The 138,543-nt window shown below is 51.2% G+C and overlaps 6 protein-coding genes and 1 long non-coding RNA gene across 23 annotated transcripts; 4 read left to right on the top strand and 3 right to left on the bottom strand.

Moving 5' to 3' along the window:
* Positions 1 to 24,265: 24,265 nt before the first annotated feature.
* Positions 24,266 to 29,992, bottom strand: FBXO2 (F-box protein 2). The gene is made up of 6 exons (XM_061382714.1): positions 29,907 to 29,992; positions 26,266 to 26,637; positions 25,701 to 25,830; positions 25,536 to 25,631; positions 24,943 to 25,081; positions 24,266 to 24,728 (listed from the first exon to the last, which is right to left on the bottom strand). The coding sequence occupies exons 1-6, from the start codon at positions 29,926 to 29,928 to the stop codon at positions 24,594 to 24,596; spliced, it is 894 nt and encodes a 297-aa protein (XP_061238698.1). The 5' UTR covers positions 29,929 to 29,992; the 3' UTR covers positions 24,266 to 24,593.
* A 98-nt stretch (positions 29,993 to 30,090) lies between these two features.
* On the top strand, positions 30,091 to 35,524 carry LOC133227790 (F-box only protein 44). 7 transcript variants are annotated; one of them, XM_061382723.1, is made up of 6 exons: positions 30,091 to 30,176; positions 31,481 to 31,752; positions 32,847 to 32,944; positions 33,116 to 33,211; positions 33,320 to 33,455; positions 34,373 to 35,524. In XM_061382723.1, the coding sequence occupies exons 2-6, from the start codon at positions 31,488 to 31,490 to the stop codon at positions 34,549 to 34,551; spliced, it is 774 nt and encodes a 257-aa protein (XP_061238707.1). In that variant the 5' UTR covers positions 30,091 to 30,176; positions 31,481 to 31,487; the 3' UTR covers positions 34,552 to 35,524. The 7 variants fall into 7 exon arrangements, with proteins under 7 accessions (XP_061238707.1, XP_061238709.1, XP_061238710.1 ...); XM_061382725.1 differs by having other exon boundaries at positions 32,847 to 32,973; XM_061382726.1 differs by having other exon boundaries at positions 31,481 to 31,755; positions 33,129 to 33,211.
* A 2,011-nt stretch (positions 35,525 to 37,535) lies between these two features.
* On the top strand, positions 37,536 to 55,348 carry FBXO6 (F-box protein 6). Of its 5 annotated transcripts, none has more exons than XM_061382716.1 (8): positions 37,536 to 37,623; positions 40,415 to 40,548; positions 46,935 to 47,120; positions 50,558 to 50,852; positions 52,929 to 53,055; positions 53,571 to 53,666; positions 54,583 to 54,718; positions 54,946 to 55,348. In XM_061382716.1, the coding sequence occupies exons 4-8, from the start codon at positions 50,588 to 50,590 to the stop codon at positions 55,117 to 55,119; spliced, it is 798 nt and encodes a 265-aa protein (XP_061238700.1). In that variant the 5' UTR covers positions 37,536 to 37,623; positions 40,415 to 40,548; positions 46,935 to 47,120; positions 50,558 to 50,587; the 3' UTR covers positions 55,120 to 55,348. The 5 variants fall into 5 exon arrangements, with proteins under 5 accessions (XP_061238700.1, XP_061238699.1, XP_061238703.1 ...); XM_061382715.1 differs by lacking the exon at positions 37,536 to 37,623 and adding an exon at positions 37,710 to 37,805; XM_061382717.1 differs by lacking the exon at positions 37,536 to 37,623 and adding an exon at positions 37,727 to 37,828.
* A 93-nt stretch (positions 55,349 to 55,441) lies between these two features.
* MAD2L2 (mitotic arrest deficient 2 like 2) lies at positions 55,442 to 61,039 on the bottom strand. 2 transcript variants are annotated; one of them, XM_061382727.1, is made up of 9 exons: positions 60,896 to 61,039; positions 60,403 to 60,454; positions 60,187 to 60,305; positions 58,517 to 58,588; positions 57,835 to 57,935; positions 56,960 to 57,054; positions 56,572 to 56,645; positions 56,023 to 56,115; positions 55,442 to 55,800 (listed from the first exon to the last, which is right to left on the bottom strand). In XM_061382727.1, exons 2-9 carry the CDS (start codon positions 60,440 to 60,442, stop codon positions 55,759 to 55,761), a joined length of 636 nt encoding a protein of 211 aa, XP_061238711.1. In that variant the 5' UTR covers positions 60,443 to 60,454; positions 60,896 to 61,039; the 3' UTR covers positions 55,442 to 55,758. The 2 variants fall into 2 exon arrangements, with proteins under 2 accessions (XP_061238711.1, XP_061238714.1); XM_061382730.1 differs by lacking the exon at positions 58,517 to 58,588 and having other exon boundaries at positions 60,896 to 60,977.
* A 21,666-nt stretch (positions 61,040 to 82,705) lies between these two features.
* DRAXIN (dorsal inhibitory axon guidance protein) lies at positions 82,706 to 100,289 on the top strand. Its single transcript, XM_061382710.1, has 6 exons — positions 82,706 to 83,400; positions 86,226 to 86,413; positions 88,058 to 88,169; positions 89,272 to 89,361; positions 90,856 to 90,945; positions 95,237 to 100,289. The coding sequence occupies exons 1-6, from the start codon at positions 82,980 to 82,982 to the stop codon at positions 95,347 to 95,349; spliced, it is 1,014 nt and encodes a 337-aa protein (XP_061238694.1). The 5' UTR covers positions 82,706 to 82,979; the 3' UTR covers positions 95,350 to 100,289.
* Positions 94,749 to 110,705, bottom strand: LOC133227787 (uncharacterized). 4 transcript variants are annotated; one of them, XR_009729942.1, is made up of 4 exons: positions 110,640 to 110,705; positions 103,918 to 110,253; positions 103,648 to 103,801; positions 94,749 to 99,066 (listed from the first exon to the last, which is right to left on the bottom strand). It is a non-coding gene; the product is annotated as an uncharacterized LOC133227787 (long non-coding RNA). The 4 variants fall into 4 exon arrangements; XR_009729941.1 differs by having other exon boundaries at positions 94,749 to 96,239; positions 96,801 to 99,066; positions 103,918 to 110,674; XR_009729943.1 differs by having other exon boundaries at positions 94,749 to 96,932; positions 98,565 to 99,066; positions 103,918 to 110,674.
* A 54-nt stretch (positions 110,706 to 110,759) lies between these two features.
* Positions 110,760 to 129,778, top strand: AGTRAP (angiotensin II receptor associated protein). Of its 3 annotated transcripts, none has more exons than XM_061382712.1 (5): positions 110,760 to 110,882; positions 124,018 to 124,052; positions 126,574 to 126,679; positions 127,527 to 127,701; positions 129,076 to 129,778. In XM_061382712.1, exons 1-5 carry the CDS (start codon positions 110,856 to 110,858, stop codon positions 129,177 to 129,179), a joined length of 447 nt encoding a protein of 148 aa, XP_061238696.1. In that variant the 5' UTR covers positions 110,760 to 110,855; the 3' UTR covers positions 129,180 to 129,778. The 3 variants fall into 3 exon arrangements, with proteins under 3 accessions (XP_061238696.1, XP_061238695.1, XP_061238697.1); XM_061382711.1 differs by having other exon boundaries at positions 127,527 to 127,722; XM_061382713.1 differs by lacking the exons at positions 110,760 to 110,882; positions 124,018 to 124,052 and adding an exon at positions 124,064 to 125,139 and having other exon boundaries at positions 127,527 to 127,722.
* The last annotated feature ends 8,765 nt before the right edge of the window (positions 129,779 to 138,543 follow it).

The following is a 138,543-nucleotide window of genomic DNA, read 5'->3' as shown; positions in this document are numbered from 1 at the left end:
CCCAGGCAGAATTAAGAATGTAAGCAGTCTCTGTATGTGGACTTTAGAAAAATGGTACAGATGAACCTATTTGCAGGGCAGGAATAGAGACACAGATGTAAAGAATGAATGTGAAGACACAGTGGGGAAAGGGGAGGGTGGAACGAACTGGGAGATTAGGATTGACATATATATGCTCCCATGTGTAAAAGAGACAGCAAGTGGAAACTTGCTATATAGCACAGGGAGCTCAGTTCAGCGCTCTGTGATGACCTAGATGGGTGGAATTCAGAAGCTGGAGGGGGATCCAAGAGGGAGGGGATATATGTGCGCATAACTTTGGGCTTCCCAGGTAGAGCTAGGGGTAAAGAACACACCTACCAATGCAGGAGATGTAAGAGATGCAAGTTCAATCCCTGGGTTGGAAAGATCCCCTGGAGGAGGAAATGGCAACCCATTCGTGTTCTTGCCTGGAGAATCTCATGGACAGAGAAGCCTGGTGGGCTTCAGTCCATAGGGTTGAAAAGAGTTGGACATGAGTGAAGCGACTTAACACACATAGCTGATCCACTTCACTGTACAACAGAAACTAAGACAGCATTGTAAAGCAATTATACTTAGAAAAAAAAAAAAAGAGAGAGAGAGTGTATACTTGAGGACTAGCTAGACAATTATCCTGTCAATCCCACTTCTAATGTCTTCCTCCTTGTTCTTGGACAAAACTAGAAATCTCTTTTATTTTTTATTTTTTGGGGAATCTCTTTTAGGTTCATAATTCAGCCCCCTCTCCAGCTGGCACTGTTTCCATGCCTCCTACATGGCCCCTCCTCACCCCACGAGTTTCCATCACGGCCCTCTCAGCCCAGTGAAGCCTGACAAATCCTTCTTGCAAACATGTATGTCTCAGGCTCAGCATAACCTCCCAAAATAAAATAAAAACAAGTTTGAAGTGCCTCCGGATAACTCAAAGTGTTCCGCTCATAGCAGCGTTAACAGCATCTGCTTTCTCCCCAACAGTGCAAACATTTCTTGTCTGCAGTAACCATTCAGGCCAAGTCCAAGGACAGCCAGAGAAGCCTGTTGCCCCAAACACCCCAGATAACTGGACCACAATGAACAGATTCCCCCTACCTTCCCACCCAGAGAGTGTTGGGAGTCAGAAGAAGGAAGACAGCTGGTCTCTTGTGCAGACAGAGCATGATAAGAACAATCATAGGAATTGTCAGTGTCACTTACTATGGCCCAGGCACTGTTCTAAGCGCTTTGCCTACATTAGCTCATTTAGTCCTCATTCCAACTCTGTGACACAGATATTATTATTGTGCCATTTTACAGATGGGGACATTTGCAGAAACAGACCATCTAACAACCCAGGATCAGCATCCTCTCATGGCAATCATCGCTGGAGCATAAAAATGGCTGCCCCTCAAGGTGGGCGTGCACACTCCACTTTGCCACAATCCTCACCACCCCCTGTTGTATCACACTTTGTCTGCCTGGCTCATTTAAGTTACTTGCTCCACCCCTGCACATGTCTGGGTTTCAACTCTGACACCGTACTGTCTCCTCCCCTGTGCTTCCTCCACCCTCATCCAAAGAGTCAGGATCTGAGACCTGAAAATCTGAAATAAGTTCCACCCTTCCCCTTCCTTTAGACTGACTCCTCCAGGAAGCCTTCTTTGTTTAATCATCAATTCTGCAGGTACCTGAGGTGAATGGATTCCTGCAGGTCATCTTTTCGCTTCTCTGGTGGCTCCATGGTAAATTATCCATCTGCCAATGCAGGAGACATGGGTTCAATCCCTGGGTCAGGGAGATCCCCTGGAGGAGGGCATGGCAACTCACTTCGGTATTCTTACCTGGGAAATCCCCTGGACAGAGGAGTCTGGTGGCCACAGTCCATGGGGTCACAAAGAGTCGGACATGACTTAGCAACTAAACAATGACAACCCATCAGTTATATGTGAGAGACTGGGTAGAAAAGAGCCATGAAACGCTGCTCCCTGCCTGTCCCATCACCCATCCCCAACCCACTAACATGGTCTCAACTCTCATTCCTCCCCATGGCAGGGGAAAAGGGCTGGTGCTGTTCACAGGCTTATTTTATAAATGAAGGAACTGAGGCAAGACTCTGAGTCCCTCTTTGCAACATATGAGGCAGCTCTCAGGTCCCAGGTCTCTCTTGCCACCCAGCAAAGGCTGTTTTTCCCCTCATCACTCTTCCCCTTCTGACTCTTCTGTTAGTTCCTCAGCTCTAGGACCAAGTTTGGGTCCCCCTGGCATTCTCCTGACCACAGGCCTCCAGGGGCCCAAGCCTGGAGCTCCCACTGAGCCTCCTCCCCTGATACTCAGGCCCTCTATTCTGCCTCCCCCATTTACAGTCACCCCAGCCCCTCTTTTCCCATGTTCTCCTCTCCCCTTTGCACAGTCCTCCACAGGAGCCAAGGAGGGACTCTGGGACATCGCTGCAATCATTCCCCTGGCTGGCTCTCCCTCCCAGGGCCCCAACCACTTGAGAGACACCCCTTTTCTGGGGTTGGTGGTGGAGTCTCAGGCCCATCCAGGATCATCATTTCTTCAGAGCCTTTGAAGCACAAGCCCTGGCAGATCACTGATCTCCTGCTCTCTCTTCCTCCCCTGGATAGTGCCTGTCTCTGGAGCCCCCCAGCATCTCCCAGACAGCTGTGCAGGTTGCACACAGCACCCTCTGCCCCGAGCAGCCACATGCTGCAGTCCTAATTGTCACTCACTAGGCATCACGGCACGTCCCTCGCGTCCTGCCCTGTGCAGCTGCCAACTGGAGAGAGTGCCGCCGTGGTCTGTCACTCCTGCAGATGGGGGGGCGGGGCGGGGCGCGGTATGGGGGCCTCTCCCCACCCCCACTGAGCACCCCCACCACCATCACCAGGCCTCTAAATGCCCTCAAGCAACTGGGGGTGGACCTCAGGGACTGGGAGAAAAGGTCCCCCCAGCTGGGGAAATCTCACTTGGCTGTAATTAAACTCTGCCACCATGCTGGCGGCAGACAAAAAGGAACCCATAATGGGATTAGAATTGTCATAAATTAAAATCATAAATTCAATAAATGCCTTATCGGCCTCCCTCTGGAAACAGCTGGCCTACAGCGGCCGGCTCTGATAGGCATAATGGAGACGCTTCGGGAAGACGGGTCAGTGCAACCAGGCGGGCAGCAGGCGGGGAAAACTCTGGCCCAGCTGCCAGCCCAAGCTGATGGGGCCTGGCCAGGGGGCCCTTCTCCAGAGAACCTCCCATGAGGGTAGGTCACAGCACCTGGTAGTGCTTCAGAACCAGCCGTGGCTCCCTTTTACCCCCACAACTTAATGCAGCCTGGCTCTTCACCAACTTCCCACTTTAAAATCTGCTGACACATGCTTCTGCCACCCACTGCATGGGCATCCATAAAATGACCTCTGGCCTCAAATGTGTGATGTGATAGAAGGACATGCTTTTTATGCTTTTTTACTGTGGTAAAAAGTTACCTAATGTAAAACATAGTATTTTAACCATATTTAACTGTGCAGTTCAGTAGCACTAAGAACACTCACAGTGTTGTGCAACTCTCACCATGGTCAACTCCTGAATTTTTCACCTTCCTAAACTGAAACTGTCCCCATTAAACACTAACCCCCATCCCCCCAACCCCAGTCCCTGGCATCCACCAGTTCTCTTTCTGATTCTATGAATCTGACTATTAAAAGGGCATGCTTTGACACAGTCGAAGGACTTCCCTGGTGGCTCAGGGGTAAAGCGTCTGTCTACAATGCAGGAGACCTGGGTCCGATCCCTGGGTTGGGAAGATCCCCTGGAGAAGGAAATGACAATCCACTCCAGTACTATTGCCTGGAAAATCCCATGGACAGAGGAGCCTGGTAGGCTACAATCCATGGGGTCGCAAAGAGTCGGACACGACTGAGCGACTTCACTTGACACAGTCAAGTTCTGGGTTCTGAATCCCAGCTCCAGCACAGGCCAGTGGCATGCTCTCTGAAAGATATCTGCATTCAGGATCATCTAGCTGCAGGTAATTACAGAGTTCTGAATGAGCGCCAGCTTCTGTGCTCACCGATGGGGGAAACAGCAGTGAGCAAGACACACAGGTCACGGAGCTGGCATTCTAGTGGGAAAGACAGACGCATGCAGGTTTCGCGTGTGTTGATCATCAATTCTGCAGGTGCCTGATGTGAAAGGATTCTGACATTACTATGATTGTCCTTGTCAACAATTTCAGGAATTGTTGTTTTGTCACTAAGTCGTGTCTGATTCTTTGACATCCCATGGACCTTAGCCCACCAGGCTCCTCTGTCCATGAGATTTCCCAGGCAAGAATACTGGAGCGGGTTGCCATTTCCTTCTCCAGGGAATCTTCCCAACCCAGGGATCAAACCATGTCTCCTGCATTGCAGGCAGATTCTTTACCAACTAAGCTAGGAGGACCACCAAGGGGAAGCCAAGGAGACCTAACCAAGTTGAGAAAGGGGACGTGCAGGGAGAGAAGGTCTTTGTGAAGAACTAAAGCTGGAGCTGAGATCTGAAGGATACCTCAAGGTGGGGGTTAATGTTAGTCACTCAGTTATGTCTGACTCTTGGCAAACCCATAGACTGTAGCCCACCAGGCTCCTCTGTCCATGGAATTCTCCAGGCAAGAATACTGGAGTGTATTGCCATTCCCTTCTTCAGAGGATCCTCCTGACCCAGGGATCAAACCCAGGTCTCCTGCACTGTAGGCAGATTCTTTACCATCTGAGCCACCAAGACTGCTAAGATGGTGGGAAAGAGCTCTCAGTGCAAGGAAGAGTGTGTGCAGAGTAGCAGGGAATCCTAAATTTTCAGGATATGAAGTTTATACAACTTGGGTGGGAGGTGGGGGATTTTTACAAAATAATGCAAAATAACACTCTTCATTCAAAAGAATGCAAAATCAGGTGTGAAAGTTAATGTTTATTTAGAAAGAAATATAATGAAATAAAGTTAATGTTTATTTAGAATGAAAAAGTATAACTTACATGTTTTTAAAGCTGACACATACCACAAACATTCCAAAATCCAGGGGGGGGGGGAATGTTTTTTTGTTAACTGCCTAGCACCTCTGTAACAGTTTCTTACATTTTGGCTACATACTGTTGGATTCCCCCTTCACATGTCAAGACTTTGGAATCTCATTTTCAAGAGAGAAGACAGAAAGATAATTCCTTCAGCATGGTTGAATAAAATGCACACACACGTATATATTAATCTATACACAGAAGAGAGTTTGTTCATATGGAATGCATAAAACACAAGCTTCACACACAGACACACTCATTGTCTGTAGAGCTGATACAGTTTATGTCCTACTGTTATCTACAAAAAATGGTTCCCCCAAAGATGTCTATGCCCTAATCCCCACAACCAATGAACGTTTGGTTACATGGAAATGGGAGCTAAGGTTGCAGATGGAATTAAGGTTGCTGATCAGCTGACCTAAAATAGGGAGACTGTCCTGTATTATCCAGATGGGCCCAATGTAATCCCAAGGGTCTTAGAGGTGGAAGAGGGAAACAGATGAGAGAACCAGAGAGATGGCAGCATGAGAAGAACTCGGCCCAGTGTAGCTGGAGGAAGGGGTCACAAGCTAAGGGATGCAGGCATTCCCTAGGAGCTGGAAAAGCAAGGAAACAGATGTTTCTCTGAAGCCATAAAGGAATGCAGCCCTACCCATACCTGGATTTTAGCCCTTGATTCAATCCCTGGTCCAGGAACTAAGATCCCATATGCTGCGTGGTGTAGCAAAAAAAAAAAGAATCCCAGGAAGAGGACATGGAGGCTGGGGAGTGGGGGAGGATGGGGAGGATGCTATATAAGTAGGACAGATTGAAGGTGGGGCTTGAGGAAGGGGCAATGTTAGGGAGACACCAAGCTTCTGGATCAAAGACTGGACGATTCAAAGAAGCAGTGGCGGGTGTGGGGGCTCCAGGAGAGAGATCCTGTGTGCCCACCTCCCCATCTCATACCCCCCCGCCCATAGGAGAGAGAAGGGAAATCACTCCTGACTTCCCCTGCAGCCCCCCAAACCCCACATTCAAGAGACTGAGAACTTCCCTCTGCATTAACGCTACCAAGCGACCCAGTGCCTCAGCCCAGGAGGCAGAGCAAAAGTCTTGCAGAAAGAGAAACGCGGCTCTCTCCTCATGAACAATGCAGCTTCTCAGGCTCACTCAGGAGCCCACCCATTCCTAAGCCCAGTGCTCACCCCCACCTCTCATGCCCCCGCCCCCTAACCCTCTTGGGGTCTCCATTCCCCAACCTCAACTCTCAAACCAAGCCCAGAGTCATTGCTAGTGCTTATTAAGCCACTAATTAATTGAATTTTTCCCCCTCATTGCATGCTGTTAATTAGTTTCTTGTAGTAACAGAGACTATTATTCTTGGAAGTAATAACTTGGTTCAGGAGGCAGTTTTAATGTTACTTATAATTGCTGGAGGGGGTGGGGTCTTGGGCTCAGGTGGGTGGGACTAATTCAGGAAAGGAAGGGAGTAAAGCAGACACAATTCTCTTGCCTAAAAGATGACTTTTTCATTTGTCTTAATAGTGTCCTGCCTTTTCCAGTTTTCTCCAAAGAAACACATTATTTTTATAATATCAAAAGAAAAAAACTTAAGGCAAGGAAGGCCTTAGAGTGTCTAGAAAAATCGTGCCTGGGAGAACGAAGCCACAGAGTGCTGGACTGGGGGCCCAGGGGGCAGTGGGCTCCCTTTGCTCCCACAGCTTCTGTTCCAGGCTGTCCTTTCTGTCCCCTCCCCATGAGCCCGCAGTGAGTCAGCCCCAAAACCGGGGTGCAAATTCAGGGCTCTGCCTCAGAGCCCAAGGACCTAACACTGATTCAAGCTGAGCTACAAAGAGAAAATCACTGGGAGCCATGTGTGCCCCAGATCAGGAATCATGAGGCCACAGTGAGGAGATGACAAATAAAAATAACCAAGAGGACTTCTCTGGTGGTCCAGGGGTTAAGGCTTTGCCTTCCAATGCAGGGGCCATGGGTTCAATCCCTGGTTGGGAACCAAGATCCCACATGCCACAGGGCAACTAAGCCTGTGCACCACAATAAGAGAAGTCTGAGCTTCTAGATAAAGATAACTAGATAAAGAAGCCCACGCGGCATAATGAAAAGCCTGCATGTGCTGCAGTGAAGACCCAGTGTAGCCAATTTTTTTAATAAAAAATTAAATAAATAAAAGCATCCAAAATTGCAAAGTCCCTCCATCTTCATGGAGCTTGCATTTTAGCAAAAGAAACAAAGAAAGAAGAAAAACAGAAAATAAAAGAGATCACGGGTGCAGAGAAACATACTGGAGATAGGATGGCCGGGGTCTCCTAGAGGAGATGCCATTTAAGCTGCAAACAGAAGGATGAGGTGGGGGGAAACACAAACATAAAAAAAAAAAGGTTTTCTAGAGGACGAGTCTGTGTTTATCCCTGAGGAGGGGCCTCAGTGCACTCCCCCCACCACCAGATTCCTGCTTGTCCGCAGAGCCCTGCAAAAAGCTATCACTCACACCAATAAAAGCACCCGTTAACCTTGAGTCAGCCCTCAATTAGCCACAAGGTCTTAACTCCATCATTAGCCTGGGGGTTAGAGGGGAGGGCAGTGGGAACCGCATCTGATTTCCGAAATGACCTGTGATGTTGCGAAGCGGCCAAATAGAGGCTGACAACTCCTCACTCCTCAACAGGAATTCATTTTGCTCTTCCTCAGTTCTCCCAGGATGAAGAGGCCACTTACTGGCAGGAGGAACATCCTTGGCAGCTCCAATATGATGCCCATCCTTTGCTACTGCGGCAGGGGACAGTATTGGGCAAGGTGCCTAGGGGCACTGGTGTGCAGATAAATGCTTAACAACCAGCTCTCCAAAGGGGAAAAGCCCTGATTTGCAGCATCTGTCAATTTCCATGTTGTCAATACCCTAGCCAATTTCAAACTACCAAGCTGACGTCACTGAACAGAGATGGAGACTGGGGTGAGTCTGCCTGGCACACCACTGCCTTAGGCATGACCCCTCTGCAAGTCTCCCCATCTGCAAAATGAAGATTAAATGAGATCATGGTAAATAACCATCACCCTTGAGAAGCGTCAACAGAGATTGGTGCTGATAAAGCAGGGGTTCCCTTCTTCCACCTAAGGAAAGCAGAAGACTCCTGGCACAAAGTTGAGAAATATCACCTGAGCATTTAGGGATTGAATATCTTGTTGAACCATCTGGGTAGTGATGAGGTAGGGTAGGTTTGCAGGGGAGGGGGCAGGAAAGAGAACATAGAATCAATTCCTACCCCCTGCCAAGCTCAGTGCAGAGTTTCACCAGCTGGGTGGTAGCAGAGGGAAGGAAAATGTAGCACAACTTAGGGTCCCCAGAACGGGGACCAGGCTTGGCTGGTTTATGCTCTATGCCCAGTCCCCAGCCCAGGGCATAGCAGGCAACACGGCTGTTCAATAAATGTTTGCCAGATGAGCTAATGAATGAATCCCAGCATTCTCTCCAAGTGGGGGATGGGAGCCTTTCCCCCCTCTCTCTCAGTCCACACACATGCACAGGAGGCAGCCTGAATTGTGGCTCGGGCTCTGGATCACCAGGCAAGCCCTCCACCCCTACCCAGGACCCTGGGGTCTGTGGATGGGCCTGTGGTGCTGCATGAGAGCAGGTTAGAGACAGCCTGTGATTCATTGCAGCAAATGCCCAGAAAATAAATATCACACTGCCCTAGCCCTTCCCATTGCAGCCTCTAATATCGTTTCAGCGGGAAGAGGCCTTATTATTCAGTGCCTGTGGTGACAGCCAACGAGTAAATCAGTGACCTGGAGATTGCTCCCTGGGGAAATTGGATGTGGCTTCTGGTGATGGCCGCTCTGCAGGTGCTGCGTGGGAGGAGGAGGGATCATTTCGGGGCAGGAGTCAGGGCGGGGTTTTCACATGGAGAGAAACTCCCTGCCCATCTTCCTGCTTCCCACGAAGCTCACCTGATTGGGAACTCCACCCCACCCTGTGAGGTCACTCCCCAGGTTCTCACTGGATTGGGAGTACCCCCACCACACCCCCATGGTGTCACTTGCCTTCCTGGGACAGAATCAGCTCACAGACAGAGGCACAACTCAAAGGCAACATCCTGTGGTCTTCTGGGCACTAGTCCTTCCCAGAGCCTGTCCCCCAAGCCCTAAACCCTATACCAGTATCCACTCTTCCAGGCTGGAGTGGGCGGGAACCCAATCCACCAGTTACAATGATGAGAGATCATATCTGTTTCCCCAGTGTTGACACCTAATTCTTTACTGTTTGCCTGGCACATAATAGCCCCTCAGTAAATATTTGTTGAATGAATAGATGAATAAATGAAGGTCTAAAGAAATGGTTACAGAACAGAACAAGCATGTGTGTGCATTTTTCATCTATTTCTCTGCCTTGTTATGTTCCTAATCTTTTCAAGGACGCACCACCACTTTTCATCATAGCAGCTGTATAATGTACCAGGTCACACTCATTTCTAGTCTCTGGCTTTAAATTCTTCTTAGTTTTTCTTTCTTTCCTCCAACTATCATAATGATACTACTCTGCAGTCCTCTTCCCCCATCCAGATGGTGGGCATCATGAGCATGGGCCCTGTGTCCACTGACCTCCTCCAGCATCATGTCTTCCTACATCCCAGCAGGCCCCCACGGGACAGACTTCATGGTCAGTCAGATGCTAAGCTAGTCAAGGAACTACTTTGGGGGCAGAGGGCTTTCCTGTTGCCTTGACATTTCAGCGAAGTAAAAGTTCTCGGCACAGTACCCACAGAGCCACAAACTTGGTGAAGATTAAAGGCCCAGTTCCAAGCTCTCCCCAAGGTCAGCAGGATACAACAGCACCAGCTCCACTACCTGCTACTCTGGCAAATCTTTCTCCTAATTATACCTGAATTATGCAAATCAATACCAATGTCGATATAGGATTTCCTCTAACAAGTCAAGAACATGCAAGAAGTAAAGACGCAGGGAGACGAAAATCCATCTAATTAGGAGTGAGTTTCTCTCTTTCTCTTGGCTGTGCTAATAAATGGTTGCACGACAACCCCAGAGAAGCGGTCAGCGGGTAGAGCAAAGCAGGGCAGAGGGCAGACAGAATGTGAAGATGGGGTGTGAGCCAGAGGGGAGAAGACTGGAGACTGTGGTCACACTGAGAGCACGTTGGATGTAGCATCAGTCACAAACAAAAATGGGATTTTGGAGTCTCTCTTTCCATCAAGCAGTTTAAAATCCGCCAAAGCTGGAAGTTGGGGGCCCAGGAACACAGAGAAGGCATAGTCTCTTACCTCTGGAGACATGGACTAAGAAAGAAAGAAAGAGAGAGACAGAGGGAGGAAAGAAGGAGGCGGGGGAAAAGAAAGAAAGAGGGAGGGAGGGTTTTCATACAGTGAACTTTTGCTGTGTGCCTCTGAGAAGCATTGTACCTCCAGGCTTTCATTTAACCCTCAACACTTTGAGTTAGGTACTGTTATGACCCCATTTCAAAGATGCAGACCGTGAGTTCAGAGAGGTGAAATGTCATGCCAAGTTTCCATGGCTGTAAGCAGAGTAATGAGTTTAAGTGCTCAGTTGTGTCCAACTCTGCGCAACCCCATGGACTGTAGCCCATCAGGCTCCTCTGTCTATGGGATTTTCCAGGCAAGAATACTAGAGTGGGTTGCTATTTCCTCCTCCAGGGGATCTTCCTGACCCAGAGATCGAACCCATGTCTCCTGCATTGCAGGTAGATTCTTTACCTGCTGAGACATTGGGGAAGCCTGTAAGCAAAAGGCTGGAGCATCAATTCTTCTAGTCCCATCACACTTATTGCTTCATTATATGCAACTGGGGCTCAAAGGCAGAATGTGGGCAGGTGGAGAGCTGACTTTGGAGGGGTGGAAGAGAGGACAAGCGCACCTACCTTGAAGCCGTAGGAGCCTTAGGCCTAGGTACCCCCTCCAGCAGACCCCTCTGGCAAGGAAGAAGCAACAGGGCCTGAGTTTATCATGAGGGCTGGCTTAACTCCCTTTGCACTTTATGCTCAATCCTTTTATTATAGCTTGTCTCCTCCAGGTAGACTGGAACGCACCTGACAAGTAATTTATATACTCCATGATCAAACATCCTCCAAGCTGATGGCCCAGCATGAGGCACCATAGTATAGTGGCTAAGATCTTGGCCTCTGGAAGCAGACTGTGTCTATCCACTGGCTTATAACAAGTGACTCTCCATACCTCAGTTTTTCCACCTCTAAAGTGGGGCTGATGACAGTGCTTGATACATACTAGAAACTATGTTAGCTGTTGTTATTGCTCAAGGCAGGGCACAGGTCTCAAGATGATCGAGGCACCATCTCTATCCTTGAGGAGCTCATAATATAAGAAGAACAGGGAAAAGACAGTGCTGTGGTAAGTCAATTACAGCGGTAAACAAAGGGGCCGTGGGAGACCAGGAAGGAAGCCCTTAACTCTGCCTTTAGGGAGGCATGCTATAGTCAGGGAAGGCCTCCTGGGAGTGGTGACAGTAGGTGATGGTGGTTTAGTCACTACTTGCAACCAGTTTAGTCCAATTCTTACAACCCCATGGGTTGTAGCCTGCCAGTCTCCTCTGTCCGTAGGATTTTCCAGGCAGGAATACTGGAGTGAGCTGCCATTTCCTTCTCCAGGGGATCTTCCCAACCCAGGGATCGAACCTGGGTCTGTTGCATTGCAGGTGGATTCTTTACTGACTGAGCTATGGTGTTTGCAAGCAGAGGGCTCAGCCTGTCCAAAGGCCTGGAGGCATTCAGAAAGTCTGCAGCAGGCAGCAGCAGGAGCTGAAGCTAGAGAAATGGGCAGGACCTTGCCTCCCAGAGATCATGACCACCCATCTAAGAGGTTGAGATTTCATCCCAAAGTGCCAGGGAGACCCTGAAGAGAGGCAGGATGAGCCTTGAACTTTGAAACTGTTGCTGTGCATTTGAGTGAAGGCTGGAGAAGAGGTGTAGAGGAGGCAAGGCAGGAAGCTGAATCCTAGCACCCAAACCCCCAGCTCCTAGCTCCCAGCCAGACTTCCCTCTGGGGGTGGCCCCTGTGGGAGCCTGAGCTCAGCGGGACTGGGAAGTTATTAATCGTTCCACGACGCCGCAGGCCATGGTCCATTTGCTGCTTTTCTCGGTCTGTTTTGAAACTGTGAAATGAGCCTCAGTCTTCAAGGCGGCCGTAATAACCATCCCGATTCTGACATTTAAATTACAGATGGCATTTTCAATTAAACAGGCGCTCTCAGCAGGTTTAATTTAGCTATCAGTTCTGGTCTGTTCTTTAAGTGCTAAAAAAAAAAAAAAGCCAGCAGTGAATTCTAGGTCTCTTTCCAGGAGGAGGGAGGGTCTCTGAAATGTGACATAACTCTCATCTTCTGGCTCTCATGGGGACTCGTGAAGCCTCCTGTAAACAGTCACACTCCACTGAATTCACCCCTGTGCACTCCCAGAGGCACTCACAAAACTACACACACACACACAGACTCCCAGCTACAAATCCAGTGGCTTTGAGGGCATCGTTGAAACAATGGAAACAATAGGAGGGGCTTGTGGCCTCTCCTATCTGATTAAAAAAAAAAAAAGCAAGAGATTCAGGAACCAGACAAACTTGGACTGAGATCTTTGCTCTACCACTAATTTGCTGTGTGACCTGGAGCAACTTACTTAACTTTGCTGAGTCTCTATTTTCTCAGTTGTAAAACGAGAATAAAGATGAGACCAAGTTGGAATAAGTATTAAAGTGTCCAGCACTGGTGCTGGCTAATATAAGTGCCAATAATCCTTGTGCCTCTCCTTTCTTCTTCCCTTAGTTAGACTGTCACCCATAACTTGGAGCTCTCCCAGTTAAGATTTCCATTCCTCGGGTCTTGGGTCCTAGATGGTGGCAGGTCACTGTCCGTGGTGCTGAACCACACCTATAGCTTACTTTCAGTTCCTCATGAGTTGTCTTCTCCCTCCTGCCTGGTTGGTCTGCTCTGAGAATCTCCCTCAACCCAGGTTGCTACTGCAGGTGAGTTGGGAGGCAAAGGCCCAAATTTTCTCCTAAGGTTCTGCCTCCCCATATTTCAAAGTCACTAAAATCCAGGCTAGGGAGCAGTGGAACTCAAAGAAACAACATGCCTGGACCCTGTCCTCCAACCCTTATTGACACAGAAAATCCTCAGTTTCAGTCAAGAAACCACCAGCTGCTGGGCTCCATCAGGTCGTATCTGAGGTTTCTGTTGTCCTAGGTTGATCCCTGCTCTATTTTGGGGTTCTGAACAGGATGTAGACAGGCTGCCTTCTCTGGCCACAGCATGTGCTGGTTCAAGTACCAGGGAGAAGCTGGTTCTGGAGAAGCTGCAAGTGGCCAATTATAGCATATTTGCATGCACTGCCTGTCCCCTCACCCTAGAACACTTGTAATCAAGTGGAATTAGGGCTGAGGGAAGGACAAGACAGAGATTATCACCCTTACTTTACAGACCAGCTAACAAAGACCCAGAGAAAACCAGAAATCTACCCAGTGTGGGAGAAGGCAATGGCACCCCACTCCAGTACTCTTGCCTGGAAAATCCCATGGATGGAGGAGCCTGGTAGGCTGCAGTCCATGGGGTTGCTAGGAGTCGGACACGACTGAAGCAACTTAGCAGCAGTAGCAGCAGCTACCCAATGTATCAGGTCAGATCTAATTTCCCAGTCAAGCCCAGTCAGCAGACCAAGTGAAGTTTCGCCCAAAGAATTATAAATTGGGGGGTCAGGAGGCTGCAGCCCAGAATCTGGTTAAAACAGTGTTCCCATGGCTGTGTGTTTGGGGCATGGCTGGCTCTCCAAGGGAGAGTTTTATATGAGAGAAAGCTCTTTGGCTCTGGTAGAAACTTATTTGCAGTTCAGAAAGCACTATCTCAACCACTCACCTCCTTGGCTCTGGCAGCAGGCCTGTGCCCTAAGTACTGTTATCCCATTTCAAAGGGAAGGAAGCTGAGGTTCCCAGAAGTGAAGTAACTTGTCCAAGGCCATCCTGAGAGAAAGCAACAACATGTGGACTTGAACTCTGGACATGGGAAGCTCCATTCTCCTTGTTCTAATGCCCCAGGCCACTTTACTCAGAAGGGAAGGGGAAGTGGCAGGAGCCAGGGGGGCCAGATGCCCTCTTAGGGAAAAAATATGGGGACCTGAGATTGAAACTACAGGTATTCAAACCAGACTCAAGAAGGTACACGGGTGCATATGTACCCATATGCTGCTCTCTTCCAGAGGCCTGGAGTTGCCTATATGTCTTAGGGGAAAAAAATAATAAAATCTGATATTTGTTTTGAGTACCAACTGTGCCCAGAGTTGCACTGAATGCTTTATGTACAGCATCCAATTTCATTCTTACGACTGCCCAACAAGCTGACCCAATATTTCTTCCTATCTGACAGATAAGTTCAGAGAGGGCCCAGCACCACACAGCCAAGAAGAGATGAGCTGGTCACTCTGCAGCAGGACCTGAGCTGGGAACCTTGTGCTCTGCCATGTCTCAGAACCTGACACCAAGTCCATTGCTGTGCTTATCATCACCTACCTTCAGACTCCTGAGATCCCTTGTCCCTGGTGGACAGGGGCCAGGAAGTCCAATCAGGTACTTGAGGACCTCTAAAAACCAGGTCTCTGCCAGCTCTGCCCACTGTCCTCCTCATTTCCTTCCTGACTCCAGAACCTTCCCAATGTTTCCACACTTCCTCCCCAGCCTAGGTCCTCCTCCTCCAAGCCCTTCCTCTCCACCCAAAGGAAACCAGGGCAGGGATGCTGACCTCCCTCCCCACACCTGTGCACACAGCTGATCCCAGAACCAAGATCCGGAGTTGGCAGAATCAGACTGACCCTCAAGAGATGCACATCTATCCCCTCCCCCAACATGGCCTCAGTTTCCTCACCTGTTACTGGAAAGGTGTGGGGTCAGGGCCAGGGAGTGACTTGAGTGCATATCCCTTAGACAGAAAGAGCCAGCACTCAGGCAGGTGTGAAACAGGACTCTCCTCTCCATCCTCTTCCTCCTCCTCCTTCCTTGATCCCTGGGGGCAGCTGTTTGATTGACAGGGTAGATCTTTCTGGATGTGGTTGGGGGTGGGTAGTATAATATAAAAAGGCAGCTGCAATATTAAAACACGACTTTACATTGGGGGAAAATAAAACAGATACTCAGTGTTCTCACAATGCAGGATAGAGATAATCCAACTTGACAAAAGTGTCTTGTCTGATCTTGGTGGATCAGACTGTGGTGGGGCAAGAAGTGGGCAGGAGTAACTGAGAAGTCGGCAGAACTACTGTGGGGTGAGAGCCCCCATCGCCCCCTCCCCAGATTCCCGCTCCTCTCTCCTTAGTCAGGCCTCCAGCCCCTCGGGAACCCCAGCCTGGATGGGATATGCCCCCTCCTTCTCCCAGCAGCTCCCTTGGCCCCTGCTCATTAGCCCTGAAAAACCTGCTCAAATCCAGGGGGAGGGTTTTTCAGCTAAAATATCTCCATCTCAGGCTAGGTTTTTTCTCTCTTCCCCACATCATTAGTGAAAGTGCAGTCTCTGCAGCTCCTAGGCTGTGTGGTGAAGAATGCCCCCACCGACTGCTCCCTGGGGACCCCTGGCCAGACAGAGGGCTACATGCTGGGATCTGGCCTGGGGGTGGGCTGGGGGAGCAGATGGCTCTGGAGACCAAAAGGAAGGCAGAGGGAGTCCTGGCAGAGCCCCTTATATCCTGCCCAAGAGGATGCCGAGTCCCCAGAAAACTGGAAGCAACCCCAGAAAACTGGAAGCAACTGCTGTCAGCAGGGTGGTGGCCAACTGAATGCTTGTCCTGCACCAAACACTGAGCCAAACACCCACTCGTCCCTGCCTGAGGCTGTGTGGGGTGGGACTCTACGTTAAACTTTCATTGCACTGCCCAGCCTCCTCCTCTCAGCCCTGTGGTTCTCAGTGACTCCATTCCAAGCCTTTCCCATTAGAATGCCACTCCTCTCACCATGATAATTAGCTCAGAAGTGGGCGTATGAACCCCCTGGACTTGATGCCAGAAATACATGGGTCTGGGGGTGCTCAAGTCCCTTCTGGGTGGGTCTGCCTGGGATGAAGCCACACAGAACTGAGAGACAAAGAGAAAAACCCAAGCTCTGAATATACTGTTGGAGTTCCTGGATCCAGCTTTACCTGAAAGAAAGCTATACTGGACTTTTCTGTTATGAGAGCCCCCAAATCTACTTTTTACTTAAACCACTTTGAATTGCATTTCTGTCATTCATAGCTGACAGACTCGCAACCAACACAAGTGTTTTAGCACACCTCGATTTTTCCATCAGGAAACTGAGGCCCAGAGAGGTTACACTACTTGCCCCAGGTCACACAGCTATCAATCTGTGTGTATCGAGCCAGTGATCCAGAGCTGGAGCCGGGGAGAGGGGGAACTCCCAACTGGAACTTGTTCCCCCTGAGGTTCTGAGAGGAAGAGGGAAGGGGGCTGGGGGAGGCTCTGAAGCCATTTTCAGCAGGACAAGGGACAAAAAGGTAACAGGTTGCCATGGTTACCAGCTCACTGTGTGGTTCCAGACAAGCAACCTCACCTCTCTGAACCTCAGGCTGGCAACAAAATGTCTCACCCTGCAGAGTGCAGGTGGCCCTCAGGCAGGTGGGATGACTGCTCTTGTCCCCCACCTCAGAGGTCTGTGAGCAGGTGGCTTCCCCAGCCAGGCAACGGAGGTTCCCCCCACCCTGAGGTCAGGCACTCCCAACCATACACACACTCCACCTGGTTTTAAATGTCTCTCAAATACCAAATTCAATTTTGTATAACTCCACCAGCTCTGCAGTGCAGAATTCATCAGATGAGGAGCCTGCTTTTCGGGGAATAATTCATTTTTCCGGTGTTGGAGAGGAGAGTAATTGATCCAGGGGGCTGACGCCTCCCTCCCTTTCTCCCTCCTCGGGACCATCTGATTCCAAATGCAGCTCTGAGACTGCTAGGTCAGAGTCAGGGGGCTTCTGCTTTAATATATTGGATTATTCCACTCGGCGGTGACGAAAAACAAGATTTAATTCCCCGAGAAACACCAGCAGAGAAAATCATCTCCCTGCCTGCTTCTGCCTCCTTTTTTTATTCTTTTTATTTTTTTTCAGAGACATCTTTGTCTTTGTGCAGGCTTTACAGCCTTGCTACAACCCTACACCACCAGAGACTTCCTGAACCTGCCTATCCCGTCTAGAGTCCTCTTTCCCTGTCTTGAAGAAGATTCAAAACCCTCCCTGCCCACCCCTCCTCAATCAAGGGTCCCTGAGGACAGATGTTTCTATTCAAATTTGGATGACATTATGGTGCTTGTTCAGTCCATGTTGTTCAGTCTCTAAGCCATGTCCGACTCTTCGCGACTTCATGGACTGCAGCACACCAAGCTCCCCTGTCCTTCACTATGTCCCAGAGTTTGCTCAGATTTCTGTCCGTTGACATGATGCTTAGCACATTGATAAATTACAACAAGCCCAGGGAAAAGACCACTTAGTACCACAGCTCTGACTGATGGGACAGGAAGCTAAAAGCTGGCCAAGGAAGTAATTTACTTTCCTACCACCTCTCAGATCAAGAGTCCACTCACTGCCTCCTCCAGGAAGCCTCCCCTGATTAAGGTCCAAGTTAGCTATCCACCTTGGGGCTCCCAAAATACAACAGGCTCCCCACTCACAGCCCTTTTACTATCTAATGGTACTTGCCAGACTTTTATGTATGTAACAAACTAGTCATAGCACTTGCTATGTGCAGGCCCAGATCCACATGCTTTCCAAATATTAATTCATTTGAATCCTCCTAATAACCAGGAACTATGATCAGCCCCATTTTACACACAAGGAAACTAAAGCACCGACTGGTTATGTGACTTGGCCAAGGTCACACAGGTAGGGATGGCGAGAACTGGAAATCCAGGTGTCTCCTCCTTTAGTCTGTGAGCTCTCAAGGGACAGGGACCCTGTCAGTTCGTGAAACACAGAGGCCCCCATCCTCCAACAATCCCACCACTTACAGGACAGAAAACCCCGTAAAAGTTGCATGGGAAAGCCCCTTGATGTGGAGCAAATTCCAGCTCTGGAGTGAGACAGTCATCAGCTAGATTCCAACTGTGCGTCCTTGGGTGGGACTGCGCTGCTCTGAGCCTTAATTCCGTCACAGTCTCTCAAACAGGAATGAAAATGGCACACAGGCGCACTAGGAGGATGAGATAAAGCCATGCACCAATGGGCTTCAAACACACCTGGCATGTAGTGAGCACTCAGTAGGTGTGAAAGATCGTGGACTCGAAAATGGAGGCTTTGGGGATACACTTGACACACTCAGAAAAATAACAAAACCTTATCAATCCAAGTCAATGAAGCAAGCTCTGAAATCTGAGTGGAAGGGTGGATTTTTCTTAATAGTGGTAGTAAGATGGGTGAGTTGCCAAGAACTACCAAAAAGAATTTTGCAAAGCACATGCAATCTATTTACTTCTGGGAGTTACTGAGATGTGGGAGAGTCTGAAACAGGGGCTCACTGGACCAGAAGCAGCACCTGATGGGTGTTTCACTCATTCAGCAAGTGTGTATCCAGTGCCTTGGAGTCATGTGGAGGTGAGAGGGGCATGAGCGTTGGGGGCCCTTTGGACCCAGCTAGCTCTGTTGCTGACTGCTTTGTGACCTTGACCGTGAGACCCATCCCCAGAACCGCAGCTTCCTCGGCCATAAATTGGGATGATAAAATGAAGCCTCCCCAGGGACTGCTGTGGGGGGCCAATCATGTAACCAGGGTAGCAGATCGAGAGGGAGTCATTCCTTCCCATTTCTCAATAACAGCAGCAGGAGTCAGCCCAATCCCATCAACCTCCCATCTTGTGCAGAAAACCTCAGAGGCACTGGGAGCTGGACCTGGAACCTGACTCCTTGGAGCAGCAAAGCAGGTGGGCAGGTGGGATCACAGGTCCCATTTTATAAATAAGGGGCAAAGGGCTTCCCACGTGGCACTAGTGGTAAAGAACCCGCCTACCATTGCAGGAGACATAAGAGATGCAGGCTTGATTCCTGGGTCAGGAAGATACCTTGGAGGAGGACATGGCAACCCACTCCAGTATTCTTGCCTGGAGAATCCCCATGGACATAGGAGCTTGGCGGGTTCCAGTCCTTGGGGTTGCAAAAAGTTGGACATGACTGAAGCAATTGAGCATGCACGCATGTATAAGGGGCAAAGCCAAGTGAAATCCAAGTGTTTCTGTCTCCAAATCCATGCACTTGACCCTGGACAAGCAGCCTCCCTGATTCCTGGGAGAAGAAGGGAAGAGGGAGACCAGGGCTGGGAGGAGGCTGGGGACCCCTGTGTACAGGTTCATTTATCAAAGGTGACCCCAGAATGGAGTCCATGAGGCTGAGACAGGTCACAGAGATATCCCCTATAGGAGGAAAAGTAGAGGAGGGTGCCAGGTGGCCTGGGATGGAGATGGGTGAGTGACCAGAGAGCACTGGAGTCTAAGAGAGAAAATGCCTGGTGGGTGCAGGGGTCCCTGGATTCCCATGGAGACTCCCTCTGTGTCTTACAAACATCACCTGGGTGGCTGAGTCCATGCTCTTCATCTCCCTTCTTTGGCTCCAGCCCCTCCCCTAATCCAGGCAGTTCTTCCTTATATCTAACTGAAACCTTTCATGCTACATCACCAACAGACCCTCGCACCAGAAGCACCAGAAGATGTCCCCAGCCCTGCCTATGCCATCTGCGAGCTGGTGGCACTCCTGGCTCAGGGCAGTTATCTTGCTGACAATTAATAGGCTTTTGTTAGAGGAGAATGAATACCATCTCATCTTAATCTTCCTCATTATTCTCCTTGTCCAGCAGAGTCAACACAAGATTAGGTTTAATTTATGGGGAAAAAAATAGCAAAGTCATTACTCACCAGGAGATCAGGATTGGATCTGCCTGGGTATTCTGTGTTCATTGTAAGCGAGGGGCCACAAGGAAGGCCTGGAGTTCTGCTGAGGCAGGGACAGGCTGGGAGGACCTTGGCCCCCAGATCCGTTTGGGGCTGGATCCCTGGAGACCATCAGCCCTTTCCAGTCTTACAGGACTCAGGCCTCAGAGGACCCAGCCTCCTACATGTTTCTCAGGAGCCTTTGCCATAAGACCAGTTCCAACGGAGATGAGGGAGCTCAGCCTCTGAGGACCCAGATTCAATCCGAGTCCACGGAAAGAAATCAGGATTTGGATTCAGATTCTGACTTCGAAGACCACTTCCTCTGCAGATAACTGGCCAGAACCGACCCCGCCTGGGGACTCCCTTGACAATGCTGACACCTAGCGGTGCTTAGAGGAACTGGCGCTTCCTTCCATCCTCCCTCTACATCCCCAAGCAAACCCATACCACGTACAAAAAAAAAAAAAAAAAAAATCCAGATTTACAAAGTAAATCAGAAAGGGAAAGAGGGACTTTTAGCCATTTCAAAATGGTTAAATAGATTTCCACCAAGAAGTCTAAAAGAAAATTCATCTTATCTTCCCTGACCCCTTAACCAAAATGGCCCAGGCCCCTTAGTACCCCCTCTTTCTGCCTGGGGCGATAATAAGCAGAGAAGCCCAGAGGCCTCACAGTCCTTGTCATTTCCAACTCTTTCCACTTCCCCTGCCCCAACTCTGTCCTCTGGCACATACTCATCTTGGACCCTGTACCACAGTGGAGTAGCTAGGACCAGCTCAACTACTTACTCGTCATATGACCCTAGGCTAGTTACCCAACATATGAGTCTTATCTCTTTCATTAATAAAATGGGAGTGCCTGTATCTACCAGAGAGGGCCATTGAGCAGATTAAACAAGGCTGTGTGCTTAGCACAGGAACTGGCAGCAGAAAGTCCTCAGCAAATGCCTATCACCCTCACCACCATCATCACTATCATCCTCTTCATCCTGTTTCTCTGAAAATTTGGTTTCATCCACTAGACTGTAAATTTCTAAAGGTGGCTCAGTGGTAAAGAATTCCCCTGACAGTGCAGGAGATACAGGTTCAATCCCTAGGTTGGGAAGATCCCCTGGAGGAGGAAATGGCAACCCACTCCAGTATTCTGGCCTGGGAAATCCCATGGACAGAGGAGCCTGGCAGGCTACAGTCCATGGGGTCATCAAAGAGTTGGACACAACTGAGCACACATGCTCACACCTCTAACTCCTCATCCCCAGCTCCTGCTAGACAGAAGAGATTTTTTTCCTTAAAGGACACTGATAGTATCTCTGCTTCTTGCAGCATTTATAGCTTTTTAGACAGATCACGCGGTAGATGCTCCGGAAACTCTCAGGATCATCTGCCAACGTCTCCAACTTCATGTCAAACCACTTCCCCACTTGTTCACTCAGCTCCAGTCACGCTGGTTGCCTTTCTAATCTGTGAGTAAGTTCATTCCCAACCCTGGGGCTTTGAATTTACAACTCCTGCAATGTTCTTCCCCCAGATATCTGGTTTCTCATCACCATTCGAATATCACTTTCTCAGAGACATCCTCCCTGATCACCTTGACCGTGCACAGCAGCACTCCCATGCTCACTCTCAACTTTGTTCACTATGCTATAGAGGTCAAGTGCCTAAATGGCTGGGTAGAACTCCAGTTCTACTGCTTACTAGCTGTGTGGCTCAGACAACTTGCTTTACCTCTCTGTGCTTCAGTTCTCATATGTAAAAATGGAAATATTAATAATAATGGTTCCTACTTCATAAAGTTATTATGATGAATCAATATATGTAAATCTCTTGTAGTAGTGCCTGTTGTCTCTAAGTGTTATATCACGTTTGTAATTATCCTATTTATTTAACTGCATGTGTTTATGTTTCTCCATCTAGACTAGCAGAGAGCAAGTGCTTAAAAATATCAGTTGATTAGACAGAAATCTTAGGGCCAGGCAGGCCTCTCCTTAATCACGTTCAGGTGCCTTTGAGCTAAGTGGCCAACCAGTCCACTATCTCTGGCTTTCACACTCTCAGGGCCCTCGGGCTCCCCCTGCTGGACAGCGAGTAGATTTTGTTTTCTTGCCTTGAGGCTGATCGCAGCCTGCGGTAGCGGTCAAATTTCCACGCCCGCGTAGGGGACAATAAACCTGGCTCTTTGGAGTCAGACGCACCTGGATCAGAACTTGTGCTTCTCCAGTTATTCTTCACGTCATACGGCAGGAAAGTCTCTCATTCGAGCCTCCTTATGGGCAGAAGGGGGGTAATGATGCCCTTGCCCCCTCCCCCACATCTAACTGGGTTATAGGCAGTGTGGTGTGAGGGTACCCCGTACACAGGGAGACCTGCAGGCCCCCATACCCCCATTGTCAGCCCTTGGATGATGCACGAGAAGCCGTCTTTTCTCCCAAAGGTAACCACCACCAGGTATCCGCTGTTCCTCCAGGGACAGACACGCAGGGACAGTCTGGAGCCCCCCATTATCTGAGCCCCTTGGGTCTCCTCTGTGGGCCCTGTGCCCTGGGGAAAGAATCTGGCCTCTGTCCCTCTGGCTCCTTCCTCTGAGAGCTGGCAGTTGGCTGGAGAGGGCCTTCCTGAGCTTGCATTCTCCTATTCACTTGACCCCCACCTCCCTGGCTGCTGTCTCCCCCATCGTGGCCTCAGAGGCCAAGGGTTCCCTGCCTCATTCCACACTTGTTTCCAGATCTCACAGTGCCCTTGGCTTTGGCTGAAGACCACAGACACTGCAACTCCTGTATCTCCAGCCCAGACTCCTTATGGCCCTCTTTCCCGAACACCCCCTGTAGGTAGGGGAGTTCTCCCTACCTACAGCACCTTTCATGCCTCCCATACTCATGCCCTAACACCGAGTCCTTGTGGACCCCTGGACTCAGATTCCTGGCCTCTCGTACCCACTGCAACTCTCTGTCGAATCTCTTCCCAAACCCCCAGGGTGGTCTCTGGTCCTGACTCATCCCCATCTGGCTCCCCATGTGCCCATCCTATTCCCTCACTCCCAAAGTATCACCTTGCCCTTTACTCTTTTACTTAAAGCTGGGAGCTCAAGGGGCTACCCTCTTCCTTCATGGCTCCTCAGCAAACTGGGCCGCCAAGGTAAGGTATTGCTTACCCTGTCTGATTGACAACTCAGGTACGTGTGAGCAACACCTTTCCCACTGGACTGTGAAATCCTCTAGAAAGGGCCAAGGGTGCTCATGGGACAGAGGGCTACGGCTGCACCTTCAGACTTGGAGTTTTCAGGGATGTGTCTTCCCTGACCGAGGATGCTCCCAGAGCAGGGAGCATATCTCCACCATTAGACAGGATATAGCCCTTCCCCATATGCCCATCCTCGATGTGGCCAGGAAGTTGACTTTTCCAGGGACAAGGACTGTCTTTCTCCACCTTGTAACCTTAGGACCCTGCACTAGGCCTGGCCCCAGGTTGGGACTTCAGGAATCATGGGTGAATAAATGAACCAAAGAACAAATGCAGGCAGGCTGCTGTTTAAACTCTGCAAGCCCACTGGCCAGCAGGTGGCATCAAGGAAAGCTGGAGGGGCAAGGAGATTTTATTGGTCATCCCTTTGGAGAGAACAGATTTCTCAAGACCCTCAACCACCCCCAAGACCCAGCAGCTGAGAGGCCTGGGGAGGAGGCTGGGTTTGAGAGCTACTGGGGAGGCCAGAAAAAGAGTTCCTGTCCCAGAGCCTGGTACACACCCTTCCCTCCACCTCTCCCTTTGAACTAGTGCCAGGGGCTGGCCTTGGGCAGGGCTTGGAAAATGACCCATGAGACTAGATGCTAATGACTCCTGTTCAATCCGATACTAGGCCAAGGAAGACAGCATGAAGTGGGTATGAACTGAAGAGAGACACCAAGCTGACTTTTCTTGTGCCTCCCACCTGGTCACCCTCCCCCCAGTCTCCCACCTTGAGCCACTAGCACTAATCGTGGGCCCAAGAGAACTGGTACCGTAGACTAGGTGCTGCCTCACTCACCATCCTGCCTTCAGAAAGGAACAGGGCAGGGGATCAAGAGAGGCCAGGAAGGGAGCCCCCACACACGCCCTGTTCTGGCTTCTGGGCAGTTTGGGTGTCAGTCAGGCGCCAGGCTCAGCTCCCCATCCTTGGCCTCACAATCCCAGCCTTTGTCCCGCAGGTCCAGGCCCGGCTGGCTCTGCACCCGCCCAAGGGCCCCTGGAAACCAGAGCAGCTGGAACCCCACCAAGTATTTTTCCAGCCTGGGCCAGAGGCCCTCAAGAGATAGAGACTAAGCAAAGGGAGGGCGGTTCATTCATCCATTTGTTCATTCATTCCTTCCTCCGACAAATAATATTTATTGAACGCCCACAGTGGCAGGCACTGTGCTAGAGGACAAGTGCTAGGGGATTTAGTGGTCGGCCCAGTGCAGACCCACACCCTCACCCATCTTATTTTCTGGATGTAAATATATACCAGCAAAACCTCTCTCTTCCTGTGTGGGGGCTGGGCTTAGAGTATGGGACAGAGAGGAGTGCGAGGGGGTGGGGAGGGTGAGGATGCTACTAAGGCCTATCTAATCCCGGGCCTCTGCCCTTCCAAGGCAGCTGGGAGAGGCTAGAGGACAGGTCACTCAGGGCTCCACCCACACGCTGCTGTTGGTCACCCGGGCCCCAAACCAGCCCTTCCAGTAGACGCAGTCCTGTCCCCCGTGCTCGAAGCGGACGAAGCGGACGCCGGGCCCATAGTCGGTGAAGGTGTGGGAGATCTGGGGATGGGGAGTTAGGAGAGGGTCAGACTCAGAGCCCTGGGGCCTCCCCCAGCCACCCCTACCCCGGCGCCCTGACTCTCCTCTAGTCCCCTGGACTTTTCAGCGCAGCATCCCTGCTCCGGGTCTCTCCTACTGTCAAGGCTAGCCCCGCCCACAAGCCCCGCCCCTCGCGTCCAGGCCCCGCCCGCCACCCTCCGGACTCCGAGCTCACCTCAATCCAGCCACCGTCGTCGCTGTCCGCCGGCACTGCCACCTGCCCGCTGTTGAACTCGGCCAGCACGTCCTCGTGCTCCGACAGCAGCTTCACGGTGAGCTCGTACAGGCAGCCGGCGTCTCTGCGACCAGAGTACCTACCCCGAGGGAGAAAGCGAGCGCCCCGGGCAGGCCTCAGCCCTGCAGAGCAGGTACTCTGGGGCCAGCTCTTAACGGAAATTAATCCTGCCGGCCGGTACTACCAATGACCCCATTTTACAGATAAGGCAACCGAGGACGGAGAGAGAAAATGACTCGCTCAAGGTCCGAACCCAATAACTAAATCCCAGATGGGCCAGACCGAACTTTGGGACCAAAACCAAACCTGCCGAGAAACTTCTTGTTTGGATCGCAGATGGATATTGAAAAACAAAACCAAAAAAGCTTGTCAACCTTTAAAACTCAAGAGGGGAGGCAGATTTCCACCTTCTCCTGAAAACCCGTGGCCCATGTTGTCGCAGCCTCTAGAGTTGGGAGGCAGGGGTCCCTGAAGCGGGGTAGCCGGTTCCAGTTGGCCCTCGACCCCACTCCCCTAGCCCCCCGGCCGCTCACCAGTCCTTCACCACGATCGCCGGCTGAGTGGTGTCCAGTAGCTCCTCCCAGTAGCCCTCAGCCTGCAGATCAATTATCTGCGCTTTGCGACACCACCTGGGAGACTGGGGGTTAGGATGGAGTGGAGGCTCCTCCCCTCCCCTTCCCATCCGTCCCCCTTCTTACTCGAAGGAGGAGGCGAAGTACTTCTTGACGCTCTCATCATGGATGAATTCCACCCCACAGTCTCCCGGCAGCTCCTCCACCCTCCAGCCGTCCCCACCGTGCTCCACGTCGCACCAGCCCTCCAGGTCCTCTGTAGGAACACGACAGCCCCATGCTGGCCACCCAGTCCCTGCGAGGGTGTGGGGAGACTGGCTCTTGCCCCCATCGTGGAGGGAGGGCAAATGTGGTCCTTGAACGTTGGGCAGAGGGAGGTGGGAACGGTGAGCACTTCTGGTTTTCCCCCGGATTTTCTCACGCTCTCGGGAGGGTCTTCCGCGGAACCTGTCTTGCCCCAGGTCCCCGGGGATGGAAGGATCCCCAAGGAAAGAGGACCCCCCCAAACCTAACCCAGGGAGCAAGACAGAAAGATAATACTACAGTATGTATTGGGGATACTCCGTGCTGGGCACAGCGCCAAGCACTTTATCTCATCTACCGCTCAAAGCAAGCTGGCCTTGTTACGGCCCATTGTATAGAAGGGGAAGCTGAGCTCCCAAGGCCAGGGTGACAGGGCGCGACCCCTCACCTTCCCCACACGGGTTGCGCAGCAGGTTGCGCCGCCTCTTGCTGAGGAAGTAGAACTGCTGCCAGTGGTCGCGCTCGTCCTCGGGGCCGTCCTGGGGCACTAGACCCTCCTGCTGGCATTTGAGCAGCCACAGGGGGGCGCCGTCCACCAGCTCCTTCCAGCGCAGGCACACCAAGCGGCAGGCCTGCACCAGCTGGGCAGCCGGCAACTCGGCCAGCACACGCAGCAGCAGCGGCTCGGGCAGCTCGTCCAGGTATGCCGCCTCTTCCTCCCCGTCGTCCTCGGGTCGCTCCTCCCCGCCGTTCGCCTCCTCCGCGCACGCCTCCTCCTGCTGCTCCTCTGGGCTTGCCTCCTCCGGCTGGCCCACGCTCTCTGAGGGTGGGCGGGGCGGGGGTGCGGCTGAGACTCCCCACGACTGTCCCCCGCCGGGCCCCACAACCTCTATGTGAAGGGCATCGCCTCCACCCACGCTCCGACAGTCCGCAACTGGGGCCGGATTCCGTGACCCGAGAGTAGGGCCTTGTGGAGGAAGCCCAGGGGACCAGGGCCACCGACCAGCCCCAGGTCTGAAGAGTGGCCTCAGAGGACTGTTTCCCTTGCAGGGCCAGTACACCACATACATACCTGAGCCGAGAGCAATAACTGATGATATTTCTGACACATGGAAGTCCCTTATCCCTCCGAACAGCTCTCTGAGATCTCTGCTCCAGTCACCTCCTCAAAGGAGCCCTCCTGGACCTCCCCTATTACAAAGTCCTCTCACCTCACCGTTGGAAGTTCCGCCCTTCCTAGCTTTTATCTAACCCCTCCTGGGTTAGGAAGATCCCCTGGAGAAAGGAATGGCTACCTATTCCAGTATTCTTGCTTGGAGAATTCCATGGACTGAGGAGCCTTGAGGGCCTACAGTCCATGGGGTTGCAGAGTTGGACGTGACTGAGCGACTAACACTACCAACAGTTAGGCCCTATTTCATTCTAAGCATTTAAATTGCATTTACTCTTTAAATCATCACAGCATCTCTTCAAGATTGTCGGTATTATCGTCCCATTCCATTGATGAGGAAACTGAGGCACTGAAAGGTGAAACCACCCAGGATCACACAGCAAATGAGTGACTGGAACCTGAATTTGAACCCAGACAATGGGGCTTCCAAGGTGATGCTAGTGGTAAAGAACCCGCCTGCCAATGCAGGAGATACAAGAGATGTGAGTTCCATCCGTGGGTCAGGAAGATCCCCTGGAGAAGGGCATGGCAACCCACTCCAGTATTCTTGCCTGAAGAATCCCATGGACAGAGGAGCCTGGTCACATGGGGTCAAAAAGAATCAGACATCACTGAGGCAACTGAGCACATCGTCAGGCTCCAGCGCTACCTTTAACCACCAGAGCCTTGAGAAAATGATTCGTGGAGGTAGGAGTTATAATTTTGATTTCACAGGTGAAAATGCTCAGGCTCAGAGGTGTGGAATGACTTGTCAAAGGTCACAATGCTGGTATTCAGGCAGGGGACACAGGGACCTGAGGCCTGAAGGGAAGAAGAAACAGGGGCTTGGGGATGGGGGAGAGAGGCTCCTTAAAAGACAGTGTGTGTGTCAAACAGGGAGATGTAATACGTACTTGGGAAGGAGGGTTTCTTCACTCCTTTTCCTATCCCTGGTCCTCAGCTCCCTTGTCTATAAAATAGGAATAATCCCTGTGCCAAGGCATTCAGATGGTACTGATGATCACCTCCACTGAGGAGTGGGCAAGGGCATTCTAAATTATGATAGGGACCCATGTCAGGAGCTGTGGGCTGAACTGTCTCTTGGATCCTGGCTGGCCTCAGCTGGGCCATTCACGCCTTGAATAAGCAGATACTGTGTGCCCAGTGTCCCTGGAGACGGTGGGGAGGAGATGGAGCCACTCTGAGTGATAGGGGAGGCCATTGCTCCAGACGTAGGAAGGGGTGGGGAGGGTTCCTTAAGGGCTGGGCCCTGGAAAGCCAGGGCAGTGGTGAAAACAGGCCAGGCACCAGGGGAGGAACAGGTAGGGCCCAGACCCAAGGCTAGGGGTTGCCAGGACCTGGCCAGGTCCTTCACCTCCTCACATGCAGCATTCCCCACCCCTAAACCCCAGTCAGACCCCTGAGAGCCGAATCAGGGATTACCTCTTCAGAGCCCAGAGTACACAGAGAGTCCTCAGTATATCTTATTCAGTGGATCTTATTAGTTAGCACAGTTCCCTTCATTATTAGCTTTTTTTTTTTTCTTTTTTGCCACATCTTTATGATATGGTGCTTTACCCACCCCTCTGGCCAGGAGGAAACTGAGGCCCAGAGAGGCTTACTGGCCTCTCCCAAGTCACACCATAGAACTGTGGGGATGGCGGAGAGGAAAATGCCTGCCCTGAAGCCATGTCACCTGCCTGCCCTGCTGCCCACGGCTCTCCAGGGAGCTGGGCCCAGTGTCCTCACCTCTCTACCCCTCCCCCTGCCCTGCCCTGCCCTGGCCCTGGTGGACACCTGATGCTCCCCAGAAAGGTGCACCTCGCCCAGTCCCCTCTCCTGGCCCCAGGCCTGGCACTCAAGGCCTCAGATCTGATTACAGGCCCCCCACCCCCTCTGGAGCAAATACAACTCCCCACATTGTTGCCTTCGGAAAGTTATCTGGGTCCTGGAAACTGCCTCCGAGGCTTATTCACTCACTTGGATTGGGCCCTTGAGTCCGGGGAATAGCTGGGCCCTGGGAAAAAGCAGGAACCCATTCTGGGTCCTATGAAAGGTGTGGCAAGGGGGCCATGGATTGGGAGCAAGAGCTGAAGGAGGTAGGATTTTCAGGGCTAGAGCAACTCAGGCTAGAGGCTAGGGGGCAGGGCAACTCAGCCAGCCTAGTGAGCATCACTGTTACCCATTGTCTCCCCCAAGCAATGGCCTCTCAGATGGGCCTGATGACAAAGGGGTGAGGGAATCTGGGAATGGGCAGGTCTTGTTTCTACCCTGACTCAGCAAGCACCCCCTCCAGGCCCAGCGGGAAGTCCTAGAGATGAGGAGGGGGTCTTTGGTGCCAGACAAGATGACTGGGCAGTCTCAAAGGGCTCTAAGCATCAGCTAGAGCTGATGCCTGAACTCTCTCACCACTGGCCTGGTGCCCACTGGGCATCCAGCCAACCAAATGAGGATAGCCCCTCCAGACAAGGGATCCCAGGAGGAAGGCTTGGATAAGGTAGGGAGAGGCCAGTAACCCCAAGAAATTCGTGGGGATTCAGACAACTCACGGCCCAGAGTTGGCAAATGCAAAAAGCTGATGGAATAAAAAGGCTTGTGGCCTCTTCCATGGCAGATGGGTCCCAGACCCCGGTCCAATTAGACCCTCAAGAAACCAGGAGGAGGAAGGAACATGGATCACTCCTATGATATCTGCGGATTAAATGGGACCCAGGAGTCCTCCCTTTGCCTGTCATCTCTCAAGGCCTCTGTACATCAAGATATCAGACAGAAGGCTGTGCTCCTTAGAGACTGTCTCAAGGGCTCCGCTTGGGTGAAAGTTTGCCGCTCTGGGTCTGGGGGGCCCCCTCGCTCTCTGATGCCCCCTCTCCGTAGCATTCGCCCGCCTGCCCCGGTCACCCCTCCTGGACTGAGAGAGTGGATCCAGTGGCGGCGGCTACCTGGGTCACCGTCTCCGTCCATCGTTGCGGAGGGCGTTCGCGAGAGGAGGAGGACCCGGAGCGCTGCGGGGCTGTCCGAGTCCCGCGGCGGCGGCGAGTCAAGGCGCTGCCCGCGTCTGAGTCGGGTCCCGGCGGACTGAGCCTTTTAAAGGCCCCCGCCTCCGCCCCCGCCCAGCGTTTGGCCCCGCGCCGGGACGCCCTGCAGTCCGGAGCGATCGGCTAGAGGCCGGAGGCTCTCGGTTCCTTGGCGGACCCAGGAGGCCTGGAAAGGTCGGGTTTTGTTTTTGTTTTTTAATGTAGGAGGAGGGGGAGCCCATTCCGGGCGTCTCCCAGCGCCCTCCTGGGGTGACTGCTCGGAGGAGGCGGTGCGGGGGCGGGTAGAGTCTGGCTCACGCGGAGGGTGCGGGGTGCGCGGCCCAGGCGGAGGAAGAGAACAGAAGCTCCTCCTGGCACCGCCCGCCCCCCCCGCCGACCAGCGCCACCCCAGGTAATTTTCCTACATCGGTGAGGGGCGCGTCCCAAGCCTGACGCTCCCCAAGCGGCAGGGCCCGGAGCGGGCTGCGGGGGCGGGGCCAGGGCGGGGCTTGGTCGGCCGCGGAGGCGAGGCCGCACCCACCGCTACTGCAGGTCCAGGCAGGCTCAGCCCCGGCGGCCAAGCGGGATCGCACAGCGGCGGCCGAGCGCAGGTGACCGGTGGGAGTTGGCGCGGGGAGCGCCGGGGCGAGGATGCGGGTTCCGGGAGCCGGGGACCTCGGCGGTTCCGAGCCCCGCCGCAGTGTGCCGAGAGAGGCCCAGCGCGAACAAGGCCCAGGCGGCTGGGTTGCGCGGCGCGGCCTCGAGCGGCGGCGCGGGCGAGAGCCCCAAGTGGGGTCGCCATCGATGCGCAGGGGTCCAAGCCTAGACTTTGAAAGCCACAAGGAGAGATGGGAAGTCGAAGACGCGCGAGGGCACCTGGGCCTGGAGCCCAGCCACGGGGATGGGGGTGGGGGTATAGGAAAGGCGGCTCGCCCTCGCCTACCGCTTCTTCAGTCTCACCCAGGCAGGTCATTTCCTCCGTGGTCTCGGAAAAGTGGCTTGAGCCCTTTGGACGTCGGTCGAAGACAATGACAATTATGCTTTCCCCTCCTCTGTTTTGCCAGACAGGCTGCGGGGCTTTGCGTTCATATTTCCAGGCGAAAGACTGGCCTATTGAAAAAGGCTGGCTCTAGACTCAGAAAGGGCTCAGGCTCCTTTCCGCTGCTCCTGTCCGTTTGGCCTCGGGCAGACACCACCTCTTCTGCCTCCTTCGCCTCCCTTAGGGGCTATTGTGAGGTGACAGTTAAAAAAAAAAAAAAAAACCAGAGCTCACCTTTTACTGAGCTTCTCCTGAGAGGGGTCCTTGAAGCCTTTCCAGGAGGTAAGTACTGTTCCTAGCCCCATTTTACAGAGCAGGAAACTGAGGCTCAGAGAAGCCCGGTGACTTTCCTGAGACAATCAGTGGCAGAGCTGGGAGGAGAACCTCCACCACAGGGTGCTGCGAGTACCTGGTTTCGGGAGGAGGCCAGGTCTGCAGTGTAGCTTGTCAACGCCCACAGGAGAGCTATGGCGGTGGGGAACATCAACGAGCTGCCTGAGAATATCCTGCTCGAGTTGTTCACACACCTGCCCGCCCGCCAGCTGCTCCTGCGCTGCCGCCTGGTCTGCAGCCTCTGGCGCGACCTCATCGACCTCGTGACCCTCTGGAAGCGCAAGTGCCTGCGCGAGGGCTTCATCACTGAGGACTGGGACCAGCCCGTGGCCGACTGGAAGGTCTTCTACTTCCTCCGCAGCCTCCGCAGGAACCTCCTGCATAATCCATGTGCCGAAGGTGGTATGCTGACTGGCTCTGACATGCCCCCAAACACACACACTGTTGTGATGTCAGCTAACATTCATTAAGCACTTACTATGAGCCAGCCAGGCACTGTGGGGGCTTAATGCCTTTCATCCTCTCACCGTAATCCTAAGAGGTAGGTGCTGTTAGGCACCCATCTTTCAGATGGGAAAACTGAGGCCAACAGTGGCATTTCCTATTCCACTCTATTACTCAGTGACCTTTCTGAGGAGAAGGAATGTTGGCCAGTTGGAACTAATTGTGCCCAGGACACAAGACCCAGAAGTCAGAACCATATTTTCTTGGCCTGGTTCCCAGACTCCAGGATTAAGCCTACTAGGAGTGTCCCAGAGGACAAAGGGGACTTTGCTCATGAAAGAGGGAGAGATCCAATCTTCTTTCCAACACATTCCAACCGCAGGCGAAACATGACTTCTGTGGTCATCCAGAGGCCCCCCTTTCTGTTGCTGTGTTGTAACTGATTAATTAGACACTGGGATGGGATGAGAACCTCATTCTCCATTATGTGGTCAAATTCTGGAGTGAAATAATAAAACCACCCAAAGCTGTCCAGAACTTTCAGATGCCTCCTCACTTGACTCCCCAACAGCTATGTTCTTGACCAGCAGTTGACATACCATGGTCCATAGGCCAAATCTGGCCCAGGAGCTAAGAAGAATTTCTAAGGTTTTATGTGATAGTCAATATGTAGCCCACAAAACCTGACACTTTGTGGAAAGACTTTTCCAGTCTCTGACCTGACCCCAGTTTACAGAGGATGAAACCAAGGCTCAGAGAAAGCAGCTTGCATAAGGTCACAGAGTCCAGTATTGGTAGAGCTGGGACTAGATCCAGATCTGCCTGGCGTCAGAGCATTCCCTAACAGAAGTCATCTGGTCATTCCCACTGTCAGGATTCCCAGTAGAAGTCAGTCATGGTGGCGCCTGGCACATTGGATATGCAGGGTTCCCCAGCTGTGGGCTTGAGGGCAGCTGCTGAAATCCAGGGAGAAATGCTGGAAGCAAGGGGCCCTTGGGCGCTGACCACTAGGGGGCCTCCCTTTGATGTGAACTCTGCTTTTACGCCAGAGGGGTTTGAATTCTGGAGCCTGGACGTGAATGGAGGTGATGAGTGGAAGGTGGAAGATCTCTCCAAAGACCAGAGGAAGGAATTCCCCAATGACCAGGTCAAGAAATACTTCGTGACTTCTTATTAGTAAGATCCATGGGGTCTCGGGGAGGCGGGGGAAGCCCAAGTCACTGCACCTTGAGGACTCCTGCTCTGGGAAGGGCAGGCCTAGCCCTAGAGGGCCCTGGTAGCGAGCCCCAGCCCCTCCCACCCCTCCACCCACCCCCAGCACCTGCCTCAAGTCCCAGGTGGTGGATCTCAAGGCCGAAGGGTACTGGGAGGAGCTGATGGACACCACACGGCCAGATATCGAGGTCAAAGACTGGTGAGTGCCTGGGGCGGGGCCTTGGGCGGGGAGCCTGCCACTCAGGTGCCCCACCCCCACCCTGCCCTCCATTTCCAAGGCCCTAATGGGGCCTCCCTCTGCCTGCAGGTTCGCAGCCAGGCCAGACTGCGGGTCCAAGTACCAGCTGTGTGTTCAGCTCCTGTCGTCAGCACACGCACCTCTGGGGACCTTCCAGCCAGACCCAGCAATGATCCAGCAGAAGAGCGATGCCAAGTGGAGGGAGGTGTGTGAGTCGGGAAGGGGACAGGAGCACACTGTCCAAGGCTGAGACCGCAGTCACACAGGCCTGGGTTCAGATCCCAGTTCCACTGCTTCTGACCTAGGCTTTGGCTGCTCTGACCTTTAAAAGACTTCAATGAAATGATGCTGGTAAAGATATGTTCAAAAAGGTTGACTACTACTAATTACTACCAGTTATAACTATTATCTAGGTCAGGGTTCAGTGATCTTTTTCTTAAAAGGCCAGATACAAATAGTTTAAGCTTTGCAGGCTGTATTGTCTCTGTCTCAACTACTCAGCTCATCAGCTCTGCCATTGTCATGAAAGCAGCTTTAGCAAATGGGCATGGCTGTGTTCCAATAAAACTTTATTTATAAAACCAGGTAGTGGGCCCCTAGACCAGTTTCCTAACTCCTGATCTAGACCAGTGATCTCCAGTAGAACTTTCTGCAGTGACAGAAACGGTCTGTCTGCCCTGTCCAGTTTGATAGCCCAGAGCCACACGCAACAACTTAAAGCTTAGTAAGAGCCAGTTTGTAGTGTAGCTGAGGAACTGAATTTTTAATTTTATCTAACACTAATTAATTTTAACTTAAATAGCCACATGTGCTCAGTGATGACTGGACATCTTTTGGCAGCTTGCAAAGTTTCCTTCAGTTCCTTTGAGCTGCACTTACATAATCCCATGGAGTGGATCTGGCAAGATTCTGCTTCATTTTACAGATGAGGAAATTGAGGCATAGACAAGGGAGGCAGTCTGCCCAAAATCAGAGTAAGGACTCAAATTCCATTCTCCTGACTCTGGGTCAAGCACTAAGCCCTCAGCCCATCCTGGCCCCATCATCCCCTCAGGCAGTACCACCCTCGGGGTCAACTCTCCTGACCACTCTCCTTACCTCCCCTGCCGCCCCCCCCACCAGGTCTCCCACACTTTCTCCAACTATCCGCCTGGCGTCCGCTATATCTGGTTTCAGCACGGCGGCGTGGACACTCACTACTGGGCCGGCTGGTACGGCCCGAGGGTCACCAACAGCAGCATCACCATTGGGCCCCCACTGCCATGACACCCCCGAGCCCCCAGCCACCTAATCCCAACTGAAAAACTGCTGTCAGAGAAGGGCTGGGCTTGGGAAAGGGAGGTGGAGGCCAGGCTCCCCCAGACTTCCTAGTTTATCTTTGCCCCCAACTCCCCAATTGCCACTTTGTGGAGCCTCTTTGTGCAGCCTTCATATGTTATGGGTAGCTAGTTCTCTGCCAGGGGTCTCAGTCTGAATGATGGGGCCCCTGAAGTTAGGGAGGTACAGGTCATTCCCCCAGGCTCCTCCCCCTGTCACCTCTGAGGGAGGGTCTCCAAGCTCTGCTGGTAACCCAGATCTGTGTGTCTACCTTCTCTCCCTGGGCCATTTTCTCACTGTCTTCTTTGAGAGCCCTCAGAGCAGGGTCAGGATTTCCAGAAAGCCTGTGACTGCCCTATGTAGTACAGATGCTGGGAGGTGACCGTGTAGCTCAGACAGGTCTAGGAGTGGAAAGAGGGTTCTGCTGGCCCATCCTCTGCCCCCTTCTCTACCACCCTCAAACTCTCTCACTCTGTGCCCCTACTCAGGGAGGTGGCTTTGGCCCAGAGGCTCAGGCCTGGTCTGAGATAGTCAGGCCCAGTGGGGTGGGGTCCTGGCCAGGTCTAGATAGTCTTCACTGTCAGGGAAGCCCCAGAAGCCACATAGGTATTAAGTGGGGGCAGGGCTCTCCAAAAGACCCCCCTGGAATTCTGTGCAGGGTAAGCCAGGGCAGGGGGGTGGTGGGTGCCAGGACTGGTCCCTGAGAACTGGGATATGTGAACCCTGAATGAGTAGGATAGGGGTTTTCCAGAACCACCTGTCCACCTCCATGCCTAGACCATGCTTTCTGTAGCTTGGAGAGCATTCCAGGCCCCCACCCTACCCTCAGAACTACCATTCCCAGGACCTCCCCACCCTGTCTGCCCACATTCCCACCTCTCCCTCATGCTGGAAAGAGAGCTGTGCTCTGGTCTTACCCCTGCTGCATGTGGCCAAATAAAAGGTATTCCCAGCCCAGCATGTGCCCTGTGTTTTCTGGGGGAAAATGGCAAACTTCATGGGAGGTCCTGCCTCTGACCTGCAGAAGGTACAACTTGTATGGCTCTGTCCAAGGTACAGAGAGGGGTTGACATTTCAGGAGCCAGACTTCGAAGAATGAGGGTCCTTGGACAGACCGTTGGAAGAGCTGCTGACCCCCATACTCCAGCAGCCCTCCAGTACTACTGGCTTCCTCTGGAGGCCTGGCCACCAGCTGGGGAGTGAGGCATGCAGGTTTCTTGGGCAGCTCTTGCCTACACCTCTTGCTGGGTCAGCAGTGCCACCACAGGCAGTACTTACTGCTGTTTTTCCCACTGCCCAGAGCTTTACTGACATTGGATAAAGCCTAAGAATTTATAGTGGCTCAGCTGGTCAAGAATCCGCCTGCAATGCAAAAGACCTGGGTTCGAACCCTGGGTTGGGAAGATTCCCTTGGAGAATCGAAAGTCTACCCACTCCAGTATTCTGGCCTGGAGAATTCCACGGACTGTATAGTCCATGGGGTCACAGAGTCAGACACGACTGAGTGACTTTCACTTTCAAGAATTTATAAGGGTGCCTGGCACACAGTAGATGCTCAATAAGTACTGTTAGGTTGCATTATCTTCACTCAACAGTTAGCTAAATTAGGGCCTCAACCAGGGCAGGGACTGTTACTGACCAGGGTTTTCACTCTCCTTATCAACAGAAATTGATAAGATGCCAGATAAGAAGTTCAAATAAGCCTTTATTGGGACCTCCACTAGAGTTGGAGGGAAAGAAATCAAATAACAGGTTTCCTTGCTCCCTGGCTAGCTCCAGGAGTGCAGGGGTGGGAGCAGGTGTGGGGGTGGGGGGACTCAGCTCGGTGAGCTGGTTCCTTACATAGGGTGACGGTAGGGTTGTTAGGGGTGTGTCCAGGGCTTGGGCTGGAGGGGTGGCCTAGGTAGTTTGCCCACCCCTTTGGTGATGTGTGCGAGGGGGCATCTGTAGTATTTGCTTTTGCTCCCAGCTTTTCAGAAGTGACAACTGGATTTTTGGTCTTTTGTATCTAGTCCATAATTTCCCCCAACTTAGTGTGCAGGCAGTTATTTTCAGTGTCTTATAGTTTCTTTGTATTTTGTTGCTCAAGGGGACTTCTGAGCAGGTGCAAGCCCTGCAGCAAAGAGTCCCTGGTCCCACCCAGCCTGTCTCAGAACCACCACCCACTTAACTGTAGGGCAAGTCAGCAAAGGACACTCTGTCTTGGAGGAGACACAGCCCTGAGTTAACAGCCTAGCCTGGATCAGGCACCCCTGGGCAGTGTGGGCCTTTATGACCCTTTGTGATTGCCTGAAGTGTTGTTCTTCAGTTGCTCAGTCATGTCCGACTCTTGAGACCCTATGCACTGCAGCCCCTGGGCTCCTCTGTCCATGGGATTTCCCAGGCAAGAATACTGGAGTGGGCTGCCATGCCCTCCTTCAGGGGATCTTCCCAACCCAGGGATTTAACCCAGGTCTCCAGTTCGGCAGGAGGATTCCTTACCACTGAGCCACATGGGAAGCCCCTGAAGTAGGTGCTAATTATTTATTGAATAGAGAAAGTGAAAGTTGCTCAGTCGTGTCCGACTCTTTGCGACCCCATGAACTATACAGTCCATGGAATTCTCTAGACCAGAATACTGGAGTGGCTAGCCTTTCCCTTCTCCAGGGGATCTTCCCAACCCAGGGATCAAACCCAGGTCTCCCACATTACAGGCGGATTCTTTACCAGCTGAGCCACAAGGGAAGCCCTGAATAGAGAAAAGAATTAACTTAATCTTAACAAAAAAACACAGAGTGGATTACCTTTGAGTTAATTGAGGGCTACCCGAGAGATGGTAGGAGCCAAGCTCAAGGCCAGAGTTTCAGCAGTCTCCCTCCAGACCCACTTCGCTCCCGGAGTCCAGGGATCCCGGGTAGTTGTCTAAGGAGTGGCCCCAGAGGGGAGGAGCTGGGTCAGGAGGCTTCCCGGGAAGGAGGAGAGAAGGTCAGTCCCCGCCGCTGAGCCGCCCGCCGCCTAGAAGGGAACGCTTGAGGCCTGGAGCTCCCCTGACGCGGCCCCAGACTCCCTGGCACACGGTGGGTGAAGGGGTTCCGGCGCTGGGTTGGCGAGGTTTAGGAGCGGCCCAGAGGGAGGCGGCCGGAGCGCGGCGCGGTGACGCAGGCGCGGGGCGGGGCGAGAGCGCACGGCACCTAGGAGGCCGCAGGCTCCAGGCCGATACCGAGCTCCGGTCCCGCGGAGCGCTCCTTCCCGTGCCCAGGTCTCAGCCCAGCCGGGGGACGGGTAGGGGGGCGACAGGCGCGGGATGGGGCTTGGATGTCAGGCGCTGCGGGTCTCTGGGTCTCCCAATGTTGACCGAACCCGAGAACAACGTCACTTGCGGGCCGACACCCGCGGCAGGCGGAGAGAGACGGAGGGAGCCCCTTCCGGGCGTGGCGGGGCGTGGCGGGGGCGGAGCCAGTCGCCGGGGTCTGGTCGCCGTGGCGCGTAATCCCTCGCCTCCCCACCTGGCTGTCCCGGAGCATCCTAGGCTTCCGGGGCCATTGCCGCCTCACCTCCAGAGCAGCACCCTGGCCAGGAGACAGTCTAGGGACTCTGGTCACCGTCACGCCCGCGGGGCCTGGGACGAGGCCAAACTTACCCAAGCCTCAGCTTCCGCTCTCGGAAATGGACTTAGTAACAGGGTCTCAAGGGGTTCTGGGGAGAGTCAATGGAGAAAAGGCTAGTGCGTGGCTTCTGGACTGGTACGCAGGAAGCCCAGTAGGTGCGAGAGGCTGCCTCCTAGCGCTGATGTAGACGTTTCCACTTAAAGAGTGCCCCAGGATGACCTTCACCCACCCCCCACCCCCCGCTACCCCCTCTGCAGTCAGGCTTTGGGAATGGGGTTCAGTAATAACATGGGTTGCCATGCCCTCCCTCAGGAGATCTTCTCGACCCAGGGATCGAACCCGCGTCTTTTATGTCTCCTGCTTTGGCAGGCAGGTTCTTTACCGCTAATGCCACCTGATGTTAGTCGCTCAGTCATGTCCAACTCTTTGCAACCCCACGGACTGTAGCCCACCAGTCTCCTCTGTCCATGGGATTCTCCAGGCAAGAATACTGGAGTGGGTTGCCATTTCCTTCTTCAGGGATCTTCCTGACCCAGGAATGAAACCTGGGTCTCCTACATTGCAGGCAGATTCTTTACTGTCTGAGCCACCTGGGAAGCCCAATATCATGGGACCAGACTTTGGACTACAGGTTAAGACACTTCTAACTTGGAGATACAACCAGTCCATCCTAAAGGAGATCAGTCCTGGATGTTCATTGGAAGGACTGATGTTGAAGCTGAAACTCCAATACTTTGGCCACCTGATGCGAAGAGCTGACTGATTTGAAAAGACCCTGATGCTGGGAAAGATTGAGGGCGGGAGCGGAAGGGGACAACAGAGGATGAGATGGTTGGATGGCATCACTGACTCAATGGACATGAGTCTGAGTAAACTCCAGGAATTGGTGATGGACAGGGAGGCCTGGCATGCTGTGGTTCATGGGGTTGCAAAGAGTCGGACACGACTGAGCGACTGAACTGAACTTTAAGCCCAGGGACTTTTATTTGGCCTAGACAATGCTTTTAGAAGTTACCAACTTTTAAAAATCGACAGATTTCATGTTTAAAAAAAAATGTTTAAAATTTCTCCTGAAAAATGGGAAGACCTGGCCACAAGGAGTATTTTTCCATCATTGCCCAAAGGACCAGGGGACCATAGGAGCCAGGCTCGAGGCCAGAGTCTCAACAGGAAACTAGGGTAGAGGTCTAGGGAGTGGCCCCGAGGGACAAGGGCTAGGTCAGGAGGACTCTTTGCCTTCCCAGAGGGAGGAGGAAGCAGAGAGAAGGTGAGTCCTTGCAGGAGCTACATGTACCTTGTGGTGGTGGTGGTGGTGGTTTAGTCACTAAGTTATGTCCACCTCTTTGCGACCCCATGGACTATAGCCCACCAGGCTCCTGTCCATGGGATTTACCAAGCAAGAATACTGGAGTGGGTTGCCATTTCCTACTCCGGGGGATCTTCTCGACCCGGGGAAAAGTACTTTATTTATCTGTTTATTTTTTTCTCTGCTGCTGCTAAGTCGCTTTAGTTGTGTCCGACTGTGCAACCCCATAGACGGCAGCCCACCAGGCTCCCCTGTCCCTGGGATTCTCCAGGCAAGAACTCTGGAGTGGGTTGCCATTTCCTTCTCCAATGCATGAAAGTGAAAAGTGAAAGTGAAGTCGATCAGCCATGTCCGACTCTTAGGGACCCCATGGACTGTAGCCCACCAGGCTCCTCCGTCCATGGGATTTTCCAGCCAAGAGTACTGGAGTGGGGTGCCATCACCTTTTCCGATTTTTTTTTTTTTTTTCCTCTAGGATTAGTAAAATGCTTCTTCCTGGGCAGGTGCCAGTGTGCCCACCCTCATTTTTTATGGGATGAATGTGTTGAGAAGACTGTGAACAGTGTGAAAATTAATAAAGGGAAACTGATAGTACAATCCCAGCATCAAGAGGCATACTGGGCATTTCTGGCAGAAAGTGACAATACTGCTGCAAACAGAAAGCAAAAAAGATCTTCTCCTTGTTTGGCAACAGCTCAGCCAGTGAGAGACTAACAACTCAACCAATGGCAAGCCATTATGCTTCCAACTCCTAGTATCTTCCAGTGAATTTTTTTGTTTATAACAGCCCCACCCAACTTTCCCTTCTCCTCTATAAAAAGAGTCCCTTCTCCTTTACCGGAGTACGACTTGTAAGTAGCTTGCTGAAGTTGCATAGCCTGAATTGCAGTTCTTTGCTGCTCCAAAATAAACCGGTTTTGCTAGTAAAAAAAAGTGACCATTTTACTGTTTTAGGTTAACTTACACAGAGGTTTCACGGAGATCCAGAGAAGATCTTCCAACAACTCCAAGGCTGGTGAGCAAACAAGTGCCGCAACTCAAGGAACCCACTGGGCTCACTACTTTCTTGCCAGCCTGGCAGTTTGAGGGTAAGTTTTCCTCCTGGATCCAAGCTCCGCTCTTTCTGCAGCTCTCCAGGCTTTATTTGGGGGCTTCCCTAGTAGTTTCAGACAGTAAAGCATCCGCCTGTAATGCAGGAGCCCCGGGTTCGATCCCCAGGTCAGGAAGACCCCCTGGAGAAGAAAATGGCAACCCACTCCAGTATTCTTGCCTGGAAAATCCCTATGGACAGAGGAGTGTGGCGGGCTACAGTCCATGCGGTAGCAGAGTTGGACACAACTGAGCGACTAACACACAGGCTTTATTTGGAATCAGTTTGAAGGCGCCATCCTTTTTTATTAAGGCCTTGTTTGTCTGTGCATACTTAGTTAGCCCTTAGGCCTCACTCCATGTTGAAATCAGACTGTTCCTAACTGTGCTAGCTTCCAGTCCAACTACTTTTAGAACCAGGCTTTTCCTATTGAAACTGTGCTGATATTTGGCCTGGGGGCTGTTTAAGAATGATTCTTTTGCTCCAGAGAAAAAGCCCTGAAAAATGGGATCCTAGTTATACAAAAATGTTTTGACAGTGCTCCCCTTTTCAGGGACCTGAGGCAATTTTATGTTAAAAGAAAAAAAAAAAACCTACTGTCTCTCCTTGTAAGCATTTTTAACTAAATGGACCAACTGAAACAGATGTAATTTAGAACATCAGTGACCAATGTAGGAAACTTTTGAACTCCCCAGATTTCCTTTCTTAAAATTGTTCAAAGTAACTGAGGCAAACATTAAAGACAAAACAGTTTCTGAGGCCTTTTTTCCCCTGCCCTCTCTTCTTCATCTGTGGATGCTGGCTCCCCAATGCTCCCTTGCTCTGAACCTATCGGAACATGCTCCTTAAAGTCAATCTTCCGAGGATTGAAATAAATCCCAGATTACCTATGTTCCCTGGACCAATTGTGAGCCATAGTTAAAGCGTTTCCTAAAGTAACTGAGGATCCCCCATAGGTTTGCTGGAGATTTTAATACAGTTTTTCAAACCTGCCAGTCTGGTTTCTCAGATTGATATCAATCCATGTGCTTGTTGGTGAGTGTCAAGTAAGCACTGGATGAAAGTAGCCCCATGGGAACATTCTGGAAGGGTTTTAGTAGAGCAAAACCCTACCTTTTGGCAAGAGGCTAGAACACTCATTGAAAACCTCCACTGAGCAATGACAGTAGCTTTTCCTAAGCCTGTTGACTGGAACGAGATGCAGCCTTACACACAAAAATCTGATGATTATTCTGTTCATGATTAGTCTAACCGACCTAAGGTTAATTTTTTAAAATATATGTATTTTATTGACATATAGTTGACTTACAGTGTTTCAGGTGCACAACAAGGTTGTTCAGTGATACAAATACACATATTATTTTTGAAATTATTTTCCATCATGTGTTATTACAAGATATTGACTATAGTTCACTATGCTACATAGTAAACCTTTGTTGCATATCTATTTTTTAATTAAAAATCTAGCATTCTATTCATACTAAGTCAAACAAGTGGAATCAAAATGTCATAAATTTTTCAGTTAGGCAAAAATGTGTAAGTTTTCTAAAGTATATATAATACATATTTGTATATGTATACAAAAGCTTTTCTACTACACTTGATAAAGGCTTGAGAAAGAACGTCAAAAAAAAAGAGATGGAGATATTGGAGAACATAAACTAGATGAAATGGGAACACTGAATATGAAATAGAAAAAGTGAAACAAACTAGATACAAGTAAAAGATCATCATATAGCCCAGTTGTTTTTAAACAGTGACTGCCCATTAGAAGCATTTCTGGTGCTCTGGAGGGAAAAAGCAATCTCTGGGCATTTGTATGATTTCAGGTTATTTTTAAAGAAATATTCAACTTCCTTCGGATGTTGAGTCCCCTTGGGTAACTGTTACTTCCATGTTTATTAATGGACTGGACTGGGATCTTTTTATTTTAGTTAAAAGCATGAGAATGGAATGGGAAACTGTGTCCACTCTTAGATTCATTTGGTAAATCAGATTACTTGCTTCCTAAATGAGCCACCAGAAAGAAAGGCCTCTAAAATTCTTAATCTTCAGCTCCAGCAAGTGAAGGTCCCTAAACAGATCCAAAACCTTCTAGTTTCTGGTATTGCAGAGAATCAGGGTATCAGAAAAAAGATTTTTACCCATTTAAGCATTTCAGGAGCTTTCAGTCTTCTCATCACGTCTCTCATCAGCCTTTCCAGTATCCTTCTAATGCCCAGTGAGAGGGCTCCAAGAACTACAGGGGCTTTTCCCAATCCTCCCTGTTGATCAGCTCGACAATCCCACTGCTGGGCATACACACCGAGGAAACCAGAATTGAAAGAGACACGTGTACCCCAATGTTCATCACAGCACTGTTTATAATAGCCCAGGACATGGAAGCAACCTAGATGTCCATCAGCAGATGAATGGATAAAGAAAGCTGTGGTACATATACACAATGGAGTATTACTCAGCCATTAAAAAGAATACATTTGAATCAGTTCTAATGAATCAGTTCTAATGAGGTGGATGAAACTGGAGCCTATTATACAGAGTGAAGTAAGCCAGAAAGAAAAACACCAATACAGTATGCTAACACATATATATGGAATTTAGAAAGATGGTAACGATAACCCTGTATGCGAGACAGCAAAATGCGAGACACAGATGTATAGAACAGTCTTTTGGACTCTGTGGGAGAGGGAGAGGGTGGGTTGATTTGGGAGAATGGCATTGAAACATGTATAATATCATATAAGAAACGAATCGCCAGTCCAGGTTCAATGCAGGATACAGGATGCTTGGGGCTGGTGCACTGGGATGACCCAGAGGGATGGTATGGGGAGGGAGGTGGGAGTGGGGTTCAGGATTGGGAACACATGTACACCCGTGGCGGATTCATGTTGATGTATGGCAAAACCAATACAATATTGTAAAGTAATTAGCCTCCAATTAAATAAATCTAAATTAAAAAAAAAAAAAAGAAAGAAACATCTCTCCAGATTAGGAAGGAATTTCTGTCCTTACTGAGAGCAGAGCCACACTCTTGGAGCTCAGCCCCACTGCAGAGAACTAATACAGTTCAGATAGGGGATCTCTAATAACCTTCATCAGGCTCCTGTCTCCAAGCCTTCTCCCTTTTGTTTGGGCCTTTTGAGAGATACACACCCATTCTCTTAGCTCCTCCAACTCCATTCATTATTAGGTTAAGGCTTCTTGGAAGAGTATTATACCAGAATTTCTTCCTCCCAAAAGGTGGAAATAATTCTAGAATTTGACACTAGCCATCAAAATAGCCAGCCAGGTAAATGAAAAGACCTTTTGACATCTTTTATTTGTTCTGTGTCTAACACTACAGGGGCTGATTCTGGAAATACCAATTGTTTGTCCCTGATCAATCAACTACCACCCTCCTTAAGGGCCAAATCTCAAACTGATACTGGCAAAATTCACAGTGTACCTCCATTAAGATTCAAATAGATCCCTCTAAACTCTCCAGAATTAATCAATAGTCTATAAGTAAAAAAGCCCTTCAAGGTGTAAAGCCCATAATAGAAGATTTCAAGGCTCATGGTCTCATTATCCATTGCAATAGTCCCTGTAATACCCCTATTTTACCCGAGGGGTAAAACCCAGGTGCTGAAGATGGCTTGTCCAGGACCTCCAAGCATCAAACACTGCTATCTCTCAACACCCAGTTATTCCTAACCCCCACATGCTACTGACGTCTGTTCCCTGTGGAAGCAAGTTTTTCACTGCGATTGATCTATGCATGTATTTTTCAGTACTCCAGTTGATAAAACTAACCGGTAATCTTTTTGCCTTCACCTGGAATGGACAACAGTACACCTGTACAGTGATGCCCCAGGGTTTCACAGAAAGTCCTTACTTTTCACATTTCTTGAAAGCTGATTTAGATGATATAAAGTTTTCTACAGATTCTCCTTTGTTAAAATACATAGATGACTTGCTCTTGTGCTCTCCTTCTCAAACCTCCTCACAGGAAGACAGCATTCACTTGCTAAAACTTTGAAACATAAAGTCTCCAAAGAAAAACTGCACTTTGCTCAATTTCAGCTTTGATATCTAGATCACTTGATCTCAGAACAGGGACTATGTTTAGATCCAGATAGGCTCCATAATGGCTTCCTAGGTGGCACTGCTGATAAAGAACCCACCTGCAAATGCAGGAGATGGAAGAGATGTGAAGTTCCATCCCTGGGTTGAGAAGGTCCCCTGGAGGAGGGCATGGCAACCCACTCCAATATTCTTCCCATGGACAGAGGAGCTTGGCAGGCTACAGCCCATAGAGTTGCGAAGAGTCAAACAAGACTGAAGTGACTTACACTTGCACAACAGGCTCCATGACATCCTAAACTTCCCCAAATCAAAAACTAAGCACCAGTTATGAGGCTTTCTCAGCTCTCTAGTTACTATTGAAATCAAATTCCAAATTTCTCTCTATGGCTCAGCCCTTACGTGATTTATTAAAAACCGGTAAAGTTGACTCCGTTAATTGGACAGGTCAAGATGATACAGCTTTTGAAGACTTAAAGAAAATCTTAATGAGACCACCTGCACTTGAACATCCTAATCACCAGCTTCCCATTTTCCTCTTTGTGTATGAGAAGGCAGGGACTGTCCTCAGACCACTCACCCAAAAACATGGGGACCATCATCGACCTGCAGGGTTTTGTAGCCAACAGCTGGACCCTGCGGTGCAGGAATACCTCCCCCCGACCTCCACCCATGTCTCAGCCATTCCTGCCACTGCCCTCTGCTTAAGGCCACTGAAGAGATAACCATGGGATTCCATTCAACCACGTTTGTACCCCAGGTAGTGGAAGCCCTCCTGAATTCTCATCCACTCAACACTTTTCAGTCAGTTGCCTCACCTCGTATGAAATCCTTTTGCTGACTGCTCCCCACATAACCCTTTCACATTTACTAACTTCAGCCCAGCTGCTCTTCTCCCCTCCTTCACCACGAAACCCCTGCACTACCTGACCCTCACAGGTCACTCTTTGACTCCACATAATCATTTAGAGGAGATACCTCTAATCACTGCAGATTTTTCATGGTTTACTGATGGTCCTTATTTAAAGGGAGAAAATGGTAAATACTGTGCTGTGTATGCTATTACAACTCCTTTTGATATTGTTGAAGCAACACCTTTGTTCATTGTTCACTGGCTAAATCCTGTCTGACTTTTTGTCACCCCATGGACTACAGTATGCCAGGCTTCCCTGTCTTTCACTGTGTCCCAGAGTTTGCTCAAACACATGTCCATTGAGTCAGTGATGCGATCCAACCATCTCATCCTCTCTTGCCCTCTTCTCCTCCTGCCCCCAATCTTTCCCAGCAACAGGGTCTTTGCATTAGGTGGCCAAAGTACTGGAGCTTCAGCATCAGTCCTTCCAGGGAATATTCAGGGTTGATTTCCTTTAGGATTGACTGGTTTGATCCCCTTGGAACATCTTTACCTATGGCTTAATTACCCTACAGGTTGAACTATATGTTCTCATGGAGGCTTCAAAGTTTAGCCAAGGCAAAACTGCTTACATTTATACTGACAGTATGCCTTTGGAGCAGCCTATGACTTTGAGATAACATGTGACCCCCTGGACTATAGCCTGCCAGGTTCTCCTGTCCTTAGGATTTTCCAGGCAAGAATCCTGGAGTGGGTTGCCATTCCCTCCTCCAGGGGATCTTCCCAACCCAGGGATCAATCCTCTGTCTCCCATTTACCACTGAGTCACTGCGCAAGTCCCCACAGCTAATAAAAAGAGATATATTTTAATATTGTGTGTGTTAGTCACTCAGTTGTGTCCGACTCTTTGCAACCCCATCAACTACAGCTCGATAGGCTCCTCTGTCCATGGGATTCTCCAGGCAAGAATACTAGAGTGGGTTGCCATTTCCTTCTCCAGGGGATCTTCCCCACCCAAGGATCAAATGCAGGTCTCCTGCACTGAAGGCAGATTCTTTACCATTTGAGCTGCCCGAGGAGCTCAGAAAAACAAAAATCTAAGTACATCAGCTACTGGAATACTGGAGTGGGTTGCCATGCCTTCATTGAGGGGATCTTCCCAACTCAGGGATCAAACCCAGGTCCCCTGCACTGCAGGCAGATTCTTTAGCAGCTGAGCCACCAGAGAATCCCAAGAATACTGGAGTGGGTAGCCTATCCCTTCTTCAGGGGATCTTCTCAACCCAGGAATCAAACCAGGGTCTCCTGCATTGCCTGCAGATTCTTTACCAGCTGAGCTACTATGAAGAACATTGCTCTACCAGAGCATTGTTATTTTTAATGGAAGCAATTAAGCCTTTATTATAAAATCTTCTTCATAGTGTGCTCTTGGGAGATGAAGACCTTAAGTATCACACCTTTCAACCTAGAGATTTCATCTATTGGAAAAGACACCTCAAGAAGGACTCTCTTCAGCCTCCCTGGAAAGGCCCCAGCTGCTGCTAACCTCCCCTTGTGCTGCCAGACTCCAGAGAAGAGACTCTTGGATTCATGTGACGCATCTAAAGAAAGCACCAGACCCTGACTGGACCTGCACACCATCTGGTGACCTGAAGGTAAAGATTTCCTGGAATTGAAGCAGATGACATGCAATGAGGCGGCTTGCCCCAGATGTCTAGACAAGGCCTGTTAGAAGGTTCAATATTCACAGATGTGACTGTCTTTCATCTAGACTATAAAACTGACCCTGGATTCTTAGCCAGTTGAGTCTCTACATTTGCAACCTATAATCTGTACCACTGATGAAACATCTGATTCCAAAGATTTTCTTGGAGATAACAATACTGTCTAATTACTCCATGTTTATTCCTACACTGTGTCATTCCAAAGTTCTTGTTAATTCCTTCAGTTTTGAGCATAACTTTGCTTCCCAGTTGGCACTAGTGGTAAAGAACTCACCTGCCAATGCAGGAGACAAAAGAGATTCGGGTTCAATCCCTGGGTGGGGAGGATCCCCTGGAGGAGGGCAGGGCAACCCACTCTAGTATTCTTGCCAGGAGAATCCCATGGACAGAGGAGCCTTGTGGGCTACAGTCCATAGGATCACAAGAGTTGGACACAACTGAAGTGACATAGCAACAGATTGCTGTATTCACTCTTATAAGATACAGACTTTTAGATAGGAAATTCCTGAGAGGTGTCCTCCTGCCCACCCATCCCCCTTGATACTTAAATGTGACCACAGTGGGTATCCAATATGTGCACTTTCCCTCTGACATAGGACAAGACACTCAGGAAAGGTCCTTCCTGGCATCCAGGGACAAAAGGTGATTGAATGCTAGTTAAAAAAACAAAAAACCCTGAGTCTTGATCAGGGATGCTCTTGGAGAAAGATCTTGATCAAAAGGGAGAAATGTGAAAATTAATCAAGGGAAACCTTATTAAAATGGACTGGGGAGGACAGAAAGGGGAGTACTTGACAGTCAATACACATCCCAACAGGAAGAATCAATACAGATCTCCAGCAGGAAGTAACGCTACTAGCGCCAGCAGAGGGAAGAAAATTTTTCTCCTTTCCTGGCAACAGCTTAGCCGATGGGAGACTGTCACAACTCAGCCATTGAAAAGTCACCATATTTGGAACTCCCAGTTTCCTCCAGCAAGCTTTATAACTGTCCCTCCTGACTTCCATGTCTCTTCTATAAAAGAATTCCCTCTCCTTTGCTTGGGCTTCCCTTGTGGCTCAGCTGGTAAAGAATCTGCCTGCAATGCAGGAGATCTGGGTTCTGGGTTGGGACGATGCCCTGGAGAAGGGAATGGCTATCCACTCCAGTATTCTGGCCTGGAGAATTCCATGGACTGTATAGTCCATGAGGTCACAGTCTGACACGACTGAGGGACTTTCACTTCACTTTCTCCTTTGCTTAAGAAAATTTACAAGTGTTTCACCAGTTGTATGTCCCAAATTGCAATTCTTTGCCAGTGTTAGTGTTAGTCTCTCAGTTGTGTCTGACTCTTTGTGACTCCATGGACTGTACCCCACCAGGCTCCTCTGTCCATGGACTGTTCCAGGCAAGAATACTGGAGTGGGTTGCCATGCCCTCCTCCAGAGGATCTTCCCGACCAAGGGATCGAACTTGGGTCTCCCACATTGCAGGCAAATGGTTTACTGTCCAAGCCACCAGAGAAGCAGTTCCTTGCCACTCCCAAATAAATCTCTTCTGCTGGTAAAATATCCAGCTGTTTTATTGTTTTACGTTAACAACTGCTTTTTTGGCCAAAGTCACAGTGGAAAATGAAAAGTCTCCCCAGTGTCCCTACATGTGGGAGGAGACTATTCCCTCCCCCCACCGTAAGCAGATAAGGCCTGAGTGATAGTGGCTACAGGCCCACCCCACCCCACACTCTGAGGGAATCCCCTTAGACAGCTGGATAACCACGACCCCCCCAGGCAAGATTCAGGCCAAGGTGGTGACACCACTCTAATTTTCCCAAACCCCTGTGCAATTCAGGGCTTCCTTGGTGACTCATTGGTAAAGAATCTGCAATGCAGGAGATCTGGGTTCAATTCTTGGGTTGGAAAGATCCTCTGGAGAAGGAAATGGCTACCCACTCCAATATTCTTGAGTGGAGAATCCCATGGACAGAACCTGGCAGGCTATAGTCCACGGGGTCACAAAGGAGAGTCAGACATGTCTAAGCAACTAAACTAGAACAAAAGGGCTAATGATGCTGTGGAGCACTTCTCGACCAGCCTTGTGCTCAATGCTTTACTTGTGCCCACTCAGTCCTCCCAGCCCTTTTGAGGTCAGGACAGCTACTACCTCCATTTGGGGCAGTGAGAGGGATTACTTTCCCAGGACAGGGAAGCCTGGTGCGCTGCAGTCCATGGGGTCACAAAGAGTTGGACATGACTTAGCAATTAGACAATAATCTTCCCAGATAATCATTGAAGACCACAACTAAAACACAAGCAATCTTATATCTTCACCCTCAATCTGCTTTTCAGTTTCTGGGCATTTCAGAGTGACCTGAAGCCCAAGCCAGAACTGTCCGGGGGTGGGGGTGGGGTGGGGAACCTCCTTAAGGGGATATTTATCACATTCGTTTTCCAGGCTAAAGTGAACAATTTGGGGAGAGGAAGTTTGTTATCTCGGGACTAGCCCATTACTTAAGTTGTGAGCTAGTCTGTGGATGCAATAAAGATTTTATATTCTAACGGTGAATTCACAGCATTAAAATATCACTGAAACCTTTTGCAGAGCTTACAGACAACAGCATGGTCTTGGCAAAATCTTACAGTTCATCAGGCCCACCAACTAAAAATTAAGCCATTAATTTTTAATGGGGGGATGGAGCCTCTTAAAAAATTAGTCCCTGAAGACTTTATCGATATTTTTGCACTCTTTCAAATGTGCATAACATGTGACCACTTTATTGTGAGGGTCTACCGTATACTAATGTGTGTGCTGCTAAGTCGCTTCCGTGGTATCCGACTCTCTGCGACCCCATAGACGGCAGCCCACCAGGCTCCCCCATCCCTGGGATTCTCCAGGCAAGAACACTGGAGTGGGTTGCCATTTCCTTCTCCAATGCATGAAAGTGAAAAAATAAAGTGAAGTTGCTCAGTCGTGTCCGACTCCTAGCGACCCCATGGACTGCAGCCCACCAGGCCCCTCCGTCCATGGGATTTTCCAGGCAAGAGTACTGGAGTGGGTTGCCATTGCCTTCTCCGCTAATGTGTGTACTCAATCGCTAAGTCGTGTCCGTTTGCAACCCCATCGACTGTAGCCCGTCAGACTCCTCTGTCCCTGGGATTTCCCAGGCAAGAATATTGGAGTGGGTTGCCATTTCCTTCTCTGGGGGATCTTCCTGACCCAAATCCGTGTCTCCTGCGTTTCCTGCATTGGCAGGTGGATTCTTTACCACTGAGCCACCTGGGAAGCCCACCGTGTACTAGAAGGGGGCTCAGATGTTTCCTGGCCTGGGTTCCTGGGGATCTGTGGGGTCCACCTTCCTGGTCGGAGCTCATGACCAGTGTTGCTCCCCACAGGCCTGTGTGTGCACCTCACCCCCCGCAACCATGGCCCTGGTCAGCATCAACCAGCTGCCCGAGAACATCCTGCTGGAGGTGTTCATGCACGTGCCCGCCCGCCAGCTGCTGCGGAACTGCCGCCCCGTATGCTGCCTCTGGCGTGACCTCATTGACCTCGTGTCCCTCTGGAAGCGCAAGTGCCTGCGGGAGGGCTACGTCACCGAGGACTGGGACCAGCCTGTGTCCGACTGGAAGGTCTTCTACTTTCTGTGCAGTCTCCGCAGGAACCTGCTGCGCAACCCGTGTGCCGAAGGTGAGCAGGGGCTGCTTCCCTCCCTTTCCTGAACCTCAGGACCTTTGCACTTGCTGTTCCCACACTACCTGGACTGTTCCCTCACCCCCCTGCCCCAACACTCACGCTCCCTTGGTCCTTCTCATCCATCAGATCTCAGTTCAGAGATGTGCCCTGATCCTGCATCTGAAAACAGTGTCCCCCACCTCTGTCACATCGCCCCATTTCCTTCTTTCATTGCACTGATCATAACCTAGAATTACTCAATCTCTTGTTTTTTTTTTCCCCTCTGCTACAAATTTCAAGTTCCTGGGGCCTGACAGATCTTGCCACTTGGCACCCTGTGCCCACATAGCAAGTGCTCAGGACACATTGGTTGAATGAATGAGCATACACCCGGCCCCCCTTCCCATCTAGTTCAGTCTTTGCTGCCTAAGGGCTATGTGCAAGCTGGCTATGTACCTGGTCTGAGTCATTATCTTCCTGTCACCTCATGATACAGAGGACGAATTTTGAGAGGTGACTACGATCACGTGGTTTGAGGCTCCAGTTTTGCTTACATTCTCTTATATTTGCCAGGGTTTGTTTATTTTTTTCCCCTTTGTTAGCACCTTCATTTCATATCAGGCATCATGCTTCCTGCTGGGATATAGCAGCAACTGATTAAGAGGCCTAGTCTGTATGCTTAGAACCCTTTTCATGCTTGTTTTCTCTCTCTGTTCTCACGAGCATGATGTAGGTTAGCCAAAGAAAAAAGGCAGGGTCCATTTTATAGATGGGGAGTATGAGGCCCCCCCAAGATGAGTGTCTTGCCCAAAGATCTAGAACTGCCCAGCTTCTGGAGTCTGGTCCTGACTACTAAAGTTCCTCAGCCCCATAGACAGCGCCCCACTCAGTCTCCTGGCCTGCCCCCAATTCTGCTCAGAAGCTGCCCAGCAGGTCCAGGCCACCAGCTTGGCTCATCCAGCCCTGCAGAGCTGGCCACCCAGCCTTGCTCAGCTCTCCCAGTGGGCCTGCCCTGGGTAGTAGCCCAGCTCCTGGATTTCTGAATTCTTCCGGTTCTCTGCTGGGGGGCCCCCAGGGAACCTGGGGAATAGATGTGGGCTCCTAGTAGAGGGAGTAGTGTAGTAGTGTTAGTCGCTCAGTCGTGTCCAACTCTTTGCAACCCTGTGGACTATAGCTCCCCAGGCTCCTCTGTCCATGGGATTCTCCAGGCAAGAATACTGGAGTGGGTTGCCATTCCCTTCTCCAGAGAATCTTCCTGACCCAGGGATTGAACCCAGGTCTCCTGCACTGTAGGCAGATTCTTTACCATATGAGCTCCAGGGAAGTCCTAGTAGAGGGAACAAAGGAATAATTTGGAAAAGCTCCCCTGGTGATTGTTCTGGAAAGCCTGGAGAGGAATCACTTTTTCGGGGGAGACAGAAAGGACAGCCTTATGCCTCCAAACCTACTCTGCCAACCTGGTGGGGAACCTGTCCGCAAATACACAGTTACTACACAGCACCAACCCAGAGGATGCCCGGACCCCGAGTCCTCCGTCCTGCCCAGGGCAGCAGGTTCCCACCACCCACCAGCAAACCCCCCTTGGATCTCAGTTCCGTAGTTGACCTCCCAGACGTTGACTTCAGGGGGACTGCCAGAAAGTGGTCTGAGGTGGGATGAACTCACCTCTAACCGTTCAGAACAGAATTACCCTCACGGGCCCTGCGTCATTCAGTGGTTTGAGAACTGAAACTTGGGTATTTCCCAGAGCCCCGCCGGCAATACGGAAGTGAGGAAAGTTTGGTTTAGAATTTCTGCTTATACTTTTTTTTTTTTTTTTGCCACCAGCTTCACGTCAGGAATTTAGCCGGTCAGAAACAAAGTGGGAAAGTGGGAGGGGAGGGTCCCAGATCAGAGCTGATGTGATGAGCACAGGTCGGAATGTGGAGCAGTGGGGGGTGGGTCTTTGCAGGGTGGCTTCAAAGTGGCGTGGGGGGCATGCCTTGAGATCTGAGCCTCCCCAACCCCTGCCCCGCCTCCCAAGACCAAGTGGAGAGGGCCAGACTGAGCATTCACACAAGGGATCTCCCTGGGGCTTCTGTTTTTTCCTAGAGGATATGAAATCCTGGAAAATCGACTCCAACGGAGGGGACCAGTGGAAGGTGGAGAGCCTCCCCGGAGCACACGGCACAGGCTTTCCTGACTCCAAAGTCAAGAAGTACTTTGTCACGTCCTATGAGTAAGACAGAATGAGTCGAGAAGCTGTGTGGAAGGAGGAGGGTCCAGACACCTGCCAAATCCCAAGGCCTAAGTGAGGGCCTGCCCATGAAGCTCCAGGGAGAGGGTTCCCAAAACCAGCTCAGGTTCTACTGCTGCCTAGAGCAGGAGTCAACTCAGCAGCCACGTTAAGAGACAGCAGGGGTGGAGAGCAGATTGAGGAGGCAGGGAGCCTGTTTTGGTGGTGAGGCTAAGTCAAGGGAGATACAGGCTGTCCCCAGTCTAGGGACCTGAGTTTACAGGTGCCCTCCTTAGGGTGCTGGGAGACTGGGCCTAAGGACTGGGATGGATGCAGCCCAACACAAGTGGGTCAGGCTCCCCGCATGTTCCCCACGGGGCTGCCAGGAAGCAGGAGCCAGAGTCCACAGCAGCAGTGACTGGCCCGCAGTGATTGAGCGGGGACTGCTGGGTCCCTTGAACTACCCCCCTGGGTCCAGGCCATGCCTGCAAACACATGCCTTTCCCTTTGCTCCCCAGCATGTGTCTCAAGTCCCAGATAATAGACCTCAAAGCTGAGGGCTACTGGGAGGAGCTACTGGACAAGTTCCGGCCGGACATCGTGGTTAAGGACTGGTGAGTGGGGGCCCCCACCTGAGTCCCACACTCTGCAGCCCTCCCTCTTTTCTTCCTGAGATCCCCTGTAGGGAGTACCTGCTGAACCCGGCAGTGTCCTGGGGCACGGGCTGCCCTCCTTCCTGCTGACAGAGCCAGCACTTACTCATTCAACACCTGCCTCCCACCACCACCACTGCCCTGCACCAGTAGATTTTAACCCCAGTTTACAGATGGGGAGACTGAGGCCTACAGATGTGTTGTCACAAACAGGCATGGGAGCAAAAGATACCAGAACCCAGCCTCCTTGGACCTCACAGATACTCACATGCCTCCTTGCCTGTCTGCTGCCCCTGCCCCTTTAACCGTTCATCCCACAACTCTATCCCAAGCTCCTGTTCTGTGCCCAGTGCTTTGCAACACTCTGGCCTGGCTCAGGGCAGAAGCTGAGCCCCAGTGCCAACCAGGCCCACCACTCTGAGGGTAGAGGGTGGGGTTTGAGGTGTGCAGAGCTACAGAGGTTTCGGAGGATACAGTGGGGCTGACCAGAGGCTGAGCTCTGTGTCAGCCCCATCACACAAGCCCTCCCTCCCAAACCTCCATTAAAATGTACAGGTGACACACATCTGACAGCCCAGGCCTTTATCTCTGTAGAGAGCCTGTTGCTTTTTAGGTTGAAAAAAAAAAGATTACATTGAAATCTCCACTGGAACACCCAAGAAGGTTGTTGCCCCTTTTCTCAGATGGGCTCATTGAGGCCCAGAGCAGACTGTACTCCAACGGGCACAGTGGGGCACAGGGAGCACTGTAGCCACCTGGGCCTCATGGGCAGAGCAGGGCAATGAAACTCGGGGCCCCAGTTAATGGGCCTGCTGGTTGCCTGCTTCCAGGGCCGCCTGTCTTGGGGTCCCTAGTCCTGAGCCCCGTCCTCCCACAGGTTCGCCCCTAGAGCAGATTGTGGCTGCACCTACCAGATCCGAGTACAATTGGCCTCGGCCGACTACCTCGTCCTGGCCTCCTTCGAGCCCCCGCCCGTGACCATCCACCAGTGGAACGATGCCAAGTGGACAGAGGTGAGGCCTCACCTGCTTGCCCCTCGCCACCTGCTTCTCCCAAGGCCAGGATGGCAGGAAATCAGGGGCAGCCCCAGGGCCCAGAATGCCCCAGTCCACTGCCTGGAGCTCCTGCCTTCTGGCCGGGAGGCTCTCCCTTGCAGGACCTGGCTCCACCCTTCCCTTCCTCAGCTCAGCCATCATCACTTCTCCAGTCCTAGTGATTGCTGTCTCTCCCCTCCCCCCAGGTTTCCCACACCTTCTCGGATTACCCTCCAGGAGTCCGCCACATCTTCTTTCAGCACGGGGGCAAGGACACCCAGTTCTGGGCAGGCTGGTATGGGCCCCGTGTCACCAACAGCAGCATTGTCATCAGCCACAGGGTGACCAGGAACCCGCCCCACGCCATGGCGCAGCCCTAGACCTTGCCGGGGCCAGAGGAGGCACCCCACCTTCCCTCCACACTCCATCTCCATAAGCCATCTCTGACTGTCCTCTGACAGCCATTCATCCGTCCTCTTTCTGGGCTAGCCGAGTGCCAAAGGTCCCTTGCAGGCAAGAGCTGAGCCTGTAGGGGGCAGCCCCAGCCCTGACCTGGGCTTACTGTCACATAGCTCTGACTTTTTGTTGTAATAAACGTTTTCAGCAGAACTCGCCTGGGACTGGGGCCAGGGGTGGGGCTACAAGGTCCTTGGCACTTGGGCAGAGAAGCAGCCCCTTCCCTCCAGATAGTGACAGTGCGGCTCAGCCCTGGGAGCACTTTATTGAAACAACTCACAGCACAGTGTTTGAGACAGACAGCATTGGCCGGCCAAATCCCAGAAGGCTGAGAAACTGAGGTCCCAGCATTCTTCCCTGCCCTCCTGGCGGAGAAGGGAGCGATTCCTCCACGAAGGCAACCAGGCCTGAGCAGCCCAGGGCTGGAGGCAGGGGTGGTCCATACACAGAGACAATAAGAGCACTTGGAATCAGGGTGGCCCTGCAGCACGGCCCAAGGCTGGGCCCCCAAAGTCCGACAGTCGTGGCTTTTCTGGGGGGTACTGGGGAGGGCAGGTGCACCCTCAGCTGCTTTTATGCGCCCGCTCTTCTACGTAGAGCTGCATCTGATAGACAGGAATAGACACCATAGTCAGACAGACAACCAGGGCACCTCCTTTGGGGAACCCATGGGGTCTCTGCCCAGGGTGGGGCTGTGTGGCCACTGCCAGGGGTTAAGAGAAGAAAGGATTGGGAGCCTTATGCCAGGCATGCCCTGTCGTTTCCCCTGAGCCTTTGTCCACAAGCCATCTGGTGAGGCCTCAGCACAGGGGCCCCAAGCAGCTCACCTTTAAGATGTCTGATGTCATGGTCTTTAGAGGTATCAGTCGGGGGTCGTGCATGTGGACATCCTGTTCGTCTGCCAGGATCCAGGGGAAGTCCTGGGGAGGGGACCAAGGGAAGGGTAGCAGGGGGCTGGCTCATTGCCCATCTTCACTTTGCTCCCCACTCCCCTTCCAGAACTGGCATCCTCAGACATCAGGAAGCATCAGAGCCACCAGAGAATTGCTGTGGTGCAGAGTCCCAGGTTCCCCCACCAGAAAGGCCTAGTCTGTAGATCTGAGCTGGCCTGGGAGCCCCAGTGACTCAACATGCCCCAAACACCAGTTTGGAAACTGGATCAAGGCTCCCCTCCTCTCAGTGCTGAGTGCCCAGGTGGGGCGCTGACAAGGTGGTGACCACAGAGCTGATGCAGGAGAGCTACTGATGCCAGGCGCTGCCATAAGCAGTGTGATGAGTACCCGGCCGAGGCAACACCCCTTCTCACACAGAACTCTCATTCTCAGCGCCTCCCGACTGTCTCCTGCCCACCATCCTACACCAGTCCCATCTCTCACCTTGATGACCTGGATCTTCTCCATGTTGCGAGTGGCGGCTTCTCTCGTGTGCACTAAGACAGTGAAGGTACAGCCTAAAAAGGCCAGAGTTCGGTCAAGCCTGGGCCACCCCATGCCTACCACTGGACACAGCCTTTTCCCACACAGCCTAACTGGCACGGCAGCCCCACAGAGTGTGAACCCAGTGCTCAGACAAGACACTCAACAGGGAGACTTAACCCCAGGTGGAGTCAGTCAGGGAGGCCTCCTCAAGTAGGAGGGTTCTTAAGAGGGGTTCTACAAGGCAGGAAGGAAGAGAGGAGGCTTGGTGCAGCCAAGCAGGGACCCAAGGACACAGGCCAACACGGAGCCATGGAAATGCCCAGGGAAGGGGTGGGGACGAGCACACCTGGGGGGTTGTGGTCCAGAACAGCATCACACACACTGATCTTCAGGATGAAGGCTCGGAGCAGCTGTTCCACGTGAGACAGCAGGGAGTCGGAGCTGGGAAGGAGAGAGGAGGAGGTTCTCCCAGCACATGGGCATCCCCCCTCCCTCTGGCAGGCAATCAACCCTGGAAGCAGCCCTGGGGGTAGAGGGCCTGGCGCTTCTGAGGGCCTGCCTACTTGATTCCACATGGTTAAAATCCTCTGGGGAGTTTAAAACCAAAGCCTTGTCCCATCCCAGGCTAATTAAGTCAGAACCGGTTGGTGGTGAGCATAAGGAACCCTAGTAGGTGGTTCTAATGTGCAACCCAGTCTAAGAACCAGGACACCAGGCCAGGAAGGGACAGGGCTTGCTTGAGGCCACACAGCAAGTAGGGACAGATTCTAGTGCCCTGACCTTACCACAGGAAGCTGGCAGCTGACCAGCCCAACACAGCCACCCAAGGTCAACTTCTAGTTGACTATGGACTGGATGCTTGACTGGGAAGTCAGGAAACTGGGTCTGTGTCCTGGCTCTGGGTGACCAGGTCAAGATCATCTGAGAACCAGGACACAGTTGATTGATTTCTGCATCTATAAAATGAGGTTGGGACCAGCCATTTGCCAATGCCGTGATTTTCCAGGTGTGATACAGGAGGGATTTCTGTGTAACCTGTGTGACGTCCACAGAGACTGCTGGGTGGCCAGCTGTGCCTCGGCCACTAACAGGCCTCATTAGGGTGGCACACCTCACCACGTGTCCTCGCGGGCCTTTAGCAAGGCATTCGGGGGTTGCCTTAAAGGGGTTAGAGTAGGGGTATTGCTAGGGAGCCTGTGGATGGGGAGCAAGGCAGCGCACCTGATGGATAGCAGCGGGGGCTGGGTGATTTCAAAGACGAATTTCTCCACTGGGCGGTGCTCCTTGTCCAAAATCACTACCACCACTTTCTCCACGTCATTCTGCAAGGACAAGAACCCCCTCCTCCAGAGCTGGGTCCCTGCCTCCCCTTTCCCCCGCCCACTCCACTCCCTGCCACCTGCTCCCTGCCCAGGGAAGGTTGGGAAAGACACTCTCAGTCCTGCTCAGCTTCCAGGCCCAGAGTCCCTGGGATCCCAGAAAGAGGTTTGAGAAGTTGAGCAGGCACCCCAGTGGTACCCACGGAGAGGAAAGGATGCTGGGTCCCATTGTGATGCTAGGATGTCTCAGGGAGCAGAACAGATAGAGGGAGGAATCCCTGAAGGGCCAAGCCCAGACAGAACTTGGGGCAGAGGGAGAGAAAGGAACTTGGGAGAACGACCCAAAACCCTCAAGGCAGGTCCCACTCATCGAATTCCAGGAACCAAGGCTCCAGGCCCAGCATGCCTTGAACATACCCACATGCCCTGGGGCCTGTCCCTGGGCAAGGGTGGTCTCCAGAGAGCAGGGAATAGGCTTCTGGGTGTTATTAGTCATATGGACCCGAAAGTGTCCCAGCATTGCCCCATCCTGGAGCATGGAGGGGCACTGGAGGCAGGGTAGGCTGGGGGCCTGGTGTTCTCACCTTCTCCAGGAGTGGCTTGACGCAGTGCAATGTGTCCTGGATATACTGGTTCAGCTCCGGGTGACAGGACATCTACACACAACCCCCACGATGGCTGGTGAGGTTGCAGCACTGATGGGGGGACCCCTGACACCCTCTCCAGCTGCCCAAGGCCCTGCCTGCCTTTGGAGAAAGGCCCAGCTCTTCCCTAGGGCTCCCCGCTAAGAAACAGACTACCCAGCATGAGGCTAAGAACTGAACTATCCACAGAGGGGAAGAAGTTAGAAGATCCTAAGAATTCAGTCCCAACATCAGCATTTAATACAGCATTAGGAGTTCCTAATGCGAGGCCACTGAGCTCCTCCAGAGTCTAAGATGTCTCTAAATTGTGGAGGTTTGGGTATACGGGCATTTTTCCAGAGAAGAGATTCAGGAATTTAATCCATTTCAAACATTAAGAATCTGGAACTAAGGACCTGAGTGGCCTCAGGCTTAACTCCTCTTTGCTTACTTCATCTGTGGAAGATCTCATTTAAAAAGAAAAAGGGAGGATTAAGTGAGACAAGTACCTAGTATACAGTGTTGTTTAGTTGTTAAGTTGGGTCTGACTCTTGCAACCCCATGGGCTGGAGCCCACCAGGCTCCTCTATCCATGCACTTCTCCAAGCAAGAATATTGGAGTGGGTTCCCATTTCCTTCTCCAGGGATTTTCTGGACCCAGGGATTGAACCCCGATCTCCTGCATTGGCAGGTGGATTCTTTACCACTGAGCCACCAGGGAAGCATGCTACGCAGTGGGTACTCAGTCAGTGCTGATTCTTGTTTTTCATTCTCCCTATATATCTTTTTGTTGTTTTTTGTTCCCCACCCCCACCCATATCTTTTAAGCTTCCACCACCTTCCAGTGTTCAGTCACTGCTACTGCTGCTGCTAAGTCGCTTCAGTCGTGTCTGACTCTGTGCGACCCCATAGACGGCAGCCCACCAGGCTTCCCCGTCCCTGGGATTCTCCAGGCAAGAACACTGGAGTGGGTTGCCATTTCCCTCTTCAATGCATGAAAGTGAAAAGTGAAAGTGAAGTCACTCAGTTGTGTCCGACTCTAGCGACCCCATGGACTGCAGCCTACCAGGCTCCTCCGTCCGTGGGATTTTCTAGGCAAAAGTACTGGAGTTGGGTGCCATTGCCGTCTCAGAGTGTTCAGTCATTTGTTCTAATATTTACTGAGTGCTTTTTAAGGGGCAAGAACTTCTAGAGGCTGATGATATAGTCACATGTATTTACTGCTTCCTGTGCCTTTTAACCTAAAACAAACTGTTACAATTAGGATAAACGAGAGGAGAGAGAAGGTGCCTGAGTTTATAGGAATCCCCTCCAAACTAACCATTCATCAGCTTCAGGAGACCTTTAAAAATCAAAGATGGCGGGGCAGGGGGACTCTAATCAGAGGAGCTGGTCCCTAACTTCTGGCAAGGGGAATTCCCAGTTCAGAGAGGAGGGAAGGAGATGCCATGGCAGTGAGGGATGGGAGGTTGTGGAGCTATTAGCTGCTTCTGTGAACTAGAAGGCAAGGTCAGGCCGCTGAGGAATGAGGGCGCTGAGCCTGAAGGTGGAAGAGAGTTAAAAATCCCCTCTCCATCCGCTCTGTGATTTGGCGGTGACCCAGTGCACCCAACCTGGCTGTGGGGGCTCACCTGGACAGGCACGTTGTACTTCTTACGCTTCTGGAAGATGCCCACCGGGTAGACCTCACGCACGTAGAGGATCAGGTGCACCGCCACCTCCAGGAACTCGCAGAGCACATCGGCCACCACTGAGAGGGGGACAGAACCCGGTGCGCTCGTGGAGGGCGGGGGAGCCCGCTAGCCCTGGCCCTCCCTCGCCCCCTGCCCCAGGTCCAGCCTCCCTACCTTGACCAAAGTTGAGGTCCTGTCGCGTGAGCGTGGTCATCCTTCCAGACACCTGGGGGGTGGGGCAGGAGCTAGTTCCAGAGGCCCAGGCAGCCGCAGGGCCCGCCCACTCCCACTACCCCTCCCCTCGACCTGGGAGGGAAACCGGGTAGGGCTGCCCGTCCCTTCTCATAGAATCAGAGCAGCTGGGAAAGCGCCCCCCACCACCCCCGCCCCACGCAGGTGTTAGAGCTGGGAGGCAGCCTAACGCCTGCGATCAGCCTCTGTGCACTGGCCGCTTCGGCCTGCAGTCTTGTGGCGCTAGGAAAGGCCAGAGTTGTGCCCGCATAAAAGGGCACGGCAGCGGCCTCAGAGGGAACAACTGGATGCGCAGGGCCGGGAACGTAGAACTGGACACGCGGAAAGCGAAACTAGGCTAGAATTAGGACTTCACCCTCTGCGAGGCTAGATTCCTCCCCTGCGAGAATCCCGCCCCTCCCCTCTCTCCCCGTACCGGCTCCGGCCTCGATTCCCGGCTAGGGGCCCGGCCCCCAGCGAGGGAGACCACCGATCGGGTTAATTCCGCGCGCCTCCCGCTCAACCCGCGGCCAGGGCGCCGCTCCGTGACGTCCGCGGCGCTCCGCCGGGTCCTAACGCCGGCTTCCAGCCACGCCCACTCCCCGCTCAGCCAACCACGGGTGCGGGAGGGAGGGGCTGTCACAGGGGTGGGCCCTGTCCGGGCGCCAAAATGATCCCAAGTCTGCTGATGCTGCGCCACGCCGCTTCCTTTCAATTAAAGGTGAGCGCAAAAAAAACCCACACAACTTTGGTCTCCACTTCGGATCGCAACATATTTTCCTCCTCAGGGCATTTCTCTCGCTTTAGGACGTAAAGGACGAGGGCGGGTAGGTGTTGCTGGTGAGAGCCACTGTGGGTCACAGACGGGCACTCTGGACAGCGACATCTACCGCTAGCTCCAAAGTCACCATCCCCGGAATCTCAGCTGCCCAACCGAAAGTGAATCCGCCGGCTCCGGGGCGGGGATAGGGGAGGGCCGGCGAGCACCTGGGACGTCCCCGTTCCCACCGTCATCTGGAGCCTAAATGCAGCCGGTCTTTACCTCCCAAGAAGAAAAAACCTCCCGGGATATGCATCGTAACAACAGCTGACATTTATAGAGCCGTTTCCCAGGTGGCTCAGCGGTAAAGAATCCGCCTGCCGGTGCTGGAGACGCAGGAGACAGGGGTTCCATCCCTGGGTGAGGAAGATCCACTGCAGGAGGAAATGGCAACTCACTCCAATGTTCTTGCCTGGATAAGCCCATGGACAGAGGAGCCTGGCAGGCTACAATCCATGGGATGGGGTCTCAAAGAGTCGAACACGACTGAGCATGTACACAAAGCACAAGAACAAGCCAAGTGCCAGAGACTGAGCTAAGTGTGTCCGTGAACCAGCTCACTAAATTCTCAAAACAATTCCACTGCAACAGTTGCTATTATTGTCCCCGTTTTACAGATGAGCCAAACAAGGGTCAGAGGGGTGAAGTAACCTGCCCGAGTTACACAGCTACTGGCGGAGGGTGTGGACACAGATGTCTTCTGCCACTTCACTTTATAGCCCGAATGTTCCCCAGAGGCATGGACTCTGGAAGGGCTGAGAGGATCCTGAGAAATAATATTAATATTAAAAATAATTCCTAACATGAACACCCACTATGTTTCAAGTATTGATTTCTTTAATTTTTTCATTAACAATAACAGCCAAGCCTCCATTTTACAGTCCTACTTCATAGATGGTAAAACTGACTCAGAGATGTTTCCTAATTTGCCCAAATCACACAGCTGGAATACAAACCCAGTTCTGACTTCTATTCTAACTCCAGGGCTTCAACTTATTTTCAACTCCTTTATTTTACAGGTGGAAAAACTAAGGTCAGGGTAGTGGCTGTGGAGTATAAACAACAGACCAGGGACAGAAATCTGGGGATCTTGTCTCTGACCTCCAGGGACACAAAAGCTTGTTAGAAATCATGCCCATCTGTTGGTACACAGATCTAGCCAAGAAAGTTTACTGTTTACTGCTTAGTATCAGCAACCTGCACCCCTTTCACCCCAGATGCTTTCAAACCTGCATTCACACACTTCATATGGCAGTGGTGATGGGGGAGAGAATAAGTAACCTGGCCCATTAAGCCAAAAATGCCAACAGAGCATTTCTCAGAAGCAGTCCCAGGAAATCTGCATCAAAATCCCCGGGGAGCCCGTTAAACACTTGGAACCTGGGCTTCCCAGACCTATGAGATCAGTCGGGGTGCACAATAGGGCACTGGCCCTTTAACAAGCTCCCAGGGGGCTGATGCCAAAGAAAGTATGGGAATTGCAACCACCCTAATTGCTTAGGGAAAGTCTGCATTTCATAATATTGCAATGTTTAACCCAATAGAATGAAGGATTTAATTTAGAAATGGATGTGCCTGGCAGCACAGCAATCCTTCCCAAGATCTGGAGACCCTGCCCACATCACATAGGAGAGGACCATTTCCACATGGAGCCAGCTGAGCAGCTCACTTGTTTGTAGGCAGGTGTCCCCTGGCTCCTTGAGACTTAATCACTGTGGATGCTTGGGAAACTGGGGGAAATGAGTGTCCCTCTTTGCCCCTCCCTGGAGGTTGCTCATGCAGCATTTTCATTGGTAACAGAAAGTGGCAGTCTTAAGGGGGCAATTCCTTGTGAAAAGTCCCTTAGGATGGAGCTCTAGGTAGCAGAAGCTCAGAGCCCAGTTACTGTTTCAGAGTAGCCTCCAAGGCACAATGCAAGTGACCTGGGGACTCATGCCAGTGTTCCTTCCATTGACCCTAAGCTCCAGCCCCCTGCCCTAAGAAGACATAGTGCAAGCCACTCAGAGGTCTCCTGCCACACACAGCTGAAGAACTTCAGAGAAACCTTGGTAGACAAACACCCCAAAACTCACATTTTTCCAGTGAGGACACTGAGGTCCAAACAGCTTTGTCTGACCCTGGGGTACCTACCTTGTCAACTAGAAACTGGATAAAAATACCTGTTTGGGGCTTTGGATTCAGAGCTAGCGATTAACAGAGGATGGGGGGCTAGGAGACAGATGAGGAGGGATCAAACTAATCTGACTCCATCCCCCAAAAGGCCTCCATCTCATTTGTGAAATGAACAGGCTGGACAGATGTTCCCTAAACCTCTGATGACCTTGGGTTCCAAAGGGGCCAAGAAGCTGGGGATAGGCAGGGGCAGGGGGCTGAATCAGCATGGGACCATGAGAGAGTTCTGTGAGAGTCATCTGTCACTTCTGTCCACACGGCATCTGATTTTTCGTATCGTAATCACATCAGCATGATGGATGGTCATGGGACCTAGATTACATTATGGAGTTAATTTATTACATTTTTGAATACCCATTTGCTGGGAGTCTGTTTTTCAAAGTTATTTGCATATTCTTCACCATAACAACAATATGTAAGAGGGTACCTGGGAAGGAAGGGTAGATGTTTAGGAGGAGAAAGAGCTTATTTGCTAACTGCAGCAGGTTCCTGAGGGTCTTCAATAGGAACAGAAAGAAACTCAGTCCCTAGAGACATTTAAATTGAAACTGAGAGAAGATGAGATGTAAGAATTTTGCCAAGACTGCACAGACAAAGGAAGATTCCTGGGGTTCACTGAACAACACACAATGAATGAACAGGGTGTAACAACAAGAAATGAAGTGTCCAGACCCCTAAGATATTTCCTTTTGTTCCCAGGATGATCACAGGACATAGCATCCATCCCATCCCTGCCTAAGGTTCCCAGGACACCAGACACAGGAAGGCGGGAGGAGCCACAAGAAAGTCAGCCAAGTTTAGCCTGGTGACAATCCCACTGTCACCAGTGGACAGTGCTGACAGTGGGATTCACCGCAATGCTCAGGAACCCAGCCAGCTGGGACACCCCCTGAGCAGAGGCCCAGCCTCATTCATTCTCTGGGTTCAGCACCTCCCCAATGCCTGGCCAGATCCAGGTTCTAAATGAATGTGTGTCCAATGAGCGAATGAAAGAATCTGAAGGAATGAAATGATGGTGGATAGTGACTCACTGACACTTGCCTGACATGAGTCCTTATTGAGTCTGGATGAAGAGCAAAGACCTCTTTGCTTTTCAGTGGGCGGGCTCTAGGTGGTGGTGTGCAGAGAAGAGCTGCTTTCACAAACAAGCAAGAGCTGCAGAATGCACTCCCCACGGTGCCCTTCACACCCTGCTGTGAGAGGCTGCTGCTTCTCTCCCTACCACTGCCCCTTAACCAGATGAATCTCAATGTCTTCATCTGTAAAATGGGATCGTGGTAGCACCAATTGCATAGAGTTGAGCAAGGAATACGTGTGATAATGTTTGTAAAGACACAAAGTATACAATGTCTGGCATGTAAATACCCAATTAATGGCTGTGATGATGATGATATTAAGGTTGACACACACACACACCACCTAAGCCCCTAGAGCAAACACTCTGGACCAGCCATCACACCTTTCAAAACCCCATCCAAAACATTCATAGCTGTGCCCCTCTTGCTATTTCCATTTCCCCGGGCAGCAGGAACACCCCCCCCAAATGCCCTGAAGGGGAACGTACATCCTCATGGCCCAATATGCCTAAAGATAAGGGGCTACAGCTGAAATCAGCACCTCTCCCTGCTCATCTGGCCTTCTGATGTGAGGCCGGACCTATACAGCTGCCCCAGATCCTGGGGTCCACTGCTGGCCTCAGACTCAGGTCACAGCCCTGGCCTTACTACCCCAGTAACACTGGACAGCCTCCAATATATCATCAATGAGGGCAGAGCCCCCATGCCATTTCCTCCCCAAGGTTCTGCTGACTTTCTAGTGTCATTGACCCCCTTGTTGGTCAGGGGGACCTTACAGATCATTTCTTCCTGAACTTTGAAACTTTATCCACAGAAGTGCACAGAAACACTAACTGTTATTCACATTTTAGGGGTTGCCAGGCCCTCTGAAGTCATCCTGGACCACAGGGTAAGAGACCTTGATCCAGCTCAACTGCCAATTTTTAAAAATAACTGCTTTACTGAGATATAATTAAATAAATAATAAATATAATTCAATAAAGAATCCTTTTTAAAGCATGCAATTCGGTGGTTTTTAATATAGTCACAAAATTGTGCATCCATTGCCAATATCTAATTCTAGAACATTTTCTTTGCTCCAAAAAGAAAAACCCACACACATATTGGCAGCCACTTTCCTACTCTCGCCTTCTCCCAACCCCTGGCAACCATCCCCTAGAAAACTTTCTGTCTCTATGGATTTGCCTATTCTGAACATTTTATGTAAATCACACAATACACAGCCTTTTATGTCTGGTTTGTTTCACACAGCATACTGTATTCAAGGTTCATCCAGACTGTGGCATGTATTGGTACTTCATTCCTTTCTGTGGTCAATATTCCACCACATGCATATACCACATTTTGTTTATTCACTCATCAGGCTATGGGTATTTGAGTTGTTTCCACTTTGGCCATTCAAACATGGAGAAACTGAGGCCCAGAGTCACCAAAACCTGGATGGGACAGGATTCCAGACTTCTCCTAACATCTACTTTTCTCCACAGCATCACTCTGGGAGGCCCCAGAGAACAGAATCCAAAAGATCACCCTACCGATGAATATCCATCACAACAGCATTGGAACCAGAGGAGCCAATAATTCACTTCTGGTTCAGTAAATGCTGGGCCACAGCTTCATCCTGGACAGGGGCAATCATGCCCACTGTCGTCCTCCCAGGCCCAAGCTACCACTGCCTCTTTTCTGCCGCAGTTTCCAGCTGGTCTCCCTGCTTTTGTCCTTGCCAAATGCAGTCTATTCTTAACTTTGGGAATCAGAGCCCGTTAGTTAAAACCTGAATCAAATCATGCAGGGTTTCCTTGGTGGCTCAGCGGTAAAGAATCCGCCTACCAATGCAGATTGAATTCGGGTTCAATCCCAGGGTCAGGAAGATTCCCCTGGAGAAGGAAATGGCAACCTGCTCCAGTATTCTTGCCTGGGAAATCCCATGGACAGAGGAGCCTGGCAGGCTATACAGTCCATGGGGTCACAAAAGAGTAGAATATGACTTACCAACTAAACAACAAATCAGATCATGTCTCTGCTCAGCTCATAACCCAATCCATACTGGAGCCCCACAGGCTGATAATATTCCTATTACAATAACAATAGTTGATAATTTTTCTAGATCATATGCTGTGGGGCCAGGACCTGAGGAACATTATCTCCTTACACAGCCGTTGCACTTAATCCTTGATGCCTGAGAGTTAGGGCTAGCGGTGAGCTCAGAGAGGTTAGGCCACTTGAAGGAGAAGGGGAATGGCATCAGAAAAGGAGACCAGGCATCTAGCCTGACTACAGAGCGGAGCTCTTAAACCTCTGAGCCATAATTTGCCACCCTCTGGAGAAAGAAGACAGTCGAAATGGAAGCCGCTGGGACAGCTCTGGGGGCCAGGCAAGACTGATGCTTCGCGTAAACCCGGCCCGCCCCACCGCTCTTTGATCTTTGCTGTGCTGGTGGCCCCACTGACCCCGCCGTGAGTTATGGGGGCCGCGGGACCCATACATAGCATTCCTGGACTCCCAGGGTCGGCACTCTGCGAGTGATGAATGAGCCGGCCCCGAGCGCTGGCTTTGTCCTGTCTGGACCGGGTTTTGGAGCGTCAGACCTATTTTGGACGGGGCGTGGCGAGAAGCGGACTGTGTGTGTGTGTGTGTGTGTGTGTGTGTGTGTGTGTTAGGTAGGGGGACTGTCTTTTTCCCCTTCCCTCAGGCGGACTGTGTGTGTCTGTGTGTGTGTGTGTGTGTGTGTGTGCGTGTGTTAGGTAGGGGGACTGTCTTTTTCCCCTTCCCTCCCAGGGTGTGAGAGTGGGGAGGGGGCTCTAGTGCAGCCGTCAGTGCGCCCGAGTCTCACCTGATAGAGCTTTAAAGACCCCCTAGAATCCCACATGGAAGAGCGACCCCTCCCAGAACCTCGCCCCCAACTCCGCTCACTTTCCGAAGCTGCAAAAGCCCCGCGGTGCGCGGCCCCGCCTTCCTCGTACCGGGCGTTTCTTCCGTCCCATTTGACAGCCTAGGCGGAATAATCCTTTTGGAGAACCGCCGGCCCCTGCTCGGCCAGACTCGCCGCAGCTAAGCGCTCAGCCCCGATCCATTGTTGGGGTCCGCCAGGGACCCCCTGCCGCGGCCCTTTGTCGCCCGCTCCCGAACGGGCCGCTCTAGAGGCGCCACCGCTGCCCGCGCCCCGCCCGTCCCACGCGCTCCAGGCCGCGCCGAGGCGGCTCTTGCACCGGGAGGAGTGGGCCCGCCTCTCCCGGTGCCCGCAAGGCCGCCCGGCTGCGCCCGCCTTTGTCTACCTTCTTTGTCTGCCCCGCGCCCTCGCGGCGGCGGCGGCGGCTAGGCCTCTGGGGAGCCGGACCGGAACGCCGAGCGCAGCTGGCAAGGGCGCGCTGGCCGGGAGCGCGCTGGGCCCGGCTCGGCCCAGGGCTGCCCCTCGGCTGGGGGCAGCGGAGCCCTCTCCCCGCCACCCCTCCCTCTCCCCTCCCCGTGTTCCCGCCCCCTTCCCTCCCGCCCGTCCCCCTCCCCCTTCCCTCCAGCCCCGCTCAGCCTCGGCACATCCTCCTGCCGCCCGCGCACCTCTCCGCGAGGTCCTGGCTTCGAGGCTCTGCCCTCTGCTGCGCTCGGCTCCCGCAGGCGCTCGGCCCCGAGCCCCTCGGCCCCCGCCCCGCCGGTCAGACAGGTAAGGCATGGCCTTGGCCCGCCCCCGGCCCCGCCCTCCTGCCTCACCTGGTTGCGCGCCCGGACAAAGGTGGGCTACCTGGAGCGCTCAGGAGCCAGGCGCGCTGGGGACCGAGGCTGGAAGTGAGGATGCTGCTTTCTTCCCTGTCCTCCCGGCCCTCGGACACGTCGGTCGGTGGGTCCGCCGCCTCCCCTCCTCGACGCGTCTCCCCTCAGCTCCTGGCTCTGCTCCTGGGCTCCTCGTCTGCCCACCTTCCTCCGGGCACCGACTTTTCCACGTTCTGACACTGCCTCGCGTGCGTCCTCGCCTCGCTCTCCCGGACTCATTTCTCGCCCACTCTCCTCCTCCGCACTAGCCTTCTCCCTGTGGAATCCTGTCTCTTTGTCTCTCTGTCTCTGAGTCTCCGGGTGGTCTCTCGGGCTGAGGATCCCAGTCTGACGTCGTTTGAAGAAGCTCGAAAGACTCCCCGAGCCCCGGGCAGAGCTGGCAGGAGTGTCCTCGGCTTTTAGCGAGGCTACCTACCGGGCTGGGGTGTGTACAGGGAGAGGGAGGCTCTAGGTGCGCCCCCACCCCGGCCAGCACTGCGGGTGGTCCCGCGCCTTCCCATCCTGACCCGGACCAGTTCCGCGCCCTAGTGATCCCGACGGCTCTGGGCTAGCTCTTCTGGCCCCGGTTCAGGCCCTCTCCCTGCCCACTGCCTGCTTTTCTCCAACCGCGCACCGGGGTCTCAGGCGCCTGAGGGAACCAGGTTTGAGACGTGAGGCCTCTTGGGTTTCCCGCTAAGTCCTCCCTTGCTCCTCTGGGTGCTCCCTCAGCCCTCGCCTCGGTCTGCTCTCTTGCTCAGAGCACTCTTCCACGCTGCCCACCTCCCAGCCTGGTGGCATGGAAGAAGTGCCCTAGTGTTGGTTCAGTACCCCTCCGGAGTCAGGCAGACGGAGGCTGAGGGACAGATCCTGGACAAAGGAACGTACTTCTCTGAGCCTCAGTGTCTCCTTGATAACTCGGGGATAATAGCACCCACCTACAGGGATGTGTGTGGAAATGGTTTTTTACCATATCGAATGTCTGTGCAGCAGGCACTCGGTGGCCATGGGTGATTCTACAGTCTCTGGGTAGGTGGGGACGAGGCTCCACAGAAAGGGGGAAATGGATCCAAAATTCAAGGCTTAGAGACCCTGAAAAGAAACCTGACTATGGCCCCTCCCTTATCACAATCACCTCCCTCTACACACTCTTCCAAGCTCTCTTCTCTCTTTCTCTCCCTCCTCTTCTCTCCTTGTCCTAAAATCAGAGCTTAAAAATCAGAATAAAAGGGGCCTCTGCTTTCAAAATGAGATCAGTGTGGCTGTTGATGTTGTCAATAGCTGGTCATTGATTGTGAGACATCCGTGTGCCTCATTGCCAATTCCAAATCTCCATCTTGTACCCATTTCTTTTTGTTTGTTTGTTTTTTAAAAATATGTATTTATTTGGCTGCACCAGGTTGTAGTTGCAGCATGTGGGACCGAGTTCCCTGACGAGGGATGGAACCTGAACCCCCTCCATTGGGAGTGCAGAGTCTTAGCCACTGGACCACCAGGGAAGTCCCTCTGTTTCTTTTTCAATGTCTCTCACTTACAAGCCACTTCCTTTCCTCTGGGGGGATTGTCTTTTGGACCCTGAACCTGCTGGGGAATCACTCAAACCCTCTGACCATCTGTGTCATCACGACAGGTGGCACACGACTCCAGGAGTTAGGCAGTGATGTGGACTTAGTGGCATAATGCGGGCAACTTTATAACATCGCCTGACTGGCAGGTTCTGGATTCTCCTAGCTGGGTTTTTCAGCCCCAGCCAGGACTGGCAGCCAGAGCCTTTCTCTTTAGAGAGGCAAGAATGGGACTGAGAACACACACACCCACACATACACCGTCCAGACTCCTGTGCACTGCCCTTCCTGCCACTTTCACTGCCTTCCTCACCGTTCAGTCCACCGCCCTCCCTATCCCTAAACCCCTCAATGGCTCCTTGTTTCCACTAAATTAACGACCTTGCCTGCCTCCCACCATGCCCCCATCAGCATCAGTTTTCAGCCATGATAGAAGGCTGGTCATCTCCATGCCCTGATGGACTCTGAACTCTTCCCTCTATTTGAAATGTCTCCCCTTGCAGGCCAAGGTCAGATGGCCCATGCTGTGGGAAGCCCTCCTGCTTCCCCTTTGCCTCCCTGTCTCTCCTGGGCTGCACTTCCCTGGTCGGGGTGGGTCTTGTTCCACTTACAGTCCCAGTGCCTGAGACACAGCAGGTGCTCTGTCCATATTTGTTCTGATGAATGGAATCCTTGGCTAAGGGGACAGGGATGAAAATTGCAAACCATAGGTTATCCCTGGGTTCCACTGGATCCTGCTGGCCAGGCCAGGGGCAGAGTGGGCTCCAGAGCAAAGGACCAGAGCTGGGGCAGTTGGAGAGGGAGCAATTCTCCTGGAAAGTCCCTGTGGCACCAGGGCCTCTGCGTGCCTCCAGAAGTTGAGGATGATTTCTGTGCCTGATTGTAACAGAGGAAATAGACCAGACAGGGAAGCAGCTGCCTGAATTCAGCAGACTAGCTTAGCAGTTGTGTGGCCCGCACCTTCACTTGTTTCAGCCAGAAATGTGACAGAGAGATTTTGCATCCTGGCCTCCTGATTCCGTATTCTAGGGTGAGCAAGAGCTGGGCATGTTCCTGGGGTGGGGAGGAGTCATCGGGCATCACTCCACTCGCTCCTTCAGGTGAGATTCCCTTCTCTTGCTGCACCATGCCCTCTGTTTGTCCAACCCCAGCCCTTCCTCTCAAGGGGGCCCGTGGAGCACATGTCTCCTCAGGAAAGACCCTGCCCCCACGCCAGTTCCCAGCTTTGGCAGCCACCCGCCCCCCCCCCCCCACTACAACACCATGGCCTGGCATTGACTGTCTGAGATATCTTCCTGAGTGGGTATAGGGGCACAAGTACTAGAATCCAGAGCAGCTGGGATGACATAATTGCAGAACCTCAAGTTTTTAGGACCCCCCTCTGTGCCAGCCTATGGGTTAAGGCCCCCATTTTGTCATATCTAAAAGTCACAGCATCGGCACTGGTATTAGTTACTGAGTAAGGAGAAGGCAGTGGCACCCCACTCCAGTACTCTTGCCTGGAGAATCCCATGGACGGAGGAGCCTGGTAGGCTGCAGTCCATGGGGTCGCTGAGAGTCGGACATGACTGAGTGACTTCACTTTCACTTTTCACTTTGATGCATTGGAGAAGGAAATGGCAACCCACTCTAGTATTCTTGCCTGGAGAATCCCAGGGACGGGGGAGCCTGGTGGGCTGCCGTCTATGAGGTCGCACAGAGTCAGACACGACTGAAGCGACTTAGCAGTAGCAGCAGCAAGCATAAGATGACATGGTCAAAATGTGGCCTTTGAAGTCAGGTGGCCACAAGTTCAAATCCCCACTCTCCCATTCACTCTACTGTGTGACCTTGAGCAAATCCTTCAAATCTTTGTCCCGATGTTGATCCACTGTTACTGTCATTATTACCTGAAAAATATTGTCCACTTCAAGGGGCTAAATTAGATAATACACATAAAGCCCTAAGTCTTAAGAATAGTCGATGCCCTGTAAATAATACCCAAACACTGACTTTTCAGATGTGGGACTGAAGCCCAGAAAGGTTAGTTGGCTTGCCCAGGGTCACACAGCTATTAAATGCTGGGGCCAGGATGCACAGCCAGGCTTGCCTGACTCCAGGTGTCTTTCTGCCCCACACTGGCCTCTTCCAGAACTGACAGCAGGCATTTTATCACTTGATGATTAAGTGATGGGTGCAACAAAATTGTCTGGGAACCAAGATAATAACATTTGGGGGATGAGGGCACCAAGGGGATGGCTTAGGAGAGGAGGAGGAGGGCTGGCCAGTACCTGTAATGTAGCAGGAGGTAGGACTCCACCCATCTTCCCCCCAAAATAATACCCTTACATAGATTTTTGTGAGGTGTGAGGCCTTGGGAGGGTGGGAATTCCCAAGGCTGCTGATGGAAAAAATAAAAGCAGATGGAGCTGCCCCTGTGGGGAAGCCAAACCTCATTTGCCAAGACAATGGTCCCCTCCAGGCGGGCCTGGGCCTGTGCTGACCCGCCCCACCGAAGCCATCAATCACCCCACTGAGGACTGAGGACGGGGCTACCTGTGTCCACCCCCTGCACATGCAGGCACAGATGCACGAACACTTCCAGGAACCCACCCCCAAGCCCCACGCCCGCTCTTTCCCCTCCTCATAATAACAGCAGCTACTGTTTATTGCAGCCTTACTGGGTACCACTCACTGTATATCTTTACCTCCCTTCATTCTCGAAACCTCCAGCATTTTATAGGAGAGGAAACTGAGGCTCAGAGGGGTTAAATGATTCGACCGGGGTCACATAGCTCTTTTCGGTCTGTTCAGGGGGCTCTCCCGTGGCTCAGAAAATGGGTTTGGATTGACATGTGTGTGTTTGAATCAGTAATAATTATATCTGTGCCTCCCTCTGTCACTGGGCCTGCGGCCTCCCTGCCGGGTCAGAGTGGGGACCTCTAGATGGCAAAGACTGTGTTTTTACCCACAGATTAGAAGCTCCCTCCAGCAAAGTTTTCCCCATGTCCTGGGAACATCTGAGGCCAGAGTTGTGGGTCCCCTTGCAGACTGGGAAATCCTTAAGGGAAGCAGTCAGATCTCCCCCATTAGACTGGAGGCTTCCTGGGATGGAGGCTGCTTTTCTTACTCAAACAAGAGCTCCCTGAGGACAGCAGCTGTTTCTCATCAGTCTTAGAGTCCTCCAAGGTGAGACCTAGACCTTCCCTGTTAACCATGAGAGCTCCCCAGGGCAGGGTTTCTGTCCCAGTCAGAGTTTACTGGCAGTTTCCAGAAGCAGGGACCAGGTGTTCAGACTGTAGCATCTTCCCTTGCATGGCACCCAGGCTCTGCACCCAGAGGGGATCAGCAAGTGCTGACTACCTGATGTCACTCTCCATCCTGGTGCTGCATGGTCAAGAAGCAGAATTCTCTGTGTGAAGCCGGGTTGGCAGACCTGTGCAGGATGGGTGGGGTCTGGCTGTTCTGAAGCCTGGGGAGGGGCTGAGAGGCCCCTTCCTGTTGAACAGGTGTCACTTTAAGGGTGCAGAGCCTCAGAGAGGCAGGATAGATGGATAGGGACTAGCTCAGGACTGTCAGGGTCAACCTGCCAACAAGCACCCTCCACCCAAGGCAGCTGTTTCAAGTCTCACCCCCAACACCCCCCAGTAAGCTCATCTTTGCTACCTTCCCACCCACCTACACTGCCTGAGTTCCTTCTGTACCTAGAAATGTCCCCTCCTCCAAACTACACAGAAGTTCTAATTTCCTAAATAGTCAAATCTCATGACAGGTTAATAATCCCATTTCACAGACAGGGAAATTATGACTTATGATGAGGTGTGATGGTGGGAGGGATTGTGGGAGGGGCTAGAAAGGCAAAATCTGGTCCCAAATTGCCTTAGGAGGAGCCCAGCTGGTGAAATTAAGATCCAGCTCCCCCTCCCCCACCCTCATTGAGGACAGAACTATTTTGTGATTATTTTTTTATTTGTTTATCTTTGGCTATGCTGGTTCTTTGTTGCTGCACAAACTTTTCTCTAGTTGCGGCAAGCGGGGGCTACTCTCCAGCTGTGTTGTGTGGCCTTTTCATTGCCGTGACTTCTCTTCCTACAGAGCATGAACTCTAGGGCAAGCGGGCTTCAGTAGTTGTGGCTCTGGGCATTAGAGCACAGGCTCAATAGCTGTGACACACAGGCTTAGTTACCCCAAGGCATGTGGGATCTTCCTGGACCAGGGATCGAACCCATGTCTCCTGCATTGGCAGGCAGATTCTTTACCACTGAGCTACCAAGGAAGCCTGACATAACTATTTTGATTGAACAATTACAACTTCTCATTTTCCAGCCCTGGGGGAATCAGCTCCCCTTAAAGAAGATAGGAATCTGCTCCTAGGGAACCAGGACCTCTAAGACCCCCACCCCCAACTGGAATTCCAGATTTGTGGAGCTGACTGCCAGGTGGCCCCACTGTTCTAAGAGCAGAAGGGGGGACCTGGGGATGGCCATCTCCACTGTTCAATTCCAACCATTCCAGAAAGTGTGTGACTGAGCCATGAGGCATCAGAGGGAAGAGTCTGGCAGATCAGTTCCAAGTTAGAGCATTCCTTCTAACAAAGTCTGTCCTGAGCACTACTGAGTTGGGGTTCTGGGCATACAAACGCTGCCCCTGGGGCTCCCAGGTGTGAAAGTGAGGCGAAAGTTCTTTGTGTGTAAAGGAGCTGATCTCTGTCTGCTGTATGTGTTGTGGAAATGTCCCCTGAAGAGTTTTAAGCTGGAAAGCTAGTGATCCGATTTGTCCTTCTGATCACAAAGCTGCAAATGTTTTGGTGATAAGCCAGGGCCAGGGCAGACAGCAGCACCGGAAGTTGTCTGGGTTATCGGAAACATGGCAGGGAACGTGGCATGGCAGGGAACATGGGACCCACTTGGAGGCCAGTCTGACCTGAGACTGCTGCTCTGGACAGAATTCCACCCCTTAGTGTCAGGGTCCCCAGAAGGGAATGGTGAGATGCCCAGAAGGCCACAAAACCCCAGACCCACTTCTCCCATGAGCTGGGAGGGCTCAACACCTGAGCCCAAGAATACTGACTCCCAGACTACCCCAGAGTAAGGCTGGGTTCTCTAAAGGGAACAAGATCCCCATGGAGATGTTTCTTGACTTCCCAAGGGTAGAGGTCTCTTCTAGTCTAGGTTTAGCAGAAGGCAGCTACCTTCCAGTTTCTTTCTTTATTTTGTTTATTTTATTTAATCTTGGCTGCACTGGGTCTTTGTTGCTGTGTGCAAGCTTTTTCTAGTTGCTGCGAGCCGGGGCTTCTCTCTAGTAGCAGTGCTCGGGCTTCTCATTGCAGTGGCTTCTCTTGTTGCAGGGCGTGGGCTCTAGGGTAGGTGGGCTTCAGTAGTTGCACCTCGTGGGCTCTCTAGTTGTGGCACACAGGCTTAGTTGCCCTGCAGTGTGTTGGAACTTTGTTCCCCGACCAGGGATAAAACCTGTGTCCCCTGCCTTGGCAGATGGATTTCTAACTCAACCACCAAGGAAGTCCCGACCTTCCAGTTTCTTATGAGTTAAAGAGGGTTAGAATGTTTCTGTGTGGAGCATCATTTTAAGACCTGAGCTGTGGCCAGGGATGTGGCAGGAATTAGAACCCTTCTCTCTCCAGCTGCCTGACCCCTCAGCACTGTGCACCCCTTTCTGAGGAGCCCTTGAAAGATAGGTGTGCCCCAGTCATCCCAGAGACCTCAGTGCTTGTCTCAGGATGCCCATCCCTGCAGCTTGGTGGGTTAGGATCTCACCTGTGCTGGAGGTCAGGCATGACTGGAGAGGTGGCCAGAGCAAGGCAGAGCTCCTCTGAAATCGAGTGAGAGGGAAGGCTGGCCCAGGAGTGAACTTCTTATCATCACACATGATTGTGTTTTATTTTGTGTGTGTCTCTCTCTCTTTTTTTTTTGGCAAGGAGCTTGTGGGAGCTTAGTCCCTGACCAGGGATTGGACCCATGCTCTCCAAAATGAAAGTGCAGTGTCCTAACCACTGGACCATCAGGGAAGTCCCACATATTGTCTTTGAACATTCACAAATATGTCCTGTCCCTGCCACCTGTCCCTGGCCCCTGGGGGCTCGCTCCAGAACCAGGAGGATATGAGATGTCATCCCTCCCCACAGGGCGCTGTCAGTTGGATGGACAAACAGATGGAGGATCTTGTCACCATGGATCATAAATTCCCAGGCTCCCTTGTCAGAGGGCCCTGGAGACCATTTAATCTAACTCAGTCATCCAGTAGTCTGCTTCCACTATGCTTCCCATCTGTTTTATTTATTTATTTATTGAGCAGGGCCAGTCATTTCCCATGAAATCTTATCCATAATCCCAGATGTTCAGTTGCTGAGTTGTGCCCAACTCTTTGTGACCCCATGGACTGCAGCATGCCAGGCTTCCTTGTCCTTTACGATCTCCCAGAGTTTGTTCAAACTCATGTCCACTGAGTCGGTGGTGCCATTCAATCATCTCTTCCCCTGTTGCCCTCTTCTCCTCCTGCTCTCAATCTTTCCCAGCATCAGGGTCTTTTCTAGTGGGTCAGCTCTTCACATCAAGTATCCAAAGTATTGGAGCTTCAGCATCAGTCCTTCCAATGAATATTCAGGGTTGATTACCTTTAGGATTGACTGGTTTGATCTCTTTGTAGTCCAAAGGACTCTCAAGAGTCTATTCTAGCACCACAGTTCAAAAACATCAATTCTTTTGTGCTCAGCCTTCTTTATGGTCCAGTTCTCACATCCATACATGACTTTTAGAAAACCATAGCTTTGACTATATGGACTTTTGTCAGCAAAGTGATGTCTCTGCTTTTTAATATGCTGTCTAGTTTTGTCATAGCTTTTCTTTGTCTTTTAATTTCATGGCTACAGTCACCATCCAAAGTGATTTTGGGGCACAAGAAAATAAAGTCTGTCACTGTTTCCATTTTTTCCCTATCTATTTGCCATGAAGTGATGGGACCAGATGCCATGATCTTAGTTTTTTGAATATTGAGTTTTAAGTCAGCTTTTTCCCTCTCCTCTTTTACCTTCAACAAGAGGCTCTTTAATCTCAGTACTAAGACCAAAAAAGGCGTGATTTTAAGAGCAGTGTGGCACCCCACCACCACCACTAATTTCTCCCCCAAATCAAAATTTTTTCCATCTCATGAAGATACAACTTCAAGCCCTACTTTCACCAGGCTGTCTTCAGCCTCTCCTCCTTGGAGGTGCTATGCAACCTCTGTTACGCCCAATGTACCATATTGCCTACTTTAAATCAGTGACAAAAAGAGAAGCTATCCTCAATGGTCTAAAAGAAGACAGTGGATGTCAGTTGCATTTGTCAATATGAAGTGGAGCCTCTAACTGGCTCTTGGTCGTTGGTGCTCAGAAAATCCTGGAGAGTGTAAATAAGTCATAGCAGATGTCAACAGTTCTTTTAAACTGCTCACATTTCATCCCTGGAACACTCTTCACTGACCCAGGAGAAGCCCAAGTTATGGTGGGGCTGTGCAAGAGTTAAAATTGGGTAGAGAACGCATTTGAGAGTGGCTGTTGCTTCCCAGGTGATGCTAGTGGTAAAGAACCTGCCTGCCAATGCGGGAGACATGAGAGACGTGGATTGGATCCCTGGATTGGGATGATCCCCTAGAGGAGGCATGGCAACCCACTCCAGTATTCTTGCCTGGAGAATCCCATGGTCAGAGGAGCCTGGCAGGCTACAGACCACAGGGTCATAAAGAGATAGACACGATTGAAGTTTACCTACAGTATGGGCTTCCCTAATAGCTCAGTTGGTAAAGAATCCACCCGCAATGCAGGAGATCCTGGTTTGATTCCTGGGTCAGGAAGATGCCCTGGAGAAGGAGTAGGCTACCCACTCCAGTATTCTTGGGCTTCCCTTGTGGCTCAGCTGGTAAAGAGTCCACCTGCAATGTGGGAGACCTGGGTTGGGAAGATCCTCTAGAGAAGGTAAAGGGTGCCCACTCCAATATTCTGGCCTAGAGAATTCCATAGACTGTATAGTCCCTGGGGTCGCAAAGAGTTGGACATGACTGAGCGACTTGCAGCTTGCAAAATAGTTTTAAAACATTTAAAAATTAAGGCTAGAATCAAATGTTTAGAGAATCCCTGAAACATGTCTACCAAATATGGTCGCTCAGATGTGTCACTTTCACACTCAAGATGGAGATCCAGGGTGAAAGGGTGGGGGTTGATAGCTAAGTTCTCCCAGTGGGTGGTTGTTTGGCTCACAGCCTGGACTGAGTGTCATAACCCCTCAGCTCCATTAGAGCCTCACTGATATCCCTGGCCTGGGATTCCCATCTAACCCTTTTCAGCCAGCCCTGCTCCCACCTCCCACCCCCCAACTGCCCCCCTCTCCCCTCCAACCCATCAAGCATCGGGTGAGCTGATCAGTAAAGGAGGAATTCAGGCCCCACAGTTGTCTGCCAGGCGGGTAGGCAGGAGCCTCCGCCTAGTCTCCTGGCCCCTAAATGCAAGGCTGTTGTGGGGAGAGGGGGTGGGGGCTCAGGAGTCAAAGCAGGCTCCAGACTCCATTAACTGCCTTCATTTGCATGTGACACTGCATCCCTGCAGGCTTCTGGATGGAGACCTCTCTGGCAGTTTAACTTCACACAGTATGGGGACAGGATGAGGGCTTGAAACAAACCCCTTCCTCCTCCTTTGTCAGTTTCCTCTTAGCTGCCAGAGCCTGGCCTGGCTTCTGGGCCCTGACTACACTCACAGCAATGGTAGGAGATTACATGGAAGAGGCAAACAACCCCCAACTGAAGCTCAGAGGATGGGTGAGGGGGTGCAAGGACCTGACTGTCCGTGTGTGCTGGGTGCAGAGAAAACCCAGACCCCGAGGGGGGCTCTGTCACTCGCCAGCGCTGTCACCTTGTGCTTGTGGCTCACTTTCCCAGAGCCCGGCTTTTCTCATTTTAAAAATATGGAGAACAACCTGCCGTATGCAGGGCAGTTGAGAGGATGCAATAAAAAATGGATGAAATAAGCTTGTCAGAGTCTGGCTTCCCAGCCGCTCAGGGAATGGCAGCTCCTATGGTGACAATTGCTCTAGCTTAGTTTAGTTTTTAAGGAGCCACTATTAGATCTCTGTTGTGAGAGAGCTATCTCTGGGTGTGGATGGTCCTTCTGTCCCTCAAGTGCTGCTGAGTGTCCCTAGTCCTAAGTAAACCAGACCCAGGCCCAGAAGAGTAGGTTTTGTGTGCAAACCACAGGCAGAACCATCCAGGGTTGATGGGGACCCCGGGAAGACGGGGCACCTGCTGCCGCTTCTCTCCTGGCTGCTTGGTGCCTTGGGAGGCAGCCTCCAATTGGCTTCCTGAGCGGCAGAAATGGATCAGAGCCCTCATCGCTGTGGATCCTTGGCACGACTCCTGTAGCAGCCTGCGTTTCCTAAGCAGCTCTTTGCCAGATTGGCATCTTGGCTGCTGCACTGTGCCAAGATTCAAGTACAAATCCTGTGGGCTTGGAAAGAGGACTCCATGCTGTCTTCAGGGTAAAGAGGCTCCGGGATCCCCAGCTTTCAGTCCAACATGCTCTCTCTCTCTCATCCTCTCTCTGTCACACACACACACACTCAGACACACACACACACACTCAGACACACACACACACTCAGAAACACACATACTCAGACACACACACACACACTCAGACACACACACACACACTCAGACACACACACATACTCAGACACAGGAACAGACACACACACACTCAGACACACACACACTCACACACATACACACACACACACACACTCACACATACATACCCAGACACACACACTCAGACACACACACATACACCCTCCCTGGGAATTTATGTATGATCTTGGGCTCAGGTATCAGTTTGATTCCATTCTGATCCATAGTTGTTGTTTAGTCTCTTAGCGTGTCCAACTCTTTGTGTCTCCATAGCTCGCCAGGCTCCTCTGTCCATGGGATTTCCCAGGCAGGAATATTGGAGTGGGTTGCCATTTCCTTCTCCAGGGGATCTTCCTGACCTAAGGGTCAAACCCGCATCTCCTGCATTGGCAGGTGGGTTCTTTACCACTGAGCCACCAGGGAAGCCCAAAGTTATAAGTGCCTATTATTTGCAGAACCTTGTAATGTGTCAGGAACAGAAGGAAAAGGGGGACAGAACTTCCTGTCTAGTCGGGGGTCTGATTGGCCCAGCAGGAAATGATCTGGGCAGAGCTGTGTGGGATCCCTGAGGAGGGAACTGTATCTCAGTGGGGAACTAGAAAAGGCTTTCTGTCAGAGGGGACATTTGGGACAAGTCCCAGAGGACAGGAAGGATTTCCATAGAGTAGCATCAGCGAGAATAGAGAGACAAGAAAGATGCGGGGTGGGGGTGTTTGAGGCCCAGGGAATAATCTCTATTGGCTGTGATGGGGAGGAAATAGAAGGCAGGGCTGCACAATTAGGTTGGGGCCATGTTACACAAGATCTTGAGTGCCAGGGTGAGGAGTCTGTGGTTAAATGGGAAGGGAATAGGGAGCCAGGGACAGTTGTAAGCAAGATCAGAGTAGTTTGGCAGCAGTATGGGCTATGGCCAGGGGCAGGATGGTACCAATAAAAGTCTGAGGAAGGGGATGGCCGGCATGCTGAAATCCTCCCTTTCCTGCTTCAGGTTGGCCCCATACATGATTTGTGGGGTGCAAAGCGGGCAGGGAACAAAGATGGCACTGAAGTTGGGGTTCCTGGGTACAGTGAACAGACCCATGGTCACCAGCAGGGGCTTGGTATCAGGACTTCATTGGGAGAGATGGCAAGTGTGGATGGGAGAGATGGCAAGTGTGGATGGGATTGTGATGCAGGAGGTTGTCTAAAGTTGGGGTGGGGCTGGGCTTCAGCTCCTGGCTCTGCAGGGGAGATGCTGTCCTCTGGGACTAGTGCCAGGGCTGGTCACCGAGCTCAGAGGCCAGTTCTGAGTCATTGATTGGTCTCATGTGTGTCCACAGGGACAGCAAGCTGCCCCTACACGACATGGGGCTGCTCACCCCTAACCAAGACTAATCTGGTCTCTTGCCTGCACTTTTTGGGTGACTCACCTTGCTTCTCTCTACCCTCAAGATGGAGGGATTCTACTCCCTGCTCAACGCCCCAAAGGTTCCCTGTCGATGCAGGCACTCTGTGGGTTTCTCCCAGGCTGTCCATGTGATGTCCCTGCAGGACAGAAGTGGGGGCTGGGTGGGGAACAGCATCCAACACAGACTCCACCTCCCTCAGTCACAGGGAGAGGAAGGTGGAGTCTGGTAAATGCAGCTTGGCATCTGCCTGAGGCTTGGAAATAGGGTTTGAAGTGTCCCCCGGAGCAGAACAATGCTTGACTGACAAGCCCCTCAAAGGGCCCCTCCTCCTCCCACCTGGCTGCCTCTGGAGTGCAGGCCCGCCTGAGCACCGGCCTCCAGGGCTCTCATTATGGAAAGGCTGGGGGTGAGGCTGGCAGGGCAGAGCCCAGGGAGGTGGAGGCCAGGGCCCGAGCCTCCCCGGGGACTAGGACATGCCAGGCGGGAATGAAGGGAAGAAAGGGAGGCCAGTGACCAGGCAAGGTGGGGGAGGAGCTGTTTCTCTCCCTCTGCTTCACCCCACCCCCCCGACTCCTCCCCAAGTGGGTCAGCCTGCCCTCCCTGCCCACTTCAAGGGCCCCTCACTTGGGGTTAACTAACGGTGAACCTGGGGCAGGATGGCCATGGCGGAGGCTGCAGGAACTGACGGGGCTGGAGGGAGAGCTGCTGGCCAAGGTCCCCAGGCCATCAACCTTTCCTCAGCCTTGGGCAGTTATAAGGCCACAAATCACAAGGAGACGGTTGTGTAAGCACCTTTGCGAGCTTAATGGAATACGCAGGGGACCCAGGGAGGCTGTAAAAATTCAATCAGCCCAGCTAACCTGGTGCCCCACTCGCCTGGGACATGGTGAGGTTGGTGGGGTCAAGGGGAGAGGGGAGGACTGTCAGGGAGGGGAGGGGACATCCCCACTGTCCCCCAACCACACTTTTCCTGAGCCTTAACTCCAAGTTCTTCTGGAACATTCGGGAATGTTGACTCTTCCTCCAGTGCAAAGAGGGGAGCAGTGAGGTCCCATGAGATGCCCCAAGTTCCAGTGCAGAAGGACAGGCTGTCCCCAGGGGAGGTCAGAGGTAGTTCATCCCACCCTGCAGGGTCAGAGTCCAGCCTCCAAAGCGCTCCCCGTCCCCCGGCCCCAGGAGGGACAGTGCCGGCCCTGTCAGAACCTGCCTGGAACTTGGAGGAAGAGAGAAAGCAAGGCTGGGCTGTCCGGGAACAGCACGTGGGGGCTCAGGGCACAGGCTTAGCAATGACTAAATGCCACTTACTCCATGTGACTCAGCCTCTCTGAGCCTTAATTTCCACTTCAGAAAATAATAGGCGCCACTTCAGAGAGTCAGCGAAAGGACCAAGCACGGAACACGATTCTTTCTTACAGCACGTGCTCAAATGCTTTTATTTCATTTGTTTGATTTTAGGCTTTGAGTCAAGTCTCTGGGACTATAAGCCTATTTCTGAGCTTGGAGGGACTCAGCTCATTCCTGGGAACTTAGCCCAAGGCAGAGGTTTGCACAGAAGAAAGGAATCTAGACTGGAACCTGGGTGTTTCTTAAAGAAACTATTGAAACCCAGGGATTCTCAGCTTCGGCACTGTGGTCTTTCTGGGCCAGGACAGTCCTGTGCATTGGAGGGTGTTTAGCAGCATCTCTGGCCTCCACCCAGTAAAGTCAGTAGTGCTAGTTTGGGCCACCTAAAATGTTTCCATATGTTGCCAAATGTCCCCTGGGTGGGGGGAAGATCAAAGTCCCCCTCCATCCCTGTTGAAACAGACGGGGCTATAACAGTGTAAGTTAGCGGGGGACGGCCCTGGTGGTCCAGTGGTTAAGATTGCATGCTTCCATTGCAGTGGGCATGGGTTCGATCCCTGGTTGGGAAACCAGGATCCCGTATGCCTTGTGGCATGGCTAACAGATAAATAAATAAAAATAAATGTAAGTAAGCAACTTATAAAAGAAGAGTGTGAATGAGAGGACTGTGGATGTGGAGGAGGAGGGCTGCAGAGCTGCCCCCTCATGGTCCTACTTTTCTTGCAGGAAGAAGCCCTCAGCTGAGCCCACCACCCACGCTGCCCCCATGCTGCTCCTCGCCCTCCTCCTGCTCCTGGAGCTGAGCCTGGCAGGCTCCCTGGGACCCGGAAGCTCTGCTCAGAACCTCCCGGAGAATCACATCGACCTCTCGGGACCAGCACTGTGGACACCTCAGGCCAGCCACCACCGTCGGCGGGGCCTGGGCAAGAAAGAGCGGGGCCCAGGCACACCTGGCTGGACCCAGGATGGGGCTGTGGTCACTGCCACCAGGCAGGCCTCCAGGCTCCCAGGGGCAGAGGGGCTGCTGCATGGGTCGAGTCCTGCAGGTCTGCTGCAGGACAAAGGTCTGCTCCGGGGGCTGACTCGGCCCTACCCTGAGAAAGAGAGCCAGGCTCCAGGGTCAGAGAGGGTGAAGAAACGAGGCAGGGAGCACAAGAGACGGAAGGAGAGATTGAGGCTGCACAGAGGTAGCTGGAGGTCTGCGAGGGGGTGGGGCCCTACAATGGGGGGAGGGGGGCAGTGGGGGAAAGGGGTCAGACCCAAATGACCAAGGGGACGGACTTCAGGTGACGGACATGGAGGCTGGGGGTGGGGTCAATGGCAGGAGCTTCCTGGGAGGACAACTGGATGCCCCAAAGAGGGCAGATTGTGAACCCTCAGAGGAAGAGAGGGGTCTCACTAGATTCAGAGGGATCTGGTAAGAAGAGACGCTGTGAAAGGCCGGAGTCAGGGTGGAGCAGGGGAGGAAGAGAAGGATATGTAGCCATAGGAGCTCAGTCTTATCCATAGATCCTCCTGATTCAGGAAGTTCTACCTTGTGTCTGGCCTAAATCCATCCCATTGTAAGTCCTGAGCAGAGATGGGACAATTCAGTGCCTCCCAAGCACATCATTTAATCAGCGCTGAAACACAGAGCAGAGGCCAAGAGCTTAGACTCTGAAGCCAGATCTGCTCCAATTCAGATTCTGGCTCCATGACTTCCTGGCAAGTCACCTTTCCGTGCCTTGGTTTCTGCAAAATGAAGGCAAGACCCCCTCTTATCCTCACGGTAGACTCAGAGAAATCTTGCTATCCGGAGTACCTAAAACAGTGCCTGTCATTTGGCAGGGGCAGCAGCAGTGGTTGTTTCTATTCAGTAGTTAATTCTCAACTTTCTCTCAATGCTGAATCCACCCATGTCCTCTGACCTGGACATGGCTGACCCAAGGAGAGCGGTCACGTCCTTATTTCTCCTGCCTCTGCCCTGTTTGTTGATGGAGTTTCCTCCCCATCCTTATTTGTTGTTGTTCAGTCACTCAGTCGTGTCCGACTCTTTGTGACCCCATGGACTGCAGCATGCCAGGCTTCCCTGTCCTTCACTATCTCCCAGACTTCTCAAACTCATGTCCATTGAGCTAGTGATGCCATCCAACCATCTCATCTTCTGTCATCCCCTTCTCCTCTTGCTCTCAATTTTTCCCAGCATCAGGGTCTTTTCCAATGAGTCGGCTCTTTGCATCAGGTGGCCAAAGTATTGGAGCTTCAGCTTCAGCATCAGTCCTTCCAATGAATATTCAGGGTTGATTTCCTTCAGGATTGACTGGGTTTGATCTCCTTGCTGTCCAAGAGACTCTCAAGAGTCCAACCTCCTTACCTTCCTTCATGTTCCCAAATGCCCTGTGAGCTACAGACTCCCCGGAACAACATGTTTCAGCATCTCCACCCAGCTGACCCCTCCCCAGTCTCCCCTGGCGAGAGTCCAGGCAGGTAGCCTCAGCTTCAAGTCTCTTTGTGTGACAAGACTGCCTTTAGGGGTGGGCCAAGAGCCGCAGGCATAGATGGGGACGGGGTTCTGCAGGAAGTGGGTGATGGAGGCTCAGCCCCCTTTTCTCCTGCAAACAATTGAGGCTTGTTTCCTTGCCAGGCCCACTGAAACCCCTCAGGTGGACAAAACACAGTCAGAAGAGGGGAGCCCAGCTTAGATTCTCAGCCTCCCACCCCCGGGGATCATGTGTCAGGTTGGTGTGAGGGTGGTGACATCCTTGATGTCAAACTGGAAGGCATACACCCTGCATGGACTCAGCCCAGCCCAGCTCCAGTCCCAGTTCCAGTGGACCAATGGGGCCCTCCCACAAGAGTGAGTGAGTGGAGGAGGGGACAGTGGGCATCTAGAGCTCAGGCTGGATTCATCTTAGAAGGGTGGGGTGGCCCCACCAATGGACCCAACCAACCTTAAAGTCAGCTCTTGTCTGAGAAAAAGAGGCAAGCATAAGCGTGGGCCCTCTAGCTTTTCTTGAAGCCTCCTGGCTCCTGTGTGCGTGTGTGTGTTAGTCACTCAGTTATGCCCTGCTCTTTGTGACCCCATGGACTGTAGCCCATCAGGCTTCTCTGTCCATGCAATTTTCCAGGCAAGAATCCTGGAATGGGTTGCCATTTTCTTCTCCAGGAAATCCTCCTGACCCAGGGATTGAACCCAGGTCTCCCGCATTGCAGGCAGACTCTACCGACTGAACCACCAGGGAAGCTGCTTCCTGACCACTTCCCAACCCTGCACTTTCCCCCTCACACTCATCCTACCCCATGCCTGTGTATCTTGGAAGGGCGGCATCAGTGGTTAAAAGTATTGATTCTGCATTAGATGGACCTGGGTTCAAATTCAGATTTCAATACTCGCTGGCTGTGCACCCTCAGGCAAGTCACCTAACCTCCTTGTGCTTTAGTTTCCTTCCCTGTAGATGAGACTGAAAGAGTACCTTCCTCCTACAGCTCCTGCAAAGGTTAGGTGAAATAATGCTTGTAAAGCAGGACCCAGCATGCAGCATGGTCCCAGCTGCAGCATGTGCTCAGCAAGCAGGGTCATCATCACCACGTAGGGAGTTCTCACTTCCCAGCCTTCTCAAAGGCCTCTCCCCTCTGCAATGCTTCTCAGCCTCATCACCTTACTCCCCTACTCAAACTTCACCTCCTCCAGGAAACCTTCCATGGTTAATCTTACTGGTTTCCATTTGTTGCACTTACATCCCTGGCTGCACTCCATCAAGCTGGACTTGGACTTGCTGGAATGTTGTTTTAGAGGGAGAATCCCCAGCAACACTGCAAGTTCATCCTAGACATCCCCCCTTATCATGCCCCCAGCCTCCTGTTTCCAGCCCCCTCCCCAGGAGGGTGGGCAACGGGGATGCTGGTTGAGCCAATAACTTGTCCTATGGTTCCTGCTGCCCCCTAACTAGCAGCAAAAAATGCGGGTCCTGCTGTGGGCTGATAGGGGGTGATGAGCAGATAAAGTCGCTGTGTTCCCTGCTCCTTGTCTCAGGCCGAGCCTTGGTCAGAGGCCCCAGCTCCCTGATGAAGAAGGCGGAGCTCTCAGAAGACCAGTCCCCAGATGCTTTGATGGAGGAATCCTCCACCAGCCTGGCCCCCACCATACTCTACCTCACCACCTTTGAGGCACCTGCCACTGAAGAGTCCCTGATCCTGCCGGTCACATCCCTGTGGCCCCAGGTAAGGGGCTGGGAGGGTCCTTGGGATGACCTCATGCAAACCCTTCCTAGTACCTTTAGGGAGACTGAGGCACAGGGGCAGGAGGGAGTTGGTCCAGGCTCATGAGGCTGGTGGAAGCCGGTTCTCCTGATGCCCATCTAGCCCAGCTATGGCCAGCTGGCCCACTGTCCAGGGAGTGCTGCCACTGTCCAGGCAGTGGTCCAGGGGCTCATTCTATGGAATGCCAAGGAATCAAGTGCCAGCTCAGCACACTGGTCTCTGAACCTAGAAAAGTCAGGCTTTGGGGGAAGAATTTTGTACATCCCACAAAGGTCAGAGAATAACAATGTCTAAAACCATGTCCCCACAATCCAGAATTAACAAGCTTTAGTTAACACTTTGACGCATCTGCTTCAGACCTTTAAAAAGAGAGGGAGCAAGCAAGCAAATGTGGCAAACACAACAACCATTGGTGAGTCTATGGTAGTTTAGTCGCAAAGTCGTACCCGACCCTTTGCAACCCCACGGACTATAGTCCACCAGGGTCCTCCATCCCTGGGATCTTCCAGGCAAGACTACTGGAGTGGGTTGCCATTTATTTCTCCAAGGGATCATTTCAACCCAGGGATGGAACCTAGGTCTCTTGCATTGCAGGTGAATTCTTTACCAAGTGAGCCACCAGGGAAAACCCCTTGGTGAGTCTAGACAAAGGGTATTTATTCTTGCAATTAACACAAAGTGTGTCATTGCACCTCTTCTGTGGCTTTGAACATTTTTTCAAAATAAAATCATTAAACATAACCAATAAAATAATATATGTAGAAGAAGTAAAACTTTTTTAGCAGGAGATCTTCCTTATTCTCTTTTTGGGTCTTGCACTCCCTTGAGATCCCGATAAACCATTTCCAACAAATCCACTGTTATCCATGCCATTGAAGGGCTCCCTGAAGCCCATCTGTTGAGAATCCAGCCCTATGGCATGCTTACATGCTCAATCACTTCAATCATGTCCCACTTTTTGTGACCCTATGGGCTGTAGCCTGCCAGGCTCCTCTGTCCATGGTGTTCTCCAGGCAAGAATACTGGAGTGGGTTGCCATGCCCTCCTCCAGGGGATCTTCCTGACCCAGGGATCGAACCCAGGTCTCCTGTGGCTCTCATGACAGGCGAATTCTTTACCGCTGAGCCATTATTGCCCATGTTCTACTGTGCACAGATCCAGCCCTGAAACCACAAAGGGTGGGGCCGAGGGGGTCTAGAGTAGAACTGAGCTATGGGCATGGCCTCAACAGTGCCATGCCATGGAGAACTGAGGACATCTGTAGGGGAGAGAAGGGACGGGGGAGCGAGCAGCTGGGCTTCCTCCTGAGCGGACATGGCTGCCTCCCCAGCCCCAGCCCGCAGAGAGCCTGGGGACTGCAGCAGCTGCCTGTAGGTGCTGTCCTGCCTGGGGGTGGCTGCTCTGGGAAGACACTGCCCAGGTAGCTGCTGGAGCCCAAGTCCTGGAGGCCATCTCGAATTCCCCAGGCTGAGATTGCAGGCTGTCCAACACGCCATGAGCTGGCCTAGGAGGAGCCCCTCCTTTGCCCTCTGATCCTGGGACCCCACATTTCTTCTTCCACCTTTTGGGATCTTCAGGCTCCCTCTTCTCCACCCTCCTCTGCAGGCTCACCCCAGGCCTGACGGGGAGGTGATGCCCACACTGGACATGGCTTTGTTCGACTGGACTGACTATGAAGACTTAAAGCCTGAGGTCTGGCCATCCACAAGGAAGAAAGGTATGTCTGCCCACCCCTCCATGCCCCTGCTGGGCTCCTCTCCTCCCCCACCGTGCCTTGGGATAGGGGCCTGGTTACCCCAGCCTGACCTACAGATGTCCAAGTTGGGGAGAGGGGCATGGAGCCTATAAGGGAACAGATACCTGAAATAGACATGTTGCTCTCAAGTGCTCATCACACACCAGACGGATTCCAACTAGCTACTCCTTTAACCTGAAGAAAAAATAAAACAAAACAGGTCTGTTCTGCTGTTGATCCCCTCTGCCTTTTTTAAAAGTATTTAAAATTTTTGTTTGTATTTATTTATTTTGGCTGAGTCTTTGCTGCTGCTGGGCTCTTCTCTAGTTGCAGAGAGCGGGGGCTACTCTCTAGTTGAGTTGAGGGGCAGGGACTGCTCACTGCGGTGGCTTCTCTTGTTGGGGAGCACCGGCTCTAGGGCAGGTGGGCTCCAGTAGATGTGGCTCCCCAGGCTCTAGAGCACAGGCTCAGGAGTTGCAGCACACCAGTTTAGTTGCTCCGAGGCATGTGGGATCTTCCTCACCAGGGGATTGAATCCATGTCTCCTACTTTGGTAGGTGGATTCTTTACCACTGAACCACGAGGGAGTGTGTGTTAGTAGCTTAGTCGTGTCTGACTCTTTGGGACCCCATGACCCTCCAGACTCCTCCGTCCAAGGAATTCTCTAGGCAAGAATACTGGAGTTTGTTGCCATTCTCTTCTCCAGGGGATCTTCCTGATCTAGGTATCGAACCCAGGCCTCCTTCATTGTAGGCAGATTCTTTACCATCTGAGCTACCAGAGAACCACCAGGGAAGTCCCCCCTTTTTTTTGTCCACTCCATGTGGCATATGGGATCCTAGTTCCTCGACCAGGGATAGAACCCGTGCCCCTTGCATTAGGAGCACAGAGTCTTAACCAGTGGACTGCCAGGGAAGTCCCCTGATCCCATTTTAGAGAAGATAAAACTAAGGCAGAGAGGCTTGTTGTCTTACCCAAGCCACACTGCGGAAGTGGTGGTGTGAGCACTCTGACCCTGGCATCCAGTGCTTAATCTCTGCTCTGATGAGCCTCAGCCTCTAACCACAGGTCCTGTTTTCCCCAGAGAAACACCGCGGCAAACTCTCCAGTGATGGGAACGAAACATCGCCGGCTAAAGGGGAGCCCTGTGACCATCACCAGGACTGCCTGCCAGGTACCGAACCAGCATCGTGTTCCAGGCAGTAGACAGGGCACTGGGGGAACCGTTGTGGGGGGGTGGGAGTGGGTGGGTCTTCCCAGACACATGAGAAGGATCCTTTAGGGGTAGTAAATAATAACAACCACTTTGATGAGAGTTGCTGCCATACTTTATTCTATTTCATCCTCACAGCAACCCAGACAGAGAGGGACCCTGTCATTCCCAATTTTCAGGCAAGGAAATTGAGGCTCAGAGAGGCCAAGTGTTTCAGCTGTGATCACAGAACTCGGAAGTGGCTCAAACCTGAGTCTGCTGGTTCTAACCACTGCCCCACACTGCTTCAATTCAGGATGACCCTTCTCCCGACTTCTCCCTAATGTCTTGTCGGGCTTCATTCTGTCCTCACCCTGTTGTGACACTGCTGGGCTCCTGTGGGTGCTTTGATAACATCCTGACCTGTTCAGCAGCTGAGCCCATCAAGACAGTCTGAGAACAGGGACCTGGGGTTTGGATGGATGGTCTAAACCGCTAGCCCTCGACTGGGTCACTCGGGACTTCTGGGAAGCTGAAACCGAGATGGAGTTAGAAGGCCAGGAGGTTTCTGGGGATGGTAGGGGATAAGGCCTGTGAACAATGAAAGCGGGAGGAAGGAGGAATGGACAGGAGTCTGATACAATCTCAGCCAGCCCAATGGGCAGCTCCAGAACAAAGACTCCCTGTTAGAAGAGGCCCCCACTGTGCAGAAATAGCCAGGCCCTGGCAGCCAGTCACTGCCTGGGATGTTCTGCTCAGGCCCAGTGTGACATCATCAGCCCAGGAGGCTCCTGAAGGTGTTAACAGCGGGGGCTGGTGGCTAACTGCTCTCTTGGCCAGTGGATTGCAAGGGCAGAGACTCGAGTGGCACACCTTGGCACCTGTTAATTCAGTAACCAGAATATTCTACAAAACAGCAACCGAACCATTTGGCATTGTGTAAGCCAGACCACCAGCTCCCTGACAAGCTGTTTCCCTTCCAAATGGTTTTTCCACCCAGAGCAGGAAGAAAAGGCTCAAGTTTGGGCCAACTGGACAGCGGCTCTGAGAGCTGGCTCTGTGGTGGGCGAGGTCATGCCTGGGGCTGTGTCTCAGGGGCTTCTGTTTCCCCATCTGTCAAAAGAGGACGTTGGCGTCCATGATCCCTGCAGCCCCTCCCAGCTCCACACTGACTCCACACCTGGCGGCCCCCTAGCCTTTCCACCCAGTGGGGAATCAACAGTGCCTTTCCTCCTCCCGTGATCAATCAATTGCCCATCTGGGGCGTCTAGGGTCTCAGCCGCCCGCCCTCTGGGGACCTCAGCCAGGACGTCCGTTGGTGGTTCCGGCTGGGAGGCTTGTGCACCATATGGTCCACCCAGCCAGGGGCAGCCCCGCCATGGAGATGATGGATCTCCTGTCCAGCGGGAGCGTGTATGGGGCGGCAGGGGGGGTCTGCTCGGCACGGCTGACCGCGTGTGCTTGCCATGTGGGCAGGGACCTGCTGCGACCTCCGGGAGCATCTCTGCACGCCCCACAACCGAGGCCTGAACAACAAATGCTTTGACGACTGCATGTGCGTGGAAGGTGAGGCCAGATGCCGGGGGCTCCCTCGGCACCGAGAACCTTACCACCTCCCATTCTCCTCGAGGCAGGGGTGGGCAGAGAAGGAGGTGAAAGAATCCCTGGGGAACTGAAGACACCAGCAGGAACAGCTTTGCTCGGTGCTTTCCCAATCTGTGAATTCATTTAGTCTCCATTGCTGGCATCGCTGCTCAGATTTGCTTTTCTCACTTCCTGAAATACAAGCTGGTATGATCTCCCATGATCTGGAGACGGGAGAAGGGAGGAGAGAGAAGCGTATCTTTTAAAAGAAGATCAAACTTGAGAAGGCTGGTGCTTTCACACCAGAATTCTATTCCAGGGGAGACATTTCAAGTGTGATAACAAGGGGTGGGGAGTGAATTTCCCAGCGCTTTCCCAAGGAAAGAGGCTCTTACCCAGCTGGCTCCCTCTTTACCTCCTCTGAGCTCCCACCTGGAACAGTGTGTGCCCTTCTGCCCCGGTGTGCCTCGATGAACCCAGCTCTGTGCTAAGCACTCTACCTGTTAGCTCCTCAATCCTCACAACCATCTCAGAAGGGAGCTATCATTCTCCCCATTTCGCACAAAAGTAAACTGAGGCACAGAAAGGTTAAGTCACTTGCACAAACCTATGTAGCTAGAAAAGTGGGGGAAATATTTTAAATTGTGTATTCTGAAAATTTTCAAATACATTATTAAAGTCATCGGAATAGTATAAAGAACTCCCATTTCCTATCATCTAGTTTCAGTAATTCTCACTCTCGGCCAATCTGTGCTGTCCCCACCCCCTCCAGTCCCCCCACTGCAATAGGATTTTTTTGGGGGGGGCAATAGGATTTTGAAGCAACTCCTAAGAATTTAGATATTTTACCTGTGAATATTTCCATATATACATCTAAGAGATAAGTATTCTTTTAAAACCAAAATACCGAAAATGCACAATAATTACTGGATGTCATCCCACCTCCAAGGTTCACTTCTCTGGGGGGGGGGTGAGGGGTTTGACCTTTGTCCCTTTGTGAACCGTCCTGAGGTACACGCCCTCTTTTTGCTCACATTAGCCTCAAAAGTTATCTCCTGTGAAAGCAATAAAGCTGCTTTAGTCCAATTATTCATTTGTCCAGTTGGTCAAGACATATTTCCGGAGTGCCTACTATGCACCAAGTTCTGATCAAGACATTGGGGATTCAGGGGTGAAGAGAACCAACAAGTTCTCCACCCATGGATTCCATTCTAATGAGATGAGTGACAGTTAGCAAATAACTGGGCTTCCCTAGTAGCTCAGATGGTAAAGCATACACCTGCAATGCAGGAGACCCTGGTTCAATGCCTGGCTTGGGAAGATCCTCTGGAGAAAAGGAAATGGCAACCCCCTCCAGTATACTTGCCTAGAAAATTCTTTGGACAGAGGAGCGTGTCAGCCTACAGTCCATGGGACTGTACTCTACAGTCTCAAAGAATCAGACACAACTGAGCAACTAACACACACACACACACAAGCAAATAATTAGATGTCTGTAAAAAGGAGTAGAACTGTAAAGACAGTAATTCAGGCTGGCCTGGGAATTATTTTAGAAAGGATGGACAGGAGCGGACAGCAGAACTAGCCACCTGAAGATGAGAAGTGGGGTAGGAAGGGGGAGTCCCAGACAAGCAGCAGGGCAAAGGCAAGGACCTCAGACAGGAGCAAGGCTGGCATGTTCGAGTGCGCCTGGCACACAGCAGCCACACAGTGGCACAAGAGGAGATGGGAGAAGCTGGGGGGTAGGATCAGGACTTCATTTACATTGTCATGGGAAGATGTCGGCAGCTTTTTTTTTTTTTTTCTTTTTTTTAGTATTTATTATTTGGCTGCGTCGGGTCTTAGTTGCTCCGCCACAGGTGGGATCCTTGTTTGCCCACCAGGGATCGAACCCATGTCTCCTGTATTGCAAGGCGGATTCTTAACCTCTGGACCATCAGGGAAGTCTCTCAGCAGGTTTTAAGAAAGGGAATGACCTGGTCTGACTTTTGAGTATATCATCTCACTCTGGCTGCAGGACTGTGCAGGAAAGGACTGGAGATGCAGGGACGAGCTAGGAGGTGAGGGGATGGAGGCAGGCAGGGGTGGAGATGCTGAGAAGCCGCCTTCTGTTGCCTGTGTGCAAGGTGGGGGCTCATTTGGCGAAGGAGGAGACTGAAGTGCATAGCAGGCTGGAAGGCACTCCAGTCCAGGGAGCCTGGAATTAGCACCAGGACCTCCAGGTCCAGCCTGCCCAGGTGAGCAGGATGCGGCCCTACTGCTGCACATGCCCAGCTGGTGCCCTGCTGGATGCTCAGTGGGCAGCCCTCTGCCAGGGAAACCATGCTTCCTTCCTCCCCTGGGCCTCAGTTAGGAGGGGGCAGCGTTTCAGGCCTTCAAAAGATAACTGTGCAGTCAAAGCCCCATCTGCTCATTTCCCTGGTCCCTCCCATCCTGGTCAGTCCCGCCAAAACTCTCATTTCCTCCCTGGAGACTCAGACTCTGGAAAAAAAAAAAAAAAAGAAATTGAGTGGAAATGACAGCTCCTTAAAGATGGTCCTGGAAGAGATTGTCGCCCAGATGCTACAGCAGAGGGATCCAAGTGATGCCAGGAACCCTCATGAGGACCAAGAGTCCTGAGGTACTTCTGAGAAATTCTGAAATGTTGGATTCAGGTCCCAGAGCTGAAGTCCAGCAGTCTAGGCCAGCCTGGAGGGTTCCAGAAGGGCTTCTATGGCTACCATCCACTCCTATTCATGATCCCCTGCCCCTCCCAAGTGTCACTCATGTGGCCACAGATCTAAAGGCTCAGTGATCCATGTGTTGGTTCTAGACCCCTAAGCACAAACTTCACAGCAATTTCTGTATTCTCTTGACAGTGACATAAGCAGATCTTAAACTGGTGATGGCCCTTCTCCCTGTGGCCACTCCTAACCGGAAATGTAGAGATTGCTCTGACCACACTGACCTCTCCTTCCCTAACCCCCTACCCCGAATCAGGAGGATATGGCCTTTTTTTTTTTGGCTGCATTGATGTCTTAGTTGCAGCACACATGATCTTCATTGTGGCATATGGACTGTCTAATTGTGGCTCTTAGACTCAGTAGTTGTGTCGAGAGCTTAGTTGCTTCATGGCATGTGGAATCTTAGTTCCCCAATCAGGGATCAAACCCACATCCCTTGAACTGCAAGGTGAATTCTTAACCACTGGACCACCAGGGAAGTCCCGTGAGGATGTGGCCTGAAATGAAAAACATGCCTACCCATGTATGCCAGGGGATGTCTATCATGGGCCATGAGTTAGCCCCAGGAGGAACCCCTCCCACTGGTGAGCCAAGAGGGCCACGCCTACTCTAATTAAGGTGGTCAGGGAGGGTCCCTTTGAGAAGGGACTGTGAAGGAGCAGCTATGCCAAGAGCTTCAGGAAGGGATTTCTGGCTGTGAGAACAGCAAAGGCCCTGAGGCTGGAAATGGTGGGGTGTATGAGGAAAAGTGCTAAGACTAGGTGTGGCTGGAGTTAGAGTGAGGAGGAGTGGGAGGTAAAGAGAGCAGACAGGGGGCAGGGCAGGTCCCAGAGAGTCCTGCAAGCCAGGGGAAGCAGTTTAGATCTCCTTTGGAGTGCAGTGGGGAGCCACGGGAGGTTTTATAGGGAAGGGCAGAATCTGAATCTCTTTTATTTATTATTATTATTATTTGCTGTGCTGCATGGCATGTGGGATCTTAGTTCCCTGACCAGGGATCAAACCCAAGCTCCCTGCATTGGGAACACAGAATCTTTACCATTGCACTACCAGGGAAGCCCTGCATTCCTTTAAAAAATAATTTTAATAGACTATTTTTAAAGTCGTTTTAGGTTTACAGGAAGATTAGACAGAAAATACAGCAGTCTCATATGCCTCCCCCAGCAGTTTCCCCTGTTATCTCACATTAGTGTGGTGCACTTTCTAAGATTGGTGAGCCAATAGTGGTACATTCTTAAGTCCACAATTACATTAGTGTACACTCTTTGTGTTGCACATTCCTTGGGTTTTGACAAAGACTAGACATGTACCCAGCATTATAGATAGTATCGCACAAAATAGTTTCCTGGTCCTAAATATCTCCTGTGCTCCATCTGTTCACTCTTCTCCGTCTGTGATTCTCTTTTTTAAACCCATTCAGGCTGCTGTGCGGGAGATGGATTGGTTGTAGGGCAGAAAAAAGGAAGGCAGTGATAGTGAAACGGTGCGAGGCCGGGCCGGGGCGGGGAACTGGCTGGTCTCACGTCTGACCCCCCTTGCCTCTCTTCACTCAGGGCTGCGCTGCTACGCCAAATTCCACCGGAACCGCAGGGTCACCCGGAGAAAGGGGCGCTGCGTGGAGCCCGAAACGGCCAACGGCGACCAGGGGTCTTTCATCAACGTCTAGCTGCCCGCGCGCGGCGCCTCCGCACCGGCCTGGGGACTGAGCTCCGGAAGTCTGGAGAAGCCGGGCAGTTTGTTTATAACTAGCGGTGGCAGATCAAATGCGGGACCAGCTGACTGAGGCTGCAGGCTCAGATCCAGGAGGCTCCGTCCCGAGCACTGGACGAACTAGCCCTCCCCAGGAGCCGAGCAGCAGCACACCTGCACCCTCCCCAGGGCGGACGGGAGACCCACACTGCCTGCGCATCCCGGTGTCCGTGTTCCCCTCGTTGGCAATGTCGAGAGTGCCCTCTATCGTCCGACAGCAGCACTGCAACGGTTTCAAGTTTCCAAAGGAAGAGGCTTTTGAGCTGGAAAAGAATGGAAACTTCTGGAGAGACTGGGGAACCAAAAGGCGGGAGATGAATACCGAAGCACCTCCTATGTACCAGGCACTGTGCTAAACGCGGGCCATACGTTATCTCGTTTATCACATGACCTTTTAAAGTAGGCATAATCACCATTTTACAAGTGAGGAAACTGAGGCAGGCTTAAATGATCTTGTCCAGGGTCCCAGGTCAATGCTCTTCAAACCTTCACCTTGTGTAGGAATCCCCACGGATCTGGTTAAAATGCAGATTCCAATTCAGTCGATTCTGCATTTCTAACAAGGTTCAGGGATTGCTGATGCTCCTGGTGACCGGGGACCCCACTGAAAGCACCAGATCCCAGGGAGTCAGGAGTGGAGCTGGCATCTGAACCTGGGTCTGCCCAGCTCCAAGGTTCACATCCTTGCTCTTCCACAACCAAGGACTCATTCCAAGTTCTCCACGGCTTTTGGTGAGAGACACGTGTTCCCTGGTGGTTCCTTTTGCTGTGGTGAAGGCTGGAATAACAGACAATTCTCTTCCTTCTCTGGACAAAAGTGTATCGTTTAAAAGAAAAAGAAAAAAGAAAATGTGCATTAAGCACCTGCTTGCTTACAAGGCAGGATTTGGGCAGATTGGCGAACTGGGGTTCTGAGACCGGAAGTGTTTAAGGGAAACGGTAAAGCTGTTCCTTATGTCTATGGCCCTGCTCACCCCATCCTGGGATGTGTACTTTGGAGGGGCCTGAAAGCTGTCACCCCAGGAGTTCTTTGGCTTTTGGAGTTCATGACCTTTGAGAATCTAATGCAAGCATGGACTCAAAAACACACATTGCCAGTTGGCACCCACTTTGTATACGTCTTAGTGGTTCTAGGTCCCCCAGAGACCATCCCAGGTCTATAGGTCTACACTTCTTCAACAGAGTGTACTGAGGAGTTGGGGACATCTAACTGCATCCATCACAGACCAGACCCATGATGCCCACCTAAACACCTTTCTGAGCTGATGTGACTCTATAGTGGCCACCTCAGGAGAGTCACTTAAATCCCTCCACCTGGCATCTCACTCCTGATCAACCCTCAGGTCCAAGGCAAACAAGGTTGCAAACCTTCCCTCTCCAGGTGCCTCGCTGGCCTGGACCGCAGCCGGAGGAACCACACCCACAGGATGCCAAGGCTGTTTACTCCATTGGGAAAATCAGCTGGGGTCAGGGGTATGGCACCGAGGAAGGCAAACAGATCTAGAAGAAACCAAATACACCGGCTCTTTTCTCCTTATTCAAGTTCAGAGGCATGGGAATCTTAGGGAGGGGAGGACCACAAGAGATCAAAGCCGGCTATTTGAAAATTGAATCCACCTGCAGTCTTGTCTGTTTGAGACCAGACAAGGCCAGTGCTGTGTGCCTCATATGGGGTGGCCGATCTGAGGTCATGATAGAACCCTAGCAGGGGTGGCTGCAGGCAGAGAACCCAGAATTGCTTTTGTCTGGTGGTGGTGGGGAGGTGTGTGGTGGGCAGTTGTAAGGGTGGCCCTGGCCATCAATGATGGAAACACAAAAAATTAGGACAAAGCTGGAAGGCTCAGTGGAGCTATCAGTGCCTACCAAGGGAGCTCCATGGCTAGAAATTCAGGGCCTATGGCTTTGCCCTAGCTACTTCCATTTTGCATTTGCAAAGGCAAAGTAAGTGGAATTCTCTTAACTCCAGAGTTAGGGGTCCCAAGGCCCTCTCTGTGTTTAACAAACCTCTCTGCCAGAAGTTCTTCCTTAGGTCTGCCTTAAATTTCTTTTGCTGGTGCATAAGCCAATATCCTTGAATCCAGGGTTCAACAAACTTATCATAAAGGGCCAGATAAATATTAATATTATTGGCTGTGTTCCAATGAAGCTATTTATGAACCTAGAATTTCAGATAATATCACTTGTCACAGATGGGTATTCTTTTGATTTTCATTTTAAAATGTGAAAACCTCTTAACTTGCAGACCACACAGAAACATGCAGTGGGCTGTACTTGGACCCCAGGCCATGGTTTGCCAATCTGCTTTAATCTGCTGGTCTCAGCCTTGGCTGCACATTAGGACAGTCTGGGGAACTTTCAAAGGTGCCTGAGCCCACCTGCGAAGATTCTGGTTTAATCGCTCTGGGTTGTGTCTGGGCATTGTACTTTTGCAAGGCATCCGGGTGGCTCTAACGTGTCACCCGAGCCTGGGTCTGGGACCCCTGCCCTCATCCTCCTACGGGAGTGTAGCTGCTGACAAATGGCCTGCTCCACCACTCACTACTTTGGTGACCCTGGGAGACTTCATTAAGGTCTCTGTGCCTGGATTTCTTTATCTGTAAAATGGGGCTAATCATTCTTCCTTCATAGGGGTGTAGTGAGATGTAAATACAAAATCCTAGCAACATGCTTGCTACAGTGCCTGGCACATAAAAAGCCCTCAGTTAATTTATTTTCTAGGATGATTTTAGCAGCTGTTCTGTTTTTTGGCAGTGATCCATCATGTACTCAGAAATCAGTTCAAAGTCACCATTCAGGATCTTTCCTCAAAGCATGTTCCCTGGAACACTGTGAGATGCTCCCTTAGGAAAGAGGGGATGGGGTTCTGTGGTCAAAGAGGTTTGGAAAACTGTTCTGGACTCAGCCCGAAGCAACATGTACAGTTTCTGTCCACTAAGGCAGAGCTGTGGATGTCAGTGGCATCCACAGGCAACAACAGGATCAGGAGTTTCTAAATATATCCCCCTCCTCACCCTGAGGCTGGGAAGAGCTGAGCAGGAGGCCACGTGGAAACCAATAGCTACTGGGATGGTCACCTGTGCCCCCTGCATTCCTCCTGAGGGAGCTTTCCAGCCATTCCCCAGAGATACTCACTGTTCCCACGGGGCTGCCTTTCCGTGACTTGTCTGGTGATGCCAAGAGTGGCTCCTGAGCCTGCCAGAGATGGGCGAAGGGTCAGAGGACACGAGAACCATGCCACATGGGAATGTGACAGCTTCACCTGCCCCTTGAGGAGTCACCGAGCCATACATCATGTCCTGAAGCCAAGACCCCTTCCACCACCTAGAAGCTACAGGTGGAGCCTTTGTTGCTAAGTCACTCAATCGTGTCTGACTCTTTGGCACCCCATGGACTACAGCACACCAGGCTTCCCTGTCCTTTACCATCTCCTGGAGTTTGCTCAGATTCATGTGCATTGAGTTGGTGATGCCATCCATCTTGTCCCCTTCTCCTCCTGCCTTCAATCTTTTCCAGCATCAGGGTCTGCCTTACTTCAAGCCATATTCAACACATCCAATATGATCTGATGTCAAGATGACGGGCGTCAGCTTCCTGGAAGGGATCCGCTTTGCAGCTGGAGAGACATCTATGTAACCTGCAAGGAACATGTTTATAAAACAACAGAACAGCAAGAAAAAATGGGTGCTGGGAGAGACAGCAGGAGAGGCCAACTATTTAGGCTCCTCACTGGGGCTTGCATGCAGTTGACAGGGACACCATGACCTTCATGATGATCTTCACTCCTGTGGGAGATGGGAGGGCATGTGCTGGGGAGGGCATGGTAGGACTTGCCAATCTGAAGAACCAGGGGCTTCCATCACAGGGAGTATATTTACTGAATCCTAAATCAGGATGGTGGTCTGGTGGAGGATAAGCAGCCTCTTCTAGATGCAAAAGGCTTTCTGGTCCCTCCGTCTTTTTTTTGTTATTGTTGGGACAAGGAATAGCGACTTTATTCGGAAAGCCAGCCAACCCCATCTTGCCTGAATTAGAATTCAGGCTTCTTTTATATTTAAAGGAGAAACTCAAACACTTTCTGGTTCCCATCAGCCTTCATCTCTTCCTCCCTGCAGTCAATCATTCACAGGTGGACCTGATCAGGATGTTCCTTGTGTGCTAAACAAAGATATTTTAGCTTAATGCTCATTATCTGGGAAGCAGGGTTCCCAGTAATGGGCCATTATGTGTAATTTAAGTTTATAGGCAACGTCCCTGTAGTGATTAATTTGTAATAGGATACAAAAGGTCTTCCCTGTCACAATTCCCACTGTCAATGTCCGTTCCACAGTCTTGTGGGGGAAAGACCTGGGAACTTGGCAGAGATGCGGGATCCCGGCCCCACTGGGACCTACCTGCTGAATCAGTATCTCTAGGGGTGGGTTTTCACAAGTTCTCCAGGCTGTCCTAGTGCACAGTAAAGGTTCAGAGACACAGTAGATGCAGAGGGGGAGACAGGATGGTCAGACGGCCAGGGACATTTGGATGATTCGGAGGCGTTTGCATATGGGTGTGAGGGTGACCAATCTGAGATCCACTTTGCCTGGTTAACAACCAGAGTGACCAAATTGCAGGCTCCAAGGCCCTGCCTCCTGGGCTGGAACTGGCCTTTATTTTTAGAGGAAATGAAGGGGAGCATCTGAGCCTGGGGCCTCAGTCGTTGGGTTTTCTGGCTTTTGGGCACTTCCCTGGGGGACTGTGGTTCCTGTTTATAAAGTATGGGGGCAACAGGGAAACGGGGAGGTGCTACATCCTCGAGTCCCATGATGGCGTGTTGCATGCACTCTCTTGAGCTGTAAATAAAGAGATGATGGTTAATAAGCTTCCCTGTTGTCTCTCTCTGCCCCTCCAGATGGTCTGTCTTGCAGACAGGGAACACTGTCAGGGTGTTTCGGGGGAACTCAGCCTGGTATTTCTCCAGCTACTTATTCATTCACTCTGCACCGTGGATTAAGCATTTGCTCTGAGCTAAGCAGAAGAGAGTGGCAGAGGATGAGATGGTTGGAAAGCATCACCTATTCAATGGACATGAACTTGGGAGAACTCCGGGAGACAGTGAGGGACAGGGAGGCCTGGCGTGCTGCAGTCCATGGGGTCGCAAAGAGTCTGACATGACTTAGCGACTACACAACAACAAAGCGTACACAGGCAGGTAGGGTCTCAGCCCTCACCTGGACTGCATCCTGGTCCTTTAACCAGACCATTGTCGGGGGGACATTTCATATCTTTATCTTCTCCCACTTTAGGGTTGGGGCAGCTAAGGTCCCAAAGAGATTACAAGGCTGGCCATATACAAGGCTGGCAGGCACATTGCAGGCAGAGAGTGCTGAGAAAAGCAGGTACCCGCTTGGGCAGAATGAGGAAAACAAAGCACCGCCACCTAAGACCAGGCCTGGGCAGGCTCAGATGCCGTCTTGGGAAAGGGCGTGAACTGGCTGAGGGTGGACTGTCTTAGCACCAGGAAGGACATCTGTTATCTCAGTGGCAGCTCCAGCCAGCACCACCCAGGTGTGCAGACCAGACCCCCTCCAAGCCCAGCCGATCACAGCAAGGCTATGTTATGGCTCTCAGTGGCTCTGTGTCCTAAAGCCAAGGGAGGGTCCAGACCCCCCTGGGAGCCAGAGTAACCACAGATGTGGGAAGCTCCTAAAGGCCTAGGGTCCTGGGCTTTCCCTGCCCAGGCACCACTGAGGGACTGGCTCCTGCAGCCTGGACAGGGAAAGCCCCCTAACCCAGGGTTTCTATAACACAGGCCTGGGGTGCCAGTGTCAGGATCCTATGAGGGGCAGACCCGCAGTTCTGAGCCTACCCAGGCCCCTGACTCAATCTCTAGGGGTGGGCTTGGGAATCTGCATGTTGATAAGTACCCCCTCACCCCACCCCCAGTCCTGAGAACTACTGCACCAAACCTTCCTGAGAACTCACGTTCTTCCCTGCTAAGGCCCCAGGTAGCTAGCAAACCTCCCACTGAGGGTGAATCCCAGGAATCAAGCCCAGGAGGTCCCCCTTCATATAAGCAACTGCTCAACTCAGCCATTGTAGTGCAAAAGGCTACAGAGACAACACAGAAATAGATGAGCACAAATGCATGAACATGGTTGTGTTCCAATAAAACTTTATTGACACCAAAGGGCAGCAGGCTGGATCTGCCCTTGGTCTGTAGTTTGCCAAGCTCTAGTTGTTACTGCTGACCCCGGGGTCAATGGTTACAGAAAGGCATGCTGGGCTTCTAAAATCTCCCTTTGTTGTGGAATGTCAACTCAAACCCATTTCTGCTAAGGAGGGTCTGAGCAGTCTGAAGTGAAGGGTCAATACCAGTTGAACCTGAGGCCATGGGGACTTCGATGCTCTGTGCTGGCAGCATGCATGCAGCCCTCAGCGGATCAGGTGGCTGGATTGGCAGTGTCTCAGGGTTCTCCAGAGAAACAGAACCAACTGAGCATTTGTATTTATGTATCTTTAAGTGTCTATGTGTTTACTTCTTCTTTATATGCATATTTATATAAAGAGATTTAAGGAATTGGTCTACACTATTGTAGGAGTCATCAAGTCTGAAATTTGCTGGGCCAGCCAGCAGGTGGGAAACTCAGGCTGGGCTCAGTGTTACAGGCTTGAGGCCATGTTTCTTGTTCCCCAAGACCTCAGTTTTTGCTCTCAAGGCCTTCACCTGATCAGGTGAGGCGCACCCACATTCCTGCAGGTCATCTCCTTTATATGAAGTCAGCTGCTTGTTGATGTTGACCATATCTGCAAAATGCCTTCACAGCAGCACCTGGAGCAGTGTGTGATTAAATCTTTGGGTACAACAGCCTGGCCAAGTTAATACAAAAATATAATCACAGGGGCGGAGGCGGGGGGAGCTCCTGGAGCTGGGCTCCCGCACTCCAGATCCAGATCACAACACTTGGGTGTGTGGTAGAATTGTCTATGATGTGTCGTGAAGCTCTGGGCCTCCTTGCTCCGTTTGCCATCAGGTGGCAGCAGCAGCGGTTACCACCTGTTATGTATGTGGGCATGAGTGCTTTGGTGTGCCCAGAGGAGTGTCTGGACCTGAACTTCCACTTGGGGTGGATAGGGTGCAAGGGTGCTGTCAGTGGACCATGTAGGCAAGTGGCTAACAGGGGCGCCCCTTCCTTTCATCGCACCCCCACCCCCAATGCTGTATCCTGAAACCCACCTGTTTGTGTTGGGAGGCCAGCCTCAGGACAACTGGGCTCCTTCCACACTGGTGCTTGGTCAGTGCGGTAGGGCTGGGTAGTCAATTCTGCACATTGTGGTCCCAAAATATCCCACTGTGTTCCCACCCTTGACCTTGCGTCAGCTCCCCGCACATGGTGAAATCCAGGATTAGCGAAGAAACGCATTCATCTGAACACTACCCTGAGCTCTGTTTACTGAGCTGACTCCACTGCACGAGGCACATACCCTCTGGTGTAGCTGCAAGTTGTTAGAGCCCGTTCTGCAGAGCAGGAGAACTAAGGCACTAAGAAACAAAGGCGACTTGTCCAAACCGATGTAGTTACTTAGTGGCAGAGCTAGGGACACTACCCAAGTGTCTTGAGTCTAAAACCTAACTGTGGGTAATAATTCCCTGGCATTCTAGTCATTAAGACTCCACACTCCCCTGCTATACAGCACAGGGAGCCCAGTCTGGTGCTATGTGACCACCAAGAAGGGTGGGATGGGGGTGGGTGGGAGGCAGGCTCAGGAGGGAGGAGATATATATATATATATATATATATATATATATATATATTTATGGCTGATTCGAGTTGTACAGCAGAAACCAACACAAAAGCATTTTGTAAAGCAGTTATCCTCCAATCAAAGGGAAAAAAAAGAAAGATTCTATGCTTCCAATGCAGAGGGTGTGAGTTTGGTCCCTGGTCAGGGAACTAAGATCCCACATGCTGTGCAGTGCTACGAAAAATTAAAATAAAACCTGATTGTGTCCACCAGCCTCATGTTCCTCTCAAAGGCCACAAGTTCACTGAGCACCTACTAGGAGTCAGTCACCAATCCTCACCCTCAGGCCCATCCACTTGGCAGATCACAGGACTCTGAGCTCACCCGGGGCCATTAAAGCTACTGTCGGGGCCAGCGGGGGTGGGGAGTGGGACAAGAGCTCTGCCCTCAGGTCCCAGCCCCGGGCTGCCTGAGCCAAAGGTCACCCACTCACCTTCAGGCTGCCTCCTGGAGGGCTCCTCAGAGAGAAAAGGGGTTGAGATTCCTCCTACGGGCTTTCCAGTCCCACCACTGCTTCTTCATTCTTCTCTTATCTCTCTGCCAGCTCCTTAGTGACCCCCAGCATGTGAGCTGAGACCTCGTGGAGCCTGCAGCGGAGACTGAGAGCCGGTGAGCAGGCAGCAGTGAGTGAAAGTAAACACCAAGATAAACCCCACCTCAGATAGGCATCCAGGGCGCCGCAGGGCTCAGCAGCATAACCGACCTTGTTTGTGTTTCTGAGCGATCACTGAGGAGCAGCCAGAGCTCTCACATGCCTCCTTGGACTCCAACCCCATTCACGTGGAGAGATGGGAGGCCACACAGAGAAAAGGAGGCAGCAGCCTGAACTCAGGACAGAACTGGGACAGGCGGTGGAGGCAAGAGGCAGTCAGCATGTTTAGTAAGGAGCCTGTGAGATCAATCCGCCTGCCAGTGCGGGAGACATAGGTTCGATCCCTGGGTCAGGAAGATCCCTTGGAGAAGGAAATGGCAACCCACTCCAGTATTCTTGCCTGGAGAATTCCATGGACAGAAGAGCCTGGTGGGCTACAGTCCATGAGGTCACAAAAGAGATGGACAACAACAATAACAATCTCAAACTCCCAATCCAGCAATCCTCTTTATGTCACCAGGTGTATGCATCCATGTGTGTGTGTGTGTGCGTGCGAGCACATGTGATCTCACAGTTGTTCAGTTGCTAAGTTGCGTCCAACTCTTTGCAACCCCGTGGACTGTAGCATGCCCAGCTTCCCTGTCCTTCACCATCTCCCGGAGTTTGCTCAGATTCATGTCCATTGAGTCAGTGATGCTATCTAACCATCTCATCCTCTGTTGCCTTTCTCCTTTTGCCTTCAGTCTCTGGGATTAGCAGATGCAAATCACTATATACACACACACACACACACACACACACACATACAATGGATAAATAGCAAGGTCCTACTGTATAGCACAGGGAACTTTTTTCAATATCCTGTAATAAACCATAATGGAAAAGAATATGATAAAGAGTGTATAGATACATATTGTTGGTATTTAGTTGCTAAATCATGTCTGTCTCTTTTGCAACCACATGGACCGTGTGGCCATGTAGGCAACCATGCTCTTCTGTCCATGGGATTCTCTAGGCAAGAATATTGGAGTGGGTTGCCATTTCCTTCTCCAAGGGATCTTCCTGACTCAGGGATCAAACTTATGTCTCCTGCATTGGTGGGCAGATTCTTTACAACTGAGCCAATGGGGAAGTGCACATATATTATATATATGTACATACAGTTGAATCACTTTGCTGTTCAGCAGAAATTAATACAATGTTGTAAATCAACTATACTTCAATAAAAATAAAGAGGATTGCTGGAGAATAGATGAGGGGAATGAAGAAAATGCCATGAGACTGAGAGTTAGAGTGCAGCTGAGGGGCTGGACTTGTATTGGGCGACGGCCAGTTACATTGCTTTCTTTCTGGCTGACATCTCACATGACCACTGGGACACCTCAGGGCACAGGCAGTTTCCTTTCTGCCTTCTCCACACTCACCATGGGGTCCACAGGGCGTTGTGATGAGTTCTCTGATAGCTGACTTGAGCACTCGGGTGTCTGGAGGCATGGGGAAATATTGCTAAGAGTTCAGTGAGGCTGTCCCAGGATGGGGCCCACCCAGCAGTGATTTTCTTAGGGCCCCGAGGAGCTGGCAAAGCAACTGGAACATTAGAAATTATTGGCTGCATTTTAGGGCTCAAGAAGGAGTATTCAAGGAGACTGACTGGGGCCTATAAAAGTTAGTGATGGATGCTGCCCTAAGTCTCAATTCTGTGCCATTGGGATAATTGTTTCAGAATAAGTCTCCCAAAACGAAAGGCATTATTATAATAAAACTCCTCGCATTTGCACCTACCTTTATATATATATATATGTATGTGTATATATATAGGAATAAAACTGTTAAATTGTCTCTATTAATGAAAAATGTTCATCTATGTATATATGAACTAATTTAATTTAAAAAAAAAAAGAACCAGGCTCCCTTTCTTATGACTAGTGATACAAACAGATGCCTCCCTGGAGAGGAGGCTCTCACACCTCCTGGCAATGTCCAGGCTCCTTTAGAAAACCCAGGAAGAAAAGAGGAGAGTCACCCACCCTAACATGCCCCCCCAACCCCTGGGGCACGTGCTTCCCCAGGAACCATCCCTTGCCTGGCTCTGAGTGAGTGATGCCATGAACACAAATGATCTTATTGACAAGTCACAATGACCTTTGATACTTTCAGAAACTTGGTATCAACCAGAAACCAGGCCAAAGGATCTGGGAGCTCAAGAAAGCCATACTGACTCCAACCCTACAGGGTTCTCTACTCAAGTTTCATCACTTCTCCTGCCCATCTCCCACTGTCTTTGCTCAGAAAGAAAGAGATCACATCCTCAGATACAAAGAACAACCCTGACTGATCTGGAGTGGCCTCAGCCTGCAGCAGCTTGAAGCGGGACTTTGGTTCCTGGCCAGAGATTGAGGTCAGGTCTCAGCAGTGAGAGCACCAAATCCTAACCACTAAAAAAGATCCTGGTGCTGGGAAAGATTGAGGGCAGGAGGAGAAGGGGGCAAGAGAGGATAAGATGGTTGGATGGCATCATCAACTCAATGGACATAATCTGAGCAAACTCTAGGAGATAGTGAAGGATAGGTATGCTCAGTCCAGGGGTGGCAAAGAGTTGGATTGAACAACAAGACCAGTGGTCAGTGACAAGGCCCTGACCCTTCGGCTTTGCAGAAAAGAATTCCCACAAAGACAGAAAATAGTGAAACAAAGTATTTATTAGGAGGAAAAACGGAGTACAGTAAGTGTGGATATACACAAGGGCGAGTTCAGAGGGAGAGTGTCCTCGTGATAGTTTGAATCACTTTTATGGGGCATTTCTTCTGGGTTTCCTTTGCCTGGTTCTGAGGCTGCGCTGGTTTAGTTCGGGGTCCTCCCACATGTGCATGCCCATCGCTTAGCCAAGATGGATTTTAGTGCAGATGACAGTAGGTAGGTAGACATCACTTACTATGAGATGATGCCTCCTCCTTTTTTGACCTCCAAGGAGCCTTTCTGCGCATGTGTAGTTAGGGAGGTCTCCTTAACTTTGAGTATGAGAACGATGTGGTCTTTTATCTCTTATCTGGCTGGGCCCAGCTTCCTCCATTATCTTCCTTGTAGGGAGTTTCTGCTATTATAACAGGGTCCCCTGTGGCTCAGAGGTAAAGAATCCATCTGCAAGTCAGGAGCCACAGGAGACATGGATTTGATCCCTGGAGAGGGATCTTGCCTGGAGAGTCCTATGGAAAGAGGAGCCTGGTGGGCTACAGTTCAAGGGTTGCAGAGAGTCGGACACGACTGAAGCAACTTAGCACACATGCACAAACTGTTATGAAGTCTCTGTCCACGGGGGAGAAACTGTTCAGCCGGGGGCCCATCTATCTCCTGCCTCATGACCAGCGAAACACCTCGGCCTTCCCCTAGCCTGCCAGACCTTAGGCCAAGAAACACAGAGCTGGTGTGTTTCTCAACTTCTCACAAGCTGAGAAGCAGCACTGGGGCAGAGGTCTCCAGATCGAATCTGGATCCAGCACGAATCCTGATGGCACCCAGGGGCGACAGCTCTGCCTTTTGGGCCCTCCCTAATGAGCTTCCTGGGGAGGGCCTGCTCTCTCACAGGTGCCTGTGACTTTCAGACAATATTTGGTTACTTTCTCTGTTTTGTTTCTTTCTGTTGATGTCACGCAGTTGTGGAAGGAAGTGGTCGGATCACAGCAGAACTGTTGAGTGTCCAGTACACTGTGGCCCAGAGGACAGTTAAAAATAATTTCAAAGCCTTATTCAGTGCCTCCCATCACCTGGGGCCTGTTTATCGCTCTCTCCATTTTCGAGATGCAGAAAGAAATTCAAAGAGATTAAACAACTAACCCAAGGTCACACAGATATAGATTGGCAGCACTGGGCAGGGACGGGTGAAGGGGGGGGTACAGTAAAGGCTGGGGAGGCGACAGCATGCTGAAACACTGAGGTCCATCTCCAAGGCTTTGCTAGTGGGAAAGAGGTATAAGCATCTCCCAGTCCAAGGGGCCTTTCCCTGATGCTTCAACAGACATGTATCAGGGGCCAGGAGCTGCTGAGAGATGCCAGAATATGCTGTGGTTTTTTCATAGCAGTATAGCAGTGATTTGCTTATTGAGCACCTACAAAGTGCCAGAAGTTATGTCAAGCATGCATCACCCTGAGGTTTAAGATCACTCTGCTAGGAGGCAGGGCAGGGATCCAAATAATATCTTTAAAGAACACAAGTGACCATGGGGAAGAAATGGCTGTGACTGCTTCATTGGGCATTTGTATAACTAGCAGCACTGAGTGGCTTCCTAACAGAATCTGGATTATTCTGAGGACAAGTGGGTGGCAGGTTTTCCTCCATGCCCATGATGGAAGTGGTGCCAACACACTGGTTCAGCTGGTGTATTCCCTGAACAGTATGTGCCAGGCAAGTGTGGAGATGGCAAGACCCTCCCAGGGCTTGCAGTCTAGATTGAGGAGGGTGAGGGGGGACAGACAATAAACATGTCAACAAATGAATGGAGAGGTCAATACCTTCAAGTACTGATAAGTGCTATGAAGGAAAAAAACCTGGATGGTTACTACCATCTTTGAAAACAGTTTGACAATTTCTTAACAGCTTAAGTATACACACGCCATGTGGTCCAGCCATTCCATTCTAAGATAGTCATCCAAGTAGGCATTCAATAACTATTCCCTTAATGAATAAACGAATGCATCTATTCTGCATGACAGTCTTTTGGGTTTTGTTTTCAATTGTGGTAAAAAGAAAGTTTACCGTCCTAACCATTTTAAGTGTACAGTTCCAGTAATGTTAAGTACAGGCTTCCCTAATGACTCACACGGTAAAGAATGCCTGCAACGCGGGAGACCCAAGTTTGATCCCTGGGTCAGGAAGATCCTCTGGAGAAGGGAATGGCAACCCACTCCAGTGTTCCTGCCTGGAGAATCCCATAGACAGAGGCTACAATCCATGAGGTCGCAATGAGTCAGACATGACTGAGCAAGCAACACACACACACAATGTCAAGTACATCCACCTTGCTGTGCCATGTTATTTACTTTTCATCCTGAAGGTACTGAGGATAAGACTCAGCTGAGACAGACAGAATTGGTGAGGGACATGAAAATTTAAACTTGACTTCCAGAAGTGTACTCCCTAAAAAATATGGCCCAAAGCCTGTGCTTTGTGAAGGTCCACTTGTCCTTCCATAGTCAGGGTGAGTGGCTCCTTTGAGAACAGTTTCACTTTCCTTTGTCCCTTTGGGCTCCCTCCCCACCCCTGCTGGGTCTGCCCCACCTCCACCTTGGCCCAGAGTGCCTCTGGCCCCAGCTGGTCAGATGAAGGCAGTGTCACTGCAGGGACATTCCACAGATCCAGCCTTATGCTTCATCTGGCTCCAATCTGTCTTCCCCGCCTTGCCTCACTCCATCTTTGAATCTCAGCCCAGGCTGTATTTTCCTGTGATGTGGGCAGTGGAGCTGAGTGGCTACGTCACAGTCCTGAAACCAGACCTCTTTGGTCCCCAGCCCAGTTTCACACCAACTAGGGATATGCCTTTGGGAAAGTCCCTTAACTCCTCTTAACCTCAGGGATCTTATGGTAAATCAGGATAAGAAGGGCACCCACACCATGGCGGTTGTTATGAATATTTATTATGAGCACTTTTCACATTGTCTGCCACAAAACTACTTAATAAATGTCAGCTCAAATCCCAGGAATTGTTTGTTTTGCATTTTCTCCTTACAAGGTGATCAGTTTTATTATATACCTACATGCTTGGATTAAACACCTCTAGGATCTAGGGTTTATAGGAGATATCTCTTAGAAGGAAACAATATAATAATAATGTTATAATATCCACTAGTTATTGAGGAATTCCTCTCTTCTATGTACTATGCCAGTAACAATAATTAATGATAATTAACTAATAATGAATATCAAAACAGTAGCAAGTCCTGATTGAGTGCTGTCTGCCAGGCAATGTTCTAAACATTTTTATATATTAACAAATCCTTATTAACAAATTCAAAATAATCATCCTTCAAGGAAGATACTATTATTTCTCTCATTTTACAGGTCAGAAAACTGTAAGCACAGAGAGGCAAAGTGACTTGCTCAAGTAGAACCAGTAAGTGGACAAAGTTAGGACTCAAACTCTTTTCTCTGGTCCAGCTAGTCCTCTGGGCTCTGAATCCCAACAATCGTGCCCAGTGTAGCATATCTGTCCGGTCTCTCTCTGAAGCTTACCGGCTCTCTGTTACTCTGGCAGATGTGCTGTTCTGCTCAGGGGGCTGGACAGCTGTGTCTCCAAAAGGGACATTCAAATAGGCCAGCAGACTCCAGGACCCTGCAGAAGACCCCACATCCACCTGGAAAACTCCATTCTTTGTATCTGGAGAGAGTCTGTGTCTTGATAGGATCTTAGGACCCACCCAGACAGTTTTGCAGGTTTCCACGTGGTCTCTCCCCTCCTGGAAATAAGAATAAGCATTCAGAGGGAAGGACCCAAGGGGATCCCAACAGTCTTGAATAAGTCTTCCTTTCCTTTAAAGCAAGTGTCAGATTCATTTTTTCGTCAAACATGAATTAGTTCATTCATCCTCACAAGGATTCTATGAGGTAGGTAACCGTCTTTACTTTCACTGGGGAAGGAGGGAGGACAGACTGTGCCCTCAGGGATGAGACACCAGCTGTTACCACATCTGCAGGTTGTACTTGGAGGTTCCCCCAAGTTCTCCTGGCTGCAGGTGGTCCCGTCGGCCCACATGCTGGGATTTTAACTCGGCGAGATATTGCGCCCTTTGCGACACAAATCTGGACATTCTCCAGCCGTCCCCCGCCCCGGCCCCGTAACTACCTGGGCAGTGGCGCGGTGATGGCTCGAGCGGCAAGACGCCGTCTCCTAGCTACCGGGCAGTCGTCACATGACCTACTCACGTGGCCCCCCAGCCCAGCTGGGGTTGGAGCGCGGGCAGAGGGCAGTCGGCGGGGCGGGGCCGGCAAGTTTGCTTCCCGAGTTCGGAGACCAGGAGCCCCCGCGGTTGTGGCGCAGGTGCTGTCCGGCTGGGTCGCGATGGAGCTGCCAGCCGTGAACCTGAAGGTGGCGATGGGCGGGGCGGGGGTGGCGCGGGGCGGGTCTCCCGGAGCGTGTTGGGTATTTGCGCTTTTAAAGTAGGATTTTAGAGGTGAAAGGACCGAGAGTCTGGGGAAAGTGGAGTGGTGGGGAGAAAGAGAAGCAACAGAGGCCAGGTGGAAGGAGGTGGGGAGATAGACCATACCAGGGAGACTGATCCAGAAGGCCGGCAGGAAAGACCGAGAGGGAGCTGGAGGAGGGAAGCGGCCGTCTCTTCCCGGAGTCAGACCGGTTCTGCTGGGAGCGCTGAGCCCCTGAGGCTCGCTTTGGCCTGCGCGCCCAGAATTTCTCTGGAGAAAGGGGAAGGCGTGTCGGGGAGGGACCCACGGAGAGCCCGAGGCTGGACTGGGAGGCAGGACACTTCCCCTCCACCGAGAGAGGGGTAAAGTTTTCACCTGGACCCCCAACACTGCCCTTACCGCCTCTTTTGTTGGGAAGATCAAGTTAAGGAAATCAGATGATCCCAGACAGATGGTTTTTCAGAGTTGATAGATTCAACGTCTTTATTTCTTAAGCAACACAGACACCAATAGAATTTACTCAAAAGCAGAAACCCCCAACTTTGCACATTTAGGAAAACACTGTAGCTCGCTGGGGTGTCTTCATTTCCTGAGCTGTAAGAATGCCAAAGGCTGTTCTTCTTTTTCTCCCCGCCCTCCCCCAGCCCAGTGCTTCTTGGCCGGGTTTGCCACTGAGAGGCTGAAGCCTTTAGCTTTGGTCTAGCTAAGCTAAGTTGCTTCAGTCGTGTCCGACTCTTTGCGACCCTATGGACTGTAGCCCACCAGGCTTCTCTGTCCATGGGATTTTCCAGGCAAGAATATTGGAATGGGTTGCCGTGGCCTCCTCCAGGGGATCTTCCTGTTCCAAGGATTGAACCTGCGTCTCCTGTGGCTCCTGCATTGCGGGCAGATTCTTTACCAGTGAGGCACTGGGGAAAGGTGTTAACCTTGGACCAGACCTGCCATCTGTGGCCTGGGTACAGTTTCCTTTGAGACTGTATGCAGGAGTACCCTCTTACTCACCCTTGACAAAGCATTATGCACCCATGGTGTCTGGTACTAAAGTAATGTAAGAGATAGATGACTACAGAACAATACATCATCCATATTTGGATTATTAGATACGGTCTGTGCTGTGACTTCACTTGGGCACATTTCCTTAATATTGAACACTTGCTTCAGCAGACCTCTCTGAGGCTTCCAGTCAACCGCTGCAGGGGGAGAGATGGCTGTGACAAGGGAATGGGCTTGGATTGAAGGTTTAGCAGGGAAGAAATTTACACGAGGGCAATTGAGGTTCGTTGGTATCAACATTCACTCTGTTCCAGGCTGTGTGTGGTTGATGCCGACTACCTTTGCTCTGATTAGAGATTTGCCTGAAATAATTATTAAGGGGGAAGGAGGAAAGGGACAGAGGGGCAGGAACTGACAAGGGAGTGAGCCCTCATTCTTGGGGCATCTGTGGTGTGCCAGGTTATTAAATCGCATCAACCTTCTGAGATTTTTGTAGTTGAGCCAACTTCAGCTCAGACCAGATAGGTAACTTGTCAAGGCCCCACAGAGATTAAGTGACAGTCAGAATTTGAACCCATCAGGGTCAAACTTCAAAGCTGTGTCCTTTCCTGGCCACCATTAGGGCCGACTTCTGCTTTGACAGTTAATGCCCAGTGGGAGGGCTTAGTCTGTTTGTGGCCTTTTTTTTTTTTTTTTTGAGAAACTTTATGGGCCTCACAGGCCACACGTGACCACAGATGTGAGCTTTGCTGGCTTTCAGTGCCCACAGTGAAACCGCTGGTCCTTTCTTTGACTTGAGAAATAAAACACCATATCTCCAAGGGTCTTAGCTGCTACCAATCAGAGACAAGTAAGTGCCGAGAAGTCGTGAACAGCTAGGGTTGCCAGGTAACATTGAGGACATCCAGTTGAGTTTGAATTTAAGATCAACAATGAATAAATTTTTTTAATCTAAGTATGAAAAGTGAAAGTCATTCAGTCATGTCCAACTCTTTGTGACCCCAGGGACTCTACAGTCCATGGAATTCTCCAGGCCAGAATACTGGAGTGAGTAGCCTTTGCCTTCTGCAGTGGATCTTCCCAACCCAGGGATTGAACCCAGATCTCCCACATTGCAGGTGGATTCTTTACAACTGAGCCACCAGGGAAGCCCCAGAATACTGGAGTGGGTATCCTGTCCCTTCTCCAGTGGATCTTATATCCCAGGCAATATTTGGAACAGTCTAGAAAATTATTCATTATCTGAAATTAAAGATTAACTGGGGGTTCTGTTTTTGTTGTTGTCTTTTCTGGCCTCCCATAGGAGTCTAAGTGGGATATTCTGAGATCAGAACCCCTTGAGAGCTCAGAAAATGCCCAACCCCCTGACCCTGCACTTACCCGTGCCCTCCTTTCACACATTCCTGGGGCATTGGCTCAGTGCCTGCTTGTGCCCAGCCCACCCACAGTAGGCAGTGGTGCCAGGTGAATAGAAGCAGCTGCCCCGGGCCCTCCAGGTAGTTCCTAACCCAACGCCACACATGAGGCAAGTCCTGAGCTGAAGGAACGTCATTGTGAGAGTTTAGAAAGTTCTAGACTTGGGTTCATGAGGGCTTGTGAGAAAAGGCCCTTGGGAGGAGGGTGCAAGGGGGTAGTATAGCACGAGGGTTAAGAATTCCAGAACCTGACTGCACAATAGTCATGGATGGCCTTGTCTCGGGGCTTCCCAGGTGGCTTAGTGGTAAAGAACGCACCTGTGATGCAGGAGACATGGGTTCAGTCCCTGGGTGGAGAAGATCCCCTGGAGTAGGAAACGGCAACCCACTCCAGTATTGCTTGTCCATGGACAGAGGAACCTGGCAGATTACAGTCCATGGGGTCACAAAGAGTTGGACACGACTGAAGCAACTGAGCACATGCATAGCCATGTCCCGGAGGCTGACTACCTAGGAGGCAGTGTGTTGAATGTTTCACACACCCCTCCACCTCTACATAGCCACACAACACCCCCATGGAGCATTATTGTCCTCACTTTAGAAGAGCAAGCGGCAGTTGTGAGAGCTCAGGTGATGGCCTGGAGTCACACAGCCCTAAGTCATGGAGCTTGGGTCTGATCCACATACTTGGCTCCAGCAGCCACACAGTCAACCACTGCCTGCCTCTGCCTCCCCTCTCTGGCAGCCCTGACTACTGCCCCCTGGGCTCAGCCCTTGGGGCTCCTTGGGGATCTTGCTGCCTCATTCAATAGGCCACTGAATGTTTGCACAGGACTAAGAAATATATTCTGGGGTTTTTGTTTATTTTTTGTTTTGGCCACACCACACGGCTAGTGGGATCTTAGTTCCTCGACCATGGATTGAACCTGCCCCCTTGGCAGTGAAAGCACAGAGTCCTAACCACTGCCCCTAACAGGAAATTCCCAGGAAAAATATATTCTGTATATTAATCTGTATGGAGGGGGATTCCCTGGTGGTCCAGGGGTTTGGACTCCGTGGTTTCACAGCTTGGGGCCCAGGTACAATCCCTGGTCAGGGAACTAAGATCCTGCAAGCCTATATGGTATGGGCAAAGAAAAAAAACATTCTTTATGGTGACCTCAAGTCTGTCGACCACCTGGCTAGGCAGTCCCAGCCCCACTGCCATGAGGCCTTCAGTGACAAATGAAGGGTCTGAATCCTGGTCCAAGGACCCCTCGGTTTCCCCTTAGCCTTCCTTCCTCCTGGTCAGACATACTCATTTCCATCCACTCTTCCCTTGCTCTTCCAGATCCTAGCACTGTAGTACAGTGGGTAGAGCACAGGCTTTGGGACCAGTCAGATCTCCCTCCAAGGCCAGGCTTTGCTGCTTACCAGCTGTGTGACCTGAAGCAGGTTTCTTAAACTCTCTGAATATCAGTTTCTTCACAATAAAAAGAGCATAAAAATAGACCCTACCTTCTAGGATGCTAAGAGGAGGATCCAGTGGTCCAGGAGGTGATGTAGCTTCACAGTTTTGTTGTTTTTTTATTTTAATCTTTATTTTATGTGTTTATTTTTGGCTGTACTGTGTCTTTGTTGCTGTGCAGGTTTTCTCTAGTTGCAATCAGCGGGGCCCAGCCTCTAGTTGCGGAGCATGGGCTTCTCGCGGCAGTGGCTTCTCTTGTTGCAGAGCACGGGCTCTAGGGCACACAGGCTTCAGTAGTTGAAGCACATGGGCTCAGTAGTTGTGGCCCATGAGCTCAGTTGCCCTGCAGCATGTGGGATCTTTCTGGATCAAGGGTCGAACCAGTGTCTCCTACATCGGCAGGCGGATTCTTTATCACTGAGCCACCAGGGAAGCCCACATCATGTTTTTATTAGCAGAAAAACTCAGACCCAAGCGACTGATTCTGCGATTTGCATCTGGGCTCTCTTGTCATACATAACTGTTTGGGCCAATGAATCTCTCACAGCCTCAGTGTCTTCATAAGTGAAACATAAGGGTTAAAACTCTACCCCAGACAGTCACAAGGATGACATGGGCCAAGTGTTCAGGGCAGTGTAGATATGCGGCAGGTACATCTGCATCAGTAGCAGGGGTTGCTGTTGGTGACATGGTTTCAGGATGACTGTCTGCAGAGGTTGTGGTTGTTGTTGTTCAGTCGCTCAGTCATGTCCAACTCTCTGTGACCCCATGGACTGTAGCCCACCAGACTCCTCTCTCCATGGGATTCTCCAGGCAGAATACTGGGGCGGGTTGCCACTTCCTTCTCCAGGGGATCTTCCTGACCCAGGGATTGAACTCAGATCTCCTGCATTGGCAGGCGGATTCTTTACCACTGAGCCCCCAGGGAGGTGCTTACAGTTATTTCATGGAAACATCCAGTGACTGTCAGATGCCTGTCTCTTTCTGGTTGAGGCACCCCTTTGGGACACGAGGGTGATAGATGCTGCCTTCATGTCACCAGGGAGGAACCCAGGGCTCCAACACAAAAGGAGGTGGCTCCTGGACCAGAACTCAGGTCTCCTACCCCTAGTCCAGCATCTTACAAGCCCCTGCTGCCATGGCCGGTCTCTCTCTCCCTTGGTCTTCTGACGCATTGAACACTGGCTGGGAAAGGGCCAGGCAGCCTGCCAGGCCAGGCGCTACATGAAGAGTCCAGGAGCTCAAGTCTCTCCTCTTGCCCAGCCGGGAGCAGTCAGGCCTCCGGGGCACATGCTGGGCACATGCACCCCTCTCTCCCCCATCTCTGTGGCCGTATCTGAGACTCCCCAGTATTCTCTTGGTAACCAGAAACCTCCCCCAGAGCCAGCAGACAGTTCTTTTGTGCTGAGATAAGGGCTGTGGGAGAGGGCAGGGCTGGTTTGGCTGGGTTCCTTTTTCTTTTTTAATTTCTATTGAAATGTGTTGTTGTTTAATCACTAAGTCATGTCTCTTTGTGAGCCCATGGACGGCAGCACACCAGGCTCCCCTGTCCTTCGCTGTCTCCTAGAATTTGCTAAGATTCATGCCCATTGAGTCAGTGATGCTATTTAGCCATCTCATCCTCTGCCACCCTCTTCTCCTTTTGTCTTCAATGTTTCCCAGCATCAGGGCCTTTTCCAATGAGTCGACTCTTCACCTGGCCAAAGTATTGTAGCTTCAGCTTCAGCATCAGTCCTCCCAGTGAATATTCAGGGTTGATTTCCTTTATGATTGACTGGTATAATCTCCTTGCAGTCCAAGGGACTCTCAAGAGTCTTCTCTAATACCACAATGCAAAAAGCTTCAATTCTTCAGCACTCAGCTTTCTTTATGGTCCAATTCTCACATCCATATGTGACTACTAGAAAAACCATAGCTTTGACTATACGGACCTTTGGTGGCAAAAAGATGTCTCTGCTTTTTAATACACTGTCTAGGTTGGTCATAGCTTTCCTTCCAAGGAACAAGTGTCTTTTAGTTTCATGGCTGCAGTTATTGAGTATGGTTGATTTACAATGTTGTGTTAGTGTCAGGTGTACAGAAGAGTGAATCAGTTAAACATATACCTGTATTCACTCTTTTTTAGATTCTTGGCTAGGTTTTTTGTTGGAGCTTTCCTGCACATTCAACCCCTCTGGGCCCGAGTGGGTGTGCCCTCCCATTACAAAGATGGGGAAACTAGCCGACGAGGCTTAGTCTTCATGGGTTTATTTTCCCACGGCTGAAGAGACGTACTCCACTGGTGCTAATTTCCTAAATATTGAGCAAACAAAAGTGATGTTGCACTGAGGGGAGGTGTGTCTGCTAAAGGCCCACAGGATTTCCAGGTCATACTGTTTTCTTCTCCAAAGAGAGGGCCTAGTTTGGGGGCTTAGCCAGGTGCTCACTCCATATTACAGGCTTTTCCGGCTCCAGGAAGTACTTTATCCCACAGATTATAGAATGGTTTCCTCACAGGCTTTCCTGCGTGTCGCTGCCTTTCCTTTTCTGGGATCCGCAGGCCAGGCCTGGAAAATCACATGGATGGAGGAGCCTGGTAGGCTGCAGTCCATGGGGTCGCTAAGAGTCGGACACGACTGAGCGACTTCACTTTCACTTTTCACTTTCATGCATTGGAGAAGGAAATGGCAACCCACTCCGGTGTTCTTGCCTGGAGAATCCCAGGGACAGGGGAGCCTGGTAGCTGTGAGCAAGGAGTTAACCAGGGACGGGGGAGCCTGGTAGGCTGCCGTCTATGGGGTCGCACAGAGTCGGACACGACTGAAGCGACTTAGCAGCAGCAGGCCAGGAGCATCCGTTTATTAAAGACCTGCTGTGTGCACAGTCTAGAGGTGGGAACCAGAGCATTTGGGAATGAAGACTGTTTCTGAGATAGAAGTTGAGGGAGGGAAGGACTCAGTGTTGATGTTGGGGAGTGGAGAAGTGATATATATGACTGTGACTCCTTCCTTGGTTTCTTGTCTTAGTTAAAAACCCAACACCGGGACCACCTGGCTGGCCGCGTGTGGCAGGTCCCTTCCCCTCTGTGGGCAGGACTTCCTGTCAGAGAGGACCGTGTTTTGCTCTCAAGATAAAGATCAGAATTCTCTCCCACACCTCCCAGGCTCAGCCCTGCCCCCCAGCCCCACCCCAGCTTCCTGTCCCTCCTCTACTCTCCTCTTCCACTCCAACCACATGGGCCTCTTTTCAGTCTCCAGAAGGTTCCATGCTACCTTCCGTCACAGAGCCTTTGCAGGTGCTGTCCCTTTGGCTCGAAATGCTCTTCTTTCCCCCTCTGTCCCTGGTTAACTCCTTGCTCACCCACTTCATCTCCCCTGAAACATCATCCTTCAGAGAAGCCTCCAGTGCTCCCCTCCTCTGATGCAGAATGAGGGTCCTTTTCTTCGCCATTACTTCCTTCTCAACAGACAGTCTGTTCGGACCCGATACTCCTTAGGTAATTTTTTGGTTAGCAGGTGTTCCCCCCGACCCCACCCCGACTGCCAGGTGTCAGTTCTGGAAGGGCAGCCTAAGACTGCATCTGCCCGACTTACCTTTGAATCTGCAGGGTGGAGGCCAAGCAGGTGTCAGCGATGCCAACTTAACCTGTAAATGATTAAGTAACCTGGCACAGTTTGATCACCCTTCTTCAGTCCCTGCAGCATCCTGGATGGCTCAAGTGGTAAAGAATCCACCTGCAATGCAGGAGTCATAGGAGGCATGGGTTTGATCCCTGGGTTGGGAAGACCCTCTGGTGGAGGACATGATAACCCACTCTGGTATTCTTGCCTAGACAATCCCATGGACAGAGGAGCCTGGCAGGCTACAGTTCATGGAATCTCAAGGAGTCGGACATGACCGAGCACACATGCACTCGTTCTTCCATGTGCTTAGTCAGTCGTGTCTGACTCTTTGCAACCCCATGGACTGTAGCCCACCAGGCATCTCTGTCAGTGGGATTCTCCAGGTAAGAATACTGGCATGGGTTGCCATGCTCTCCTCCAGGGGACCCTCCCAACCCAGGGATGGAACCCAGGTCTCCCGCATTGCAGGCAGATTCTTTACCATCTGAATGACAAGGGAAGCCCAAGAATACTGGAGTGGATATAGTTCAGTTGAATCGCTCAGCCGTGTCCAACTCTTTGTGACCCCATGGACTACAGCACACCAGGCTTCCCTGTCCATCACCAACTCCCAGAGCTTGCTCAAATTCATGTACATTGAGTCGGTGATGCCATCCAACCATCTCATCCTCTGTTGTCCCCTTCTCCTCCTGCCCTCAATCTTTCCCAGCATCAGAGTCTTCTCTAATGAGTCAGCTCTTCGCATAAGATGGCCAAAATATTGGAGCTTCAGTTTCAGCTTGGGCTTCCCTGGTCACTCAGCTGGTAAAGAATCTGCCTGCAATGCGGGAGACCTGAGTTCCATCCCTGGGTTAGGAAGATCACTGGGAAGGGAACAGCTACCCACTCCAGTATTCTGGCCTGGAGAATTCCATGGATTGTATAGTCCATGGGGTCACAAAAAGTTGGAAATGACTGAGCAACTTTGATTTTCACTTTCTTTCAGCTTCAGCACCAATCCTTCCAATGAATATTCAGAACTAATTTCTTTTAGGATTGACTAGTTTGATCTTGCAGTCCAAGGGACTCTCAAGAGTCTTTTCCAACGCCACAATTCAAAAGCATCAGTTCTTTGGTGCTCAACTTTATTCATGGTGCAACTCTGACATCCATACATGACTACCGGAGAAGCCATAGCTTTGACTATATGGACCTTTGTCCAAAAATGTAACGTCTCTGCTTTTTTACATGCTGTCTAGGTTTGTCATAGATTTTCTTCCAAGGAGCAAGTGTCTTTTAATTTCATGGCTGCAGTCACCATCTACAGTGATTTTGGAGCCCAAGAAAATAAACTCTGTCACTGTTTCCATTGTTTCCCCATCTATTTGCTATGAAGTGATGGGACTGGATGCCATGATCTTTGTTTTTTGGATGTTGAGTTTTAAGCCAGATTTTTCACTCTCCTCTTTCACCTTAATTGCTTTCTGCCATAAGGGTGGTATCATCTGCATATCTGAGGTTATTGATATTTCTTTCCGAATTCTTGATTCTAGCTTGTGCTTCTTCCAGCCCGGCATTTCACATGAAGTACTCTGCATATAAGTTAAATAAGCAGGGTGACGATTTACAACCTGGACATACTCCTTTCCCAATTTGGAACCAGTAAATTGTTCCATGTTCGGTTCTAACTGTTGCTTCTTGACCTGCATACAGATTTCTCAGGAGGCAAATAAGGTTGTCTGGTATGCCCATCTTTAAGAATTTTCCAGTTTGTTGTGGTCCACACAGTCAAAGGCTTAAGTGTAGTCAATGAAGCAGAAGTAGATGTTTTTCTGGAATTCTCTTGCTTTTTCTATGATCCAACAGATGTTGGCAACTTGATCTCTGGTTCCTCTCCCTTTTCTAAATCCATTTTGAAGATCTGGAAGTTCTCAGTTCACATACTGTTGAAGCCTAGCTTGGAGAATTTTGAGCATTACTTTGCTAGTGTGTGAGATGAGTGCAATTGTGCAATAGTTTGAACATTATTTGGCACTGCCTTTCTTTGGGATTGGAATGAAAACTGACCTTTTCCAGTCCTGTGGCCATTGCTGAGTTTTCCACATTTGCTGGCATATTGAGTGCAGCACTTTCACAGCATCATCTTTTAGGATTTGAAGTAGCTCAGCTTGAATTCCATCACCTCCACTAGTTTTGTTTATAGTGACGCTTCCTAAGGCCCACTTGACTGCACACTCCAGGATGTCTGGCTCTAGGTGAGTGATCACAGCATCGTGGTTTTCTGGGTCATTATGATCTTTTTTGTGTAGTTCTTTTATGTATTCTTGTCACCTCTTCTTAATATCTTCTGCTTCTGTTAGATCCATACCATTTCTGTCTTTTATTATGCCTATCTTTGCATGAAATATTTCCTTGGTATCTCTAGTTTTCTTGAAGAGATCTCTAGTCTTTCCCATTCTATTGTACTCCGCTGTTTCTTTGCACTGGAATGGGTAGCCTATCCCTTTTCCTGGAGATCTTCCCAACCCAGGAATTGAACTGGGGTCTCCTGCATTGCAGGCAGATTCTTTACCAACTGAACTACTAGGGAAATCCACTCACTCCTCAGTCCCTGGGGAAAACCTCAGAAGACTAGTTCTACTCTGCCTCGGTTTCCACATCTTTGTAATAGGAGGGCACATACACTCAGGCCCTGGGTGGAACAACACCTGGCTAAGTCGGGATTGAATCCTGGCTCTGCTCTGTGACCTGGAGCAGATTACTTACCGTTGAGCCTTGGTTTTCTCAACTGTAAAACGGGGGAAATTGTGCTTCAGAGGATTGTAAGGATGAAATGCGTTCACAGGCAGAAAAATCTTATCTTGGTGCCTGACACATAGGAAGCACTCATTAATAAAGGTAGGTAGTGACCAAAATTCCTTCCAGAGCTAGCCTTCTGTCATATTGTTCTTGTTCGGTTGCTGAGTTGTGTCCAGCTCTTTGCAACCCCATGGACTGCAGCACGCCAGGTTTCCCTGTCCTTCACCAACCCCTGGAGTTTGCTCAAACTCATGTCCATTAAGTCGGTGATGCCATCCAACCATCTCACCCTTTGTCTTTTCCTCCTGACTTCAGTCTTTCCCAGCATCAGGGTCTTTTCTAAGGAGCTCTTCACATCATGTGGCCAAAGTATTGGAGCTTCAGCTTCAGCATCAATCCTTCCAGTGAATATTCAGGATTGATTTCCTTTAAGATTGACTAATTTTATCTCCTTGCAGTTCAGGGGACTCTCAAGAGTCTTCTCCAACACCACAGTTCAAAAGCATCAATTCTTCAGCACTCAGCCTTATTTATGGTCCAACTCTCAGTCATGTAGGCTCAGCTTTTTTGGTGTCTTGAGACCTCTGTACAGTCAGGTGTGTTGGTCCTTAAAGAGCCATTCTGCTAGTCCTTTGTAGCTGGAAGAGGAGTTCTTTAGGGGTTGGGGACCACAGTCTGGACTTGGTTCACTTAACCTGAGCACTGGGGGCAAGTTGGGGTATCCTGGCCATCTGCCCCAGATGTCATCTGCCCCCCACCCCGTGTGGAAAACATCCATGTGTGTCCAAGCCCAAAGAGCTTCTCTCTCTAGCACAAAGGTTAGGAGCCCTAGTTTTGGAGTCAGACTTCCCATTTAATTACAGTTTTGCCATCAGTGGAGTCATGATCAACTTAATTTACCTCTGAGCCTGGTTTTCTTGACTGTAAAATGGGAATGATTCTAGTATCTGCTTCAGAAGCTCAGAGAAGGTCATGTGAGACATTGGGCCCAGGCCTGGCACGTTGCAGATGTGCAATAAATAATAACTCTTTTTTTTTTTTTTGTCTGTACTGGGTCTTCATTGCTGCGTGCAGGCTTTCTCTACTTGCGGTGAGCTGGGGATACTCTCTAGTTGCCACACTCAGCCTTCTTCTTGCTGTGGCTTCTCTTGCTGCACAGGCTCTAGGTTTGAGGCTCAGTAGCTGTAGCACGCAGCACCTAGTTGCCTCATGGCATGTGGGATCTTCCCAGACCAGAGATCGAACCCGTGTCCACTACATTGGCAGGTGGATTCTTAACCACTGGACCACCAAGGAAGTCCAATAGTGATTCTTCTAGAAATGCAGCCAGAGTTCCTTGCTGCAGGTGGCATCCTCTCCTTAACACCCCCCACCCCTTTGAGCACAAGACTAGAAACCTGGGCCTTTCACTGCAGTCCTTGCTGTGTCCGCCCTTGCTCTCTGGGCCCAGCATGCCGCCGCTGCCTCAGGCTCTTGGCATCCTTGAACCCTTGGTGCCTGGAGCAAACTCCCTTAAAGGTCCTTGTCCACCACTGGACCCTACTCTGCCGTCTCGCCACCACCCCCGACCTCAGCCCCATCCCGGCCCTACCCCTCCTCGGGGCTCTGGGTGTTGTGTCCTTGCCTATGCTTCTGGGACACCTGAACACCCTGGAACATCCCACTCTCCCTCCCCTGTGCCTGGCTGGTCCCCAAGTCCCCTTTAGCACCAGCTCCGAGTTTCCTGCTGCTTCTCCCTGCCTTCCCCATAGCATCCATCTGCTTCTTCCTTCCTTCTTCTCTTTCTTTTTAAAAAATATTTATTTGGGACTTCCCTGGCGGTCCAGTGGTTTAAGAATCCACCTGGCAATGCAAGGGACGTGTGTTCGATCCCTGATCCAGGAACTAAGACCCCACATGCTGAGTGAGCCACTAAGCCCTCGCGCCGCAACTAGAGAGCCTGCATAACACAATGAAGATCCCACGTGCTGCAGGTAAGACCCGACGTAGCTAAAGAAACAAATGAATAAATATTTACTGACAGAGATCTTTAGTTGCAGCATATGGGATCTAGTTCCCCTCATCAGGGATGAAGCCCTGGACCCCCTGCATTGGGAGCACAGAGTTTTAGCCACTGGACCACCGGGAAAGTCTAATACTATATTCTTTACTTGCTTTGCAATCAGGACTCTCTTGATTTCTGGGAATAGAGACCAGTTCCAGTAAAGAGGGCTGTCTCTGAAGGACATATGTGTCAATAAAAAGGGTGGGACAGTGCACGGACTCTTAGTATAAATCCTAACATGTTACCTTCCTGCAGAAAAGCTCCTGGTGACTTCTTCAGCGCCCTTGAGATGAAGTCCATGCTCCTTGCCGAGGTCCTCCAGCCCCACCTTTCCCCTCTGGTCTCCTGCCCCCGGGCTGCTCTCCCATTCCTTGGATGCACTGGGCATCTGCTCAGCCCCACACGGCACCCCAGCTCCAGTGTACTGAAATCAGCCTCATTTGAGCCCCTTCCAGCCATCGAGGCCTCCTCTGGTTTCAGAAGAGATTCCCAGGTTCCCCAAAGGAGCTTCCAGCTTTAGAAACAGGAAGGGGTGTGGGTGTCAGCTGCCCCAAGGGACCGGGGAGGGGTGACCTGGCAGTGTCCTCTGGCCTGACCTGTGCTCTTCCTCCTTTTCTGCCACTGTTGGGGGCCACTCTCTTGCTGGTGTTTGAGCAGACATCCTGAAGCCCTCTTAGGTCCTAGGCAGGGGCTTCTGGTGTTTTTTGGTTCCAGAAGCTTTGCTGCCCATTCATCCTACCACCATGGTGGTCACAGTCGCAGTTCTCTTCTTTACCTCACCCCCTCTTTTTTTTATGCCACAGGCAATCCTCCTGGTTCACTGGCTGCTGACAACCTGGTGAGTGAGTGTGGGTGTCCAGTTCTGGGTCCCCCTGGTCTCCCGAGATCTGGGTCCACATGTCTCTCTGGGGTCTTGTCCACGTGTATCCTGGGTCCTGTCCACATGTATTCCTGGGGTCTTGTCCATGTCTCCCGACCCGTTCCAAGACTAAATAGCTCATCTGTCAAGATCATCATTAGCAAGCTCCTGTGTCTCAAGGATGTTGGAGGGGCAGGTGGTACACAGAGGCCTTTGCCATCACTGACCCTCGGAGCTTCTAGCCCTCATCCTCAGGAAGACAGCAGCCCAGGGGGCAGTACTGACAGCTCAGACCTTTCTCCAGACACTACCTAAGCCCTTTGGGGCTTGGCATCCCTCTGGTTCCTCCACTAGGGCCTTTGCATCTGGGGCTGTAAGGTGCTGAAGCCTAGGGGCTGGCCTCTCATACCTTGCTGGGGTGGATGTCCGGTGGAGCTCTGTGTGTCTGTGACCTTGGGTGAGCCACTCAAACCCCCTGAGTCATTTTCTCAGCTATAATGTGAGAGTATTACTGACCTTCCCACTTATCCTCTTAAGTCATCTAAAGGTGAAAACACAATTTCTGAAACCATAATAATTGCTGACATTTATTGAGGGTGCCTTCTGGAGGTTAACTCAGCAGCTCAGCAAGTAGACACATGATGAATCTGAGTACGAGGGTGAGGTCACTCACTTAGGCGTGGACCCTCACCATTTCATACCCCCTGCCCAGAGACAGTAGACTCAGGATTTAGACTGACCCTGGTCATGTCCTTAGCCCTGCCGTGTTCCAGCCGGGTCACCTTCATCAAGTGACTCCACTTCTCAGTACCTTGGTTTCCATCTGTAAAATGGGTGCAAGGATGCACGGCCCTCAGGAGCTGTGAGGAAGAAGCATGGCCTTGCTCTGCTCACCAGACACTGCCCAGGCCTACACAAGGGAGGCCCGGGGACCGCAGGGTGATTTTCATCATTACCTTCTGCTTTATCTGCTTTATCTGTTGAGTTTCTGGGGAGATTTTTCTGCCCGACCAAGACTGGAAACCATTGAGCTCACGTGTGCATTTTGCAGACGTGGAAGTGCAGTGTATGTGTTCGTGGGTATGAATAACAGGAGCAGTGATCATCATGGTTAATGGCCTTGGAGAGCAGAGTGAAAATCCAGATTTCTCAGGCACACTCCCCAAGACTCTGAGTTAATGAGTCCAGGCTGGGGCCCCAGCACTTGCTTTCTCAAAACCAAAAAATGAGATGACTGATTTCCAAGTAAGCCCCATGGTGCTCTGCACTTAACTGCTTTGCACATGTTTCCCATATGGTATACTTCAGGGAATGTCATTTATATTTATGAAGCACCCCACTCTGTGCTTGGGCCGTCCAGGTGGGTAAGAGCATGGCCTCTTGAGCCAGACTGCCTGGATTTAAATCTCAGCTCTGCCACTTAGCAGCTGTGTGACCTTGGGCAAGTTCCTTGACCTCTCTGGGCCTCAGTCTCCTCATCTGTAAAATGAAGATGACCGTAGTGCCTCTTTACAAGGATTGTTAACGCATATGCACATAAATGAACCCATTGAAAGCACTCGTGACTGTGCCAGATACTAGTAAGGGGTCTGGGTTAACTATTCTTTTCTTTGAATGGACAAACAGTTTAGTTAGTAGCGATGCCCTGCAAGATAAGAGAGTGGGCATTGTGTTAGAAGGTGGTCCTTACAGTGGGGCAGTCAGGGAAAGAGTCTCAGAGTTAACATATGAGCTGAGGCTAAAATGACAAGAACGGACCAAGTGTTCAGGTAGAGGGAACGGCAAGGCAATGGATGGGAGCTATAGGCTGGGCTGTGTCATCAGACCCCACAGGACCCTGTAGACCATGATCAAGGGTCTGAATTTTATTCCAAGAAAGTGTTGGAGGACTTTTAGCAGAGAAATGACATCCCCTGATTTACCTTACTGGTTGCTGTTTATGGAGGAGTTAATAAGTGTCTCTAGTGGTGAAGAATTTGCCTGCCAGTGCAGGAACGTAGAGACACAGGTTTGATCCCTGGGTCTGGAAGATCCCCTGGAGGAGGGCATGGCAACCCGCTCCACTGTTCTTGCCTGGAGAATCCCATGGACAGAGGACGCTGGCAGGCTACAGTCCATGGGGTCGCAAAGAGTCGGAAACGACAGAAGTGACTTAGTATGCATGCAAGCGCATTTATGGAATGACCAGGATGGGGCAGGAGTGGAAGTTAGGGGAAATGGGGAGAGGCTACAGTGAAATGCTCAATCCCAGTAGGAGAAGATGGTGGTTTGGACCTGGATGGATATGGCCAGATTCCGGATCCATTTGGGAAGCAGAGCCGATGGGATGTGCTGACATTTTTGGCACATGGGTGTGAAGTAGGGGAATGGAGAGGGGAACGAGGCTGACTGTGGCCTCTACTCATGGGGGCCCTGAGACAGCGCCCCAGGAGGTGACCTGTAGGAGGGGTGGGCACCTAGAGGGCACCTCCTGACTTGACTCAGGTGCCTCCTCCCGCAGGGGCTGCATCGTGTTCCAGGGCCCCTATGCCTGGACCAACTTCCCCATCCTGGCCTTGGGCGTGTGGGCCATGGCGCAGCGGGACTCTGTTGACGCCATAAGTATGGTAAGCTGGGGGAGCAGCCAGGGAACCGGCTTCAGGGTGGTTGTAGGCCCAGCTCTGTCTTCCCCTTTCCCTGTCCTGTCTTCTCTGCCTTCTTTTTTCCCCATTTTCCATTTTTTAGAGTCCAGGCTCCCAGCCCACATGTATCTTCACTAGCCTGGCCTGCTGCTCTGCCTGCCTGGCTCAGAGAGTCTCCTCATTGTTTTCCCAAAAGGGGCATGGGGTGGATTCCCACCAGTGCCCCATGAGATTGGCCATTCCTGGAGGGCAGTAGGGCATGCGCCAGTAACCCTCCTTGAGGGCCCCCCTAATAGGGAGGGCCTCCCATGAAGAGGGAGCTCAACCACTTTGTGAGGTCAGAGTGGACACAGTCTGGCTAAACTGTCCTACCAGGAGCCCCCGGACACCCGCTCAGACCCCGTGGCTGTGAGCACCAGCACTGGCCTCTCAGGATGGTTAGAGACGGATTTCTTCGGTGGTGGAGATGGAACCAGTGAATTCCAAGAGACCTTCTATCTTAGAGGTTCTGAGCCCACGTCTTGTGCCTCATCATGGCCTCAAGGATGAGAAGAGTTGGGGGAGAGGACTCTGTCAGAGCCTGCAGGCTGGGTCCCAATAGGGACCCCATCCCTGCTCTCAGCCCTGCAGTCCTCAGTCAGGCATCTAGTCTGCAGAGTCCCACCTGCTGTCTTGGTCTGTCTTCCAGCAAACCCCAAGGACACAGTAGGGCACAAATGGAGCTTCCAGTCTGGTATATATGGTGGGGGGATGGGGTGACAGGGCAGCAGCACGCTCACCACCCTAATGACACTGTGGTCACCCCTCGGCCCTGTGCCTGGCTGTCTTGCAGTTTCTGGGTGGCTTGGTGGCTACCATCTTCCTGGATGTGATCTACATTGGCATCTTCTACCCGAGGTCCAACCTCTCGGACACAGTGCGCTTCAGCGCAGGCATGGCCATCCTCAACCTGATCCTCAAGCCGATCTCCTGCTTCTTCGTCTACCACATGTACCGGGAGCGTGGGGGTGAGCTCCTGGTCCACGTTGGTGAGGCCACCACCTCCAGCCAGCTCCCCAGTTCCCCTCCCACCAGCCCCGGTGCTGGCACTGCTGTCTCCTCTCCTCTCCTCGGTCTCTGCCTTGCCCGCCCCCCAGCCCCTGTCCCAGGGAGCCAACCTTGCCCCCTGAGACAGGGATTCAAGGTGCAGGGTGGGGCCTGGTGTGGGCTCTGGGCACTAGGCTGAAAGGTATGCAAGTTTCTGGTCTCCTAGAGGAACCCAGGGGTCCCCTGGCCATCCCTGCCTGGCTATGGTGCCATGTCCTTCTCTCAGCTTAAACATGGGTGTGACTGGGGGCCTGATCCCATAGGCACCTGCAGGGCCAGCTTTCCCTCTCAGCTCCCTCTAGCCCCATCGCTGGAACCCCCTTTCCTGCCACCTAGGGGTCTGGGCAACCAGGGGAGAGCCAGTGCTGGCCTGGGTCCTGGGGGCCCCAGCCAAAGCCAGCCCTGAGCTGGACCCCTGCTTGTTGCAGCCCTTCCCCAGCCCCCTGTGACACCGTTCTCATGTCCTTTTTGAGAGAAGTGGGGAGACCTGTGGTCTTCTGCCTTTCACTCTTGAGAAAAGTGGCCTGAGACCTGCTGGGGGAGCAGCTGGGTTGAGGACGGGAATGGCCCAGGGCTGCCCACCCTTGGCAAACCACAAGGCTGCCCGGACCTGCCCCGGGGTAGGGAGGAGCCAGCACTGTCCCTCCATTAGACAGATGAGGAGACAGAGGCCTGGGGTGCTGGGGGCTTGTTCAGGAGCACAGGACAGATGTAGGGAGTGAGGATGGGAGTGAAGGGTACGGCACCCAGAAGCCAACAGCCTGCCTGGCACCATCTGGGCTCTGCAGCTGCGCCAGCCCGGGGGCCTTCTGGAGGCTGTACAACGATGTCCACTGTCCAGGAGAGGAGCTGGAGGGGAGCCCGTGGGTCCGGAGCTGGGCATCCCTCGGCCAGATTCCTGAGCACGCGCTCCCAGGGAAGCACCGAGGCACAGTGGCTGAGCCCTGTCTTTTGCGCCGTGCTGCATCAGTTGGAATCCTAGTGTCCTTTGCTTCAAGCTTTATAATCTCAAGCAAGGCAGTTTATCTTTTTAACACTCGGTTTCCTCATCTGTAAAGTAGGGACAAAAAAATACCCTGCTCTATAGGGTTACAGGAGGACTGAATAAGTGATACATGCTAAAGGCTTGGTGCCTGGGGCTGCTGCCACTGTCTGTCCTGGGTACCTGGATGCCCAGCTCTGGCTTTTCTTGTTGGGGTGGGATTGGTGGTGGGGAGTAGGGGGACCTTGGTTTGGCCTCGTGGAATTTCCTAAGTCTTAACCCTTCATTTTTTTCTTTCTCTCCAACCCCCTAGGATCCCTTGGGCCCTCAGAGGAGCGCAGTTCCTACCAGCCAATCGACTCCTCAGAGGTGCCTGCCGACCCTGAGAGCAAGGCTCACGTGACCCGGGGATACTGAAGCCCAGCCCAGGGGCCAGTCTGACAAACTGTGGAGCCGGCAGAGAGGAGGACTCATCACCTTCTTTGTGCCTTGGACATCATCCTAGGGGGTGCTCCTGATCGCCCCCTGCTTTCTCAGAACTAACTTGTGTCCTCCAGTTCCCCATCTTAGGGATTGCCTGAGTCACGTGCCCTAAAAGGCCCAGAGCGCCTGTGCACATCTGTCCCCAATTCCTCGAGCCCTCTCCTCCCTTCCGGGTAGCCCACTGGTCCCAGGCTGGGAACTCTGGTTGCTTTTGTCCCCTCCACCCTTAGCTGCTCCGTGCAGGCCCCAGGCCGAGCCATGCCCGAGCCTGGCAAGATCAGGCCTCTAGGGGCCAGTGGTGCCCCCCCACCTCAGCCTCTCCTGAGGTTGGCCATGCCCTCCCGCAGGAGCTCTGAGAGCCTTGGGTCCTGCTCACTGCCAGGAGCACAGGGGTAAGGACCCCTGGCTTCTCACTACCTGGTCACTTGGAGCCTGAGGACCCCAGGGCTGGAGGCAGGAGGGGTCTGCAGCCCCTCAGACCCCCATCAACCTCCAGCTGCAGGCCACAGCATTAAAGGGAATTCTGCAGCCAAGTGTGTTTTGAGCCGTGTTTCCTCTCCTCTCAGAGCTGGGGCCTGGACTTGCCATTCCCAGGAAGCTTTCTGCTGTGAGTCTCCAGGGTGCCAGGGCTTAGGTGCTTGTTTCCTTGTGACAGGAGGAAACGGGGGCTTGTGACCAGCTGGGCCTGCCGGGTGCTCAGCTCTGGCCTAGCTGAGGCCGCAGGAGAGGGGGCACTGTCCAGTGTGTCAGTAGGCATCCATGTCTCTGAATTAAGTGACAGGTATTGGTTTGAATCCTGCTCTGCCACTGACTGTGTGCCCTTGGGCATCTCAACCTTTGGAGCCCGTGTCTGCTGGAAGAGGGCTAATAACCTGCCCAGAGAGAAAGAGACGACGCAGGCGAAATGTACAGTGCCTGACCCTCGGGAGGGCTTCCTAAATAACAGCAAGGTTTTTGGTGGGGCTGCTCCCTAAGGCCATGCTGATGTTGGTCAGTAGTCCAGGGCTGGCCTCCCCTGGCAGACCCGGTATCTTGGACTCAGAGCAAACTGGGACCACTGTTCAGAAGCTCCAGGGGTTTCGTGGCCAGGACCCTACCCCACCCCTACTGGGATGGGTATTGACCACTGGGCCCCAGGCATCTGGGCTTTGTCAGGCCATCCTGGCTTGCTTGTCCCTGGCACAGAGAGGTTAAGGCTAGGTGCACAGCCCCCACCGCCCCATTCTTCCGTATCCATCCATCCAAAGAGGCTGAGTGCCTGCCAGTGCTGGGCATGGGCCTGGGGCTACAGGGGTGAACTCAGGTCCTGCCCTCAGGATAACAGACACTGGGAGTCCTCTGTCAGGAGGCCTAAGCCCTGAAAAAAGGAACATGGGCCTCTGAAGAAGGGACCCAGGAATGCAGAGCAGCTGCAGCTGCAGCAAACCAGAAACAGTCTTTTAGTCAGATGAAGGCAGACAAATAAGCCGTGGTTCGTTCATTCTAAGGAATACTGTTCAGCAGTTCAGATGAATAAACCAGACATTTCTATCAATGGAGGTCCCCCCAAACATCGGTTGCAGAGTGGCACGTGCAATATGAGAGCGTTAGTGTGAATTTTAAAAGCTCATAGAAATACTTTGTATTGTTCATGGGTGTGTATGTAGTTAAGGCATAAAAGCGTTGACTAGAAGGACCTGTCTCAAGTTCACGATTGTGGCCTTGGGTGGGAGAGAGGGTCCAATTCTCTCCCCTACCCTGCCACCCCGCCCTCTAAAAAATTTTTTTGGGCTGCACTGGGTCTTCATTGCTGCACACAGATTTCCTCCAGTTGCAAAGTGGAGGTTACTCTAGTTGCAGTGCGTGAGCTTCTCGTTGTAGTGGCCTCTCTGGTTGCAGGGCACAGGCTCCAGGTACATGGGCTGCAGCAGTTCTGAAGTGGTGTGCTAGGTACACTACTTTCAGTGGTGCATGGGCTTAGTTGCGGCATGTGGAGTCTTCTGGGACCAGGGGTCAAACCTGTGTTTCCTCCACTGGCGGGTGGATTCCTACCCACTGTACCACCAGGGAGGTCCCCAGTTCTCTTTTTTATACCAGTTCCTGGCACATGGGAGGCTGGCAGTATATGTGCTCCTTGAACATATCAGGAGGCCACCATGGCTGCAAATGAGGACAGGAAGAAGGAATGAGGTCAGGGAGGCAGCGGGGGCCAGATGATGCAGAGTCAGAAGGTCATTTCAAGAACTTTGAATAAGACGGGAGCTGCTGGAGGGCTTTGGGCAGAGTTGGGCATGGTCTGATTTATAGTCTAGAAGGACAGTGTTGGACAGAGAGGTGGGGGTGGTGACAAAGAGCACCAGGCATGAGCTATATCAATCTAGGGGAGTTCTTCAGGTACTTCTGCCTGATAGGGATAGAACAGGTCAGGAATAGGTCGGAAAGATCCCTTAGAGAGGGAAATGGCAACCCACTCCAGTATTCTTGCCTGGGAAATCTCATGGACAGAGAAGCCTGGTGAGCTACAGTCCATAGGATCACAAAATAGTCGGACATGACAGCATAACAACAGGTAGCTGTAGAAGTTCTAGTAGGGCACTGTAGATACGGAAACCTAGGAAACGTTGGAAGACCACTGTAAGTTAATGATCACTCAAGAAAGCTATTGGAAGGTAGTGGAATTGTAGCCTTGCTAAACTATAAAGTCATAAATAAAGGCACAAGATATTCCCCAGGCCATTGTGTGTGTGTGTGGTAAGTCGCTTCAGGTGTGTCTGACTCTTTGGGACCCCATCAACTATAACCCACCAGGCTCCTCTGTCCATGGGATTCTCCAGGCAAGAATACTAGAGTGGGTTGCCGTGCCCCTCCAGGGATCTTCCCTGACCCAGGGGTTGAACCCACATCTTTTATTTCTCCTGCATTGGCAGGCAGGTTCTTTACCACTAGCATCACCTGGGAAGCCCCAAGGCCATTAGGTGAAAGAAAAATGTCACCTCTTTTCTTTTGATATAATAATCCTAAGAGATCAAGAAGAGATGGCAAGAATACATAGAACTGTACAAAAAAAGTCTTAATGACCTGGATAACCATGATGGTGTGGTCACTCGCCTAGAGCCAGACATCCTAGAGTATGAAGTCAAATGGGCCTTATGAAGCATCACTATGAACAAAGCTATTGGAAGTGATGGAATTCCAGCTGAGCTATTTAAAATCCTAAAAGATGATGCTGTGAAAGTGCTGCACTCAATATGCCAGCAAACTTGGAAAACTCAGCAGTGGCCACAGAACTGCAAAAGGTCAGTTTTCATTCCAATCCCAAAGAAGGGCAATGCTAAAGAATGCTCCAACTACCGCACAATTGCACTCATCTCACATGCTAGCAAGTGCTCAAAATCCTTCAAGCTAGGCTTCAACAGTATGTGAACTGAAAACTTCCAGATGTTCAAAATGGATTTAGAAAAGGGAGAGGAACCAGAGATCAAGTTGCCAACATCTGTTGGATCACAGAAAAAGCAAGAGAATTTCAGCAAAACGTGTTTCGTTGACTATGCTAAAGCCTTTGACTGTGTGGATCAAAACAAACTGGAAAATTCTTCAAGAGATGGGAATATCAAGCCACCTGACTCCTGCAAAACCTGTATGCAGGTCAAGAAGCAACAGCTAAACCTAGACAGCTTATTAAAAAGCAGAGACATCACTTTGCCACCAAAGGTCTGTATAGTCAAAGCTATAATTTTTCCAGCAGTCATGTACAGAAGTGAGAGTTGGACCATAAAGAGGGCTGAGTGCCTAAGAACTGATGCTTTCAAACTGTGGTTAAGAAGACTCTTGAGAGTCCCTTGGACAGCAAGGAGATTAAACCAGTCAATCCTGAAGGAAATAAACCCTGAATATTAATAAGGACTGATGCTGAAGCTCCAATACTTTGGCCACCTGATGCAAAGACCTGACTCATTGGAAAAGACTGATACTGGGAAAGATTGAAGGCAGGAGGAGAAGGGGATGACAGAGGATGAGATGGTTAGATAGCATCACAGACTCAATGGACGTGAATTTGAACAAACTCCAGGAAATAGTGAAAGCCAGGGAAGTCTGGCCTGCTGCAGTCAATGAGGTCAAAAAGAGTCAGACACAACAACTGAACAAAAAGAACAATCCCTAGTTTGACCTCAGGTCAGACACTCTCCTGACTGATAGGAAGGAGAAGCTCATGATGTAAGCCTCACATCTTCTGGAAGAAGGTCATCTTTTCCCTTCCCCTTTTCCTTTGACAATAAAATTGTAGTCTACTTAATCCTGGGGCAGAGTTCTGCCCCAGAACTCTGGGACAGAGATGGCCCTCCTGCATCTCTTACAAGCATCCTATGTTAATAAATCTGCTTCTTGCCTATCACTTTGTCTCTTGCTGAATTCTTTCTGTGCTGAGAGACAAAGAACCTGAGCTTCATTAAGTCCTGAAACCAGGTGTGTGATCTTAGTTGGATGACTCTGGGTTTTGGCTGGGTTCAAGTCCCAACCTGAGGTGAATGGTTTCATGCCCACGGCAACTTGGTATTGGAGGCACCAAGGAAAACACCAGGCACTCAAGCACTGATGGACAGTGCTGGACTCATGCTGAGAAGAAGATGCATGATCAGCATCAGTAGTGGTCATCACTTTGCCAATAAAGGTCTGTATAGTCAAAGCTATGGTTTTTCCAGTAGTCATGTATGAATGTGAAAGTTGGACCATGAAGAAGACTGAGCACCAAAGAATTGATGCTTTTGAACTGCAGTGCTGGAGAAGACTCTTGAGAGTCACATGTCCAAGTCAATCCTAAAAGAAATCAGCTCTGAATATTCATTGGAAGGACTGATGCTGAAGCTGAAGCTCCAATACTTTGGTCACCTGATGTGAAGAGATGGCTCATTGGAAAAGACCTTGATGCTGGGAAAGGCTGGAGGAGAATGGGACGACAGAGGACAAGATGGTTGGATAGCATCACCAACTCAATGAACATGAATTTGAGCAAACTTCAGGAGATAGTGGAGGACAGAGGAGCCTAACATGCTGCAGTCCATAGGGTCACAAAGAGTCGGACACGACTGAGTGACTGAACAACAACAAGTGGTGTGGGTCCCCTGGGACCAGCAGGTCTCTTCCGGCAGCTGATGGGCAGTTTGCTTGCTGGGCACTCTCATGTCACAGTGGAAGCATCTTATCCCCTCTTGGAGGAGGACAGATAGAGCAGTGGCGTTGGCTGGGTGCCATATGACAGACATGTTTAAATGGAACAGAAGAGCACACACTGGCCTGAAAGAGGGTAAGATATTCCCACACCAGGTGATGAGCTTGGCAAGGCTGTATGGGCTCTCCATCTCTCAGTGAGGAAGTGTCCCAGGCCAAGAAGTGTGGAAAGGCCACACCGCAGAGATTACCTCTCCCAACCTGGAAGCTCTGGGGTCTGTTCTAAAGGCAGAGCAGCAGGTTTCACTCATGGACTGGATACAGGAGAAAAAGAGAAAAGAGGATATCAACATGGCAAATTCTGGGGTTTAATCAGCTGGAGCTACCACTCACCAGGAGGAGGCAGGGAGGCCAGGTTCCGGGCAACGATGCCTAAAACTCGGCCCCTGTGCACCAGGGCCAAACTGAATCTCAGAGACAGAGTTTTGGGTGAAGTAGAAAAGAATAGGTTTATTGCTTTGCCAGTCGAAGGGGGACACATAGTTTTATGGGGCAGGAGTCTGCTGTATCCCCCTTTGCCTGCAAGGCAATAAAGCTGTTCTCTTCTATTTCACCCAAACCTCTCTCCTAGATTCGAGTAGGCCCTGGTGCCCAGAGGCCAACTTTTCGGCATCAACAAGGCCACGAGCTCAGTCTCCAGTGGATCATGCTTGAGGTAATGGGGCTTTCTAGCCAAACATTCTCACTACTGTGGTCTTTCTACTTTTTTTTCTTTTTTGAGCACCTTGCAACTCGTGTGATCTTAGTTCCCCAACTAGGGGTCGAACCACAGGCCCACAGCAGTGAAAGAGCTGAGTCTTAAGCACTGGATCCCACCCCTTCCCCACCCAGGGAATTCCCACTTATTGTTTTTAAAAAGCCAGTTTCTGTAGGGATTTGGAAAGAGACTATATATTTTTAACTTATTTATTTTTGACTGCACTGGGTCTTCGTTGCTGCACATGGGCTTTATCTAGTTGCAGGGAGCTGGGGCTACTCTTCATTGCAGTGTGCACGCTTCTCATTGCGGTGGCTTCTTTTGTTGCTGAGCACCGACTCTAGGGCGCAGGCTCTGTAGTTGTGGCACACAGGCTTAGATGTCCCACAGCATGTGGGATTTTCTTGAACCAGAGACCAAACCCATGTACCCTGCATTGGCAGGCGGATTCTTAACCACGAGACCACCAGGGAAGCCTGAGAGTCGATATTTTAGTCTATAGTGTTAGCTGACATTCTAGAAACTCAACCACAGGGAGCAAATTCCTCTTGCCTTTGGTTCCCTGCTGGCGAGAGCTAGAGTCACCTATCTTGTCTACAAATCTTCTATTTCTTGTCTTGACAAAACTGAGTCTTCCAGATTTAGGAACCAGAGAAACTTCCCTGGGAGGACTGGTGTCTTTTCCTATTGTCAAAACTGGACCAGAGCAGGAAATACCATCCCTCTTTTGCATCAGGCCCATCCTCAGAATCTCCAAACCAGCTCTGGAGCCAGTGAGTCTTTGTTTTAATCCCAACTGTTGCCTGTGACTGGTGCTGTAAGAGACTGGATGGTCCCTAGACTTCACTGAGCCTCAGTTAGATAAATGTGACATCTCAGTTAGATAAATGTGTGTTAATTTTTCAGAGGGAGGGATGACCAATGTAGGAAGGGAAGTTTTTCTCAATCCTCCCCGGGTCTCTGGATAGGTCTGAAAATTAAACTGACAGAGATTATTAATTTTTTTGGCTTGCAGGATCTTAGTTCCCCAACCTGGAATCGAACGCACATTCTTGGCAAAGAAAGCTCAGAGTCCTAACCACTGGACCACCAGAGAATTTCCTAAACTGGTAGAGATTAACAGGAGAAAAGCGTATAAGCTTTTTCGAAGTTTTATGTGTGCAAGAGAATGGAGACCCAAAGAAGTGGCTGGAGTAGGAAGCTTTTAGACAGAGAAACAAGAAATTTGTGAAGCATTAACAAGACAAAGGTTTGGGAGCCTGGGGTTGTAAATAGTAAAGAAGTAACTACAAAGATGAAGGTTTAACAACCGATAAGGGTTTAACAGATAAGGGTTTGTTTATACAGATTTCTTGACCAGAAATCCCCTGTCTCTGGTGATAAATGTCTTCTTTTCTTCTGAAACAGCAAGGGTACCTTGCATGCGAGTGTCTCATGACCTGTTTCAGGGAAGAAGAGCAGGAGGGTTGGGAAAAGATCAGAGGGACTTTCCTTCTGCTGTTTTCTCAAAAACTCCTGTAGCTTAAAATCCCCTTGAAATTAAAAGATGTTTGCTCCTTAGAAGGAAAACTACAACAAATCTAGACAGCATATTAAAAAGCAGAGACATCACTTTGCTGACAAAGGTCCGTCTAGTCAAAGCTATGGTTTTTCCAGCAGTCATGTACAGATGTGAGAGTTGGACCATAAAGAAGGCTGAGCATCAAAGAATTGATGCTTTCGAATTGTGGTGCTGGAGAAGATTCCTGAGCGTCTCTTGGACAGCAAGGAGATTAAATCAGTCAATCCTAAAGGCAATCAACCCTGAATATTTACTGGAAGGACTGATGCTGAAGCTAAAGCTCCAATACTTTGGCCTCCTGATGGGAAAAGCTGACTACTGGAAAAGACCTGATGCTGGAAAAGATTGAAGGCAAAAGGAGAAGGGGGCAACAGAGGATGAGATAGTTAGATAGCATCATTGACTCAATGGACATGAATCTGAGCAAACTCCAGAAGACAGTGAGGGACAGGAGCCTAGAGTGCTGCAGTCCATGGGGTTGCAGACTTAGTGACTGAACAACAACAAAGCTTAAAATATTCTATCTGCCAAGGTGCCATATTTGGGGATAGCATGTCCTGAACCCCATCACCAGTCTGACCACCCATTTATCTATCCATTTATTATTAACTCCATAAACATTTATTGAGTGCATTCTACAAATTTTCAAAAAATTGAAAAAACTGTCAGGAAACAGAGGTCAACAGGTTTTATAAAACATTACTGTTGTTCAGTCACCCAGTGGTGTCCAACTCTTTGCAACCCCATGGACTGCAGCACACCAGGCCTCCTTGTCCCTCACCATCTCCTGGAGTTTGCCTAAGTTCATGTTCCTTGCATCGCTAATGCTGTCTGGCCATCTCATCCTCTGATGCCCTCTTCTCCTTCTGCCCTCAATCTTTTCCAGTATCAGGGACTCTTCCAGTGAGTCATCTGTGTGCGTCAGATGACCAAAATACTTCAGCTTCAGCATCAGTCCTTCCAGTGAATATTCAGGGTTGATCTCCCTTCAGATGACTGGTTTGATTTCCTTGCTGTTGAAGGGACTTTCAGGAGTCTTCTCCAGCATCACAGTTCAAAGGCATCAATTCTTTGGCATTCTGCCTTCTTTGCGGTCCAGCTCTCACAACCATATGTGACCACTGGGAAGACCATAGCCTTGATGATATGGACCTTTGTCTGGCAGAGTAATGTCTCTGCTTTTCAACACACTGCCTAGATTTGTCATCACTTTCCTGCCAAGAAGCAATCATCTGCTGATTTCATGGCTGCAGTCATCATCCACAGTGATTTTGGAGCCCAAGAAGAGGCGCCTATCTTGATTCTGGCTTATAGCTCATCCAGCCTGGTATTTCTCATGATGTGCTCAGCGTATAGGTTAAACAAACAGGATGACAGCTGACAACCCTCTCATATTCCTTTCTCGATCTTGAACCAATCAGTTGTTCCATACAGGGTTCTAACTGTTGCTTCTTGACCTGCATACAGGTTTCTCAGGAGACAGGTAAGATGGTCTGGTATTCCCATCTTTCTAAGAGCTTTCTACAGTTTGTCATGGTCCACACAGTCAAAAGCTTTAGTGTAGTCAATGAAACAAAGATAGATGTTTTTCTGAAATTCCCTTGCTTTCTCTATAATCCAGTGAATGTTAGCAATTTGACCTCTAGTTCCTCTTCCTTTTCTAAACCAGCTTGGACATTTGGAAGTTCTTGGTTTGCATAACGATGAAGCCTAGCATCCAAGATTTTAAGCATGACCTTACTAGCATGGGAGATGAGTGCAACTGTCAAATGGTTAGCACATTCTTTGATACTTTCCCTTTTGGGAATTAGTATGAGGACTGACCTTTTCCAGTC

Source organism: Bos javanicus, chromosome 16 (genome assembly GCF_032452875.1).
Source record: "Bos javanicus breed banteng chromosome 16, ARS-OSU_banteng_1.0, whole genome shotgun sequence".
NCBI lineage: Eukaryota > Metazoa > Chordata > Mammalia > Artiodactyla > Bovidae > Bos > Bos javanicus.
This window is presented reverse-complemented; position numbering and strand designations above follow the sequence as displayed.

What these genes read in the sequence shown, in the direction of transcription:
- FBXO2 (XM_061382714.1), bottom strand. Translation starts at nt 29,928, where the DNA reads ATGGACGGAGACGGTGACCCAG. An exon ending in TACTTCGCCTCCTCCTTCGA is followed by an intron (nt 25,632 to 25,700) that starts GTAAGAAGGGGG and finishes CCAGTCTCCCAG; the next exon opens with GTGGTGTCGCAAAGCGCAGA. An exon ending in ACGACGGTGGCTGGATTGAG is followed by an intron (nt 24,729 to 24,942) that starts GTGAGCTCGGAG and finishes CCCCATCCCCAG; the next exon opens with ATCTCCCACACCTTCACCGA.
- LOC133227790 (XM_061382720.1), top strand. Translation starts at nt 31,488, where the DNA reads ATGGCGGTGGGGAACATCAACGAGCTGCCTGAGAATATCCTGCTCGAG. An exon ending in AGGAATTCCCCAATGACCAG is followed by an intron (nt 32,945 to 33,115) that starts GTCAAGAAATAC and finishes ACCCACCCCCAG; the next exon opens with CACCTGCCTCAAGTCCCAGG. An exon ending in GATATCGAGGTCAAAGACTG is followed by an intron (nt 33,212 to 33,319) that starts GTGAGTGCCTGG and finishes CTCTGCCTGCAG; the next exon opens with GTTCGCAGCCAGGCCAGACT.
- FBXO6 (XM_061382716.1), top strand. Translation starts at nt 50,588, where the DNA reads ATGGCCCTGGTCAGCATCAACCAGCTGCCCGAGAACATCCTGCTGGAG. An exon ending in TACTTTGTCACGTCCTATGA is followed by an intron (nt 53,056 to 53,570) that starts GTAAGACAGAAT and finishes TTTGCTCCCCAG; the next exon opens with CATGTGTCTCAAGTCCCAGA. An exon ending in GACATCGTGGTTAAGGACTG is followed by an intron (nt 53,667 to 54,582) that starts GTGAGTGGGGGC and finishes GTCCTCCCACAG; the next exon opens with GTTCGCCCCTAGAGCAGATT.
- MAD2L2 (XM_061382727.1), bottom strand. Translation starts at nt 60,442, where the DNA reads ATGACCACGCTCACGCGACAGGACCTCAACTTTGGTCAAG. An exon ending in GGACCTCAACTTTGGTCAAG is followed by an intron (nt 60,306 to 60,402) that starts GTAGGGAGGCTG and finishes TCCCCCTCTCAG; the next exon opens with TGGTGGCCGATGTGCTCTGC. An exon ending in TGACATCAGACATCTTAAAG is followed by an intron (nt 55,801 to 56,022) that starts GTGAGCTGCTTG and finishes CCTGTCTATCAG; the next exon opens with ATGCAGCTCTACGTAGAAGA.
- DRAXIN (XM_061382710.1), top strand. Translation starts at nt 82,980, where the DNA reads ATGCTGCTCCTCGCCCTCCTCCTGCTCCTGGAGCTGAGCCTGGCAGGC. An exon ending in GAGATTGAGGCTGCACAGAG is followed by an intron (nt 83,401 to 86,225) that starts GTAGCTGGAGGT and finishes TCCTTGTCTCAG; the next exon opens with GCCGAGCCTTGGTCAGAGGC. An exon ending in GCCATCCACAAGGAAGAAAG is followed by an intron (nt 88,170 to 89,271) that starts GTATGTCTGCCC and finishes TGTTTTCCCCAG; the next exon opens with AGAAACACCGCGGCAAACTC.
- AGTRAP (XM_061382713.1), top strand. Translation starts at nt 124,949, where the DNA reads ATGGCCTTGCTCTGCTCACCAGACACTGCCCAGGCCTACACAAGGGAG. An exon ending in CTGTTGACGCCATAAGTATG is followed by an intron (nt 126,680 to 127,526) that starts GTAAGCTGGGGG and finishes GCTGTCTTGCAG; the next exon opens with TTTCTGGGTGGCTTGGTGGC. An exon ending in TGAGCTCCTGGTCCACGTTG is followed by an intron (nt 127,723 to 129,075) that starts GTGAGGCCACCA and finishes CCAACCCCCTAG; the next exon opens with GATCCCTTGGGCCCTCAGAG.